Genomic DNA, 141,978 nt, shown 5'->3' on the forward strand with positions numbered 1-141,978 from the left:
TTCCTTTTTACAATGTCATTTTCTTGGAGAGTTTAAACACACAAAGTTTGGTGAATGATACCTTTAGATGCATAAAAATTATTCAGTTTGAATTCATTTCCATTATCAATTCGGATCTTCTTAATTGTTACTCTGAATTGAGTTTCAATCATGTTAACAAAATTCTTGACTAATTCACTAGCTTCACTATTTAATTTCATAAAATACAACTAAGTGAATCTACTTTTATCATCCACAATAGTAAAAAAATATTTGAAATCTAAAATAGAAATGGTATTAAAAGGACCCGAAATGTCTGTGTACAATATCAAAGTTGTTCATGCTCTTAGTGATCCTTGACATAAAAGGCAACCGTTTTTGTTTTGCATAGTGACAAGAATCACAAGGCTTATTACAAATTAAAAACTTTAAATCTTTGTATTCCTTTTTCATAACAATAATTCTATCATTAGATAAATGTCCTAATCTAAGATGCCATAGTTCAGAGTGCTTTAGGTGTGTCGACTGTGCTGACAATGTGGATACAAATGATACAGATGCAACTTGTGATGTAACTTGAATGGGTGTGAGGTTCTCAAAAGCATAGAGCCCTCTCCTTTGTTCAGCTACACCAATTGTTCTCTTGGTAGTTTTGTTCTGGATCTCACATTCATTTTCATCAAAAATTAATTTGCATTTCAAATCGACTGTCAATTTGGAGACAGAGATCAAATTAAATTTAAAATTTGGAATATAAAAGACATGTAGCAAATAAAATTGATTAGAAAACACAACTGTTCCTACAGTATTGACTAATGTATTTGTGCCATCACGCATGCTAACTAGTACGGGTTTGATTCGGTATAGGTTTTGAAATGAACTTTTGGCATATGACACGTGATTGGTTGCTTTTGAGTCAATGATCAGGATTTAGGACTAAAAGTAGAAAATGACATTATATAAGAGATACCTTGGTTTTACGGTAGAGTTGTGGTGAAAAATTGATTTATACTATGTTTTGGGTATGCATCTTGTTGGTTCAGAAGAGCAAGCAAAGCCTCTTTTTGTTCTAAGGTGAAATATGACTCAGATTTGTCAAGTTCTTCCTTCTGAGATTGATTGCTTACTTCATTATCATCTTCAACAACCATGTTGTTGATCATGGCTCCATTGTTCTTGAAATGAGGGGGGAAGCCATGCTTTTTTGTAGCATGTGTCTGCCAAGTGACCATTCTTGCACAATAAGAACATTATTTAGAGCCTCTTCCAATCTCTGCATTGCTGCCATAGCCTCTTTCCCCTCTGCCTCTATCTCTTCCTCTTGTGTTTGTGCTACTATTTTCATTTCTTGAATTGATTAACAATACCTTTTCTTCCATTACTTCATTTAGGTTTAGCTATCGTTCTTGTTGCAACAAGGATGCAAATGCTACATCCACCGTAGGTAACGGTTCCATCAGCATAATCTGAGATTTCACAGTTGAAAATTGATCGTTAAGACCTCTCAAAAACCTAACTGTTCTAAATTCTTCCTTGTAACCTTTCATTATGTTCACCTCACAATTGCACTTCTCAACACATCTTGAACAGTTTGGAATTGGACGTAAATTTTCTAATTCCTCCCAAATTGATTTCAGCTTAGTATAGTAGTTAGTTACTGATGCATCTTCTTGCTTGGTTGCAAATAATTTTTTTTCTAATTTTGCTGTTCTATACATGTCACCATGACTGTACCTATGCTTCAATTCCTTCCATAATTCTTCGGCTGAATTAATCCACATGACGCTTTGAGCAAATTCAGGGCTTAGAGAGTGATTGATCCAAGAAGTAATGTATGTGTTGCAATGGTCCCATGCTTCAAACAACGGATCGTCCTCTGGTGGTCTTTGAATCAATCCATCTACAAATTTCAGCTTGTTCTTGGACTTCAATGTTCTCTACATGTCTTTTTTCCATTGTTCAAAATTACTCCCTACCAAAGTAATAATAACTAGATCCTGAATTTTCTCCAGGATGCAAGAAATAAAGGACTCATCGGATCCAATGCTGGATTTGATTAACCTTTGTTCGTGCCTAATTAGTTCATTATGTTGATCTGATTCACCAACGCAGCAAGTGCATGAATGTCTATTGAAGAAACTTATGGAATACTTTCACGTTCCATCGCTTCTTGTTCACAAATTCTAATTTTAGAATCAAATCAATGAATCTTGTTGATGCAGATTCAGAACTTTTTCTCTCAATCTCGTTGATCGAAAATATTTGTCAGTACCGAATTTATGCATGACAATGCAAATCTCATCAGTTTCTATCAACTGAGTTTAAGAGAAGAGGAGAAGAATTAGATGAGAAGAATATATAAAAGAAAATTGATTTTGTAAGAAGAAGAAGACAAAGAATGAAGAAATATGCTGCAGACTTCTTTCGAAGTTCTTCAACCTTTTATCATCATTTTCCTTCCACGCTCATTGCACCATGTTGAAATGGTGAGTTCAAGGGAGATGAAAGGAAGAACTCCACAAAGTTTGAAAATAGAGAAGAGTGTGTTTTGTCACAATTTTATCACTCTTGAATTTATTTTTTGATTGCACAAAAAAATCAAATTTAATTTACCTTTCCTAGCTAATAAATAACAGCAACTTAATGAGCTGCATAACTAACTATTTAGTCAGCACTCTAACAAACTTATTTCTTAATCACTCACTAATAAAATCTGTCTATATACGCAACTCCTAACTAATTAACTTGCTAACTATTATACATGACTCATTAGCTCACGTAACATATTATTTGATGGATATTTAAGAAAATTTGTTGCTATCTTTTTATATTAATTTTAATATTTAAGAATTCATCATATGTCATTATATAATTATTAGTGGACCTTTAATTATAATTTTAATGCTTAATGTGGTTTTAATATTTAGCGAATTGTTTAGAAAAGTAATGATGTGCTAGCTTATTGCTAGGAGTATATATAATAAAGGGAAAAGTATGAATATTTGTACAATATATATAATGGAGGTTTATGAAGTATTAGAGATATAACTATTAGTGTTACCTTTTTCTATCAGCTGAAGTTTTTGAGATGAGTGGTATCATGACATGGTATTAGAACGCATGTTTATTATCCCTAGTATTCGGATGATTATTCTAAATAGTATGGGGAATGTTCATTTTGTAACTCAATAACCTATTGTACATATTGTACAAATAGTCTATTGTCTCCCTAGCGGGATCCATAATAAATTCATCCTAATAAAGAAATGGTAATTTTAGCACATAAATGAGCTGCAATTTGAGTAATAAGATTTTGTTAATGCATGGTACTTATTAGAATTTTGTGTTACAATAGTATATAGCTAGCTATTAGAGGTGATAATGGGTAGGATAAAATAAGATTTAGATCAAATTCTAATTTTATTAGTGAGTTGAGATTTTTATGTAAACTGAATCTTATTCTGTTTGCAGGTTGAGAATACTCCAACCCTAACTCCAATCATTCTTAATCTATGGATACCTGATCTTATTTGTAAGTTATTCAAAAGATATAACTTTATTATATAACTTGATAATAATTTAAAATAAAACTAATTTTTATGTAAAATATATTAAATTATCAATTAATGATATTCTCTTAGTAGTTAAAGATCTTTTGTATTTAATAAAAAGTCTTTGATTCAACATCTACTTAAAATATATAGTGCGAGTTAATCGAGTACAATTAAAACTCAATCCATATCCTACCCACTACAAATCAAATTGACAACTCTACTGGCTGAATTGAATCAGATTAAATACTCATAAATAAAGTACATATATATTATCACCTCCTACTAACTATAGCTTGAGCAACCAAATTTATATACAGAAAGAAGCCATTAAAAGGTTTACAAACGATTATGAAGTAATTAAAGGGTTTGAAAAATAATGGCCAAACAAAAAGAGAGAGCAAGTTTTTTTTTTTTTTTTGAATAAAAGTAATGAAAATCTTTAAGGAGGCCAACGGCCCTTAACTTCAAATAAAAAAATAAAATTTTCAAATATTTCTGAAATTCCTAAAATACATTGATATTTTAATAATTTTAATTAATATATATTTTATATATATTTTTATAATTAAAAGTAATTATTAAAATGATTAAAACACTAATATTTTACAAACATTTGAAATTCTCCGAGAAAGAGTAACTAAGTAAGTCCAGTTTACTTCTGACAATGGGATGAAGCTGTAATAATTAGAACATATATGCTAAAATAATGGGTTTCATTTTGTATGTCTTAGCTTGATCCGTTTTTTTTTTCTTGCAATAATATAAAGTCTGGTCAGAAAATTCAGCAACAGTTTTGGAAGAAGTGTCTAACTAAATTAATTATTACAATAATTTTTGTGGTGATTTTTGTTATATTCTATAACTTTTTAACATGATGCATAGATAAAATAAATTTTTCCTAACAATTTTGCTACGTTAGCAATAGTATTTCTGTCAACTTTTGCTAACTTTTATTTATAATTGTGTTTAATAAAAATGTCTTTGTAAATGTGTCTAATAAAAATATTTTTTTTATAATTATATTTAATAAAAATATTTTTATAGATATATTTTTTAAATTTATCTTTTTATATATATATTTAAAATATAATAATTAATTATTATTGACAATAAGTTGACAAATAATATGTTAAAAGCATTCGCCACTTCCAAACAATCCATTTCTGCTTCAATATTGAGGATGAAATCAGGATCCAAATTAAAGCGATCGAGTCGGTAGTGTAAAAATTATATTGTAAAAATTAGTTATTTAATAAAATTTATATTCTAAAAATTAGTTACTAATGTAATAATATACGATTAATTATCTTTATAAAATTATTTTACACTAAAAATATATAAAAATATTTAAAAAGCCAATATAAAAGGATCAAAATATTAAAAGCCAGTATATATATCACATATACATTAATTATATGAATTATTCTTGTCTTTTATTACTTTACATAAATTTTCACTTATATGTAGTAGATAATATATAAAACGGAAAGCATAAAAAATAGAAATTTATCACCTAATTTCTTTAATAATTTTATTCTAGAAAAAGAAAAAACTAATTAAAGATTATTTTAGTCTCTTAAATATGTTTTAAGTAATTAATGTAATTTTATAGAAGCAATCTAGCTAGTGTTTGTGTTAATTGTTAAATTATAGATAAGAGAGGGGCCCACCTTATCTGAAAGCTTAGGTGTAAGAATGAAATTAAAGAAAGAAAATGAATGGAAAAAAGAAGAGGCTCTTATTATTCTTCATATCCTCTCATTTCTAATCCAAACTAACACCACTCTCCGCCACTACGTTAATATGGGGAGACATGACTCTAACTGCCGCTCTTTCTTGCTCTCTCGCCGCTACTCCCACCTCTTTTTCCGCCGCCGGAGCACGGATCCACCGCCACCACCGCCGCGACCCGAATAATAATATTATTAACAAGAAACGCATTTTGTCCTCCAAGTTTTTGCATGGCTCTACCTCAACCACGTGCATGCCTTTCTTCTTGCGAGGTTTAATTTGCACTACTCTTCTCTTTTTAGCATAAGCATATATAACTATTAGATTAATTATTAGCTCTTTAATTGAATTTAATTAATCTTTTGTTGGAGATTGTAATTTCTTATTATTAGAATGGTTAAATTATTATGTTATTCTTTATATCTTTTATATTTATAATTATTAAAAGTTTTTAATTAGATTTTTATACTAATGTTTTAATTTGTAATAATACTTTTTTTTTATAGTAAACCTTACAAAATATTTTCTCTCGCACCACTACCGAATATATATTAGCATATTTTATTATTTTAAATATTTTTATAACGGTAAGGATGTGATTATAAATTTAAAATGGGTGTAGGAATCTAATATAAAAAATTTTAAATGTAAAAACTCAATTACAAATTTGATGAAACTAGAGATAGATTCCCCCTAAACGGATTGATAAAAATGATAGTTATGATTTGATGGTTGGATTAACTAGAGTTATTACATAAATTTAGTTATATAATAAGTGACAATATGTAATTAAATTTTTATGGCAACAAAATGTTACAAGTAAATCCATATTCTTAGAAGTTATATGAATTAATGTGATACATGGTAACTGTATTGCAGTTTCCAATGATGCTGATAGGAGTAGTGAAGTCTCTTCTGAGAGCAAAATGGAAACACTAAATACAGAAGCTGATAAGATTGTTGATGGCATGGACTTTGGTGAACTCTGCAATGAGTTTGAGTGCATCAGCAGTCCCTTGGTTGAGTCCACAGCGAGACAGCTGGCGCGCGACATACTCGAGCTGCGCGAGGGAAATCGAGCACTTGCCACCTTTGCTGTCTCTGTCAAATACAAGGTAAACTTTATATGACTTCAATTGTTCAATTTGTATATATATTCATCAAGAGAAGTGTTAGTCCTTTTGGCTAAGATCATGATAATGTTAATGTCTTATATTTTTAATTAATTGCCTAAAGGCATGATTGATGATGACAAAGTGTCATGGCGTCGTTTGATCAATGTATATTACAGGATCCTGTGAGGAGTTTTACCGGTCGCGAAAAGTACAATAGACCGTTATGGGCAACCGGCGCGTTAGACAAACCATCAGTGGTGGGTATAGATAATAACCTGTTCTTCCTTCTCATCCTATAGATCAGAAAGTAATTGTTATCATTTTGAGTAGAAAAGTTTTTAATTTTTTTGTTTTCTTGTTATCCAAGAAATCCATAAGCTAAGCTATTAACTGGTATCTGTGTTTAGCTTTAATGTCTTCAATTTTGACATTCATTCCCTTCTCAATTAATCCCTTTTGTTGAAGAAGAATTAAATTAGAGTTTAACCATTATACACTGAAAGTGTAAAAGAATTTCGAGGTCATCCAGATAAATTTTCGAGTTTGCAAGACTTAAAATCGACGTGTGTTTGAGTCGAAATCTTTTGTAGTTGTGGCAAGAATTGAGTAGATATCTGTCTAAACTACTTTTTAACTGACAATACATACAAATTCAAGTTCATTCCCAAAGATTGAAAGAATTAGCATCTTAAAGTCTCTGTTTGGTTACAGAGTGTACAGGAAATGGTAATGCTATCAACCAGTATTTTAAGCATCAAGTGGACAATAAGAGGCAAGCCTAAATCTTTGATTGGTGGAGTAGGAGGTGATCTTATTCTTAGGGTCACTTCCAAATTCACTCTTAACCAAATCAGTGGTCAAGTCATTCAGCATGAGGAATTCTGGGATTTATCAGCTTCATCCGCCAGTGCTCAAGCGTTTTTCTGGACGTCACGTGCTCTGTTTGCGACCGCAGAATCTGTCAAAGACTTGGCCGACGGCGCCAAGGATATGAGCAGTAAATTCTCAACCAAGAAAGAGAACTTGGAGAGTTATCCAGATCCCTCTGGTGATCCAACCAAGGTGAGTTTCCTTTTTTCACAAGAATCCTGTTCTTGATCCTGCCTAGATTTTATTTTCCTTAATCATATAAGGTCATTTTCTTGTATGAATTGATTGTTGCTGTGTTTTTTTTTTCTTCTTTTTCAATTCAGTTCTTCCAGAGGGATGACGGCTTTCAACAAGATGCATACCAGATCGCGCTACTTCTGGCGGTTATTTATTTTGTAGTACAGTTTCTGAGAACAACTCTGTAAATCTTACCTCCCTTGTTATCTTCATGAAGGTCTATATATCACTTCAAAGTGTGATTAATTATCAGCATATATAGTCAGACACAATGTTGTTTTGTAAGAGCTATAAATTTCTCATTACTCAAAAAAAAACATATCAATGTAAAGTTTGAATAATTGTGAGCTTATAGAATATAAGCAAAAATGATGTTGTAACTATAATAATGTCTTTTCTGAATGGGAAAAAAGAGACTATTTTGTATTAAAGACTAAGAGAGTTTGTCCCTTTCTAATTGCCATTTCAACTATGAGAGAAATGATTAGATTATCAATTATCAAAGTAAAAGGCAACTTGAGCCATGACACCCCCCATATACATGATATACATGACTATTTAAAAATTGTTGAGCAAGGCAAGAATCATTAAGGAGAATGCCAAGATTCTTCCAATTAAAATGGAGGAAGCTGAACTAATATTGTGTGCACCAACTGTATATACAGCTCCAGTTGTTTCATCCTTCACTTTAATGCTGCTAGAGCCTATGGAAAACAACAAAGGAAATGGTGTTTGAAAAATAATTAGATTCCAGCTTCTTTTGCAGAAATTGAAAAAAGGTAGCTTCTCAGATAAATCTATTTTCAATGTTCAAGTTACAAACTTTTGTTCTAGGTTATGAAAAGACATAAATGGGGTTGGATTAAACCATATTCATGAAAGGCTATATACTAGGTACTCACAGTTATAATCAGTCCATCCAATGAGCATGTTTTCAGCATCATATACAACTAACTTGTTTGACAGCACCAAATCTGCAATTGGTTAAAAAAAAAAGAGTTAGTGAATGATATAGCCATCTGCATTCTAAGACTATGATGTTTGGAAGCTCCGCGAAGACGAGAGCACTGCTCCCAAACAAGGCCTAAAGCTTAAATGGCTAACATATATTAGAAATAGTTAAATGAAGGGTCATGTCTCTTGCAAACTTAAACACCAAGTAAGAGGCAACATGATTAAATTATAAATGAAGTTTATTCCTAAGTCTTACCTCCTAGAAGAAATGTGTCCTTTGAACTCTTGCTTGGAGCACTCCTCTGCCAGCCGATACATCGCATATCATCCTGGTGTTCAAAGAATACAAAAATAAGTTTTCGGATTACAGGGGCATACCGGTGCAGGCAATAATAACTTAAAAATGTTGGATTGGATGCACGAGTAAAAAAACTCACTCTAAAAGGGAAGAGGTAATCGCGAGGATAAACTGGCAGCGAAATTCCATCAAAATGGAACTTGACAACAGGAAATCCATCATCAACACTGCAAACTTAAAATGGTCAACTAGAGAAGAAAAGAGTTGAGTTGCATATTTGTGATAATGTAAAGCATACCAAGTAAAATGAATTAAAAATAAATAATTAAATAACTTACTTGCCCTCATAACTGAAACAAGTAAATTGTTGCTCAATAGTAACTAACTTCAGATCAGGCTGCTTATCCAAAATCTATCACAAAAGGAAAAATGTCAGCATCCATGTTTGAATGAACTAAAAACTGATTCTCCAATGTTTACCTTTTTCATTAGCTGCTCATAGGCGGCGGATGGAAGATAAGCCAATGTTGTACCACTATCTATGACTGTTCCCCTCCCATTTCCAGAACCAAATATGTCTAAAGGAAGAGATAGAGATTCTTCACCAACCTCCAAGTCTTTCAAAATTATATTGTAGTGTACCCTATGATAATAGTACATAGGTTATAAAATAATTTATAACAATATGAAGCAACATATCTAGGAGCATATGCTAGAGAGATTGCACCTAAAGATTTTGTATTCATGCTTCATTTCATTTGTATAGTATAACTATAAATTATTTGCAATATTGGTTTTTTCCATATGTGAAATTCATTAGTATGTTTTCTCAGAATCTATGAACTTGCCCAAATGTGAATTTTTATTACTGATAAAGACATTTCCCAAAGTAGACAGTGCTACTTTTCGAAATAATTGTCTATTTTGACAAAGTAAATAAGTAATACATTAAAAACTCAATGTATCTGCACTACTACTTTGTCTGTATTTTGATAGTTATTTTGAAACGGAAGTCCTAGAGAGGTAACAATTCGAACGCTGATCAGATAGCAATGACAGAATCCAGTTACGTTTTCAGAAACATAACTGTTAGGAAAATCACACATGCTTGCTTCTCTTGAAATTAAAAGGCAGTGGCCTTATCATCAAATGGATACCATTATATTCTAACACAAAACAAATCAAATAAACTTAAAACATAAAGCTAAGGTTCTGCACTTACATCCCTGTTCGCAAGTTAGTCATATTAATTTTTGGCTCCACCACTTCTCCTATGGCAAATATTCCACCTCCGCTAACAGTGTCAAGACAGTGCGAAACTATTTTTTTCGCCTTTCCAGCTGCAGCAAGCTGTGAAAGCACAGAAGTACTTGCCTGTCCAAAGCCCATGATTCCACTAAGGCTTCCATCGCCATTCGAATCCAATGTTCCGGCTTGGTTTACACCACACCTGTCAGCAAGAGAATACTCAGGAAGATGCATTACATAGAAAAAGAACCAATTGGTGAGTATAAAACAATGTACACCAAAACATAAAAACTGTAAAGCACTTTGATACAGGGCAAGGTTCAATCAATTTGCTAACATTCCCCTACAAATAAACTAAGTAGTTCTATTTTTTGTTACTTCAAAATTAATCAACTAAGATAGTGATAGAGATAGACTCAATTGAACTCATACTTGTGATTTGGTACACTTCCCTACCCAAACTCTGTACTAATATTTATACTCACCCGAAATACACACTGCTATTCGCGAATGATGTATTGAGGTCAGCATCAACAAGGTTATATGTCAATAGATCCTTTACATACATCCCAGCAGTCGTACCTCCATCGCCATATTGTATGTTGTACGGGCAGAACTTGCTTACCTGGCAAGCTGGAGCTCGACCAGGTAGCGTTGTGGCACTGCAAAATTCGTCGTCACACATAACAATAGATGAGGTGTTGGAGGCAGCTGGGTTGTAGAGGTTTAACTCCACCTGTAGCACAATAACATACTCAGAGATCACTCCAATAACACTTGCATTACTTTCTTGGTGGGCAAGGTAATGAATGATCTATTTTCGACAAAACATCAAAAAGGCACAAAACATGAATCAGTCAAGTGTAGATACATACGCCCTTAATAGAACTTCTTGTAGCACATGATGAGCAGCCAGAACAAGTCACCCATAGAAGGTCACTTCCAGTATCAACTTGCACCCAGTAATCAGTACCAGGAGTGCCGAGCTTGATTTTCGTGTAATAAAGCCTAAAAATCGAAACAAGAACAGAACATTAAGCATCTTCATGAAAATTGTTGGGCAATGTCATCCCTCCACATTCGAAAAATCATGACAAACTAGTCTTATTTGTAATGGTGTGAGGGACAAACCTATCCAATGAAGGACCAAGTCTCAAGTCCTTTTAGTCAACAACATTGGGGGGTTTTCTCAAAAGAGTAGTACCCCAACAAGTCCTGAAAATTTTTCTTGAAAGACGAATAGATACTGAGGAATCTTAACTACTAAATAGGCCTCCTAAGATTTTTAACTTTGCACATGTTATGTTCATTCATCAAAACCCCAGTCAAATTGATAATGAATACTAATGGAGAGAGACCTAATATGTCTAACCTCACTAATTCTTCAGTGACTTATTTGGTGATTAAAATTTATCAAGGGCAAACTTATATCATACCTATGGCTACAATATCTATGATGCCTATGCTTAAGTCCTTGGTGAATGGTGAGCATTATAATGATAAGTAAAGAAAAGGTGACAACTCAGGTATAAGCTAATAGTTAAGAATTCTAAGATGATTTGATATATTTCTAAGGATTCTAAACTATCAACTTGGATAAGTGCATGTGAGGTTTCGCGGAAGAAAAATTATGAAAAGGAAGAGAAACAAACCCGACAGAATTAGGGAGGCCAGTGCCACCAAGGTTGATATCAACAGCAGATAAGAGTCTACCATGGCGAAGAGAATCATGATTCTTGATTGCACTCAAACTGGTAACAGGGCCTTTGAATTTTCGTTCAACGGGAAACACAAACTTTGCATTGGCCATGCAACACGCTTCCCATAACACCATTCCCACAAAAATCAATCCTTTTATATCCATTCTTGTGGGAATGGCAATTTTGACATAAACAAGAAAGAAAGAACAAGACTTTAACACTGAAATTCAATTCTTTCGATCAATGTCGAGTTGGGTTGTGTCCATAGGCAATCGACCCCCAGTTGGCTGAAGAACACAAGGGTCGGTTGCAAGAAGAAGAAGCTAAGAAGGAAGAAGAAAAGTGAAGAAACAAATAATAGAAAACACAAAAAGGAAGAGATTGAAAATGAACGAGAGAGCGAGAGGGAAACTCGCGAATTCTACCGCACAGAACATGTTTTTTCCACTTACGTTGGTTTTATTATGTTTTTAGAAATTTGCTATACAACGTTCGTGTCTTGTTCTTTCAAAATTCCATCCATTTCTCTTCTTTTTCCTATCAATGTACTACTGCTATTTTTCAAGTACATAACTAAAAAGTAAGTTAATAATATTTTTAAGGTAAAAATTGTCTCAGACATTGCTCTGTAATATTTGGAGTAGTATGCTAATAATATTTTTGTGTTTTTAATAAAAAATTAATTTTAAAGTATAATTTTGATGTATTAACTTTTTATACAATTATTTAATCAGATAATACTTTAAGTAGTGGGTGATTTTAAAAATAAGTTATTTTGTCTATGTGATAATACATGATTAGTTATTTATATAAATTTTTTTATGGTGATAATATATGAAAATTAAAATCTTAATTTTAATATACTATCAAATTAAGTTTTATATGTATATTGTGATACCAGTAAAAATACTTATTTTTAAAATAATTATAAGAAAATAGATATTGTTGGATTATTATGTAAAAATTTATTAAAATTAATTTTTAAAATGATCTCTTTATATTATCTTTAGTATCTATTATATTAACAAAATTGAATATTTTGTGTATTATTTTAAAAATATTTAAAATAGTCTAGTTTAATTTGACAAATCAATTATTTATTTATTTTAAAATATACTAAGTATTAAGATATTTGTTATTTTTTATTATAAAAATAAGAGTTCTTTGCAAGTTATTTTTTGCTAAACAAAAGTTATATAAGATCATTCGTACAAATTAAATATGTTCATGAACAATTAATTTTTAAAATAATCCTTAAACATCGTTATATTATTTTACAACAAGTGTATTTTGGTATTAAACATGCTGATATAACATATTTTAATGATAGTTTATATACATTTTTATTATTTTTTTAAAAAATATTATGCAATCAATCATATACAAATTAATATTTAACAATTATGTATGTTAAAATTTATTAATTTTAATATTCTATTTCATATTTTTTAGTAATTATTATTATTTTTTTTTTTCTATATTTCAATAAGTCAATCATCAATAATCAATCGTCATTATATATCATTATATTATTCTATAATAAATTACCTTTTGATGTCAAGCATGATGATGTAGTGCATTCTAATGCCAATTTACGTATATTTTTCTTTTTAACTATCTTTTAAAAAAAGTATTATTTAATCAATCATAATTATTTATATTATTTGTCCATAATTATAATATTATATTTTTTTAGTAATTATCATTATGAATCTTTTTTATATTTCACTGAATTAATCATCAACAATTAATAATTTAATAATTTTATAACAGATTATATTTTGACACCAAACATATTGATATGGTACATTTTAATCTCAGTTTAGATACTTCTCCCTTTTCGACTATGTTTTAGGAATGTATTATGTACTCAACCATATGCAAATTAATGTTTAATAATTAATTATGTTGAAATTTGTTAATAATTTTAGTATTTTATTTCATATTTTTATAATAATTATTATGATTCTTTTTTATATTTTTCTGAATCAATACTTTTAATATTTTATTTTATATTTTTTTAAAAATTATCTCGATTCTTTCTTATATTTTTGTTAATGTTATATAGTGTTTTATTTTACTATTCATGAACTCTAAATTTTAGAGTCAAGTATGATGACGTGGCATATTATGGTGCTAGTCTACATATTGATGTTATCTTTGAAAAGTATTATGTATTAAATAATTAGATTTGTTAATATTTAGCAATTAATTATGGTGAGATTTATCAATCATCGTCAATATATCATTATATTATTATTCTACAACGGATTACGTTATAGTATCAAGCTGCCAACGTAGCGCATTCGTGATAGTTTGAATATGCTTTTTTTTTCCGACCATTTTTAAGAAAATATTATGTAATGAATCATACACAAATTAACATTTGATAATTATTTGTGTTGAGATTTGTCAATAATTTTAATATTCTATTTTAAATATTTTTAATAATTATTATTCTTTTTTTATATTATAGTGAGTTCATCATCAATAACCAATCATTCTAATTCTACAACAAATTATATTCTCACATCAAACATGTTGACATGATATATTTTGATGTCAGTTTGGATATCTCTCTTCTCAACCTATTTTTCTTTATAAAAGTATTATGTAATCAATCTTATGCAAATTAGCATTTAATGATTTGTTGTATTAAGCTTTGATAACAATTCTAATATTTTATTTCATATATTTTTAGTAATTATAATGATTCTTTCTTATATTTTCGTAAATTAATAATTCTAATATTTTGTTCTATAACTTTTAAAAAATATCACAATTCTTTTTTATATTTTGTAAATATTATATATAATATTTTATTTTATCATTTATGCGTGTAAGTTTTAGAACTAAATATGCTGATGTGACGTGTTTTGGAGCTAATCTACATGTTGATGTTATTTTTAAAAAATATTATGTATTAAATAATTAGATTTGTTAACATCTAATGATTAATGATAGTGAAATTTGTCAATAATTATAATATTTTATATCATATCTTTTAATAATTATCTTAATTTATTGTATATCTCTATGAATATTATATATCTTTTAAATATTTACTAATAATTTCTTATGCAATATTTTAAATATGTATATTTTTTATTTCTATCGTTTATTGGTAAATATCAAATCGGCTAGTATCAAAAAATTTTGTTACTAACAAAATAGTACTTAAATATTGTTAATGACAAAATGATCTCTGAATGATTTTAAAATTTAACAAAAATGACCAAACATCAATTACTCTTGTTATAAAACCTTCTTCCAATATTTTATCCTTTGTAATAGTTAGTTTTGAACACTTTTTATATTCTGTTAAAAAACATTCTTCTACTATTTTAGTAGTGACTTTTTGATATGAATGATTGCATTGTTTAGAATATATATCTTAGTTAGTACAGTTTTTTAGTTGAAAAATTTTCATTGTTTTAACAACTTTCGATGTTGTTTTTTGCTAAGGATAAGTATTGTTTTAGTCCCTAACATTGAGGGTCAGAATCGAAATCGTCTCCAACGTAATTTTCGATTTAGAATCATCTTTGACGTTTTTTTCGTATTAAAATCGTCCTTTTAATTTTTTTTAGACAAAAATACACTCACCACTACCAGCACAATTACCTCCATCACCAACACCAACACCAACACCAACATCACCACCACCACCACCACCACCACCAACCAACACCAACACCAAGAACACCAAACAACATCAACTTCTTCCATTAACAAATTAAAAATACAAGAAAAAAAATCAGATTCAACAAAACCAACAACAATTCAGAAATAAAAAAAAAGAACAAAATCAATCAACAGCAATTCAGAAATCAAAATAAGAACAAAACCAACAATGATTCAACAAATCAAATCAAATTCAACAAATCAAATCCAGATTCAACAAATCAAAATCAGATTCAATAAATTAAATCTAGCTTCAACAAAGAAGATGCAGAAGCAGAAGATACAGAAGATACATAAGCAAACTCAAATTCGAAGTGGGGTGTAGTTGTGATATCTTTGAGACTTTTTCGAGTTGTACTCCTCATTTTTCTTAGGGAAAGTATGAGTAGCCAATGAAATATTTATACAATGTGTACAATGAAGATTTATGGAGTATTAGAGATATAATTATTAGTGTTACATTTTTCCATCAGCTGAAGCTTTTGGGATGAGTGGTATTATGACATGGTATTAAAGCGCTAGATCCGAAAGGTCAAGAGTTCGATCCTTGGTGAACCCAAAAATTAAATTAATTTTTCGAGAAGATGTTTATTATCCCTTGTACTCGGATGGTTATTCTAAATAGTATAGGAGATGTTCATTTCATAACTCAATAGCCATTGTACACATTGTACAAATAGTCCATTGTCTCCCTAGCGGGATCCTTTTTCTTAACTTCTTTCTCCTTGTCTTGAGTTTGGTAGGACAATTTTGGCCTTGGGGGAGGCTCTCTAAGTCAGGAATTCTCTTCCATGTTGATGTACTTTTCTACCCGCTCTTGTACTACATACAAGGAAGTTAGATGTCGCTTAGATATGGATTGGGAGAATGCCCATTCTTTAAGGCTATTAACCAAACCCATTATTATCACTTCAGAAAGTAAATTTTGTATTTCCAAATAGGCCTTGTTGAATCTCTCCATATAATATCGGAGTCTCTCTCTGACTTCTTGTTTAATCCCGAGCAGGTTTGGAGCATGCTTGACTTTATCTTTCTGAATTGAAAATCAGGTAAGAAACTTCCTTGCCAGGTCATCAAAGTAGGTTACCAACTTGGGTGATAAGTTGTCAAGCCATTTCATTGTTGCTATAGTCAGTGTTGTTGGAAAGGCCTTGCAATGAGTTGCATCGAAAGTATCAGCTAGATACATCCAACTTTTGAAATTACTGAGGTGATGCCTCGGGTCGGTCATTCCATCATAGAGATCTATGTCGAGAGTCTTGAAATTTCTGGGAACCTTGACTCACATAATCTCTTCAATGAACGGATCTTCCCTTCCAAGAGGGCTTTCCTCCTAACCTACCCAATTGCTCCGTCTTCGAAGGTCGGCTTTTAACTTCGAGAGCTTTTCCTCCAACTCTTTTTGTCGGTGCACTTCTTTTCATAATTCTCTCTCTGCTTCTCGTTGTCATTCAGCCTCATGTTCGAGTTGTTCCAATCAACCGCCATGGCCGTGAACCAACCCTAATATCTCCGTCGGATGGAAAAGTTCTTTGTCTTCAAGTGGGTAGACTTCCTAATGAATCCGTCGTGGATGGTGGTTTTCTGACGTCCCCTCCTTGTAGGGGGCATTTGTTCTCTCCTGGGGTGGAGGTAATGCAAGCGTCAGGTCATCGTTGTAGGGCTTTGGTTTCGACTCAGATGCCATATGACCGTCTTCATACTGGTTGTCCGCTATACGTAGGTGTAGACTTCCAAGATCCCCGACAATGACACCAATGTCTAGAGGGTTACCTGAAATAGTGATTTGGGCCTGAACGTGAGATCCATACTCTTTCTGAGACAGCGTCCGACTTATGGTGGTGCCGAGGTGCTGCCGTCCAAGTTGCTCAGGAGGAGGTGGAGGTGGTATCTGTAAGAGACTCCGATGCTTAAGTTAGCAAGAGTTTTAAGCAAATTTTTAGTAGATTGGGTCCTGAATATACCTGAGGGTGTTAGTGTATTTATTGTTAAAAGATAACCACCTTTGAGGTAGTTTCACCTTTGAGGGTGGGTGACTGTTTCCTTTATCTTGGGAATTTGTTGAGATCTCCCTTCTAGATAAAGTAGAAATATAGTAGGAGATATTTTTGGATGCAATTACTTATCCAGATAAGTAGGGTAGTACTACTTTTGTCGTGCCCAACCTCTATAAGGTTGGGTAAATAAAATGGTGTCTTTTATTCTTTTTAGGCTTGAATTAATGTTTTTGGGTTAGGGTATGAACAACTTTTATTTCTATTAGCGAAAAATAATAAAATGACTAACTGAATAGATGACATAGCATATTTTACTGAAGTTCATAATTATATGAAATTTTAATTATTTTCAAATAATAATTACAAAACAATATTAATATCAATATACAAGAGAATTCCCAAATTAGAAATCCTAACTTAATCTTCTTTCTTTGCCTCCTCTTTTACAAATTGGTAAAAGCACACCACATAATCTATGGCCATCTATCATGTTCATCACTCATCATTTTCTTCTCCCATAAGTCAACAACCCACACACTCACAAAGAGTCACAAATGCGGCAATTCACCGCCTCAATCTCCGCCAAGATTCCATCTGCCGCCATCAAATTTGTCTTTATATTTTTGGCGCTCAGTCTATGTACCCTGTCAAGTTTGTCTTCGTGAGTCTCTCTCTTTGGCGTTGTCGTTTCGTCTCTGTGACTCCGTCTCTATCATTGAATCAATATGCCTTCTTTTTGAGTTTCACCACCTTCGTCCAACCAGCATTTTTGCCGTCCTCTTCTTGAAGCTCTGTTGTGGTGTTCAATTCGTAGATTTTTATTATCTTTTTAATTATTCTGTCTTTCTCTGATTTTTATTCTCTCAGTGAATCGATCTAACATTCTCTATTTTTCATTCTTTTTCTTTGATTTTTTAATGAATGTTGTAGTTTTGATACTAAGATTTATTGTTTTATCTTATTGATTCAGATTTGATTTTGAATTTTGTTATTGTTGTGTTTGTGTTTATTTGTATAGTTCTGAAAATTGAAAAATGTTATTGTGTTTATGATAAATTCATGGAAAGATCAATTTTAATATTGTTGAGATTAATATTAATAAAAATGAGACATCTTTTGTAGTGGGTAATTTGAAAAAAGAGAAGGAGAAAATAGAGGAGAGAGACAAAGAAGAGAGAGAAAATTGCTGGTGATAACTTGTGAGAATTAGAGAATGTCATGTTATTCATGACATATATTCTGTTAGCCACTTTAGTATTTTCCGCTAACAGAAACGAGAGTGATTAATATTTGGTCACTTTTACCAAATTTTAAAATTTTATTTAAAAGTTTTTTGTTAATAATATCTTTTAAATATCACTTTATCAACATCTAAAATTTTCAAGTATCAATTTAGTAGTTATTTCTTTATCTAAATAATTAAATAATTATTTGTTAATGTTTTTTAATAATATATTATTTTTTACTACTCAAAATAATATTTTATTATTATTATTATTATTATTATTATTATTATTATTATTATTATTATTATTATTATTATTATTATTATTATTGATCTGACCGTTATAAATTCAACATCATAACTCGGCATTATATATCTATCATAATTCGGCATTATTCACGTTATTACTTGGCAAGCTGACGTTATAGTTCGGTAGTTCGAATAAGTCTCAACGAACGTCTTCAAATCGAAACGTCAGATTGGATTTTATAACCCAATCATTACTCTTTAATTCAGACGATGAAACAACATAACCGACCTATCTTCACTCATAAAAGGTATAGTCTTCCATCTTTGAACACACATTGAATTATCAATACTGACTTAAGTTTCGGAGTGCTTTGCAGGTACACTCACCCCTTATTTCTTGCTCACGCTTTGCGCAATTGGATATTCCTTTTGAGTAAAACTCAGACTTCCACAAGGCTCAAAGGTCGACACTGCAAATAACAACTCGGAGTCAATTTCTAGGGGCCGAGCTCTCCCTTCAGGTATCCATACAAAAATAATAATAATAATAATAATAATAATAATAATAATAATAATAATAATATTATTATTATTATTATTATTATTATTATTATTATTATTATTATAGTATTTAGTGAATACATATAAAATTCACTTTAAAATATTTTAGTTTTTTTTAAAATATATATTGAGTTATTTATTTATTATATACGAAATTTTTATTAAATATAAGTATTTTGTGAATTATTTTATTTTATAAATTATTTGATATTAGTATAAATAACAAAAGATATAAAATTTTTATTATATAAATAAATATATTTATAAATAACTTATTTTAAAAATATATTTTAAATATAAATATAAAAATATATTTTTTATACATCACACATATACATAAACTAGTAAATAAAATGTTTGCATAGTGAAGTGAGGGAATCATAGGCTAGGTGGAGGATGCAAGCAAATGCATCACGAGATATTTTAGAGGGTTATGGCCATTTGTGTGGATAATACAAGTTAGAAGAGGTCTCAACTCACAAGTCACAACACCAAAGATTTTTTTGTTTTCTCATTCTCCTCAACACAATAAAATCTAGTAACGACCGAAAAAAAAAAAACAATAAAATCTAGTAAGCTGCAAGGGTAGTTTCGTACTAACAAATCCCATAACTAGGCGATCTCATTATTGCTTCTATCTCTTTCACTCCTGCTTGTATATTCCATAATTTTTATACAAATAGATTTTGTTACTTAATAATAAAAATCCAAAAGTATAATACTTATTCAAAAATTAAAAAAACTTTAAAGTTCTTAATATATTAAATTAATATTAAATACTAAATATATTACATGTTTATAATAAAATATTTGATAATTTACTGTCCACTTCATTAAACGAGACATTTCAATCTCATCTTTTAAAATATTAATTTAATTTAATGATATAGAATTTATAGTTGTAAATTCTATACAATATAAAAAATATTATGTATATAAAAAAATTATTTATTATATATTTTATATTTTAATAAATATTTTATATTAACAATTAATTTAATAAATAATTTTTAATATCGTGAATAAAAATTTCACATTTTAAATATTAATCAATAATATTTAAAAATTAACATATTTTATAATTTATAGTTATTAATTAATTATTATTAATATTTTTAATAATATAAAATTATATATTTTTTATAATTAAATATTAATTAAATTTTAATAAAAATGCTGATATTAAGATTTTTTCATGATACTAAGATTTTTTCATAATATATGTATGTGGTTAATTGACAAATATACCCATCTTGTATACAGTGCGTAGGAGCATACCTCGCTCTCACATGCCCTTCGCTAATTTACCAAAAAACCCCTATGTTTTTTTATGGCATTAATACCATACACAAATCAGAAGGGCAAGAATGTCATTTGAGTAACATTCTGTACCTTGAACTCCACAACCACCACTACAATATGAGTTGAGCTCTAACATTGGAAGTGAGTGAGAAAGAGAACCACAAAAATGGCTCTGAATCTATGTGCTTCTTCTCCAAAGTGCAAATGGGTTTCAAGCAACCCATCAATGATGCTAGATTCGTCACCAAAGTCTTCATCTTTCTCTTCTTGTTCCAACAAAATAAAGATGGCATCTACCCTCACCTTAACTACATCAAAATCAAACACGAGAAAGAGTGTGAGGAGTACAAGGTTGTTGAGTGTGAGATGCAGCTTGGAAACTGCGGGCCCCACTGTGACCGTAGGGCAGGTGACCGAGGTCAACAAGGATACCTTCTGGCCTATTGTTAATGCTGCTGCTGATAAAACTGTGGTTCTTGACATGTACACCCAATGGTATATTTACCTCTCTATACTTAATCTCTTCTAATCTAATAATCATGCATAATCAATTAATCATGTTTATTATTTATTTAATATATACTTAAATGTTTCTAATTTAGAGATTCCTTCAGTGTGATTGTAATTTTTTATTGTTTTGTCCTAAATTTGTCATGATATGTATATTTGATAATACCTAATTTTGTGTCTACCAAATTATGATTGATTGCAAAATCAAAACCTTGCATGTTTTAATGTCACCCTATTTTGCTTTACTCCTCTAATTTTCTTAGTGCCAACTGCTCTATCTACACATCATCTGTAATTGTAAAACAGATTTGCATAACAATCTTTTTATTCGTCACTATCACTTTTTGTAATGGGGGAGAATATGGATCATAGTCTTTTGTAATTTGGCACTAGTTTCATGTGACTGATAAGGGTGAATGTGAATAAATATTTGTAGGCACATAAATTTACATAAGTACTTAGACTTAAAAAGTGGCGAATAAATATTTGTTTGTTGGCAGAATATGTACAGGAATCTTTGACATTGATTCTTTCTGTTCTAACATTTTTGAAATGCTTCAAAGTTGGTCTTTGGCATACATTTAATCATCATATTTTAAGATGTTATGTACTTAGTAAAGGACCAAAGAGTAAGCACATAACTAATTATGCATAAGAGTGGAATGTTGATGAAGTTCCATGTGGAGATTTCAGCTGAACAGTTATTAAAAGGAAGCTGATAGTTTCTTCACTTGGCATTTGCTTACTGCCTTGAGACAGTGCTATTTGGGACCAAAACAACATTGTCTCTGGACAATTTTTAAGATAACTAGAGTTTTTGCCCGTAATAACATTACAGGAATATGAATATCTTGTAACTATGTCGGCTTTGTCCTGATATTATAGATTATGGCAGAAAAAATTTATAGAATCAAACTATTTTTATAAAAAGGTCATAGGGGACCAAAACAACGTTGTCTCTGGACAATTTATCCACTTATCCCATATAAACTAAATAAATAGATATATGTATTTGGATAACCATAGATGAGTTATTGAATTTGTGCAGGTGTGGTCCTTGCAAGGTGATGGCTCCAAGGTTCCAAGAGTTATCTGAAAAGTATCTTGATGTTGTGTTTCTAAAGCTTGATTGCAACCAAGAGAACAAGGTTGGTTGGTTGTGATGTGCTATATAAACAATGCTAATAGTAATTATCACATAGGCATGATTATGTTTATATCTTTTCATCACTAAGATGGTTTTATTCATTTTCTTGAGTTTAAATTTTATATACTAATATCCTAAGTGCTCTCATGTACATGAAATATTTGCATATTTTTTAATACACATTTAATGCTAGGGATGGCAGTGGGCGGGTAAGGGCGGGTTTTGGCACTACTCGATCTCATCCCGCCTATGTTACTCGGAACCTGCCCACTCATATGCGCAATTAGTGAAAATTTATATCCTAAACCCTATCCGGGGTATCCATCCTGTCCCTACTTGCTCCTTTCCGATATACTTTGGTCATTGTTTTTGTTTAAATTAATAAAATTTAGTTTGTAACATCAGAATATGTATACGAGTGAATGACAAAATCTGTGTATATTTGACTAAAATTCTAATTTATAACTTTATCCTTTTTATTTTTCTCAATCGAGTCGGGGCAGAATAGGTAATCGGATTCTGGTGGTGTTGCTATCCCTATATAATGTGCGTTCTACCAACATTTGGAACTGCTTTAAAAAAACAGTTGTGAATGCTTTTTAGAATATGCATTAAATGTCTTTTACTATGAACACATTTGGGTATGCCTAAGGTTGTTTGTGATGCATATACTTTGCTATAATTCTAATTGGTACTTGTTTGATGGCAGCCATTGGCAAAAGAGCTTGGAATTAGAGTGGTTCCAACTTTTAAAATTCTGAAGGACAACAAAGTTGTAAAAGAAGTGACTGGGGCTAAATTCGATGATTTGGTTGCTGCCATAGAGGCTGTTAGATCCAGCTAAAGGATTGAAAACTAAACTATTCTCTTATCTTTCTATGTAAAAAATAAGATAAAATAATATTATGCTTTATATATATATCATTTGTGTAAGTATTTTTCTAATGCAATTATAATCTGAGCAAGATCAAGGAATGTTATCACGTGACGTATTGTTTCACATTTTCATATCCCTCCCTATGCCTAGGGAAAAGTGCCTCACAATTAATGATTGAATTTTATCAAGAACTTGGTCAATCTTATAGTAAAAATATTAAGAACTGAAAATAAAATTTAGTGATGTATTATTGTATATCTCGCGTGAAAAGGTAAAGAGTGGTAATTAATTTTTGAGAAAATTTCACTTTCTTTCTTTTTAGAGAGGTTAAAATGATACTCTTTTTCTCTTTATTTATAAAATGTACATTTTTTTTTTATAATTTTTAAAAAAGATATTTTTTAAAAGTAATTTTTAAAGAAGATATTTTTTAAAAGTAATAAGAGAGGAGAATATATATTTTATAAATAGAGAGAAGAAGAGTATTATTTTAACATCTTTTAAGAGATTAGAGTGAAATTTTCTCTTAATTTTTTATCCAATATTATAATTTTTAAACTTTTAAATAGCGGTCATGAACATTAAATATGTTTTTTTTTTTCAAAAAAAGGAAAGAAAAACTATCCCAATGTAGAAAATTATGGGTAGAGATTTCATAGTACTAATAAATTTCCGTTAATAGTTGATTAATCTAATTTTTATATTTTGTCCATACATGTAATATACGCATGATACATATACTATGATAAATATCCGGAGTCCCACATATGCCCAACACTATTGCTCTAGAGACATTCTAACAATATATGAGATGCTACATCATGTTATTGATTGGTAATTATTAATAACGGACAAGTCGAACAATCTGGTTTATTTCTTGTTTTATCTGGTTCACATTTGTTATTATTAGATATTTTTACCTATTTCTTAAAAAAAAATAGAAAAGAATAAGATATTGTCAAAATATATATTCATTAAAATTATTTAATATATTTGAATATTTATTATAAAATATTATATTTTTATTATTATTCATACCCTGACTCAACGCTAAGACCCAGGTCCAAATGAAAGGCCCAATCCAAAGGATTGAGCCTCACCCTATACCGACCTTCCTCTAAGAAGTCGGTTCTCACCACGACTTGCTCTAAAGAAGTCGGGGACAAAGATTAGCTGGCAGATAAACACTCATTCAAATAAGTAACTGCCCCTAAAATCTCTAAACCCACTTCTAGAGCCATATCCTAACTTTCCTAAGATAAAGGGACGGTTATTCCCCCTTAAATGGTGGAACTACTCCAACGGTGGTTATTGGTTCACCACTATAAATGCACTGACACCCCTCAGGTATCACTAAGTTCCAATACTCTCTAGACCTGCTTACACCCTTACTGACTTTGGCATCGGAGTGTCTTTGCAGGTACCACCCCCCATTTTCTCACACTCATAAGTCGAACGGAGGCCCTAAAGACGCGAACCCGTTTGAAGACTTCCATCCTCAAACAATTGGACCAACCAAGCGAGTCCAGCCCATCAATCTCTGGTTACCCAACGTAACATTGGCGTCGTTGCCGGAGACCCGAGAGATCACCCTCCGATGGCGAACAATTCACCTGAAGATGGCCACGCCATGACTGATTCAGAACAAGAAAATCTGAACACCGGAAATAATGACGAGGACATAACCCTCCACCAGGAAGCAAACGACCAACACAGAGAAAGCACCTCGGGGCTAAAAAACCCAAAGGTGAACTCCTCGGAAGGACGCGAGTCAGGAAAGGAAGGACTGCCCCATGTCACTGAAATAATGGGGTTGGTCCACGGTCACCAAGGCCATTTGAAACAGTTAGAACAAGAACTTGAACGACAACGAGAGGCGGAGAGAAAACTAAGGAAAGAAATTGAGCAGCGAAAAGAGTTAGAAAAAAAAATCTTAAGGCTAGAATCCTCCCTTAAAAATCGAAACTCCCACGGCGACCGAGAAGAGTCACCCTTGGGAGGAGAAGATCCGTTCAGCGAGGACATAATGAGGGCAAAAGTTTCAAGAAACTTCAAAATCCTTGATATGAACCTCTATGATGGAACCACAGACCCAAAGCACCATCTAAGCAACTTCAAAAGTCAGATGTACCTGGCTGATGTTTCTGATGCTACTCGTTGCAAAGCTTTCCCGACCACTTTGTCAAAAGCAGCAATGAAGTGGTTCGACAGCCTCCCTCTGAGGTCGGTCACCAGTTTCGAGGACCTCTCGCAGAAATTTTTAATGAGATTCTCCATCCAGAAGGATAAAGTAAAGTATGCACCAAGCCTCCTGGGAGTAAAACAGGATGTCAGAGAACCTCTACGAGACTACATGGAAAGGTTCAACAAAGCGTGCTTGGAGATTCAAGACCTGCCCACAGAGGCAGTCATCATAGGGTTAGTAAATGGACTTAGAGAGGGTCCCTTTTCTCAGTCTATATCAAAAAGGCACCCTATCTGTTTGAGCGATGTATAAGAGAGAGTAGGAAAGTACATCAACATGGAGGAGAATGCCAGATTACGGGAGCCAAGCTAGCGACAGGGGCCCCCTCACTCAGCAAAAGAGAAAGAAAGGGAGCCCAAGAAAAAAGAGGAGGTCGGTCCCGACAGGCCGAGGAGATATCACTCCTATACTCCTCTAAAAGTTTTCAAAGTAGACGTATATAGAGAAATCTGTAATACTGAAAGATTGCCGCCCCCTAGACCCATCAAAAACAAAAAGGGAGGAAGCTGCGGCGACTACTGCGAATACCATAAGATGTATGGCCACTCAACAAATGACTGCTACGACCTTAAAAATGTGATAGAAAGGTTGGCCAGAGAAGGCCGACTTGATAGATATCTCATGGAAAGGTCGGACAATCATGAAAAAAAAACGAGATGATGAGGACAGAAGAGATCCACCACCACAAACCCCCAAGAGACACATACATATGATCTCTGGAGGATTTGCGGGAGGGGGACTCACTAAGTCATCTCGCAAAAGACACCTAAAGCGAGTTTACTAGGTCGGAAGCGAATCGCCTGACCTCCCAACCATCTCTTTCACAAAAGAGGATGGGCAAGGGGTGATCCCTGAGCATGACGATCTAGTGGTGATGACCATGATCCTGACGAATGCCCATCTCCATAGAACTTTAGTAGATCAAGGAAGTTCAGCAGACATTCTTTTCAAGCCCGCGTTCGACAAACTATGATTGGATGAAAAAGAATTAAGGGCTTACCCTGACACCCTGTATGGTTTGGGCGACACGCCAATAAAACCACTAGGATTCCTACCCCTCCACACGACCTTTGGAAGAGGGGAGAAATCCAAAACTCTGAGCAAAGACTTCATAGTCATTGATGTCGGGTCAGCATATAATGCCCTGATTGGCAGAGCTACCCTGAATCGGCTTGGAGCAGTGGTATCCACCCCCACCTTTGCATGAAATTCCCAACATATGCGGGGATAGCAACGATACGGGGAGACCAGAAATTGGCAAGGAAATACTACAATGAAAGCCTCAACTTGAGGGGAAAGGGCAGGGAAGTTCACATTATAGAACTCGGCGGAGCAAGAGCTAAAGAAGAGCTGCGGCCGCAACCAGGGGGAAAAACTGAAGAGATACAGGTCGGCGAGGAGGAAGGAAAAAATACCAACATATGAGCCAGCCTAGAGGAAAACTTAAAGCATAAGTTGACAAAGCTCTTACAAGATAACTCCGACCTCTTTGTCTGGAAGGCCTCCGACATGCCAGGGATAGACCCCGAGCTCATGTCCTACAAACTCTCAGTATACCCTGGGTCACGACCTGTCCAGCAGCGAAGACATAAGCTCAGTCCAGAACGAGCTTAAGCGGTGGAGGAGCAAGTACAAGCGCTCTTAGAAGCCGGCTTCATTAGAGAAGTCAAATATCCAACATGGCTAGCAAATGTGGTGCTAGTAAAAAAAAAAAAGGCAAGTGGAGGATGTGTGTTGACTACACCAACCTAAATAAGGCATGTCCTAAAGACCCATACCTACTTCCAAGCATTGACACTCTAGTAGACTCCAGCTCGGGGTATCAATACTTGTTGTTTATGGATGCCTACTTGGGATACAACCAAATCCTGATGTACAAGCCGGACCAAGAAAAGACATCATTCATCACGCCTAGAGCAAATTATTGCTATGTGGTCATGCCTTTTAGATTAAAAAACGTAGGGGCCACATACCAAAGGCTGATGAACAAAGTGTTCGCTCCCCACCTTGGGAACTTAATGGAAGTCTACGTAGACGACATGCTGGTGAAAACCAGAGAAGAAACCGACCTCTTAACAGACCTCTCGTGAGTTTTCAACACCATAAGGTCACATGGCGGGATGAGGCTAAATCCCGCAAAATGCACCTTCGCGGTGGAGGCTGGAAAATTTCTAGGGTTTATGCTAACCCAAAGAGGGATCGAAGCCAATCCCGACAAGTGCAAAGCCATCCTAGAAATGAAAAGTCCAACTTGCTTAAGGGAGGTCCAACAATTGAATGGCTGACTAGCAGCCCTCTCCATGTTCTTGGCAGGATCAGCATTAAGATCCCTTCCACTATTCTCTCTACTACGAAAAGGATGCCAATTCGAATGGACTCCAGAGTACGAAGAAGCATTCCAGGAGTTCAAAAAGTTTTTGAGCCAACCCCCAATCTTGACCCGACCTCTAATTGGGGAAGAGCTCGTCCTATATTTGTCCATAGCAGACAAAGCTGTAGCATCAACCCTGATACGAGAAGATGAGGCCGGACAGCATCCTGTATACTTCACCAGCAAAGTTCTATAAGGCTCTGAACTAAGGTACCACAAACTAGAGAAGTTTGCTTACTCCCTAGTAATAGCCCCACGAAGGTTACGTCCTTACTTCCAAGCTCACACAATAAGAGTTCGAACGAACCAACCCATGAAGCAAATCTTCCAAAAGACATTGATGTTGCCGGGAGAATGGTTCAGTGGGCAATAGAGCTCTCTGAGTTCGACTTAAAGTACGAAACCCGAACGGCAATTAAAGTCCAATGCCTCACCGACTTCATAGCAGAATATGCAGGAGATCAAGAGGAAAAGCCAACTACATGTGAACTATACGTAGATGGATCCTCAAACAAGACAGGAAGCGGCGCATGCATAATATTGGCCAATGAAGGGGGAACACAAATAGAGGTTTCCCTCAAATTTGAATTTCCAGCCTCCAATAATCAAGCAGAATACGAAGCCCTGATTGCGAGGTTGAAATTGGCAGAAGAAGTCGGTACAACAAAAGTGATGATATTTAGCGACTCTCAAGTAGCAACCTCCCAAATAAATGGAAAGTATCAAGCCAAAGACCCAAATATGAGGAGATACTTGGACAAAACCTTGGAGCATCTCGGGCACTTTACAAAAATCGAAGTCAGGCATATAACTCGGGATCTCAACAACAGAGCAGACGCCATCTCCAAGTTAGCAAGTACCAAACCAGGAAGGAACAATAGAAGTTTGATCTAGGAAACTTTACAAGAACCCTCTGTAGTTAAAACAGAGGCCAAACAAGATGTCCTTAAAGTCACCGGGTTGAACCTCGGGTGGATGAATCCCCTAGTTGAATACTTAAAATTTGACATCCTCCCTAAAGAGGAAAAAGAGGCCAAGAAAATCTGGAGGGAAGCACAATACTACACTCTGGTGAAAAATATCCTCTATAAAAGAGGAATATCAACACCATTGTTGAAGTGTGTTCCGACCTCAAGGACCACTGAAGTGCTAGAGGAGGTTCATAATGGGATCTGCAGAAACCAACTCGGAGCCAGGTCGCTAGCCAGAAAGGTAATCCGAGCTGGGTTCTACTGGCCGACCTTGTAGAAGGATGCCACAGAATTTGTGAAGAAGTGCTAGCCATGCCAAATGCACGCGAATTTTCACGTGGCTCCCCCCGAGGAGCTCATCAGTATAACTTCTCCATGGCCTTTTACAAAATGGGGGATGGACCTATTAGGACCTTTTCCCCAAGCCCCAGGACAAGTAAAATACTTAATAGTGGGAATAGACTACTTCAAAAAGTGGATAGAAGCAGAACCCTTAGCCACCATCACCGCACAAAGAAGTCGAAAGTTTCTCCACAAAAACATTATCACAAGGTATGGAATACCTCATTCCATCACCACAGATAATGGTACTCAGTTCACCGACTCAAGCTTCAGAAGCCTGGTAGCCAGTATGAAGATAAAACACCAGTTCACCTTGGTGGAACATCCACAAGCAAATGGACAAGCCGAGACAGCCAACAAAGTTATACTGACAGGATTGAAGAAAAGGTTACAAGATATAAAGAGAGCTTGGGCTGAAGAGCTTTCCCAAGTATTATGGGCTTATCGGACGATGCCACAATTGGCCACAGGGGAAACACCCTTCCGACTTGTCTATGGCGTGGAAGCCATGATACCAGTAGAAATCGACGAGAAAAGTCCAAGGGTGATCTTCCATGATGAGGTTGGGAACATACAGGGGCACAAAGAGGAACTTGAACTACTCCCTAAAATTCGAGAACAAGCCCAAATAAGAGAAGCAGCATTAGAGCAAAGGATGACCACCAGATGCAACAAAAAAGTCATTCGAAGGAGCTTCGCCCTAGATGACTTGATCTTAATCAGAAACAACATTGGAGTCAATAAATCTGGAGAGGAAAATCTCGCTGTTAATTGGAAGGGACCATACAAAGTTAGCAAAGTCCTAGGGAAGGGTTATTATAGAGTAACCGACTTGAACGACACCGAGCTACCTAGGTCGTGGCATGCTTGTAATATGAAAAGGTACTACAGTTAAAAGCAAACTCTACTCCCTGATGTACTCTTTTCCCAACTTCATGGTTTTCTCCCAAAAAGAAAAGGGTTTTTCCTAAAAGGGGTTTTTAACGAGGCATCACAGTAGAGGCTAAGGGGGCCACAAATAGCAAAAAACCCTTAGTAGCAATAAAGTACCTTTACAAATAAATAAAGATCTTTTTACAATATCTCTTATAAATTCCTTCTTGCTTTTCTTTCTTTCTACGAAACGCGCCGACTTAAACTCGACAAAGCGTGAAAATCCCATGAACCGACCTAGATGGTCGTCAGGATAAAACGACGAGGTACAAGTCGGTGTAAATAGGTTATAAAAGTAGATCATGACAAACTCGGAAATTATCTGAATTACAAGTCAAAAAAACTGAGAAACAAGAAAATGCATCGCAGAAATAATCTAAGTCACAAAAAAACTCAATAGAGAAAAATTGAACACCAAGAACATCAAAAAGAGATAAGAAAACCTATTGAAAACACCAAGCACCAAAGGCTGTCCCAAGTCCTTGAGAAAAATTTAAGAGAAACTTAGAAGTAGGGACAGCCAGCCAAGAAAAAGGTTTTCTCAAAGATCAAAAAAGGTTTTTTGAAACAGAAAAGCATGCGCACAGCAGATAGAGAAAGGTAACTTAAACCCTTATCCAAAAAAGGAGTATTTCTAATATTTTGTTTACGGCCATAAAAGGCCAATAAAGTGTCAGCAAAGTACCACCACGGTATAAAAATAAAATAGTTAAAAAAGGGGGGACCCACAGGCCGGGCCCCCATATAGCCACAAATTTTTAGTTAGGAAGGATGTCACCACCAGAGCTAGGGAGAGTCGTCGGAGCACCACCAGAGTCAGGGAGAGCAGTCGGAGCACCGCCAGAGTCAGGGAGAGTAGTCGGAGCACCATCAGGACCAGGAAGAGAAGTCGGAGCCATATCCATGGAAGACGGAGGGGGAGTTCCGGGAGCCTTTGAAGAACTCGGGGCATCTTTTGATCGGGGAGGGGATTCCACTATCCTCTGCCCCCGAGTCTTCAACTTGGATTCGAAAACAGGTCAGGGAGGAGAAACAATAGCCCCGTCAACCACAATTTTATCCGGATCCAAAGGAGAGAGATCTAGGTCGGGAGCAAGAACCCCGACTTGTTCTTTGAAGATCCTTCATGCCTCTTCGGCTCCGTCAGCAATGGAGTCCTCCAGCTCTGCATAGGCATCCCGGGACCTCACCAAATCCTTCTTCACCTCCACAAGGTCCTCGAACAAACTTTGATAGCTCTGTTCCGCCTTCTCCCTCAGACCCTCCACCATGGCATATTGGGCCTATAACTTCCTCCCCCTCTCCCCGAGGCGATCCCTCTTCTCCTTCAACTTGGTGACCTCCTTTTTCAGCATCTTCTTCCCTTCTTGATATAACAGAATCCTCCCCTACAGCTTCTCAACCCTTAGGGACGAACCCAAAGAGCTGAGGGGAGTCTTCTCGAAAATATCCAGAAGTTTTGTGCACACCCCCACCGCCCTAACACTCCCCTGAACCAGAACATTAAGATGGTTTCGAATAGAAGCATCATCTATACTTATATGAGTATGAAGATAGATGTAGTTCCGAATGAACTGGGGCGCATCAGACTTGGCCGCACCTTCAAAGAGGAACTAGACTCTAAAGTCCTGCGCTTCTTCTTTTCTGGCTCAGGGGAAGGTCGGGGAGGAGGGGACGAAAGAGAAGAGGCTGAAGAGGAGGATACCACAATAGGCCGGAGGGGGCCCCAAGTTGTGGGAGGAGGAGGAGAAGGAAGAGGAGAGCCAGCAACCTTGGCACCGCCAAGTCTGGCACGGGACCTCGCCTTGGCATCCTGAACTCTCTGGTAAGACTCTCTGGAATTCTTCTTCGCCATCTCTGTAAAAGCAATTAGGAAGCTAAAGTCAGTAAAACAAGTCAGAGCGACCATCAGGTCGGAAAATATGACAAACAAACAAAAAGCTACCTAGTTGAGTCTGGACAAAGGCCGGAGACCCCTGGAGAAACTTTTTTGTATCCAGGTAAGGGGCTCTCCCCCAAACTTCTCGGAGGAACCCCACAATGGCCGCCTCCACCTCATCCAAATCATCCAAACTATATTTTTTACAAGGAGAGGCCTCTAGCCAGTACAGGGGAAAAGCGAGGAGAAGAATTCTCATCCAGAAAAAAGGGGTGGTGACCCTCTACAGCTTGAACTTTGAAAAAGAAATTTTTGAAGTCATGGAAGGACTCGTAAAAAAGATTGAAGACTCTCCGACCTTGAATGGCTCGTAAGGATACCCACTGTTGTTTATTATTTTGCCCACTAAAGGGCTTAGTCATGTGAAACAGATAAAAGAAAATCCTCAGAGAGGTCAAAAACTCTAAGGCCTGACTGATAAGCTGATAAACTTTAAAAAAACTCCAAGAATTGGGGTGAAGCTAAGTAGGAGCAACTCGGCAGTGATGCAAAACAGAAACCTCAAAAGCAGAAAAGGGCAGAAGCACCCCCAGTCGAGTGAAAAAACTTTCATACATAAAGAAGAAAGGGGGTCCTCGTCAGAAGCAAACCTGATCTTCCGGACCCGGGGCAACCAACTCATACTTCAGCTCATCCTCATCAGAAGCACAAATTCTATGATGAGTGCGGAGGTTGGTGAGGAAGTCAGTATCTACCAAAGGTTCTTCCCCCAGAACCGTGACATCCACCCATTGAGTAAGGGTCTCTACAGAAGACATTTTTTCCTAGAAAAGGATAGTGAAACCTACAAAGAAAAAAGGAAAAAGAATAAAAAATATGGTCTCTAAGAGGCCTGGAATCAAACAAAACAGAGTCACTAGGAGTCTACGAACCAACCCTCATCTCTAAAATAAAAACATGCAAACAAAAGCACTTCGTAAAAAGAGAGTAGAGAAAAAAAACTAACCTTTGCTTGAAAAAGGATAGGGGCAGTAGAGAGTTCAGAGAAAGAGAAATTCCTTCGAACAAGAGCTTCTTTCGAATAGAGGAGAGGAAGTGCGAAAGTTTTTCAAAAACAAAACAAGGAAAGGGAGGGAAAGAATTTATAAGCATGCTAGTGGCATAATGGTAAAAGCAGAGGCAGCCATTAATGGGAGTACCGTTACCAATGTAACTGATCCCCGCGTGTGAATACGCAAACTCCTAACGGACGCGACGCTTGATTAGATACGACTGCTTACACCCCTATAAATGCACTGACACCCCTCAGGTATCACTAAGTTCCAATACTCTCTAGACCTGCTTACACCCTTGCTGACTTTGGCATCGAAGTGTCTTTGCAGGTACCACCCCCCATTTTCTCACACTCATAAGTCGGACGGAGGCCCCAAAGACGCGAACTCGTTTAAAGGTTTCCATCCTCAAATGATTGGGCCAACCAAGCGAGTCCAGCCCATCAATCTCCAGTTACCCAACTTAACAATTATATTGATTCTTTTAGCACCTATACGTATCTTTTTATATTATATCATTTATAACATACTCAATAATACAGAAATTTTTTCTCTAGTTTAATATCTTGTTTTTAACAGATATGAAATGTATGTGAAGAATGTCAAAAGTTGCATATTCTTTTATAGCGATTGAAAATTTGTCTTATTATATTTCGTTTAAACGAAATATATACGTGTCACTCGCATTTTCTTAATTAAAAAATCCTGTGACATTAATTAAATTATTAATTAAAAAATTTTGATTTGAATAATATATAATAGATAGATATATAGATAATATATAGAAACATATATTATTCTAAGGTAAATTATAAGATAAAAATATAAGTTTATATATCTTTTATTTTATGAGATAAAATAATATTTGAAAAATTAGAATCCATACTTTGAATAATAATAATATGACAAAAAATAACTACAAAAAAAATTTATATTTTTTTATATAATTTTAATCTGTATAACAGAGTATAATAGAGTGTACTTGTTCTAATACAATAATATGGATAATGCGTACAACATTTTTGGAAATAACGAGAATACCCCGCAGTCCAAGTCGAATTTGCGCGTGAAAGCAACCAACTAACTAGTCAGATTTGCAAAATGAAAAAAGGAAGTTGGAAGTTGGAATCGCAAGCAAAACACACCATTTCCCTCACTGCCTCTGGGGAGCGGAAATTGGGAGGAAACCGGTGACGGTGAAGGTTGTTACACAAGTCAAAATGATTGGGCGCTTATTACAATTATTATTTAAATTAAAATCACTTACAATACACTATTATTTTATAATATTCCAGAACTGATCCTCCTCTTCTATATTATTAAAGGGGGAAAGAAAAGGAAGTGTCAACCTCGATTGAACATTCAACAATCAAAGAAGAAGAGAGAAAATGTGTGGGATATTCGCGTATCTCAATTACAACGTGAATAGGGAGAGGAGGTACATATTGCAGGTCCTATTCAATGGTCTTCGCCGTTTGGAGTATCGCGGTTACGATTCCGCCGGAATCGCCATTGACTCTGATCCAAAACCCGCGCCACATGCCTCCTCCGCTTCCGCTTCCGATTCCGATCCTCCTCCTATCGTCTTTCGCCAGGAAGGCAACATCGAGTCCCTCGTCAAATCTGTCTACCAAGGTTGCTTTCTCCAATTCAATTTCTTGCGTATTTCATTTTTACATTGTCAATTTTGTGTTCTGTGGTGTAATGTGTTTATTGTTCCTTGTATAGCTTTGTAATTTAGCTACCAGATTTTAGCAGAAGGGAAAATGATGATCATGATGATGAGTTTTGTGCTACTTGCTACTGTATATGATGTTTCTCTCTCAATTAGGGTAGATAAATTTTCTGAACCGAGCTGGATCATGTTTGTTTCTTGGGACTAGGACTGGGGGATTGGAGCTGAAATTTCTTGAGAGATTGAGATGAAAATTTTAATAACATTTCTTTCCAAAAATACTCTCAATTAATATTTCAAATTCCAAATGTACCTCTCAGTCTCTATGTTTATCTTAAACCAAATATGATACTCTTTACACCAAACACAATCCAAAGACTTAATTTAGTTTTTGACTCTCACTCTTCAGTCTCAATTTCCCTTTCCAAACGCAGCCTAATAGAATGAACTCGTGAAGCCTTTGGTTGTTTTGTATTGCTTCAAGTTTCAGCTGATTAAATTTGGGGGTGGATTGGAGTTAAAACCAGATGATGTTTGAAAAAATGGGTACAGTCAATCTACTTAATTTGGTGTTGTTTCTGAAGTGCAGGCTAGTGCTTTTGTTGCATGATTTTTGTGCTACCTTTTAGTTCCCGGAAAATAGACTTTGTTGCCGTTTTTCAATTTTTATAAAATTGAATCCAGTTGATTGATATGATAACTATTTAGTTAGTAAGTAGCTAGTGGAGCCCTAGTTTGAAAATGGACATTCAAATAGCGAGACCATCTAAGTGCAACTGGTTGAATTGAATAATGTTTTGAAACAGAAATGTAATCAGTCCAACTGGTTCAATATGCCGGTACAGTCTTGTTTTTAAAATGTTGGCTAATGCCTTCTTCTCAACCTTTGGTGATAACCCAGACCAAAGTACTGATATTACCCTGCCTTGTTTTTTCAACAATGAAACAATAACAGATGTGTCTAAATTGGAACTAAACTTGGAGGCATCATTTTCCACTCATGCTGGATTAGCACACACCCGGTGGGCCACTCATGGAGAGCCTGCTCCCAGAAACAGTCATCCACAGAGCTCAGGTCCCGGAAATGAATTCTTAGTTGTTCATAATGGAGTTATCACTAACTACGAGGTATGACTATCATTTATTTCATTGTGCTTTTTGTTATTTTTTGCCTAATTAAGAGTTGCTAAAAATGCTATGCAAATCTTCACTGAGAAGGATTTTCTAACTCATGTTGCTAAGGTTCATTTCTGTTTTATTATATTTATAGGTTTTGAAAGAAACACTCATCCGACATGGATTCATCTTTGAATCTGACACTGACACAGAAGTCATTCCAAAGCTAGCAAAGTATGTTTATGATAAAGCAAATGAAGCAGCAGGTAAATTGCATTGGTGAAAGACACATGTAATGTTTTATATGTTATACATAAAACATTAAGTGCTATCTCCCCCCCCCTCCCTCCCTCCCTCTTCATTTGCTATTTTTGGTGCCTACTTGTTGCAAAGTGTTTCCTAAGCTATTTTATATTAGATGTTACTTTGGTTTGTTATTGAATCTCAATAGCCATTAATTACATGGACTTTATAGGGTTATGATATGGAGTTTCGCAAACCTTTATTCGTTACACTGTTTTATCGAAGGCCCCTGAGAGTTATCCCACACAGACTAAAGCATGATTAATTCATGATATTCTGTTGACATAAGGTCTATATGAGTTGTGACAGGGAAGAAAGAACGGTCGAGAAAGACAAAGTTACCATTTCAATATGCAAGGCTGCTTTTTACAAAATTAATATTTTCATTTAGTTCTGGATATGATCAATTTTCTTTTCTTTTTTGTATCGAAAATATTAATTTGTTTTAGTTATGTTGCAGATGGCCAGGTTGTTACCTTTAGTCAAGTTGTTCTGGAAGTTATGAGGCATCTTGAAGGAGCCTATGCCCTTATTTTCAAAAGTTCGCATTACCCTAATGAATTGATTGCGTGCAAGCGTGGTAGCCCACTGCTCCTAGGTGTTAAAGTAAGTTGAATGCAATTTAGTAGAGAGAAATTTTCTTAAAAGACCGATCCATGTGAAAATTGATTTCATGGATCTTTTCTGGTTTTGACTTTTCTGATTTTAATTCACTAACAATAAATGGATGATTAAAGAAACTAGTGCTCCAATTTCAGGAAATGACAGAAAATAAGGAGAATGGTTCTGCATTTGATGACAACAAAACCCTATCAAAAGATGGAGGCCCCAAGGAATTGTTTTTGTCTAGTGACGCCAATGCTGTGATTGAGCATACAAAAAAAGTGCTAGTTATTGAAGATGGTGAAGTAGTTCATCTCAAGGTACATGCCAACTATTAACTAAGGTGTTTGTCTAATTAACGAATGTCTCAATATAGGTATTTGGCTTTGGCAAATATTTCCACAAATTTTTATTTATTTATTTATTTTTTCATACGATTTTTATCGTGATTTCGGTATGGCTCACATTATCAATATTTTTCAGATGATAGCTTCACTCTTATGTTTGTTGCATATGGTGCATGGATTTGTCTTCCAGCTAGTTGATGATATATTATACTTACTTGAAAATGGCTGTTCCAGGAAGGGGGGGTTTATATTTTGAAGTTTGAAAATGACAAGGGAGAACGTGTTGCTTCTCCTACAAAAATTGCTTCAGTGCGCCGTGCATTATCTGTCCTTGAGATGGAGGTTCAGCAGATAAACAAAGGACATTATGAACATTATATGCAGAAGGAAATTAATGAGCAACCAGAATCTCTAACAACCACTATGAGGGGGAGGCTTATACTTAGAGGATCTAGCAAATCCAAGTCTGTTTTGCTGGGTGGACTAAAGGATCACCTCAAAACAATTAGGCGGAGTAGAAGGATACTTTTCATTGGTTGTGGTACAAGTTATAATGCTGCTTTGGCAGCAAGGCCTATCTTAGAAGAACTTACTGGTTAGTGCTGTATGATTTTAATTTTTAGTAAGTTTTACAGATAAAGATTATGCTCATTTTTGTGATGTTTCAAGCTTCATTGTGTACATTAAATTATAGGTATTCCTGTCACTATGGAGATTGCTAGTGATCTACTGGATCGGCAGGGCCCAATATACAGAGAAGATACAGCTGTTTTTGTTAGTCAGTCCGGTGAAACTCATGACACACTAGTTGCACTGCAATATGCTTTAGACAATGGTGCACTATGTGTTGGAATAACAAACACTGTGGGTAGTGCAATTGCAAGGAATACTCATTGCGGTGTTCATATAAATGCTGGTGCTGAGATAGGTGTAGCAAGTACCAAGGTATATGTTGCATTTGAAGGATGATGTTTTCTCATTTCATCTTATATATTTGTTGGTTTAATCAATGGTTTTCTTACACATTTTACCACTGTAGGCATACACAAGTCAAATAGTGGTGATGGCCATGTTGGCTCTTGCAATAGGAGGTGATACACTCTCCAATCAAGCTAGAAGAGAAGCCATAATAGATGGTCTATTTGACTTGCCAAGTGAGTTTCTCTTGGCTGAGCATTTTACAGCAATTTGGGTACATTAGTGTGGTGTATAGTTCATGGCTTCCTGCATCAAGAGATCCAGTAGAGACTCTAGTTTATGAGGATGAGATTGATGGATCATGTTTCTTTTTCTTCATAAGACTAAAAGACTGAATGCATATAGCATACCATTTATTTATAAGGTTTAGAAATCATATTGACGAGATAATTCTGGGAAAGTAGTGATAAGCTTGAACGATTTTTTATGAGGAATTCATCAAATAAGGTATCAAATTCCACATAAATTTTACCCCAACAAGTGTAGAAGCAAATCTAACTCACATTTGGGATTGCAGATAAAGTCAGAGAGGTGCTGAAGCTTGATCAGGAAATGAAAGATCTCGCAAAGCTATTGAGTGCTGAGCAGTCACTTCTTGTCTTTGGGAGAGGATACAATTACGCAACTGCTCTGGAGGGAGCTTTGAAAGTAAAGGAAGTGGCACTTATGCACAGTGAGGGGATACTTGCTGGTGAAATGAAGCATGGTCCTTTAGCATTAGTGGATGAAACTCTCCCAATTGTTGTTATAGCCACGCGCGATGCTTGCTTCAGGTTGGTAGTGCTGAGCAGCTTCAAGAACTGCAATTAGGAATTTGATATTGACATCTTATTTTATCTTTGACAGCAAGCAGCAGTCTGTTATTCAGCAACTTATTGCCCGCAGAGGCCGCCTGGTAGTTATGTGTTCAAAAGGGGATGCTTCTTCTGTAAGCCCTAGTGAAACTGTTAGGGTAATTGAAGTTCCACAAGTTGAGGACTGTCTTCAACCTGTTATTAATGTAGTTCCCTTACAGGTATGTTTGTTGACATGTTTTTATTTTATTTTTTTGTTACTGCTTTTATTTTAGCTTATAGCAAATGTTTCAAATGTCAACAATTAAAAGATTCAAGCTTTGCAGTACTTTTTCCTGGTTTCCTTTTAAAAGATTTATGTCTTATGTATTTAAAAGATTACTTGGTTTTGATGCAGTTACTGGCATATCATCTCACTGTACTGAGGGGATTCAATGTTGACCAGCCACGTAATCTTGCCAAGAGTGTCACTACACAGTAGACTCATGGATTCCACTTCCTTCCTTGGATTCTGACAAAAATTGAAATAGAGGCCCTCTTTATTGTTCTTTTGTGTGATGATTTCTGATGATGAATAGACCTTTTTTGAGTTTGACATTTTTTGAGGGTACTATACATACTAAAGCATTGTAAATTACTGATAGATGTAGGCGGATTGTTCCATCAATAGAGCCAGCTTTTCATGAGGACGAGAGCAGAACATGAACCATTTACTCTGAGGTATTTGAAGAATTTATTCAGTATGGTTATTATAACTTTGATGTACTATTATATACCAAAATCTGGGAATGGAAACCTTCTCTGTTGCTTAGGCTTGGTTATGTAGAAAAGAAAATATCGGGTTCTGTAGTCAGAGGTGTTTACACGTTTGTTCTAGCATCTTTCTTTCTATCTATCTATTTTTATTATATAAAAATTGATACAAATTTATTATAAAATGAGCTTATGACATATTGGTTTATTTATGTGATTGTACTATGTCAGCAATTTTACATATATGACAATTTTATAATATTGTAAAATAAAATAATAAATTTCAACATAATAATGATACAAAAATGATTAAATTTAGTGCATATCATTACCCAATTGAACTAAAAAATAATGGTTAAATATGATTATTATTTATATTAAAACTATAATAATATTTTTTAATTATAAATATTTAAAGTGTATAATAACACATCAACATTTGTTTACTATGTATATATTTCAATGTATCATGATTAATAAAGTATATTCATAATGTTATACACTTCATTTTTTGTATTCTTATTCTCAATTTTTTTTCTATTTTTTTTTTTAAATTATCTCCAAATACACTAAAGAAAAACTTTAAAATTACACTATAGAGCATCATCTATTCTAAAATAACAACAAACAAATATAATGTTTTTCAATGTCTGAATAATTTGTTTATGAAAAATGTTCGCACCAATAAATAAAAAAAAAAACTATCTTCTTATAATTGATTATATTTTATGATAAAGTATATAAAAAAAATTATTATATAAAAATATTAAAAAACACATATAAGTCAATAAGAGGCCAACTTCACAAGACTTTTATATTTTATATTTTTTGTTTTTGAATAATTATATTAAATTATATACAAATTTAAATTTTTTTTACAAATGAATCTTTAAGTTTAAGATTAATCTATATATTATCTAATTAATTCTTAAATAATATAATATTTTTAAATTTATACTAATATAATTAATATAGCTCTCCGTACAATGTACAAATGTTAGTCTAGTTTATATAACTGTCGGGACACAAAGGCCCTAACTCAATTAGTCTTGATTTGTTGTGCTAAAACGTAACTTAATTTTATAAATAAGTTACAATGCACCCTGGAAGTCTGGAACAACTTTTTTATTTGAGGGATAAATTACTAAATTTCAAAGTTTGTTACATGTTGCTGTCACTACTTACTAACTTTAGTAAGATCTAAATATAAAAGAGGTTGCAAATTTGTTGCAACAGATAAGTTACTTGCAAGTTGCAACATGTTTCAGCAATTTTTTAAAATTTATGGACCGTGTGAAACTGTCAATATAAAAATCCTTTGTCGTCATCAAGTAAAAGAAGCAATTTCCGTTATCATAATATCTTGTTATAGTGTTGAGGACATGCCCAAACATATTGCAGAAAGGAATGACCACCAACAATTTATACACAAATATTTACAGAAAATATAATGCATTCATAATTAGCAAATTAGGCTAATTCGAAATATCCCACTTTAAAATTTGAGTAAAGTATTGTTTTTGTCCCCAACGTTTGGGGTAAATTCTATTTGTGTCCCTAACATTTAAATCGTCCTATTTGTATCCCTAACGTTTGTAAAAGTGATTCAATGTTATCCTGCCGTCAATTACACATCATGAACGCTTTAGTTTGAGTTTTAAAAATCTATTCTTGAAGTTAGAATACAAATGTCTGGGATAGAATCGATGATCCATTTCGAAAAATAGCTCATCAAAAGTTGAAACTAATTCCTACAATATTTACATAATTCACTTTTCTAGGGACATAATTGAATCTAAACACAAATAGTGGGTATAATATTAAAATCGAACACATCCAAGTGAGACCTAATTGAGAATGAATACATCCAAGTGAAAATAATTAAAAAATATAATCTGATTTGTTAGTATAATTGATAGTAGGATAACATTGAATCACTTTTATAAACATTAGGGATACAAATAGGACGATTTAAACGTTAGAGACACAAATGAAACTTACCCCAAACGTTAGGGACAAAAACGATACTTTACTCTTAAAATTTTCTTCACTTTTGGATTGGCAAATTGATTTGGCGCTCTAAAGTACTAACTTAAGCCGAAAGATTGCCACAAACACAAACAGTAATCCCCATAATTATTGAAGGAACAAGTGATTAAAGATTGGAGTCACCTTAATTCCCAAGACTCATCACCAACATATTAATTTCATAATTTGCTTATTACTATTAATATGGCCAAGTCCATTAGTCTAACATAACACAGCTGAGAAACACTTGCAACTTAACAAGACAAAAAAGATAAGATAGTAAAAGGGTAAAATCTTTGGTATTAACTGTTTGATAATATTATTAGCAAAATCATCAACCTGAACCAACATGCCAGTCTGTCACAAGATTTTGCCATAAAAACTTCTATGCAATGATGCAAGGATCCAATGTTTTTTTCATCACCAAAATTGTCATCATTCGACCCTTGCTGGAGACAGGTAACTGATTCGACCAAAAAATTAAAAAAAGGAAAAGACTTTCACTGTACATAAGAAAAGAACAAGATCCAGCACAGGGATAGAGCAAGTTCTTGAAAAAGATAACAGCAACATTCTTTTTATCTTCTACCAAACTGACCACAGCGATTGATCACTCTCACCAGCATCAGGCTGAACAAATTTTGAAACAGCAAATGAAATTAGGGCAACATATTCAGAATGACTAACAAATCTCACATAACCAAATTGCACAAACCATAAATCTAGAATTCTCAGAAGAAAAAAGAATCATACATTTCACATAACTAACAACCAGAATACAATTCATTTTTAACCAGCTGAAAAAATTAAGCTAAAATGGGGAAGTAAAAGCCATAATTCTCACATACCCATGAAGCAGAAAACCATGAATCATAATTCTCACATACCCATGAAGCAGAAAACCATGAATCTCCTTCCCGGAACAAAAAAGGATCATAAATTTCACAAATCCAACAAGCACAACATGTAAAACTCAGCTACAGGGAAAATATACCGTGACAAAAAATAACTCATAAATTTCACATGCCCAGAAACCAAAAACCATAAATCTCGAATACCCAGAAAGAAAAAACAAAAATTTCAACAGACCCATGACCCAACAAATTAAAAAAATCAATCATTTCCACGGTGGAGAAAGAAAAATCTAAATTTGAAATGATGGGGGCATTGCAAATTCCATAATTTCTCACCTGAGGTGTGCATTCAGGAGGAGCCTCAAAAATCGAAACTGCGAATTGCTTATCAGCAACACCAACATCAAAATGTATAACCCCAGAATTTGGAACATCAACACGAATCCCCTTAACGGGGAACCATAGGAAGAGTTCCTGCGCCGAAATACCGGATAATTTCCCGATCTGACCGTACTCTAAGGTACCCTTTATGCTTGAATCGTAGTGAACCTCGTTCTCGAACTTTGCGTTGCAAGGTTCTTCCATCATCACCTCGAATTCACCGCTTGAATCGTTCATTGAATATTTCGTGATCCCTTTTGGGAGAAGACCCACGGGAAGACCCTTCGATTTGAGAACCTCGTATATGGTCGTAGAATTCGAAGAAGAAGAAGATGATAATGATGAAGGAAGAAGAAGGAGGAAGAGGAGAATCAATGACTGAATCTGAATCATTGGTGATGAAAAGGAAGAAGCAGCAGCCATGGGATTGATGGATGGATGGATGGTTTGTATTGGTTCTCTCTTGTGTGGTTTTATTGGTAATTTTCTCTTCTCCGAGTTTTTTTTTTTCCTTTTCTTTCTTTTTTTAATTTTGGGAACAGAAGAAGAATTGAAGAATGAATGGGATTATGGGAGAACCTAGATTTCTTTTGTCTGGTTTGTTTCATTTTCTTTCTTTTTATTTACCTACCTACTTGCCACGAGAAAATAAATATTTTAGATTTAACGGTATAATATTTTAGAGTGAAATTATTTTAAAAAATCATAAAATATTTTAGTATAAATATATGTAGAATTATAAAGAGTAGTTTAGAAAAATTTAAAAATATTTAAATAGATATAATAAGTTTGATATTCATAATAAAAATTTTAAACATTTGATCTGAATTATTAATTAAATTTAGTCTTAACCATTTATTGATAAAATAGATAACTATAAATAAAAGTGAAAATTTAAAATTTATGTGTAAATTATTTATAACAAATACTTATGTTAATAAAGTGTTATCTTTATTAAAGTTTATTTTTTGTGTGTGTTTTCTTAGTTAACATACTGCTAATAATAATAACAAATAAATAAATATTATTAATATTTTTTTCTTATTTTTTATTATTTTTTAACTCATGATGATCTATAATGCCTAATTCAGTATTTCCACCGAAACTTTATTATTTGTTTCAGTTAAAGATTTGTGTTTCTAAAGAAAGTAAAGATGGGGGTTGTTCTAGAACAAAAAGCTTAACATATACCTGTTTCAGTTTTTTTTTTCTTCTTTGTTAGCAAATTAATATCTTTATATTAGAATATAGTATAAGAATTTGTTAGACAATTTAAAACTTTAAGCAAAGTATTGTTTTCGTAGGCTTCTAAATTCAACTTGGACACAACTTGATCATGTTATCAAATTAAAATTAATTTCAATTCATTAATAATATATAATATTTTACACATCTAATCAGTTATCAGTTTTGTACTTTTGTTAGAGAACAAATTTTCTTTAACCAACCATCAGTAACAAAGTAGTAAATAAACAAAGATTAAGGAATTGAAATAACTATTTAAAAGAAAAGAGAAATGTTAGTTGATTGTTAGTTAAAAAAAAACTACTTTAAATTCTGCTTCCTTATAAATAACACGAATTATAGTAACTTATTTTCTTTTATGATATACATATACATATATACCAAGAACATTATATACACACTAAAAATTAATTACAAAATCAGTTATTATATATTTATGTATAAATATATATGGTATTTAATTTATTTTTAATATATATTTTATATTTTAACATATATTTTATATAAGTAATTAATTTAATAGCTAAATTTTAGTGCACATAGCATAGTTATACATAACGTATGTAATTTTGAAACATAAAACTCTCTCAAATAACTATTCTGAAATTCTAACCCCAATATTGTATATTTGTATTATTGATAAATTCCGTTTGAAGTTGCAATCAACTTTCACTATTACAAACTATTTAAGATATTTTGCAAACTTAGTGATTATCTAGTAGTATCTTCGATTAAAAAAATAAAAATAAGAAAAAGAAACTTATATGTTACATCATATACTGGTTTAGATAAATAGACTACAGGTATCAATCAAGATTGAGGTGATTAGAATGGGTATAAAATATAAGTTTGGCACATGGCTGACATCTCTTATGGTTATGGTCCATTTTATTCCTCCCTGATAATAAATGAGTTGTAGCATTCCTCATTGAGTAATAAATTAATAATGAATTGGTTTACCAGGCGTGTAAGCTGCATAATCTTGGAAGAAAAGAAACCAACTATACAATCACAAAGAACAAAGCTGAAAGATAATAATAATAATAATAATAAAAGTAATGCTGAACATAGTTAGGACCACTAAATACAGTAATGTATTGCCAGACAGCTAGAAATTAGTTAAGAATTTTGACATAGGAGGAGTATTTGTTAAAGGGAATCAAACAATAGTGATTACATTTATATATCAAGAACATCAATAGAAATGCGAATTCAATATGCTAAAAGATTTGATAATGTTCTACCCATTTGGTATTTTTGAAATCATAAGAAAAGAATATATGCTACGGGAAATCAATATCAAAGGGATTAATGCTTCCTTGGAAGATTAACAACTTGAGAGGAAAACAAAATAATAATAATAAAAAACACCATGTAACTAGCTCGTTATAAATTAAAAAGTAAAAAATCAGTGTAAAGTACAACAAGGGATGAAAAAATATAAGGAATAAATCCATTATGACGAGTAATTCTCCTCTCAACTGTACCATTCCAATATTTCAGGCCAAAATCTTCCTAACTTCTGATGATGATGACGACGACGACGACGACAACGATGATAAGCCTCTCACAATTTAAACTACCAAGACTTGCAGATAACTTTCATTTTCATATCTTCTTTCAATGATTGTACTCTGAAGCTCTAAGGTTCAATCACAAAAAGGGGCTGCAAGGGAACAAAAATAAATCAAAACAATGATGATGGACAAGTTAATCTGTTACTTTGAAAATTTTTTACATTCTCGGATCAATGTATCTGAATATAACTAGGATCTGGATATGGTGATAGAAGGATGTATCAAATTTTCACAGCGAGATTAAGGGGAACAAAAGAAGTATTTAGTTGAAGACCTAGAATGTACTTACCATGTCAACACTAACAGGCTTGCCATCTTCTGCAAGGATTTCGACTATAGTTCCTGATTGATCAGCCTGTATAATACACACACAAGACACAAATTTGTAGTTCAAGATGGAAAGAAAATCTGAAGAACTGTGAAGTGAAGATAATGCTACAACTTATGCATCTCCCATTGATTTTTAAATTTGCATCCCATAGTTACTAACCAAGAAAATCAAGTTAGTTTACTGCATGCACTATGCAATTTTTTATTGCATAGTTCATTTGATGGAAATGTCAACCATAACGCTTCCTTAAATAATTCAACAAGTTTTTGCACTTTGCTTTGCTATAACCACCAGCATAAAAGAAGTAAAGTATACCTATTTTATACATAAGAACTCATAAAACACAAGAAAAAACTCCACCTTAAGCAGGACAAAAATTATAGCTATTATCGGGATACTTTTTTTTTATTATTATGTTAGGACCTCGTTGTAACAAATTCTATATACATACGTGAAGAACCAGTAACCTCACAAAAAGACAAAAAGCAAAACTAAAACACATACACAAACCCAAAAATGCAAGAGTCCGTTCAAAGTACTCTGAATCAAGCAATTACTAAAAGTCCTATGAAGCAAAGTTTATAGAAAAACTATTTGCATATTATGATACATGGATGAGTACTCCAGGAATGAGATTCAATAGGACACAAGGAGCAAATACTACCAAAACTGAAAAAGAAAAAAGACCCTAAAGTGCAGAAGATCAACCCACATACTCCCCCTTTCCTCATTTATGTTGATATCATCTTCTTTCCGAAAAGCATATCTTTCATGGGAAAAGGCATCACTTAAATCATATTTTAAAGTCGATAGAGAGGAATGAAGACCGCTTAGCAAATTGAGAACCTTAAATCTCAACCTTCAACATGCACCGCATAAACAAGTCAAGCAATATACTATTCATGGTGGGATTTGAGTATTAGAAAGCAACTTGCAAGTAGTTTTCCAAGGCACTCACTTCAGAGAATTAATCAATAATTAGTAGCCATTGACAGTGCTACACACTGAATGGTTTCTCTTTCAATAGAAAAAGGACAAAAAGAAAATACCAAACGAAAGCAAATGATCTATCTAGATGTACAACCAAACACCGTTGAATTCTATCAAAAACTGAAATCTTGGTACCATGTAGAGCAAGGTATACCTACTGAAGCATGAGACAATCACAATGGATGTTTCTCGTTATGTGTGTGACATAATTAATTAAGTGTCAGATCTTCATAAGCCTAACTCTGTCTTCTTGTATTGTTTTAGTTTAAGTTTTTGTTCTATCTTGGAATTAGACCTTACCGTACTCCTTTGTATATCTGCTTCAATTCCAATGATATTCTTCTTATATGGAATCATCTTTTGCTAGGTCTACCATCCTTAATCATTCAACCTACAATTCCTACTGATCATCATCCTGTTCATGATGTGATCTAAAATTCTATCTAGTATAGAGGATGATGAGGAAGGACATTGGCTATCAGGACTTAATCACTATTTTCCATATCCATTGGCTCAAAAGCTCAAAATGCATTAGATATGTGCTAGGGACTTCATTAAGCATTTCATTGCTTCATCAATTGATACCCAATAATTGAGAATTTTCAGAAGATTTGCTTTGCAAACTTAATCTCAATTTTTTTCTTATACCAAAGAATGTTTTATCATATCACAAAATAAACAAATGTTCAGAGATACAAAGCCGTACCAAAAATTATTAAAATTATCAAACATGCCAGGAGAAAAGGAAAATTATAATTACCTAAAGTAAAACAAATCTTGTAAACCCATAAAAGGGGGGAGGCGGGACATTATTCTAATGCGGCAGGAAAAGAACTAGAAGCACCATATTCAAAAATCAAAACTATGAGGATGCAAACAGAGATGATAAGACTTGTGAAGCATGCATGCATGCCCAATAAGTTCATATTCTGAAGGCATAATGCATGGAACACACTTTTAATCAAATGTTGCAAAAATATATGTACGAACTTACTTCTATTTCATTCATCAATTTCATCGCTTCAATGATGCACAATACTTGGCCCTTCTTTACTTTGTCTCCAACCTAAATAAAGAGTCCTTACATGTAAGAGGGAAACAAAAGGGAACAAAGAATAATGACAAAAAAATAAATAAATAATTTTTAAGGAAGTCTACCTTCACAAATGGAGGTTCACCAGGACCAGGACTGCGGTAAAATGTCCCTGCCATAGGACATTTAAGAGGTGGAAGTGATGATTTAGTTGACTTTGCAGCAGGTGGAGAAGCTGATGCTGCACGGGTAGCAGGAGTTGGGGCAGGTGCTGGAGAAGATGCTGGAGCAGCAGGTGGCGCTGCAAGTGATGGGGGTGGATAGTACATGGCAGGCTGAGCAGGAGGCTGTGGTTGAGGCATAGCCTCCCTCTTCCTAATCATTACTTCACAGTCATGCTGCTTCAACTGCAACTCTACAATGTCTCTTGAATCAACAAGTCTGCAGAAGAAAATTGAGCAATTGATTATTATTATTATTATTATTATTATCATCACCACTTAGTTTATTACATGAAACTTAGAATCGTTGGAAGCTTATTCACTAATTAGTAATTACTAGTAAAAGAAAGAGATCTGGTTGGTTACTTGACAAGGCTTGCAACTTGAGTAATAAACTGAGAGATAGATTCTTGAGAAGCCAAGACTCCAGACGATGTTCCACTCGAAGGTTTGGCAGTCGCTTCGGCCTCTGAATTGGCTGTTGTAGGAGCGACAGCATTTGAGGAACCATCAAGAGAAACCTTGTTCCAGATGCAAAAAAGGAGCATTAAAAATAATTGAAAATGGAAAACAAACATGGAAAGAGGAAGAAACTCATAGGCATGAAATGGCTATCAGATTATGTATCATTCACTTCATTCAACAATCGACAAGTATAATCGCCTTTTTGGTAATTGATGCATTTTTTTTTTAATCATGGAACACATTACCCAACCAAAACCAAGAAAAACTTCATAGGAACAAAGGGAGTGTTATGGTACCTCATCCAATTGTGCCTTCACCCTTGGGCATACAATTTGACATGGTGGGGATCCCTATACATACACAGATACATACAAACATATAATGTCATATCATATCATGAAAATCTTATACAGTAAAATGCTTGCAGAAAAATTCTTCACATCAATTCAATTCCTTCACAGCATATCAGGACCAAATTAGTGCCTAGTTACTCAAACCTTACACTAATCATTACCAAATGAAACAAAGTATTAAGCTAATTTCTTTTCTCCCCAATCATAGAGCACATGAATTATGCAAGATATAAAATCTACAAGTGCCAAATTCCCAAAATTAGCTAAGTAAATAAGAGTGCTAGTTAGGGGAATAAGTGGTACATTAAGCAAAACCCTAAAAGGGAAAAAGTGAAAAAGGAAGCGAATTTGGATATGGGTTAGTGCATTGATAAGAGCGAGAATGAAAAAATGGAGAAAAGAAGGTACCTTGGTGAGGAAAGGAAGGTTGGGTTTAGGAGAGAGACGGAAAGAGAGGTTGGAGTGAGAGAAGCGGAAATGATTGATTTTGGGTTTGGGTTTTGAGGGAGTGGGAAGCGAAGAAGATGCGGAAGAAGCAGTTGAAGCGAAAGAAGATGCCATTGTTGTGTTGATGAAAGGGATGAGTGAGTGGAGTGTCAAGTTTAGAGGTTAGCATTCAATTCAGCAACACAAAACAGCAATGCTCCTTTTCTTCCTCTGCTTCTCTCTCCACGTGCACTATTCCATTTGTTCTTCTTTGTGTGTAGTGTGTATGTGGTATTTTTTTTAATTATTTTAGTTTTGATTTCTATTTTTTTATATTTTACTTTAAAAAATATTTAGGATTTAGTTAACATGTGCTTTGAGACACATAATAAAGTTATCAATTAAATTTTTTTTTATAAAAAATGATATAAAATTTAATTTTTAAATATATTTATTGTATATTTATTAAAACAAATTATTTAAAATTCTTTATTTCTAAAAACTTTAAATTGTGTTCTTAGACCACATATAGTAGCTAAATCCTATTTTTGCCTATGACCAAAGCATTGATCGTTGTCATTGATGATGAGTAAGGTGATTAATGTTGCCATGTTGTTAGGCATCCTCCTGGCTACTATTGTAAAGTTTTTGACTTTTTACTAAGCTAGTAATTGAATCATTAATACTTCGTTAAAGTAAAGATATTTTTTAGTGAATATTCATTTTCGCCCATCACTATTTAGGATTTGTTTGATTGAGTTTGTTAAAAAAATATAAAGTAAAATTTTAAAAAATAATTTAATATTTAAATATAACAATATAAAAGTATTTATTTATTATATTAAAAGTTTTTAAGTAATTTTTTTAAAAAGATAAAAATATAATTTTTTAAAAATATTTATTATTTTTAGTATTATTTTTATTATTAAAAATTTGTCACACCAAAAAATTAAATTTTTTTTAATAATTTAATGACTTTCAAACAAATTTTTATTTGAAGAATAAAGTGCATTTGATCATTTTAAAATATCATATTAGACTCTAGCCATCAAAGTAATTGATTAAATTATTCTCTCCAACTATGCGAAACAGTAGCCAACTGACATAAGTGTGAGTGTCACGTGAAAATAATTTTCGAAAACAAAAACTAATAAATCCCCAATATTTAAAAAATGAGATTAATAAAAATCTCTCTCTTTCATCCTTCTCTCTTCTATGATTTTCATTAGGATGTTTATTGGTCAGGTTAAACTGAATATAAGTAGATTTATATTTATCTTAAAAAATCATCAGTCTATTTTGACCTAATTAAAAAACAATTTAAAATAAATTAAAAGTCAATTTGATATAAAATTAGTATATACAAATTTTTAAAGTATATTATATTTATAGTAAAATAAATTATTTTTAAATAAAAATAATATCGTATAATATAAAAAATATTAATTAAAATATAAAAATATAGTAAAATATTATTAATTTTATTATAAAATATATATTTTTGTTTAAAAATAACTTTAGATCAAGACGGGTGGCTAAAATATAATTCAAATTCAACAAAATATGTCCTAAGTTAGAGCCAGATTTCGGACATCATAAACACTCCTAATTCTCACGTAATTTTGTGCCTCTTAATGATATTGTTCATACCCTGACCCAATAACAAAGGCCCAGGATCAAGCAAAAGACCTAATCCAAAGGGTTGGGTCTCACCAGTACCAACCTTCATCCTATGAAGTCGGTATTCACCACGACCTGTTCTAAAGAAGTCGGGCACGAGATTAGCTGGCGGATAAACACTCATTCAAATGAGTAACTGCCCCTAGAATCTCTCTAACCACTTCCACGAGCCATATCTTAACCTCCCTAAGATAATGGGACGGTTAACATCCTAAAAATATGGCACTACTCCAACGGTGGTTATTGGTTCACCACCATAAATACACTGACACCCCTCAGGTATCTCTAAGTTCCAATACTCTCTAGACCTGCTCACATTCTTGCTAACTTAGGCATCGGAGTGTCTTTGCAGGTACCACCCCCTTCTCCTCACAGGAACAAGTCGGACGGAGGCCCCCGAGTTGCAGACCCATTCGGAATCCTCCTCCTTCACACATTTGGGCCAACCAACGCCATTTAGCCCATTAATCTCCGGTTACCCACCGTAACATTGGCGCCGTTGCCGGGGACCCGAGAGATCAACCACTGATGGCGGACAGATCCCACGAAGAAGGTCATGTGGAGCCAGATTCTGAGCAAGAGAATCTGGACACAGGCAATAACGATGCGGACTTCACCCTCCACCCAGAAATCAATGATCAACACAGGGAAGGTACCTCCGGAGTAAAAAACCCGAAGGTAAACTCTTCAGAAGGGCGCGAATCAGAGAAAGAGGGACCATCCCATGTAACTGAACTCATGGGATTAGTCCACAGTCGCCTGGAACAGTTGGAACAAGAACGGGAGCGACAAAAGGAAACTGAAAAGAACCTAAAAGAGGAGATGGAACGATGAAAAGAGTTAGAAAGAAAACTCTTAAAGTTAGAATCCTCCCTCAAAGATCGCAACTCCCGTGACGAACGAGAAGAGCCGCCCTTAGGAGGGGAGGATCCTTTCAGCGAGGACATAATGAGGGCAAAAGTTCCGAGGAACTTTAAAAGTCCCGATATGGACCTCTATGACGGAACCACGGATCCAAAGCATCACCTGAGCAATTTCAAAAGTCGGATGTACCTAGCTGATGCTTCCGACGCTACGCGATGCAAAGCTTTCCCGACCACTCTATCGAAAGCAGCGATGAAGTGGTTCGATAGCCTCCCCCCGAGGTCGGTTACTAGTTTTGAAGACCTCTCAAGGAAGTTTTTGATGAGGTTCTCTATCCAGAAAGACAAAGTGAAACATGCACTGAGCCTCCTGGGAATAAAACAGGAGGTCGGAGAATCCTTACGAGCCTATATGGAAAGGTTCAATAAAGCATGTTTAGAGATTCAGGACCTGCCCACAGAGGCAGTCATAATGGGGTTAGTCAATGGACTCAGAGAAGGTCCCTTCTCACAATCCATATCTAAAAGACACCCCGTTTCTCTAAGTGATGTACAGGAAAGAGTTGAAAAGTACATTAATATGGAGGAAAACGCTAAGTTGAGAGACCTGAGTTGGTGACCTGGGCTCCCTCCCTCAACAATGGAGAGGGAAAGGGAAACCAAGAAAAAGGAGGAACTCGGTCTCGAAAGACCAAGAAAATACCACTCTTATACTCCTCTGAAAGTTTCTATAGTGGACGTATACAGAGAGATTTGTAACACTGAAAGACTGCCACCCCCTAGACCCATTAAAAATAAAAAAGGGGGGAGCCGCAGCGACTACTGTGAGTACCATAAAATATATGGTCACTCCACAAACGACTGTTACGACCTTAAAAATGTGATAGAAAAGCTGGCTAGAGAAGGTCGGCTTGATAGATATCTCATAGAAAGGTCGGACGGTCATAGAAAGAGAAAGCGAGACGATATGGATAGAAGAGACCCACCGCCGCAGACTCCGGAGAGACATATCCATATGATCTCAGGAGGGTTCACGGGAGGGGGACTCACCAAATCCTCTCGCAAAAGACATCTCAAAAGAGTCTACCAGGTCGGAGAAGAGTCATCCGACCTCCCTACCATTTCATTCACAAAAGAAGATGGGCAAGGAATAATCCTTGGACACGATGATCCAGTAGTAATAACTATGATCCTGGCAAATGCCTATCTCCACAGAACCTTAGTAGACCAAGGAAGCTCAGTGGACATTCTTTTTCAGCCCGCTTTTGACAAACTAGGGTTGGATGAAAAAGAATTAAGAGCCTACCCCGACACCTTGTATGGATTAGGTGACACGCCAATAAAACCACTGGAATTTTTGCCCCTCCACACCACCTTTGGAAAAGGGGAAAAATCAAAGACTCTGAGTATAGACTTCATAGTCATTGATGTGGGGTCAGCATATAACGCTTTAATCGACAGAGCTACCCTTAATCGACTCGGAGCAGTGGTATCTACTCCCCACCTTTGCATGAAATTCCCGACTTCAGCGGGGATAGCAACGGTAAGGGGAGACCAAAAGTTGGCAAGGAAATGCTACAATAAAAGCCTAAATCTGAGAGGAAAGGGCAAAGAAGTTCACACAATAGAGCTCGACGGTGCAAGGGCCAGAGAAGAGCTGCGACCACAACCGGGAGGAAAAACCGAGGAGGTACAGGTCGGCAAAGAGGAAGGGAAAAATACTCATATAGGAGCTAACCTAGGGGAAACCCTAAAACAAGAATTGACTAAGCTCCTAAGAGATAACTCCGACCTCTTCGACTGGAAGGCCTCCGACATGCCTGGGATAGACCCCAAGCTTATGTCCCACAAGCTCTCGGTTTATCCGGGATCCCGACCTGTACAACAAAGAAGACGCAAGCTCGGCCCAAAACGATCCCTAATAGTAGAAGAACAAGTGCAGGCACTCCTGGAAGCTGGCTTCATCAGAGAAGTCAAGTACCCAACATGGCTAGCCAATGTAGTGCTAGTCAAAAAACAGAATGGCAAATGGAGAATGTGTGTCGACTATACCGACTTAAATAAGGCATGTCCCAAGGACCCTTATCCGCTGCCAAGTATTGATACCCTAGTGGACTCCAGCTCGGGGTATCAATACTTATCATTCATGGACGCCTACTCGGGATATAATCAAATCCCAATGTATGGGCCAGACCAGGAGAAGACATCATTCATCACACCCAGAGCTAATTTCTGCTACGTGGTCATGCCATTCGGATTAAAGAATGCAGGAGTCACATATCAAAGGTTGATGAATAAAGTGTTTTCCTCTCACCTTGGGAGTCTAATGGAAGTATACGTCGACGACATGCTTGTAAAGACCAAGAAAGAAGTCGACCTCTTGTCCGACCTCTCACAAGTCTTTGACACCATAAGGCTGCACGGGATGAGACTAAATCCCGCAAAGTGTGCATTCGCGGTGGAGGCAGGGAAATTTCTAGGATTTATGCTAACACAAAGAGGGATCGAAGCCAATCCCAATAAGTGTAGAGCCATCCTAGAGATGAAAAGCCCGACTTGTTTGAGAGAAGTTCAGCAGCTGAATGGCCGACTTGCAGCCCTCTCCAGATTTTTGGCAAGATCGGCACTAAAATCCCTTCCACTGTTCTCCTTATTGAGAAATGGATGTCAGTTTGAATGGACTCCTGAATGCGAGGAGGCGTTCCGGGAATTCAAAAAGTTTTTAAGCCAACCTCCTATTCTGACCCGACCAGTATCTGGAAAAGACCTCGTCCTGTACTTATTCGTAGCGGACAAAGCTGTCTCATCAGCCCTGATAAGAGAAGACGAGGTCGGACAACACCCAGTTTATTTCATCAGTAAAGTTCTACAAGGCCCTGAGCTAAGATACAACAAACTAGAGAAGTTTGCCTACTCCTTAGTAATAGCCTCACGAAGGCTACGACCTTACTTTCAGGCTCACACAATAAGAGTCCTACGAACCAACCCATAAAGCTAATCCTCCAAAAGACGGATGTTGCAGGGAGAATGGTTCAATGGGCAATAGAGCTATCCGAGTTCGACTTAAGATATGAAACTCGGACGGCGATCAAAGCCCAATGCCTCGCCGACTTCGTTGTAGAATACGCAGGGGATCAGGAGGAAAAACCAACTACATGGGAACTCTATGTAGATGGATCCTCCAACAAAACAGGAAGCAGCGCAGGCATAATATTGGTAGATGAAAGAGGAACCCAGATAGAGGTTTCCCTAAAATTTGAATTCCTAGCTTCAAATAATCAGGCAGAGTATGAAGCCTTGATTGCTGGATTGAAGCTGGCAGAAGAAGTCGGTGCTACAAAGGTGATGATATACAGCGACTCACAAGTGGTGACCTCCCAGATAAGCGGAGAGTATCAGGCAAAGGACCTAAATATGAAGAGGTACTTGGAGAAAACTCTGAAGCACCTTGGGCGCTTTGCAGAAACCGAGGTTAAACACATAACTCGGGATCTAAACAGCAGAGCGGACGCCCTATCCAAGTTAGCAAGTACCAAACCGGGAGGAAACAACAGAAGCCTGATCCAAGAAACCCTCCAGGAACCCTCAGTAGTAAAATAGAAGACAAACAAGAGGTACTTGAGGTAGTCGGTTTAAACCTCGGATGGATGGACCCCTTGGTCGAATACATGAAATTCGACATCCTTCCTAAAGAGGAGAAAGAGGCTAAAAAGATCTGAAGGGAAGCACAACACTACACCTTGGTGAGAAATATTCTCTACAGAAGGGGGATATCAACACCATTACTAAAGTGCGTACCGACCTCAAGAACCACCGAGGTATTAGAGGAAGTACATAGTGGGATCTGCGAAAACCATCTCGGAGCAAGGTCACTAGCCAGGAAAGTAATCCGAGCTGGATTCTACTGGCCGACCTTGCAGAAAGATGCCACAGAATTTGTAAAAAAGTGTCAACCATGTCAGATGCATGCAAATTTCCACGTGGCTCCACCAGAAGAGCTCATCAGTATCACTTCTCCATGGCCCTTTGCAAAATGGGGAATGGATTTGTTAGGTCCTTTTCCCCAAGCGCCAGGACAAGTCAAATACCTGATCGTGGGAATAGATTACTTCACAAAATGGATAGAAGCAGAACCATTGGCCACCATCACCGCTTAAAGAAGTCAGAGGTTCCTCTACAAAAATATCATCACAAGATATGTGATACCTTATTCCATTACTACAGATAATGGAATCCAATTCACCGATTCTACCTTCAGAAGCTTAGTAGCCAGTATGAAAATCAAACACCAGTTCACCTCGGTGGAGCATCCGCAAGCCAATGGGCAGGCCGAGGCAGCCAACAAAATCATACTGGCAGGGCTAAAGAGAAGATTACAAGAGGCAAAAGGAGCTTGGGCCGAAGAGCTCCCCCAAGTGCTATGGGCTTACAGGACAACGCCCCAATCCACCACCGGAGAAACACCCTTCCGACTAGTCTACGGCGTAGAAGCAATGATACCAATAGAAATCAATGAACAAAGCCCAAAGGTAATTCTCCATGACAAAATCGGAAACCTACAGGGGCACAAAGAGGAGCTCGACTTACTCCCAGAAGTCCGAGAAGAAGCCCAGATAAGAGAAGCAGCGTTGAAGCAAAGGATGACTACAAGGTACAACAAAAAAGTCATTCGAAGAACATTTTCTCCAAATGACTTGGTCTTAATCAGAAACGACATTGGAGTCAACAAATCAGGGGAAGGAAAACTCGCTGCTAATTGGAAGGGACCTTACAAAGTCAAGGAAGTCTTAGGACAAGGTTATTACAAAGTGACCGACCTGAACGGCACTGAGTTCCCAAGGTCGTGGCATGCTTGTAATATGAAAAGGTACTATAGTTAAAAAGCGAACTCTACTCCCTGATGTACTCTTTTTCCAACTTCATGATTTTTTCCCAAAATCAAAGGGTTTTTTCTGGAGAAGGGTTTTTAACGAGGCATCATAGTAGAGGCTAAGGGGAAAAGGCTATTAAAAACCCTTAGTAGTAAAGAAGGTACCTCCCCAATCAATAAAGATCTTTTTTTTTTCATTTACAATATCTCTTATAAACTCCTTTCTATTTTTTAAGTCTTTCTACGAAACACGCCGACTTAAGCTCGACAAAACGTGAAAATCCCATGAACCGACCTAGATGGTTGTCAGGATAAAACGACGAGGTACAAGTCGGTGTAATGAGGTTATAAAAGTTGATCGTAAAAAAAAACTCGGAAATATCCCGACTCATAAGTCGAAAGGAAAAAACCGAGTAGAAAAGAAAACGAATCGCAAAAATAACCTAAGTCGTAAGAACTCAATAAAACAAAGTTGAGTATAAGGAATAACAAAAAAGAGATTGAGAAAACCTAGGAAAAAGTTTAAAGACTGTCCAAAAGTCCTTAAACAAAAGGGCTCAGAAAACAGACAAGCCAAAGGGAAAGATTTTCAGAAAAAGATCAAGGGGACTTCGAAAAATCAAAATCAGAAAAGCATACACGCACAAGGTAACTTAAACCCTTATCCAAAAAAGGGTATTTATTCTGTTAATTTAAAACCCTTATCAAAAAGGGTACTTTTTAAATATTTTGTTTACGGCCTTAAAAGGCCAAAAGAAATTGTCCAAACACCACCAACAAACAACATATAAAGAGTTTAAAAAAGGGGGACTCACAGGCCGAGCCCCATATAGCCATAAAAAAGTTATTTCTGCAGAGGAGTAGACGGATCACCACCACCAGAGTCAGGAAGAACGCCACCAGGATCGGGAAGAGAGGCAACCACGGGAGATGAAGAGGAAGTCGGAGGAACAACAGAAGAACTCGAAGCGTCCTTGGAACGAGGAGGGGACTCAATAATTCTCTGCCCCCGAGTCTTCAATTCTGACTCGGAAACGATTACGGGGGCAGGAGGATCCACAATAGCACCATCAATGACGACTTTGTCTGGATCTAAAGGAGAAAGATCCAAGTCAGGAGCAATAACTCCGACCTGCTCCTTGAAAATCCTCCAAGCCTCCTCGGCACCATCAGCGATAGAGTCATCCAACTCAGCATACGCATTTTGAGAGTTCAGCAAATCCTTATTCACAGACACAAGATCTTAAAATAAACTCTGATAACTCTCCTGTGCTGCTTTCCTCAAACCCGCCTCCATATTACATTGGGCTTGCAGCTTACTCTCCTTCTCCCGAAGGCTATCCCTCTCCGCCCTCAGCTTGGCGACCTCCTCCTTCAACTCCCTCTCATGCTCTTGATAAGAAAGAAGCCTTCCCTCCAGCTCCTCAACCTTCGAGGTTAACCCCAAAGAGCTGAGAGGAGTCTTCTCAAAAATATCCAAGTGCTTGCCACAAACACCCGCCGCCCTGAAACTCTCTTCAGCCAGAGTGGTAAGGTGGTTTCGAACAGAGACATCATCCATACTTATATGAGGATAAATGCTCTTTCGGACGAATGCAAGAGCATCCGCCTTGACCCCACCATCAAAAGAAGAGACAGACTCTAAAGTCTTGCGCTTCTTTTTCTCTGGCTCAGAAAGAAGTCGGGCGGAGGGGAGCGGCCGAGACAAAGCTGAAGAAGAAATTACAATGGGCTGGGAAGGAGTCCCCATAGTCTGAGGAGGAGGAGGAGGAGGAGGAGAGATGATTGCCCTGGTGCCACCAGTCCTAGCCCAAGATCTTGCCTTAGCCTCCTGAACTCTTTGGTAAGATTCCTGAGCATTCTTCCTTGCCATATCTGCAAAAGAAACAATTAGCAAAAATTACAAGTCGGCAAACCTCAAGTCGGTAGATACAAGTCGAAAATAAGAAATGTATATACATATAAACTACCTAGTTGCGACCGAACAAAAGTCGGCGATCCCTGGAGAAATTTCCTAGTATCCAAGTATGGGGCCCTCCCCCACACTTCTCGGAAAAACCCCACAATGGCCGTCTCCACCTCATCCAGGTCGTCCAGACCGTATTTCTCACAGGGGGAGGCCTCCAACCAATAGAGGGGAAAGCGAGGGGAAGAATCCTCATCCAAGAAAAAGGGGTGGTGACCCTCTACAGCTTGCACTTTGAAAAAATAATTTTTGAAGTCGTGGAAGGATTTGTCAAAAAGGGTGAAAATTCTCCGACCTTGTATGGCTCGGAAAGACACCCATTGTTGCTTGTTATTTAGCCCACTGAAGGGCTTAGTCATGTGAAAAAGATAAAAGAAAATCCTCAAAGAGGTCGGAAAGTCCAGAGCGTGACTTATAAATTGGTAAATTTTCAGAAAATCCCAAGAATTGGGGTGAAGCCGGGTAGGGGCAACTCGACAGTGGCGTAAAACAGCCATTTCAAATTCGGAAAATGGAAGAAAAACACCCAAACGGGTGATCATACATTCATACATAAAGAAAAAATGAGGGGCCGCCTCATTGGCCCTCCCAAAACAAACCCGGTCTTCTGGACCCGGGACTACCAACTCATACTTTGGCTCGTCCTCCTCAGAAGTACAAATTCTGTGGTGAGTACGAAGGTGGGTGATAAACTCGGCATCAACCAAGGGTTCCTCCCCTAGGACCGTGACATCAACCCATTGAGAAAGAACATCTACGGAAGCCATTTCTTTTTCTTACAAAGGGTAACAAAAGCCTACAAAAGAAAAAGAAAAGGAAAATAAAAAACACGGTCTCTACAGGGAGGGAATACGGAACCAAAGTCTACAAACCAACCTAAATGAAAGAGAGCGAAAGTATTTATAAACATGCTAAGGGACATAATGGTAAAAGCGGGGCAGTCATTAAATGGGAATGCACCGTTATCAAGGCCTACGCACATCCCTAACGGACACGACGCTTGATTAGACGTAACTGCCAGAACCAAAAGGACACGAAAAGTCACGTCGGTTTCAGACCATCATGTCGGTCCTCCAACGAGTCGGCTACGACCCCGAGCAGAATACTCGAACCCAAATCTTGAAAAAAATTGGGCTCGAGTAGGGGCACTGTTCATACCCTGGCCCAATAACAAAGGCCCAGGATCAAGCAAAAGACATAATCCAAAGGGTTGGGCCTCACCAGTACCAACCTTCATCCTATGAAGTCGGTACTCACCACGACCTGTTCTAAAGAAGTCGGGCACGAGATTAGCTGTCGGATAAACACTCATTCAAATGAGTAACTGCCCCTAGAATCTCTCTAACCACTTCCACGAGCCATATCTTAACCTCCCTAAGATAATGGGACGGTTAACATCCTAAAAATATGGCACTACTCCAACGGTGGTTATTGGTTCACCACCATAAATACACTGACACCCCTCAGGTATCTCTAAGTTCCAATATTCTCTAGACCTGCTCACACTCTTGCTAACTTAGGCATCGGAGTGTCTTTGCAGGTACCACCCCCTTCTCCTCACAGAAACAAGTCGGACGGAGGCCCCCGAGTTGCAGACCCATTCGGAATCCTCCTCCTTCACACATTTGGGCCAACCAACGCCATTTAGCCCATCAATCTCCGGTTACCCACCGTAACAGATATATTCCACGATATAATTTTTTTTATTTGACTATTCTAATTTTAAATGATTTCTGAATCTGAATTAAATTCAACTAACTTAGTTTGAATTAGTTTAAATTTAGAAAACTCCTCATAAATCCAAATTGTTGCAATTGTATTTTAGATGAATTTTTAGTCTCTTAGTTTTGATCTCCAAAATCAGCATAATGTAATTTTTTTAGTCTTGAATAGGACAAAATTATCATTTTACTCCTTAATTTTAAAATAACAAAAATATCTTTTTAAACTTGTATAATTTACTCTTTTTCTTCTATCCTTGCTAATATTTTTTATAATTATTTAAAAAGTTTAGCTAACAGCCATAGTTCTTTATTTTAGTTTCCTAAGCAATTAACTCATTATATGTTGGATGATAAATTCCTCAAATACTGTAATATATATGTTTTTAAATCTTTTATTTTTTTAATTTTGATGTAATTGTGTTTATTAATTATATATTATCTTTGTCACTTATATATCATATTTTTTTCTATACGATCATTTATATTTTTTAATATTATATAGTTGTAATAATAATATTAAAAATGCATAATAATTTAATTCAAGAAAAAATAGATGTTATGTTCATTTATTGAAACATTATATTCATATTTATATTAGGACAAAAAATTAAAATAAGCCAAACTGAGAAGTTAATTACATAAATCCTCCAAAGCCAAATATGTTTCATGTATCAACCAAACTCTATTTATATGTAGTTCGAATCAAGCCTCTTCGAACTAGATTTGCACATAATTCGAATCGTATTGATTTGAATTAGTCTGGAGTGCACAAATACATGTAATTCGAATTGAGCTGACTCGAATTACGAATGACCAATAATTCGAACCAAATTGATTTGAATTACCATGTAACACTCAAACCCATGTAATTCGAAGTAGGTAGATTCGAATTACACAATGTGTAGTTCGTAGTAGATTGGTTCGAATTAATAAGGACCAGAGGTGTATATATATGGAGGGAACGTGAGTTGATCTGATTAGAGGGTGAAAATGGCTAGTGAAGAGAGTTTTGTAGTGTTGGTTCACCACAGAGGATCGATTAAGAGGAAAACATGATCCGGTGTGAAGTTCACTGATAAGGATCCTCTCAGTATTTTCTTGAGCCCGACCACGAGCTATGATGACCTTGTTAGTTCTGTTCTACGGAAACTTAGTCTAGAAGGCGTGAAATGGGTTAAGAAGTTCTTCTATCGCATTCCAATCTCGGTCCTCCAAGAAGTCGTGAAGTAAGATTGTTTCACGGTCGGTAGTGATGAGGACTTGCATGTCATGTTTCACTATCGCCGGCAGTTTCCCGAAGTGAGGACACCAGAATTGTTGGCGAAGTTGGTTGATGTGGTATCTAGCTCGAGGGGTTCGAACCAGAATACCCCCACTGTAGCCACGGTAGCCGGTTCTAGCTATAGACCTGCGAGTGCATCTTTCTCCGTCCCTATGTATGAACCTCCGGTCCAGCCTGTCGCCTCCTCTTCGTTCGCATTGGATCTCAACGGAAGTGGAGGCGGCGAGGTTGGAATTGGGGATCATGTTCCGAACCCTTTACAATGTGCTGCACCGGCTGGTATTGGAGATGCATTGTTCGATTATCCAGAGGACGATGATGTGGAGCCGGATATCATTGCTGATGACAGTGGCGATGATATTCGACCGAGTGAGCCTGCTAGGACAGGAGGTGGTTCTAGCTCTGGCACACATCAGTACCCTCCACATTTTTCATCTTTGGACTTGGATGCCATGAGGCAGGAGGGGGATCCAGGGGAGCAGGTTGGATTTGGCGCTAGAGATACGGAAGGGTCTACAGGCCTGACATAGTTTCAGGTTGGTCAGCAATTTCAGGACAAAGAGGAGGTCGTGTTAAGTGTGAAGACTTACAGCATCCGACGTGGGGTACAATACAAGGTCGTCGAGTCAGACTATCGTCGGTATGTTGGGAAGTGTTCTGAGTTTGGGAATGCGTGCACATGGTGGATACGGCTGAGTCTCCGGCAGCGCAAGGGCGTTTGGGAGGTCAAACGGTACAATGGATCACATACGTGTCTAGTGACCTCGATCTCAAGTGACCACAGGAGTTTGGATTATCATGTGATATCCGCATTCATCATGCCAATGGTCAGGGCAGATGCATCCGTAACTATCAAGGTGCTCCTAAATGCTACGGCCGCACACTTTGGGTTTAGGCAGACGTACATGAGGGTGTGGCTGGTGAAGCAGAAGGCCGTTGCCCACATTTACGGTGATTGGGATGAGTCCTATAATGAGCTACCTAGGTGGGTGTTAGAAGTTCAGTTGACGATGCTTGGTATTGTTACAGTCCTTCGTACGAGCCCAGTTCGAGTTGGGGGACAGGTGGACGAGTCGCAAGCTTATTTCCACCGACTGTTCTGGACCTTTCCACCATGTATCGAGGCATTCCAACATTGCAAGCCGTTGGCAAGTATTGACGGCACCCATCTGTATGGCAAGTATGGCGAAACGTTGCTTGTCGCGATTAAACAGGATGGGAACTCCAACATTCTGCCTTTTGCATTCGTCCTTGTTGAAGGAGAGAATGCCGAGTCCTGGTCCTTCTTTCTCTCTCACCTGCGTGAGCACGTGACCCCGCAGCCGGGTTTGCTAGTTATATCGGACAGGCATAACGACATCAAGGCCGCGCTTGAGTCTCCGGACGGAGGTTGGCTACCTCCAACTGCTTACCGTGCTTTCTGCATTCGACATGTGGCAGCAAATTTTGCTCTTACCTACAAGGGCAAGGATGCAAGGAGGCTACTTGTGAATGCAGCGTATGCAAAGACCAAGGTTGAGTTCGATTACTGGTTCGATATTCTGCAGTCTGAAGACCCTGGCATGTGTGAGTGGGGTGAACCGGATTGAGTACTCCTTGTGGACACAGCATCGTGATGAGGGTAGGAAATTTGGTCACATGACGACAAATATCTCCGAGTGTGTTAATTCAATCCTTAAGGGGGTGAGGAATGTCCCTGTGTGCTCGCTGGTCAAGGCAACTTATGGGAGGTTGGCCGAACTATTCGTCCGCAAGGGCAGAGAGGCTGAGGCCCAGCTAGGTACCGGACAACAATTCAGTCAACACCTGGTGAAGAGTATTGAGGCAAATCTGAAGACGGCATGGTGCTTTACGGTGACTTTGTACGATAGAGATAACTCGGAGTTTACCGTCGCAGAGATGACTCCTACTGGTTTGTTCTCACTGGGTAGTTACAGGGTCTCACTTGGATCTCAGACATGTAATTGCGGATACTTTCAGGCACTACATTTCCTGTGTCCTCACGCCCTGGCATGTTGTGCATAGTCACGGCTTACCTGGCAGCCGTATGTCCACCAGGTGTATCGTCTTAGTTCGGTCTTTAGCGTGTACCGGATGGGGTTCACACCTCCCATCCCCGAGGGTTTCTGGCCACCCTACGATGGGCCCACAGTCATCCCAGACCCAAATAAGAAGCGTGCTCGCGAGGGACATCCCAAGTCAACAAGGATACGGACCACCATGGACGATGCAGACCCGAACAGGCCGAAGAGATGTGGCCTCTGTCGGCAACCCGAACACACTCGTCGGAGTTGTCCACAGGTCGGAGGACCCAGCCATGTAGGGAGAGATGAGTAGGTGTGTCGTTGTGTTGTTAGTTGTATTACTTCCTTCATTTCACTTTTTATTTTAGAATCCAATGTGCTAGGTTTTTTTAGTTTGAATTGTTAAGTGAAGAAAATTTGTTACACTAAATGTCATGTACTTTACATGGATTATTAATTAATGAATGAGCTCCATTTTCGACATGAAATATCACTTGGTCGAGAAATACTTAAGGCAATAACAGGAACTGTCAAATTAAATGAAACATGATAACTAAAATATGGAAATAACTTAAATAAACAAAGTACAGCCATTTTCATAGTAACTGATAGACAATAAAGCAATAAGAAATGTACACATACATCAACGGATGAACACAAGGTGGCTAAGAAACAACACCGATAACGAAGTATGTAAACAAAGATAGGTAACGAAGTACGTAAACGAAGATAGGTGTCCCGACACGAGCTCTCCTCTCAACCCGACGCCTATCCGGAACGTCGTCGACAAGGTCCATATCAGGAACTCGGCCGGCACCCCTCTGCGTCGCCTCAACCGGAATAGGAAGGGATCTCGGATCCCCCAAGTACATCTATGGTGACAAGAACCTCTTTTCGTGCTGACGCCACCACTCCAAAAAGTCATGTGAGGCTCTCGGGTCTGCGACAACATCGAACCGAAGAACGTGCTCCGTACGACTCTCCCAGTGAAGATGCCATGACTGCAAGTGGTGCGGGAACCAACGATCATCTCCTCTCCCGTCCTTCGACATCAAGAAGTCGATGTTCAGGGCGGGACGCAGGTGGGGCTGTACGCCGCCGAACTGCAGTAACACCCTATCAACCTGATGCCACTCCACCACCGTAAAATATATCAGTGACGTCACACACCGTCATAGTGCCGTATGACGAGGCTCCAACACCTCCGGATGGACAACATGAAGGACGTCAGGTGTGCTATAGGGCATCCAGATAAACTGAATAATGCAATTCAAAATCGTTAGTTCAAATCGTTTTCAGAAGTGTGAAACTATAATTAACTACACACAGGAGGTTAGTATACTCACATCCCTAGCCTGTAACATGTCTATCCTCAGCCAACACATCTGCACTCGAGGTCCCTTCTCGCTAACGGAAGGATTGTGACCAGACCACCTGCATATGACATCAATGTGATAGCGCATTAAACGTGTGACAGATTAGTATAACATTATAAGCAGACATGGAATTAAATAATTAAACTCAACATAGAAAACTACGATAGTGGTACCTCGAGGCCAGGGGCCAGTTGGACGCATCATACCCAACAGGCCTAAATCCAGGAAAGCGCCAAAAGATCCAAGACTGAAGTAACTGTACCGGCCCAGCTAACTTCACGACATGTCTGTTGGCCACTCGGCACATGCACCGGTACAACCATATTAGTGTTGCCAACCCCAGCTCTAGCTACCCATCTCCTCAAGCCTAGCCACGTACGGTAGCCATCTGATGTGAATACGGTTGCCAGATTTGTCGGCAAATAGCTGAGTGCCCAACAACATCATGATATACTCACGAGCAAAGCGCCTCACTGTCTCCTCATCGGCCCCCGCGGGGCACTCTCCAAAAGTCTCCTGGAACCAGGTGCAGTTCACTACGAATTTCTGAATTTGGTTCAAAGGAGGTAACACACCGAGCAACTCCTGGAACTACTGCCAAGCTGGCCGGCCACCCTGTATGTATACCTGGAAATCTGTCAGGCAACCACCGACGTAACGTCCGTTCACTGGCAACCCCAACTGGTACGCCACATCCTGAAGTGTGATCGTGCACTCTCCGAACGGCATGTGGAACGTGTGCGTCTCCGGACGCCACCTCTCGAAAAATGCACTGACAAGGGGCTCGTCTAATCGGAACCATCGGTCGTTCAATCTCGCAAGATGGTATAATCCGGCTATCTGCAAGTACAGAACGTACATCTCATCCAGTCGCATGCCCTGCTGCCGCCGCATGCTCGAGATGCATCGCTGGGGCTGCGCATTACATGGAACACATAATTAGAACGAATTACAATACCACTAAAAAAAATCAAAATACAACATAAACCACTAACAAAAACCACATGCAAAAGCAAATATAGTAACCCACTAGCAAAACCGCATTAAGAAACCGCTAACATAAACCACTAACAAAAACCACATGCAAAAGGAAATATAGTAAACCACTAGCAAAACCGCATACAGAAACCGCTAACATAAACCACTAACATAACCCACATGCAAATCTACTTACGAAAACTACAAGCAAAACCACTCAATAAATCACTTCCAATACCACCAACATAAACCGCTAACATAAACTATCAACAAAATCGCATACAAAACCACTACAATAATCCGCATGCAATACTACTAACACAAACCACTGACATAAACCGCCAATAAAATCGCATGCAAAACCTCTAAAATAAACCACTTGCAATACCACTATCATAAACTACTAACATAAACCACTATCATAAACCACTAACCTCGTCGTTGATCACCCCGGCTATATGAGCAACTCCATCCAAACGATACAGCCTTTCCGGATCGTCCCCCATCGGCAAGAGTATTCTGCTCGAGTCTTTCTCGGACCGAGTCTGGGTCGTTTTCTCTGGGATTTGGTGGGGTTTGAGAATGAAAAATTTATTCGAATGAGTTTGGTTCGAACTCCTTATATAGCCGAATGCCTTGTAATTCGAATCAACCCCATTTGAATTACTAGAAGTTGCAAAATGTGAGTAGTTCGAATCAATATGGTTCGAACTCCTTAGAAAAATGTGCTCACTAGTAATTCGAAGCAGGCTCCTTCGAATTATGCTTGATGTAATTCGAATCAATAAGCTTCGAAATTAGTTATTGACTTTGATTGTTGTATAATTCGAATTAAATTGTTTCGAATTATATTAAAATGTAATTCGAATCAAACTTTTTCGAATTACATTATAATGTGCTTTGGATGATTGATAAATCAGATTTTGCTTTGGTTGAATTGTGTAATAAAATGCTCCCCTTGGCTTAATTAGATTTTTTGCCCTTTATATTACGTCTAATAGCTTCATTCTTGCACTATGGTATTTAAGTTCACTAAATATATGTATTAGGTTATGAACTCTTTAAAACGTTAGAATGTACAATATCTTTACAATTTTATTTTTTAGTTTTTTTTTTCATTTTATTCTAATTGTATTTAACTATTTATTAGTTATATATTGTCTTTATCATTTATATATCACTTTTTACTTTTAATAATTTATATTTTTTAATAATATTTAGTTATAATATATTAATAAAAATATATAGTGTCTTAATTTATAAAAAAATAAAATTAAAAATTAAATATTATATTTAAACTATTGAAACATTATATTCATACTTGTATTTCATATAATATTTTCATTCTTTCACTACAATATTTAAATGTAAACTAAAAAAGGAAAAAATAATAAATAAAAATAACTTCTTGGAATGAACAAAGATAAAGATTATATGAAAATTAAATAAATAAATTTCAATTTAATATTTTCATAATTTTATTTATAGTGTAATTTATGTATATATTTTTTATTTTAAAATTATTAAAATTTAAATTAATTCATATATTTTATTTATAAATTTTAATTTTAATTATTAAAACCATAATTATCAGAATCGGACTGGACCGGCCAAACCCATTGAAAACCGATCGATTTGCGTGTTAGACCGAGCTAAACCCGCCGCGGATCCACGGTGCACCTGCGGAATCCCGAACCATCGTAGGAGCGCACCCAAAAATGTTGAATGTGGGTTTCAAACCCAGGACTGCATAAAACCACAACCTTCCTTCCGCCACTACGGCAAACTTGATTCTTATTAATAGATATGACAAAAAATATATATATAACAAAACGTAATATTTTTTATTTTTTTATTTTTTTAAGTATAGATTTACATAGATATTAAATAAGTAACAACATATAATATACAAATATATTGATATATTGATATTGATTGTGTTATTTTTTATTTTTTATTTATTTAAATTAAAAAAAATATTTTGTATTAGTAACTAATTTATTATCTCTTTTTGCATTATAAATTATATCTAAGAATTGATATTTAATTGTTATTAATATATTTTTAAAAATATACATTTAACTTTTAATTTTAATTTTATTTTTATAATTTTATATTTTTATTTAATTATGACTGGATCAATTGGATAAATCAATGACCCATCGATTGAATCAATAACCCAGTGACCCAGTCGTATGATCGAATCAATTACCGATTCGGTTCTGATAACTATGATTAAAACAAAAGTCTGATTAGTGATACTAATAAGATTATTTTTTTTTCCTTCCTTTACTCTTTTAAGGTGATTTAATGAAGATGAGTTATGAGAAAAATTTAATTTGAAGGATAATTATTCAATGAGGTTCATATGTGCTGATTTATTCCTTTGCTAAAAATTATTATTATTTTAGATATTTTAAGCTGAAATTTATCATAAATATAGGAGAAAAGACTTAAACAAAACTACATCAATTATGCTCAATTGTGATTCTAAATTTTTTCAACAAGAGAATTCTCCACAATTTGTTAATATGTTCTTTTGATAAAAATTACCAATATATTTTTATTTTAAATACAAAATTTTACCAAAATATAAAAATAAAACCTTAATAAAAAATTATTTTAAAATTATTTAGAAAAATATTTAATAAATGTTTACAACTCTATTTTTTTTCAATTGCATTCATATATTAATATTATTAATATCTTTCTATATGAATAACCATAGTGAATAATATCTACAGAAATTATTTTTAATATGGAATGAAGATGGTATTTTGGTTAAATATTGATATTTGAAGTATATTATAGTATTGTGAAAATCATTCAATACGCTCCCCTACGCGGCGTGTTGAAACACGCTCCCACGTCGTGTTTTACAATGTAATTACACAAAATAATCTCATTTCCAAAAAAAAAACATCAATATTTTTTTCATATAAAAAAATCAACCTAATATCTACCTAACTAATTATAATTTTTTTAAAAGGAAGCTTATTCTTGCCAGAAATTATTTTAAATATGAAAATGGAAATAGTGTTTTGGTTGAATGTTGATATTTGAAGTGTATTACAGTATTGTGAAAATCATTCAGCACGCCCCGTCCCCACGTGTTGCAATATACCCCCAATGTGTTGACTTCTCACTTACAAAATCTACCCATTTGTAATTACACCAAATTATTCCGTTTCTAAAAAAACACCAATATTTTTTTTATATAAAAAAAAATTAACCTATTCTTGCAATTAAAGAATATGTTACAAAAAAAACACCAAAATAAATAGTTAAAGTGTTCAAATCCAAACCAATTTAAATAAATCTGCTCATTCAACCCAATCAAAATAGAAAATTGATCGAAGCCACACTAATTTAAATTATATTGAATTTTATTTTCGGTAAATTACATAAATATGCAAGTAAATCTAATTACTTTTAACTTCCAAATTTAAACAAAATTTTAAATATGCAAGTAAATCTAATTAAATACAATTTTTTAAAAAAACTTCATGAAAATAAATTTAATATTATTTTTAAATTTTTTTAAATTTAATAGTTTCTTATATATAAATTTTAATTTATTTTAAATCTAGGAAAGTATAATTCATTGTGTATAAAAGCTGAATTAAGATGCTATGACTTGTCTCCGTAACTGATTCCCGTATACGATGCTTCAGAAGATAACGAACTTAACAAACTTATAAATCCAAACAAACTCTGTTTCTCTCTTTTCAGTTTTCACTGCTAAATGCCGATGAAAAAACAACACACACTCTTCCCTTTCTTGCTTTCTTCCTTTCTTTACAGCGTTTCATAAGTCACATCCGATTCGATTCGAATCAATTCAACAAATGCCGTCCTTCTCGCGCCCGTTTTCATACACCTCCGCGAACCCATCTTGTGTTGGTCGAGTAGTCATCTCATTCGTCATGGAGTTTCAATCAGCAACTATTGGTCCGTTAGACCCTTAAATGGTGTTTAGATTTGCAACGGATTAGTCATTGTCCTGTGAGTCTAGAGGATACTGTGGACAAAAAAAAAATTCATCCCCACGCCGCCGTGTCCAGCATCGTCATCTCTGAGATTCTCCTCTGAGCAACACTCCATGGCGAAAACCAAGAATCAGAGGAAAACCGCCTTGGTGTCGACGTCCAATCATCAGAGGAGGACGTGCATGTGTTCCCCTACGACGCACCCTGGCTCCTTCCGCTGCTCCTACCACAAACGCCTCGTCGAACAGCAGCAGCAGCAAATGGCGTCGTTTCATTCTGCTTCTTCTTCGAGTGGTAACACCCTAAATCTTCGAAGATCGGCGATGCAGAACTTGCTGGTGCGGATCGGAGGAGTGGAGGGCGAGCTGGTGAAGAGAGCTCTAAGTACTCTGATCAGACCCTCCTCCCACAACCATCCCCGCCGTGAAGCCTTTCATTCAAGGCCGAGCTGCCTCTCCATCATGTCCAAGGCAGAAAATTAGTAAATTCTCTTGTGTTTCTTTGTTGATCATATCATCCTTTTATTTTTTTTACAAAGGGTGGATGCATTAGAACGAAAAAGTTACTGTGAATATTTTTTTTTTCTTTTGATGTTGAATTTGTGAATAGTATTTCTCTTTCAAAAGAAACAAGAAGGAAGACTAAAGTCTTATCGATTTATCATTTATAATTGTTACAAAGCACTGTGAACCATTGAAACATTGCAATGTGCAAGTGACATTGTATGACAGTAATTATCTTACCAAAAAGCACTAGATATACCAATACAGTGTAATATTTTGTTGATGGAGTTCTTATTACTAACTACTTGCCAGTGTTTATGTTTGCATACAATTAATTTTTTTCTTCCTGCAACTTTCTGCTAAAATGACCATAGCTCTTGTTTATTATCTTCAAAGAGTCACACTTGGGAACTTGCATGGACCTCGACCTGTTTCCAGAACCAAACGAACAAACAAAACATCAAATAAGAAATCTCATTGTTTTAGAAGCCTTATAGAAATGAAAGGAAAGAAAACTCACTAGGATTGGAAGTTGTTTGTTGAGCAAGTCCATTGAAATAGCAAGTGGCTCCTTGACTTCTAAACTTGGACCAGTAAGAGCTAAATACATAGCTGGCATGAGCAGCAATGGAAACAGGCTCATAGCACTCTCTTCCTGGTGCAAGACCATCACAATTCACATTACTTTGGTTGCAAGTATATGTCAATGCAGCTTCCAATTCCATTGCATTTGCTCCTTTCACTGCCACACACCACACCCTTCCTTTGTAAGGCACATTGTTCTTTGGAGCTGGCAATGGCCCAAAGTCGGCCACAGCCAACTTTCCTGTCAGGTCTATTTCATAGACTGGCTTGCCATCAGGGTGTAACAAGCCCCAGTGTCGCTCTGTCCCTGGACCAGGCTTTCGATTTTCGTCGAACAATGAAAAGATGTAAGTTGGGATTGGAACTCCAGGCCTAGCTGGGGTGCCAAGAGGTGGATTTGTTGTCATTCTTTGGATCAAATTGCGGTTATATGTGGCTGCATTGAATATGTTTGCCCCAGGCTCGTCGATGTCACCGGAATTAGGCCATCCTGTTTCGGATATGGCGAGCGGGATATTGGAGAAGCCGAGTTTGGACATAGCAAATATGACAGAATCTAGCATTTGGTCTAACAAATTGGTATAGACTAAGGCACTGCCAGGATCTCTTATGCTTAAGCCTCCTCTGAATAGAGCAAAGTCAAGGCTAATGTTATAAGGGTTTTGTGACCATGGAAAATATGGATACACATCAATGAAGAAAAATGACTTGGTTCTGTTTAAGAAGTTAAGCAATGGTATGATCACATTGTCTCTTATCTCATATCGGAACATCCCTCTTGATGGTGGGAAGGTTGATTCCAACACATCCATTGCCAATGGGGTGCCAACTTTGATGGATGAGATGTTCAGAGCCTTGAGGGATCTCTTGATCATTTGCATTGCTGGCACAAGATCGCGCCACATTTGCCGGCCTTGTTCTGAGTAGGAGCTTAGCACCTCATTGCCGACGAGGAGGTAGCGAATCTTGGTTTTGGGAAGGTAAGGTAGGACATTGTTCCTCACCCATTCTTCCGCTGCTCTGCGGTTCACAGCAATGTTTGAGATTTCATTGTTTGGGACCATAACTGAGACTTGAATCTTTCTAATTGATAGAAGGTTTAGAATGTCAGGGTTGGCATCATAGAGCTTCACATGTCTAGCTTTCATTTTTGTTAGTAGCTCTATGGAGAGGTATGGAGAAGGTAGATTGTTTCCGAGTTGGCCATAGTTTACACCAATGTTGTTGTTTGAGGCTTTTGCTCCTATAAAAATAGTGGAAACGTTGTTACATAGTTTAGAAAATGGGATGGCATAGCAAGGAAAAGAAATGTGAGTTTTCAAACTTACTTGATAATGAAAGTAACCATAGGAGAAATACAGCCAAAAGACCCATTTCTCCAGCTTTTTGTGCTAGCTATCCAGTGACTAGTTGCCTCCAATTACGTCTATGCAGTGTGCAATAGAATGAGGTAAGTTGTATGAATTTATAGAAATGAGATAAGCTTTGCCACAAAGAAGCCATATATCTTAGGCTGAAGGATCTTTATGATTGTATTAAATAAAGGGCTTTCTTTTTCTCTTTAAAGTATGTTCTTTTGAAGCAAGAAATAGGAAAGAAATGTGGGTGTTTATAAATGACTAAATTAGTGATAACTTGTAAAAGGCAAGGGTGTGATCGTTTTTTTTTTTTTCTTGCTTGGACCTATTTTTTCAACTTATTGTGTATCAAGAAATGTAGTTACATTAGTCACGAACTTTAGAAGGGGATAAAGAACCCACAAATCAATGAAAATTAGACTAATGTATTAAGGTTTACTCATGTATCTCTTGTGAAAATGGATAACCGGCTAATTAAATTGCACTCTCCCAGTATCCCCTTTTTCATGACATTTTTTCAGTTAATTTAATTTCACTGGAGTCATATTGAAAAGAAATTACATGTTATACTGTGCATATGCATTCCATGATAATGTTGTCTTCTTAGTCTCTTGGTCTATTTCTAGACTTAAGTTTGATGATCCAAACAAAAGACATTTAAGGTTTGGGGCATTTCAAAATTCAGAGTTAAAAACTCAAATATCAACCATTTCTTATACCGTAGCCAGAGACACATCCATCGTAAACCAGTTATAAGTCCATTGCAAAAATATTCAAACTACAGGTTGTGGATAGGAAGATATTCTATAAGCTATTACACGATCGGACGGTCCGATTCCAAGCATTGCTAAAACAAGAGAGAGATCAATGAGTTATTCAGGCATTCATAGCCCCTATTATGGAATCCCCACTCACCCTTATTCCTTGGAATTCCAGTCCTCTTCTTCTTGCATATACCCAGGATAGAAAAACTATCAGCAGTACCATTGAACCACCAATCAGGAAGATGCCAAGGCCCCCTAAGGTAGAAAACCATACGAGGGGCATCTTGTCCGACCCTAAGTTTACAGCAATGCCAGCTGCTTTATGTGCTAGTTCAGCAAAATAATACAATGGCATTAATATGCAGAGGAGTAGAAGAACACATTGTATTCCAGGGTAAACTCGGAATAGGAGCACAAAATTCAGAGCTAAACTCAAAAGAATCATGCTGATATGTACCATCGGTGGAAGGGACATACTAAAAGCTTCCCCAAAGCTCAGTAAGTTCTTCTTCTCAAATGTAAAAGAGTTCACCGATGCCAACTGATGAATTACGACACCATTAATGCCTAGAAACAGAAACCCGCGAGTTATCTCATCGGCTCCCGTCACCCTCGACAATGTGTCCGAAAGAAATAACTTGAAGGAAGAAAGGGCTTCATAATTTGGAGAACAGCAAAGACGAAAACGATGAAGACCAATGTTTTGTACTGCAGTTACCAACCCTTGAGGATATAAATAATATCGCTGCTGGTTCTGGGGCTGCTGGTACAGCTCCTGCGGCTGCGACTGCTCCGGCTGCTGCCGCAGCTGCAGCGGCTGCTGCGATGGTGGCAGCGGCTGCGATGGTTGCAGCGGCGGCTGCGATGGTTGCAGCGGGTGCGACAGCCGCCACAGCGGGTGCAGCAGCTCCAGTGGCGATAGCTGCAGCTCCGGCTGCTGCTGCACCCGCTGCTCCCAATGCTGCTGCACCCGCTGCTGCTCCGGGTGCCGTCTCTCCCACTCCTCCCTCCCCAGCTGCAGCAGCTCCGACAGCTCCGGCCGCAGCACCAACAGCTCCCATTGCAGCTGTTGCATAATACAAATCTTAAATTATCGCGATGATAGAATAAAAAGGGCTAGTTTTCCTATCATAAAATATATTATAATCCAGTGAAAACATAGGAGAAAATGTAATAAGGGTGAGGCTGGAACCACATACTATGTTTGAATCAACTTGATTTGGAAATCAACTATATTTCGTGGATTTTAAGAAAAGACTAGAATTGATTGATTTTGTAATCCAATAGATTTTATTGCATTTGAAATATTTAAGATATAGGATTTAGGATTTAATGTTTATGGTTTAGTGTTTAGGATTTAATGTTTAGAATTGTTTTAGAATTTAGAATTTAAAAATTTATGGTTTAGAATTTAGAGAAACCGGTGGTGTCCCCGAAGGCCACGGTGGTTGCCGGCAGCAGCAAAAAGTGTTGTACTTAAAAATAAAAAAAAAATAAAAAAAAATAAAAAAAAAACTTTCTAAGCCGCAGCTTAGAAATTAGTAATTAGGAGCAAAATTGACATCAAGTTTCATACAAGATTTTCGTGTAACTTACTGGTTCAGGTGAGCGTTCTTGTTCATTTTCAAAGGAAAGCATATCTGAGCGTGGCAGCTCCTCCGGCGGTGGATCGGAGGCCTGCAAGAATCGCAAACGTGTTAATTTGGGGAAAATTTTGTGAAAAAGTTAAACAGAGTAAAGGAAGATACTATTGCTTACAATTACAACGTCAAGTGGCTGCCCTTCCGACATGGGGATCGTACGGATTTCCGATTAGGTGAGTGAACTTCAAGATGGAATTATGAAAGAGTAAAGTGTGTGCAGTCTCACAGATGCAGTTTCTCTCTTCCATATTCATATTGATATTGATAAAAGAGAATATAAATTAATCATTTTAATTTTTAGAGAAGTGTTTTTCTTTTGACGCGGTTTCACCTGCTTCCATTGACGCTTTCACACGTCGTTTTAGGTATCGTAGTTTGTCAACTTTTTTGTGAATTAACTAATGGGTTGATGGTTCACACGGAAGAACACTATTTAAACTTTATTAACAATAATTTATTCTTTAGTAAAGGCCAATAAACACCGCATGTTCTCTGAAACCCTCGAGTTTTTCCTCTCTTCTTCGTTGCCCTCTCCCTCTTGTACAATAGCAAGGTAGGATGAACCACAAACATGTCCATGATTTCAACCAAACTCCCTCTGGTGCACCCATGGCTTCGGGGAATAATAAGGTGCGCCCAATTTCGTTATTACTTCTTCCAAATAAATAGATTACTCAGTTTCCAATTCACCTTTCTATTTCTTTGCTTCTTCTTTATCTGAACAGGCCCAGCAGCACGACCACACGGAAACCATGCCAGGGTACCGGCTCAAGTTAGCTGCAGAACTTGGGTTATATATGGCGCTTTCTAGTATGGTAGTGATTTATATTTTAACCTGTGTTAGTTTGAGGGAATATACGGAGCCACTTAGGAATCTGCTATGCCCTGTCCTGAAGCCGATAAATCAACATGTAAACATGTCCAAGTTGGTTTCCTTGATTGAATTGTTCAGTTTCCTTGTGATTATATGTGCTGTTACTGTATTGCTTCTTCTGGGTGCAAAATTCACTCGCATTCATGTTGCTATGCTCTTTATTTGGTCCATTCTCATGCTCCAAGGATCAGATACTTTAACCATTGGGATCTACCTTATAATACTTGGATTATACTGCATATGTTGGTCCCGAAAAAAGCAACAACCCAATGGGAATGAAAAGCTGCAGCCAAAGAGGGAACCCAAGAGTTATTTTGAGATGAATCTGTGACTTTTGTATTAGGGATAGCTATGCTAAATGAATGTCAATTGTGTTTTTGTTTGCCGATCTTTGTAATTCGAAGCGGTTTGGTACTTATAAGTTGGTTATGTAAGGAACTATGTGTACTTGATTAACAATTACTTGGAGTATACTACTTAATCATAGCTGTATGATTTACCCAGTGAGATTTCGGTTTCTGTTTTACTAGTATTTAATTTCACTGGAGTCATATTGAAAAGAAATTACATGTTATATTGTGCATATGCATTCCATGATAATGATGTCTTGTTAGTCTCTTGGTCTGTTTCTAGACATAAGTTTGATGATCCAAACAAATGACATTTAAGGTTTGGGGCATGTAAAAAGGTGAATTCCCAGTTAAAAACTCAAATATCAACCATAGCCAGAGACACATCCATCGTAAACCAGTTACAAGTCCATTGCAAAAATATAAGTTGTGGATAGGAAGATATTCTAAAAGTTATTAGACGGTCCAATTCCAAATATTGCTAAAACAAGAGAGAGATCAATGAGTTATTCAGGCATTCAAAGCCCCTATTATGACATCCGCATTCATCCTTATTCCTTGGAATTGCAGTCCTCTTCTTCTTGCATATAGCCATGATAAAAAGACTATCAGCAGTACCATTGAACCACAAATCAGGGCCATGCCAAGCCCCCCTAAAGTAGAAAACCATATGAGGGGCATCTTGTATGAACCTAACTCTACAGCAATGCCAGCTGCTTAATGTGCTAGTTCAGCGAAGTAATACAACGGCATTAATATGCAGAGGAGTAGAAGAACACATTGTGTTCCGGGGTAACCGGGTAAACTGCGAAGAGGAGGACCGAATTCAGACCGAAAATAAAAACATCATGCTGATGTGTACCATTGGTGGAAGGGACATATCAAAAGCTTTCCCAAAGATCAGTAAGTTCCTCTTCTCAAATGCAAGAGAGTTCACCAATGCCAACTGATGAATTAGGACACCATTAATGCCTAGAAACAGAAACCCACGAGTTATGTCATTGGTTCCAATCACCATCGACAACATCTCCGAAAGAAATAACATGAAGGTATTAAGGGCTTCATAATATGAATGACGATGATGACCAATGTGCCGCTGCTGCTGCTGCTGCATATTACAAATCTCGAGAAACTTAACCTGATGGTGGAGTAAAAAGGGGCTAGTATTCGACCACAAAATATAACCCAGTGGAAACATAGAAGAAAATGTAATAAAGATGAGTTTGGAACCACTGTTTGAACTAATTAGTTTGCAAATCAATTATATTGTTGGATTTCAAGAAAAAGATGAAAATTGAATTGATTTGTAATCCATGGGATTTTATCTTCTTGTAATTGAAATATTTTTGTCCATCAACTATAAGATAAAAGGACTAACCATCTAAAGTATGTACTTAGCTAGTATGTGAGGGGAAAAAAAGCAGCAGCCTTAGAACTCGTAGCTTCTAACTCACTACTCATTTCTCGTTAAGCTTGGAGCACAAGTGACATCAAATATCAACTATATTCTTATTAACGAATCGACTGGAATTATAGAAACAAGCACAAGATTTTCGGGTAACTTAGCATATCTAAGAGTTTGCTTTCTGTTTCAAGGCTTTCAAGGGAAGGCATATCTGAGCGTCGCACATCCATTGGTGGATTAGATGTGTTAATTTGTAAAAAAGACAAAGCCAACCAAAGTATTAAATGCAGAGTCTATTGCTTACATCAGGAGGCTGCGCTTTCCAGCATTAGGATCCTTCAAAATGGAATTATGGAACAGTGTGTGTTCATACTGTGATGTTTACTGCTTCAGTTGGCCATCTTCTTTATCTGGACAGGCCCAGCACCACAACCACAAGGAAACCGTGCCGGAACTTGGGTTATTTGTGGCAAGTGCCAGTTTGCTACTGGTTTATACTTTCAGCTATTTCAATCTATCCGCTGTATGCTTTTCTGACACAGCAAAGATCAACAAAGAAATAAATTTCGGGAAAGATGTGGAGGCACTTAAGAACCTGCTATGCTGATAAATCATCATTTAAGCATGTCCAAGTTGGTTCCCTTGATTGAATTGTTCAGTTTCCTTGTGACTATATGGGCTGTTGCTGTACTGCTTCTTCTGGGTGCAAAATTCACTCGCATTCATGTTGTTATATGTTCCTCATTTGGTCCATTCCCATGCTCCATGGATCAGATACTTTAATCATTGGGCTCTACCTTATAACACTTGGATTATTATTCATTGAGCTTTGTATTACGGATAGCAATGCTAAATAAATTTCTGTGTAAGGATGTTCCTAACAAATCTTTATTGCTCTAGAAGTCTTTAAGAATTACTCCTGTCACACGGATTGCTCCTTTCTTTGGTTTTAAGGAGACTAATTTGAGTTATTATGATATTTTTTAGTGAGTTAATTGTTTTATAATAAAATCTCAAACACTTATTTATCTAGCATGCATATTAAAAATTTTATTAAAAGCCATGAAAGAATCCATATGTCTAATGAGAGTAATTCTCGAAAATTTCAGGGCGAAAAAAAAATTTGTTGGAGACCAAATTACCTTATCTGATCAATTTAAGTATTAAGTTATTTTGAGTGTGTGTGTTGGCTGAAATTAGACATTTCAGCCAATTCTTTGATGCAAGGAGCAAGAAATATACACACTATAAATGACACAAGTAATACCTCAGTCCCTGAATTAACACGAAAAATGAAGTAGTATTCGGAACAAGAAGATGGATAAAGAACCCACAAATGAATGAAACTTAGACTAATGTAATAAGGTTTACTCATGCATCTCTTGTGAACTCCATCATCTTAATTTTCACAGCTGGTTCTGCATCTAGAAAGGGCAATCTTACATATAAGGAGCGCAAAGCTCTGTTGAAATTGTTATACTTTGGTAACTCAAAATTAATTACTTGCAAACAGCTATAAACATCACGCTTCTTGTCTGCAGTCACAACAAAGAACCAGAACTTGTTCAGAGATGAGTCCATGATTTCCAAAGAAACTACTTCTGCACACAACGCTATTCACTCAACAATTACCCTCAAATTTGTGTGCTTAATTAATATCTCCATTTTCAAAACCTCCACATAATAATATGTAGAAAATTGGTGAATATGAACTGGACAAAATAATATAACTAAAATACTAAAATGTTTCCAAAAAAAAATTAATTGACCATACCGTATGAAATAAATTGAAAGTGAAACATGAAAAAATGGAATCTAATCGCATGGAATTTAGTTGGTGCCAACTGCTAAGGGTACGAAGATAAGTGGACACTCAGTACGAAGATTTAATAATTATCTTCATGCAAAAAGAATTTTTTGTTGACATTTGAATGATGAATTGTAGAATTAAATTTTAATATATTATAAAAGTATTATTTTTATTTAAAATGTAACTAAATAAATAAATTATATTTATATAAAAAAATTTTATAAAAAATATTTTTGACATGTTGGATTAAATAACTCTGATAGAGATAAACTTGCCAAAAGCATACTTGGACTACAATACTTAATCGTACATGAGTGTGTTACATCAGAGCTGTAATGCAAATAATACAAAAATCAATTATGCACGTATTTTATCCCAAATTATTGACTACGTCAAGGGTTGTGATTAAACCAACAAACTAAGGATAAGATATCTAACTTTTACTATCTCTAAGAGCGAGAAATCACCATATAATATAAAAGTAACAAGATAGGAAGTGGGACGATACCTAATTAGTATTCAAAATGAACAGAGACTTTTTTCATTGTCATTAAATTATTAAACTTTTTTTAACATATTGGACAAATTTTTAATAATAAAAATATTAAAAAATAAAAATATATATTTTTTGAAAATTATAATTTGTATTTTTTTTAAAAGATTTTTTACAGAAAAAAGGATGCTTTAATATAATAAATAAACAAAAAAATATTTATATATTATCATATTTGAACATAATTATTTTTACCTTTTAAAAAGATCTTTGAAAAAAAAGATCTCTTTTAGAGGAATTTTTTTTTTTCTTAAAGACACACCAAAACAAACCCGTAACGGATATGCGTAATAAAACATCCATTCCTATGTTGGGCCATGTAAAAAGGTGAATTCACCGCTAAAAAGCTAGCTCATCAACCCCACAGCCTGAGACAAAAACTATTAACAAGTCCATCGCAAACTACAAGTTATTATATGGTTTGATGAGTTGCTCACGCATTCATAGCCCCTATTATGGAATCCCCATTCACCCTTATTCCTTGGAATTCCAGTCCTCTTCTTCTTGCACATAGCCATGATAAAAAGACTATGAGCAGTACCGTTGAACCAGAAAACAGCGCCATGCCGATGCCCCCGAAAAAAGAAAACCATAGGAGGGGCATCTTGAACGAACCTAAGTCAACAGCAATACCAGCGGCTCCACGAGCTAGTTCAGCAAAATAATACCACTGCATTAATATGGTCACGAGTAGAAGAATACATTGTATTCCAGGGTTAAGTCGGAATAGGAGGAGATAATTCAGCGCGAAACTCCAAACAATCATGCTGATATGGACCATCGGTGGAAGGGACATATTAAAAGCTTCCCCAAAGTTGAGTAACTTCCTCTTCTCATCAAAAACATAAGAGGTCACCGATGTCAATTGATGAAATACGACGCCATTAATGCCTAGAAGCAGAAACCCACGAGTGTTCTCATTGGCTTGCCGCACCATCGAAAACATCTGGAGGAGAAATGACCTGATGGTAGGAAGGGCTTCATGAGGCGGCTGCTGCTGCTGCTGCATATTACAAAAACGTGATGATGGAATAAAAAGGGCTACTTTTCCCATGAAATATAGCCCTGTGAAAACATAGAAGAAAATATTATAAGGGTGAGTTTGGAACCAAAAGTGTGTTTGAATTATTAATTAATTATACAGTTTGGATTTTGAGAAAAGATGAGAATTGGTATCCAGGAAGTAGGAAGTAGTTGTGAAACAAACATTAAAATAGGAGAAGGCGCGGCACAAGATTATCGTGTAACTTACTATCATAGGTGAGAGAGAGTGTTGTATTTCAAAGGAAAGCATATGTGAGTCTAGCATCTCCATGGGTGGATTAGATGCCTGAAAGAAGAAGCAGAAGGGTGTTAATTTGGGCAAAGTTTTTGTTAAAAAGAAGAGAGTATTGATTACCACGTCAGCTGGCTGCCCTTCCGACATTGGAATCGTATGGGTTTCCGATTAGCTGATCGAGTAGTAAACTTGCAAAAGGGAATTATCTTTGGAAACACGCACTAATAAAGTGCGTCTTGTTAGTCTCTTGATTGTTGATATCCATAGGATAATTAATAAATCTTATTTTTGTCTTATTTCCTACTCCGGGCTCCGGATGTCTGCTTCCACTGACGTTATTCACTTATCCACTAACGCGTAACGCGAATTAAAAACTAATGGGTTGATGGGGACTCAATTAAGGAAGGGGGATATGTTAAGCTCAATCCATTCACAATAATTTATTCATTTTAGAACGCCATTACCGCATATTACGTTTGCACCTCTGAAACTTCCATCTCTTCTCTTGCTCATTTCCCCCTCTTATAAACCAGGCGGGATGGTTCAGAACCATACACAAGGCCATGATTTCAACCAGACAAACTCCTCGGGTGCACCCATGCCTTCCTCCAATAATAAGGTAAGCCAAATTTTATTATTACTGCTTCCTTTGTACTTGTTGTTCTTGTTGTATGTATTAAAGAAACAGATTACTCAGTTTCCCTGTTTCAATTGATCTTTGGCCATCGACTGCCCCAGCAGCAAGATCATGGGCTTAAGGTAGCTGCAGAAGTTGGGTTATTTGTGGCACTTGCCAGTATGGTATTGGTTCATATTTTCATCTATTTCAATCTATTCAACTTGTGTTTTTCTGACACCAAAACGGTCATCGAAAAAGAAACAAGTTTGGGGAACTATATGTTGGCACTTATGAACCTGCTATGCCCTTTCCTGAAGCTGATAATTCAACGTGTAAGCATGTCCAACGTGATTCCCTTAATTCAATTGTTCAGTTTCCTTGTGATTATATGGGCTGTTGCTGTATTACTTCTTCTGGGTCCAAAATTCTCTCGCATTCATTCTGTCATGTTCTTTATCTGGTCCATTCTCGTCATGCTCCAAGGATCAGGTACTTTAACCGTTGGAATCTACCTTATAATACTTGGATTATTATTCATATGGCCTTCCCGGAAAAATGCAAAAACCAAATCCGACGGAAAAGCTGCAGCCTAAGAGACAGAGGCACGAGTTAGTGTGACTTGTATCCAATAAATTTTAGATCTGCATTTATTCTCTAATAAATTTTTATTATTTTATAAATAAATTTTTAAAAGTTATTCTTATTAGATATATCGGTTTTCTTATTGTAAAATTAACTAATTTAACTTAATTATTTTATAATAAAAAATATTATAAATTTATTAAAATTGACAAATAAATCCGATATCTCTAATGAGTGTAATTCTTAAAGATTCCAGAATAATTGAAATTTGTTGAGAGCAAAATGCATGATCTGAAATTCAAATTTGTGTTTGTGTGTTGGCTGTCTATTCGAGTCTTGTTTTTGTAATTCAAATTTGTGCAACCGTGACTTAGGAGCGATTTGTGCTTCCTATAAGTTGGTTGAGTAAGGAACTAACGGGTTCTTGATTAACAATTACTTGCAGTATGTATAATTAATTAATTATCCAGTGAGCCTTAACTTTTCATTTTACTAGTGTTTATAGAATCTCGTTCTTTTTCGCTACACACAAAGGTGACATTAATTGTGCGTGGGAATAGTTGATAAAACTCTGTCCAAGTTGCAGAGTGTGGTGGTGACCGTCTGACCGATGAGAAGAGAGCTCACACCATGTAAGAGAGAGAATTGCAGAAATGAGAAAGGGTCTATTACGTAAATTTTTATACAGATCCACAAACGCTTTTGGCATTACCTTACCCACTAACAGAACATACTCCCTGATTCCATCTAATTAATAACAATACACATCAGCACTCAATCTTCTATTAGATTTGCTTATTTTAACTTAGCTATATTATCACATATAACACACCTCTAGTCACCTATATCAGTAATAATAGTTGTTGACTCAGAGTATGTGCTTTCAAGCTTTTCAGCAACCTCCAATAGTTTTTTTTTTTTTTTTTTTTGGTGACTTCCTCCAATAGTTTAATCTAGTAGAAGATTCATAATAGTTTTGTTTTAAATTTTGGCTATACAAAATTAGATGTCAATAACTATTATCCAAAGCCATTTCAGCCGGCCGGTTGATGCAAGGAGAATTATTTGAATGAAAAAAAAAAAAAAACTTTTTTAGAAAATTGGTTTCGATCAGTTTATTTGAATAAAAAAATTTATTAAAAATAAAGTTTATTATTCTATTAGTATCTACTCTCTATAATTTCACTATATTTATAAGTAGGTCTTTATGATTTTTTTTAATTAGATCTTAATTGTATAGTTAAGTCTTTGTCAATGTATATTAAAATTAATGAAATAATTTTTTTGTAAATTAAAGGTACTTATAATTAAGAATCTAATTAAATTTTTTAACACATATTTTTTGAAAAAAATATTCCATTAATTTTAACGTTTTTACAGACAAAATCTAATTACAAAATTAAAAGTAGTATAAGAACCATATTAAAAAAAATAGAAATTTAATTACAAATTTGATAAAACTATAGAGACTAATAGAACAATTAAATCTAAAAAGAAAATATTTTTATGAAGTTTTAAATATGTTTAAATGCGTCTTTTTGATAAACAATTACTTGAAGTATAATATTTAATCATACCTGTATGATTTTACCGTGTGTGAGGATAGTTGTTGAAACGAGTGTGTGCTTCCACATTTTTCAGCACCTCGAACAATTTAATCTAGTAGAGGATTCATAAAAGTTTTGTCTTAGATTTAGTCTACACAAAATTAGATGTTGATAACTATTACACAGCCATTTTCAGCCAATTGTTTGATGCAAGGAGCAAGAAATGTACACACTATAAAGACTAAAACTGAAGTAGTTTTGGGAACAGGAAGATAAAAATAACTCAATGGAACAATGTGAGATAAGAAATGGATTGGATATTAACAAATGGAAAATTAGTTAATTAACGATGTTTGAAGGAGTTGGTGGCCCAGCGGAGGATGGAGTAGGAGAAGCCGTGTGAGAGTAGAAATTTGAGACACAAGATGGAGTTGTGCGAGGCTTCTTCCTGAGTTTCAGTGGCAGAGGGAGGAGGAGGAGGCAGAGAAGTGGAGACGGTTGATTGGTAGGTACTTGGTAATTGCGATTGTTTTGGATTGCTTTGTGAAAACGACATCGTTTTGATTGTGACAACGGCTGTTTGTGGCAATTCAATTGTTATTGTTAACATTTTATGGTAATTTGACAGAAGATGATTCTATTTGTTCAATAGAAAGCGTGTCATTTTTTTTGTTAGTTGCATTAAAAAACTTTCAAATATTAATTTAACCGTATAATTTAGGAGGATGATAATGTTAATCCAAAATTACTGATACAGTGATATCATTCTCAAATGCACCTTTTTTTTAATTAAAAAAAAAGTTTTCCTAAAATATCATATAGGATGCAGTATAAAGAAAACTAGAGAAATTTAAGTATAATAAAAAATATTTTAATATTAATTTTAAGAGTAATCTATCATCATCTAAATTATTATTTTGTAGTCAATCTCAAACCTCATCTTAGGTAGTAGACTGTAAAGTGTATTTGTACCTTATAGTGGCAACTGATTGAAATGTTAGAGCCAGTAACGGTGTAAAACAAAACCAAAGTAAAGCCCTAAACTCAAAATTCAGCAACTTACCTTGGAAACATGGCTTCTATCCCTCTCCTCCTCCGCTCCACCTTCCTCAAACCCCAACCCCAAACCCTAACCCAAACTCACCAGCGACAATTCTCCCCTCTCCCAATCCTCAAAACGAAAAGAATCCCCCAAAACGGCACCGTATCGACCCGAACAACAACGTGCTCATACACATCACCGCCACCAACAGAACGGTTAATCTCAATCGCCGCATACACGCTCCCATTCTTCAACTCACTCCAGTACGGACGGTTCATCCTTTCCGCAAACCCCAACCTCGCCGTGCTCTTCGACCCACTCTTCCCTCTTTACTCGCTCTACCGCTCTCTCCCATACGCCTCCTTCATCGCCTTCTTCGCTCTCTACCTCGGAATCGTGAGGAACACCTCGCTCTCCCGCTATGTGAGGTTCAACGCAATGCAGGCCGTGACGCTCGACGTTCTCCTCGTGGTGCCGCTTCTCATTCAGCGCATCCTCGCTCCCGGTCGAACCGGGTTAGGGTTCCAGGTCATGGTGTGGTCCCACAACGCTCTCTTCGTTTTTAGTGTTGTGTGTTTTGTTTACAGTGTGGTTACTTGTGTTGTGGGCCGAACTCCCACCTTGCCTTTCGTTGCTGATGCTGCTTCACGGCAAATCTGAGCCGTTGCTTTTGTTTCTTTCTTTGTTAACTTTGACTTTAATGCCAATGCAATCAAATGAATCATCTTCAAAGACCATTTCCATTGTTACTTTATTTGTCCAATATTCTGCAATGTTAGTTAGAAGTAGAATCCTCTACAATGTCAATGTTAGAAGTAAAATCCATATGCAATCAATCAAATATCTATCTAATTGCTTCTTGGTCCCAACTAACGCAGATTCACATTCGAATAGTACAGATGATTAAAAATAGGGAGAACATATCCAAATGTCTTCCTTTTCCTTATAAAAGAATTTAATTTCGTACAGAATGTGAAAGAAGTTTATATAGATAACCAATACTAACTACTTAAAAATCGCATAAATCTTGTTGAATAATCTTGTAAGTGTATTAAAATTAAATTTACATAAATGTCTTAATAAGAATGTCATTATCAAGGAATAATATTATCCAAATTAAAATGGATGCCTGGTTTGATTTCAATTAATCAACTCGCAGTAAGTCTATATTTTAAGTGTGGGCAATCTTAAAGATATATTCGTACTAAACTAAAATTCACAATTCGTAACGACAAAATGATCGTATTTTGGATGGATAACAAATGTTAACACAATAAACCAACTATTTTAAAAAGTGCAAATGTCGATGAAGTGATCCAAGTAGGCAAATTACAAGGCGGACTCAATAGCTCTGAACCAACATCAATCCATCAAAACCATAAAGCTACACCTAAAGCTCAAGTTACATCCATCATTGGAGAATCCTCTCAACACAAATTGCAAAATTATTTTGTCCGACACCAGGCTACTAAAATATTATATCATAATCCAAATGATCCACATCAAATACCTAGTACCGATCATAGCGCCTGCCAGAGAAACGAAAGAGTTAGACACCACAAATACATTTCATAGTTGCCCAAAATTAGTGACAACTTTACCTGTGGCGATCATAGTCCCTGGATCTCTCTCGTGATCTTGAGCGGGACCTCCGACGTCTCGATCGATCATAGTCTCTGTCACGTTCTCTATCATATCCACGATCTCTGTCGTGATGCCTATCGCGGTCTCTGCTCCTACGATCATAGTCTCGCCCTCGTTCACGACTGTCACCTCGATCCCGGTCCCTACTTGGCTCACGATCCCTACTCCTTTCTTTTGATCTAGTGCCAAATAAATGCACAAAACACAATTAACTAATCATTAAATCATACTTACAAGCTTGTAGTAAAGAAATTCACCTCCTGTCATCAAGTGACTTCCGGCTCTTGGTCCTCTCCTCCTGAAGAAGAAAATAACATGATACCATATTGTGAGATAAATTCTCTCCCCAATAAACTATTCATGTATTATTAGATAAACAATTATCCAAAATAATTAAAAATAATAATTGCATATAAGATGTTTTACCTGGAGTTCTGCTAACTTCTCTCGAATCTGCATATACCCTAAATGGAGTTTCCCTCCAAAATGATCAGCTAAGCGGCGATCACTGAAAATAGTAACAAATAGTAAAATGGTACAGTGAAACATGCAAAAACAATAATATATTACAACTGATGTATCACATGATTTCCCCAAAAATTTCTAGCTAAGAATAGCATTATCGACAAGCAAAAACAGAAAAGACGCACATTCTTTAGCTGCAAAAGTTATCCTCGTAAAACTGGCACAAGAGCCTGCTGGTGACAAGAGGTATTACTAACGGGTCAAAAGCTGAAGCACTTGAAACCCCAAATTCTAACTCCATAAATTCCTATCAAAACTTAAAGATGGGTAAAAAGATGTATTGCACAGGATCAGTTGTTACCTGTCATAAACACTCAAAAATGCTCCACATATGTCACACACGCGTAGCTTCTGATCAGTCTGAGTAGTTATATATGAATAAGAAAACATAAGAATCAATTGATATAATATAAGGAAAGCCATTCACACCCAAAAAAAGAAAAATGCTCATGTGTGCCAGCATACATGTGTATTTTGCTCTCAAAAAGGTACAAGTTGCAGTGAAATGCTTGGATGCAAGAATATGGAAAAAGACTTGACATTACACATTTCATTTATTTGGATGCATCATTTAAAATGTAATCGAAATATGAGTGCAGATTTAATCTCATTAAAGTTATAGAACACAGGAAATCTACTCACAATCCGCACATCAGCAGCTGTATATTTTGAAGAATTTGAATTATCCACTACAGGCTCCTGCCTTGCCGGAAGCTGACACAAAAATCAGATTGTTAACACACAGATCGAAATTAACAAGAAAAAATCACAGCAGGTATATATGAACTCTTTGATTTAAATAAGAAAACAGTACCCAAAATGATTTCAATAGCAAGACAAACAAAACCATATTATAAAAAGTGAAGGACCTTCTTAAGTGCTTCGGCTTCTTCCAATGCTTTTTGCGCCTCATCAACCTTTCCTTGCTCGCCTGTTCATTAATCCAAACTTATATATTGTTAAATATAAATTAAAGGGATTTTTCCTTAAAGAAGGCATCTCTCCTCAGTCTTCCAATGAGCTAAAGAATATCAGATCAGTGGCTTACCAAGGTCCTCGGCTTTCTTCAACTTCTCATTTATCATCTCTTGAGTTCGAGGATCAGGAGCAGCAACAGGAATGGGAGCCAAAGGAGGTGGATTTGGCAGAGGTTGAGGTAAAGATGCCCTGTCTTTGTTAAAGGCATCTAACAGGAGCATGGACTGTTTGGAAATTGTTAGAAAGTTAAAAGAATTGTTAGTATGCTCCTCTAAAATAGTGATCAGACAACTATCTTAATAGTCTAATGACAAAGGGAAACAATAAAAGGAAAAAGGTCAAACAATGATCTAGAGTTTACAACACCGACAACGACACATGGATCTTAGCATTCAAGGGTGATAACTAATAACTGACCTGCTTGTCCGCTCTTTTAGTTCTAAGTTCTTCCACAACCTCTAAAGCACGAATCTTGAGATCTGTCTTGCCTTCAAGATCTGCATCCAAAATTTTTTACATGGTGGAAAGATAAATAAAGACTTAAATTTTCATCATGGAATACACGTATCAAAGTATAACATCTCGTATAACTCCATGCTCATCAAAAGGGGGGAATATAAAAATATCAAGCGTACACAAATGTTCAAATCGTAAACACTACAAATGTTTTGAAAGTCTCATAATCAGCGTTGGTGAAAGGAATAAACCCTTTCAACTGATGCGGTTTTACATGTAATTAAACTTGAAAATATGTTATGAATAGATGTAGGCTGCATAGCCACCATGCATGCAATTCTACAACATACCAGAACCATCAACAAATGTAGATACATTATCATTTTTCAAGCAAATAACCATTAGAAAGAACAAAAAAAAACATTAATATAATGCTTAGGCAATATATATATTCAACTTATCAGCAAAAACTACAACTTGAAGACCCTAAAAAAGGGGTTATAATGGCATAAGCAGAGGTAAGTCATGCATTATACCCTGTGGAATTGCAGGATTTTATACAATTAACGGAAAAGAGATGCAGGATCATCTACATGCTAACAAACGGAGTATGGACTAATAATTATACCATATTGATCAGCTTCTTTCAACTTCTCCTTGATTTCTTTTGACAACTCGAGCACCTCAGGAGTCTGCACATTCAACAGAACAATCATTAGAATTTATAGACCATCACAATCACTGAGAAAATCCCAACCATGCTTCATAGCGTCACCTGAGTAACTTCAGAGACTGAAATTGCAATTGCCGCTTTTGCATCTTCATCCTCAAGACGCTTCAGAGCTCTACCAATCTTCCTATCGCATTCACCAATGAGCTTGTCTATAACATCCTCCAACTCTCTGTCATAATTATCTGTCCCTTTCGCTTTTGCTTCCTCATATCTAGAAACGGTAAAGCAATACAACGTGAACCACGACTAAGCCATTTTGACAACAATATTATGCCCTATCACAAAACCATGTCTACTAAAAGGATCATTAGTCTAAATCCCTTCTAATAGTTTTGTTTTCAGTTTCTTATGTGTCTACCTCTACCTAACCTACTAAGCTTCCCCCTCATCTGAACTACTACTATAACAAATGTTTCTACAGATTTTCTCATCACATGACAAAACCCCAAAAGGTGGGAAGCTTAGATCCTTCCCACCATAGGTAAAATCCATAATTCCTCACTAATTTACTCATTGTGAAGAATCAAACCTATATCAATAATTGGAGGGGCTCTTTTTTCCAGTGAAGAATCAGTATTATGACAAATCATTGGAGCACTCGTGCAGCAGGAGTAGATCATTAAAAATCAAGACTAAACCATTTTACAGCTAAAATCTTCAATTCAGGTAACATAAGAAAGAAAGAAAGAAAGAAGGGGGAAAAATTATAGAATAAGGTTAAAATGAGTAAAGTAAATAGAGATCGAGAAGGTAGTATACTCTTTCCGAAGCTGCAAGGAGTGAACCTTGGGGCATGGACCCATATCCATTTTCTGAAAGAGAAACAAAAATAACAAAACTAAAATTAAGCCCTAACCCTAACCATAAGGAGCAAGAAAGAAAGAGAGAGAGAGAGGAGAGATGGTTCGTTAGGTAGTTACGGTGAGCTGGAAGAGTTCGTGTGGGCAGAGACCGACGAGGTAGAGGCGGCAGACGTCTCGATCGTAGTACTTGCGGTTGACCTCTCTGACATCACCGTTCCGATTTGCTCCCATTAACACGTCCAGCTGCTTCCTTATGGCATCCATGGTGGTGGCGGTCGGAGGAGGAGGAGGAGGAGCAGGAGAAACACCTACCCAATGGTTAGGGTTTCTATTGATGCAGATTGGGAAGATTTCGACGACGGGATTTATTTTGCTTCTTACTACCTTTTTCTGTTTTTTACACACACACTCACTCACTCTTTCTTTTCTTCTCCGGTTTTCTAATTTTTACTATTGTTTGTTCATTTTGGTGAATTTTGTTTTTTGCGAGGTGCCCCTGAGATCTCTGGTATTTACCCGCAAAACCTTGGACTGGTTATGGACCTAGGCTTGAGATCAGGATTATGGAGCAGCTCCAACTTCACTGGCCAAGTGGGATCCATCCCTCTTTCCGGGTTAAAAGAATGAAAAAGTGATATTGCGGGTAGGACTTAGGAGTGTTTCATGGATCGAAGTCGAATCCCATATGAGATATGACGTTGTTTATCTGAATTCGGTTCGAATCCAATTTGATCCAGTCTATACAATAATAGAATCCGATATTGGATTTTAAGTAGATATCTATCTATATATCTATATATTTATAAATCCACAAAAAATAAATAAATATTTTTTATATTTTATTCAAGGTTTTAAAAATCGGACTGGACCAGTTGGTCAAACCGGTTTAATCGGGAACCGAAAATAAAAACGGCTGATTTTATATTTAGGTTCAGTTTGGGTTAACAACTTAATTAAGTTTTTTTGAAAAAATAGTTTAAATAATAAATGGCTATATTAAAAGTAATTTATAAATAAGTTATTTTGTGTTTGAACTTTTAGTTCTAAAAATACTTATTTTATAAAAATATAGTAAAAAGTAGTAGTATTATAAGAGGAGTTATTTTTTTAACTTCTTTATAAATTTCTAACGTCCTAAAAAAGCCATAATTTAATTTTAAAAATTGTACCAAACATTAATACTATTATTTTTTATAAATCAAAAGTTTAAAAAAATTACTTTTTAAAGTTTCCAAACAATCCTTATAACCATTGGAGAGAAAACCATTTGAAAACCGTTGAACTGGTCGGTTCAAATAAAACGACGCCGTTTTGTTTATTTGGGAAAAAAAAAACCAAAACAAAAGCAGAACCATTCGTGAACCAAACCCCCCTCTTCTTCCCCCAATCATTCGTGCACTCCCTGGAGACATCGGTGCCGCCGTCCCCAGGTCCTCAGCGCCGCCGCTACTTCCTCTTCCCCGTGTTGTTTTCGTCTTCGCTGGCACATCGTTTTCATCTTCCTCTTCCCCAGGTAGCTCGGCACGTCGTTTTCATCTTCGCTGGCTTCTCGGCACGGAACCCAGGTTAGTGGCCCTGCTTTCAATTCTTCGCCTCCGCTTCTTCCTTTTAATTTCTGAATGTTCGGTCTTCTTCTTCGTTTGAAGTTCTGAAATTATTGTTCAATTTTTGTTCCATTTTTCTTGTAATGTTTTGTAAATCGTAATTGTCTGCTGCTGATGGATCTGTCTTGTATTTGCTGGTTGCTGATGGCTGTAAATTTTTTTTTTCAAATTTACTGATGGCTCGATGGCTCTGTTAGTCTGTTGCTTTCAATTCTTTGCTCTGTTACTGATGGCTCGATGGCTCTGTTAGTGCTGATGGCTCTTAATTTTTTTGTTCAAATTTACTGATAGCTTTGTTTGTAGTTGCTGGTTTTGCTGGGTGAAGGTTTAGTGTTTTGGAATGTTTTATAATGTGCTAAAGTTTGTAATTGATGGGTGAAGGTTTAGTGTTTTGTGATTATTGGTTAATGTTTTGGTTTAGTGTTCTCTCTTTTCCAGATTTCCCTTCTCCCTGTATTTCTGCATGTTGCTGAATTGGTAATCAATAAATTTGCCTTTTTGCTGTAAATCGGGACTTTACTAGGATTTGTTAAATTTGTTGCTGTAACTTGAATTTGTTGCTTCCCAGTCACAGAATCAGAACAGAATGCTCAGTCAGTGCTTGATTGATTGGCTTTGCTCACTGATTGTATTTGAAGATAAATTTTAAATAGATAACTTTTAAATTTTAAATTTGCACTGCCTATGTTACTGATTCACTGTTCTTTCAGTGCTTTTTGTTGTTGTTAATCATTGTGACGAGCTTTGTTAAAGTTTGCACTGCCTATATTACTGAGTGTTCCTTCAGTGCTTTTTGTTGTTGTTAATCATTGTGATGAACTTTGTTAAAATTTGCAGTGCCTATGTTACTGATTCACGGATTCATCCCTCTTCTCATTATCATCGGCATGAACCCCGAACCAAAACCCCAACTCTCTGGATAAAATTGTAACGAAAGCTGATTGAGACTTTTTCTTCTACTTAAGGTATGAATCAGAATGCTGAGGCCAAGTTGTGAATACACAAGTGTCAACGGACTATAATATATATTGAGTTTGTGACATTAGAAGGGTGTAATAATAACAATAATGGAGTCATGTTATTTGAATATTGAGGTTTAACATTTAAACTCTCAGCTTCTCAGCCATGTTTGATTCTTCATCTCAGGCAATTGAATCGAATCAACCAGGCCTTCCTTTTCTTTTTCTTTTAGTTGATTCTTAATTTTTCTAATATACGTAGCTTTCTGAATCAAGTGGATCAGATTATGTAGTTTTCTTGATTTGGGATATTTTCGGAGACGCATTAGAAGAGCTATTTTATTATTATGTTTGCTATAATAATATTCACATGTTCTGTATGCTTGTTGGTTGAAATTATTTGGTCTGTTTTCTTTGGTTTCTGCTATGTGCTGTGATATGTTAAGAAGTGAGATAGATTAATGATAACCGATTAATGATGGTACACCTGTTTAGGATTTTTTAAATTGTACCATAAAATTTCTGTCCCTTGCTTATCATGTTACGCTGAATACGTCGTGCTCAATTTTCTTCTTTCATTGGAACATTTCAATTTTCTTAAATATTGATCAATGTCCCGTATCAATGTCCCGGGATAACAAACAGAACCATTTGATTATGAAATTCAGACATCTCTTTTTATGTTCTTTTCAGGTTTTTATGATTGTCTATTTATTATATAAAAGAAGAGTTGCAAAACAGTAACACCCATTCACATAGTTCAACACCTGTCCATTTTTCAACTGTTTTTGGCATTTCTACAATTGACACGTGTCTTTATTTCTTGAAATTACAATCCTATTCTATATATACATTGGTAATTACGTACCCTGCCCTTTTTCTACTGTTACAAGGTTCTTTTGTTTTTGGCTTTTTGCTGGAACAAAGACAAGAGTGGTCTCAGCAATCCCCATCCTCAGCAAGAACTTTTTTCCTGGTGTAAGGTTCTCGGGGGAGTCGTTTGTCCAGTGGGTTGAAGGGAGTGAATCGAGCAGCAATCCCAAAACCACCATTTAGCTGGAGAAAGTGGAAATGCTAGCTTTTTGATTGGATGATTACGCGTCTTCGGATTGATTTCAAAAAATTTCAATTTTCAATTCAAATTCTAAAACTGTTCTACACTCAAACCCTCTCTTTCACTTGAAAGAAGATGTTGCAGCAATCCCAATTAATTTTTCCGCCCAAATTTGATTTTAAAGGAAGAGGTTGTACAGCTGATTGAGCGGGAATTTTTCCGCTCAAATTTGGCCCTATAAAACAAATTTCCTAATTCATCTATTTCCTCATGCTCCCATTCTGAAACTCTCATTATCATCCTCTGAAATCTTTTTCCATTGAAAATCTTGAGTGGGAAAGCAGGAGATTGCGTTCCCAGTAAGGTGTGTAGCCGGGGATTCTCTCTCCTCCGTTGTTGCCGGAATGTCTCAGACGGCGTCGATCCCCCGTGACAACACCTCCACAGATGACACCACCAAAAACGCCCAAGCGTCGTCAAATGGGGGTGGCTGTCACTGCTACGAGGCTGAGGATCTTCATTATGTTTTACTCAATGTATGGGCATGTGGAAGGCCTAGCAAGGAGGCTGAAGAAGGGCGTGGACAGCGTTGAGCGAGTGGAAGTGGTTCTCTACAGGGTGCTGGAGATGCTCCCGGCAGAGATTCAGAGTATGGATACCATTTTGTTTGTTTATTTTTTTTAAAGTTGAAATCAAGATGATGAAATTGTTTGATTTTTATAACCTTATTTACCTATTAGATGCGTCTGTCAATTCAGAAATTTTCTTCCATTTTCTGCTGCTGCTGGAAATTAATTTAATGATTCCGTACAAAAGAAGATTTGCCATTAGTCCAGCTTAGTTCATGACTTCATTCTCCATATGCCAATGAAATGGAATAATTTGTCACTGTTGAATTGTTTAATGAGTGTGTGATAATCCATGCTTCAGTAAGAAGATGAAGTTCGTGTTGCTGCTGAAACCTGAGGTTATTTTGTTGGAGAAGTATTTTTTTGTGGTGGTGTTGTGTATTTATTGTGTCATCTTTGCTTAGCATTTACCTGCAATTTAATGATACCTGCTTGCTTTATGATCAGTTGGGGGGAATGAAGCGGAGTTTGATGGATGGAAGTGGTCGAGGCCTAATGGAGGGCATGGAGGACTAACATCAGCACTGAAGACATAAAAGATTTAAACAAAACAAGGTAAGCCCTAAACAAAACTATATTTTATTTTTTTAAAAATATTTTATTCAAAACACTTCCCTTATGGGTGTTAATCATAGTCCAAAATGGATTGAGTTGAATTTGTCATTTTCCTGTGAATGTTATGGATTGAGTTCTACTGATATTTGGAGCAAAATTTACATAAAATTTTATAGGTTACAGACTATGATTGGTTCAAAAATTATATACATGTGCTTTTATTAAAACTTGGCCCAAATTTGGTTCTGTTTATGGGTGTTAATTTTCTTTTCAAAGTGTTTTATACACCTTCATGTACTGATTGATTATCCATATTATATCCAATATATACTCATAATTTGTGGACATTCCTGAATTATTTAATACTGTTTAATTTTCACTTGGATTTTTAGATGTTCCTATTAAGACATTAAAGATATAGGGGGCCGAGCAACCTTACCTATGCATTAGAAGAACCAATTGTTTCAGCTGGTGACAATGAGATTCATGCCTGTATTTATATGTGATCTTGTATTAACGACTATTACTCTAAAGGAATGCCTGTATTTATATGTGATCTTATATTAACAACTATTACTCTAAAGGGCCTCGACATTTTTTATGTTGATGAAGATTGGTAATGGGTTGTTTAATTAAACTTAAATGATGATCAGTTAATTTTTTTTGTTTTATTGAATAATTATATTTTTCTTTCTTTTTTTTAACTGTAATAAATGTTTGATATCTACATTTTAAAGCAAATGTTGCTGCCTCATATTTTACCCCATGTTTTGCAGATTTTTCATGTTTGATGGACAGAGTGATGGAAAAGAATGACGTTTCTTTGGTTTCATCCGGTGATAAATCAAGTTACTATATTGAGTGATTAGATGTAAGTGTAATGGCATCTGTTGCATAGATTTTTTGAGTTTTTATATATTTGCGTGTGTTATGCTCCGTTTTTTCTTTTAAAGAAGATCTAACTTTTTACTGATTACTTTTCTACTGCTTATTGAAAGAGCTCGAGTCTTTTGCGGGTAGACAAGCTAGAATCATTTACAACGAAAAGCACATTGGCAATTTTGGTATTGTTTACCCAAAGGTATAGGTGGATTTCCTGAAATTTTGTCATCTTGATTGTAATACCTCTCCTGTTTTTTATGCAATTTTATATCTTTGCCAACGTGATTGATTTCTTTCACACTTTACCACTATGCTCACTTTAGAGGATCACCAAATCCATGTTATAGTATTAATTACCCAAGTGTGTGTTTGTTTGAGTAACATTTACTTACTACATATGATTTTTTGAGGCCAAGTTTAGCCATTTTCCTCCATCATTTTTGTATATTTTTTATTTTTTATTTAAAATCATTTTATTGTGTTGTGATGACTCTAATTCTTTTATTAGTTCTTCTCACACTTGCTTAGTATTTTTCCTTCTTTCTTCTGCTTAGTGTTTTATTTTTATTTTTTCTTTAATATATAAACTGGATGCGCATGAAAAGCTATATTGGTATATAATGTTTGTTTTATACATAAAAGAAATTTTATCTTATTCTGTGTTACACAAGATAAATGAGGTGAGACCGAGTTTAAAAGAGCAGAATCATGTTATTTGCAAAAGGTTCGGTTACCATCTCATCTAAATCATGTTATTATATAAGACTATAAGTAAAGAATCGTCTTTAGTTCAAGAAATGGTCCCTCAATTTGTCATGTTGATTTTGCACTTTGCTAAAGTGTATGCATTCTTTCTTTTTTGCTCCTAATGTTTTCATTCATTTGCAACAAAAGAACCTTTCTTATGCTATATTAGTCTTTCTTTGTTATGTTTAACACTATTGGTCTTTGTGTTTCAACATTAGTGTTGTCTTCTTTTTCTTTTTCCCTCAAGTTTCTAATTTTTTTGTTGTTGATTTTGTTTTGCTGTTTTTTATTTCAGGCATATATGAATGAGCTGTTGTCATAGATGTCACCCCTATTCTTTAGAGCAAGAATTAGTTCATAGAATGCAAAGTGTGTCATACCTTTAAGGTATATATTTCTTTTTTTTTGTTGGTTCTGTGAATATGATGTTTCATGAACATAAATAAGTAATCCTGATTCATATCTCTTATCTGAGTCTTATTGCCATGTATAATGGAGAGTTGTGAAGAAAAATTACACAATTTGGTTTTGCAGAGCGAGATTAATGAAACAAAGGATGTTATGAAGCGTAAAGCTTATGAGATTGATAATAATAATGAGGTAGGGTGGAGGTTTTTCGTTTCCATTTGTTCTGTTAAGTAAATAAATAAATTATTTATTTAAATTTTGGAGGTGCGTGTCATTTAACTAAATATTCTCCATGTACTCTAACTAAGTAGCCTTACTTATTTTTTATGTTCTAAAATAATTAACATCAATCACACTCATGGATCATCATTCTAATAGATATAACAACTTGGAATTTCACTGTTGAAATCCTGAAAGAGCAGCAAGAAACTGCTGCATAGATAGTGTTTTTTGATAGTCCATAAAATTTAGGAAAACATCTTAATTCAATGAATTTAGTTCATCTAGGTTTGGTAATAAACTAGCAAGTGATTCACTCCTAACTTCCAGCAAACTAATGAGAGGTGCACCAACATAGCTTGATAGCAAAAATGATTCTGGAAGTGGTTGTAATATGAGGTCATATATTTCTTGGCTTCTGTTATACATGTATAATGTATTCACTTTTTATTTGAAAAAGTTAGGTTTGCTACATGTCCGTAATAGATGTTATTGTTACTTCTGAATCATGGACAGGGAGGGAACAACTTTTGTTATCCAAGTACAGACAGATGAAAACATAAATTAGGACCTCAGAGGAGCCTTTTAACATTATTTTAATTAGTACTCCGATGCATGTTGGCATGTGTGGTTTAGATTGGAAAAATGGAGATATTGTAATGGGGAAAATGGTAAACCCATAAGTCCATAACCATTTATAAGTTTGTCAACTGAAGGTTAGTTCTTTGCTTTGGAAAATAGTGTATAGAGTTGTCAAAGATGTCACCCTCTGCTCCAATTTGTTTTTTGTTTTTTTGATCCACATGTTAATGAATTTGAATTCTGAAACAATTTAGAGCATACAAAATGCTATCTTTTATGAGCAGCAAGAGGAACATTTACTGTGCAACTTGAACTATTTGTAGTTGCCAAGTCAAATAGAGATAGAGCTTCTTTGATTACTTGCTTTTTGGTGTTACTTTTAGTGCTAATGTTTCACATGGATTAAGGACTGCATTAGCTGTTTGTTTACCCATTTACTCTCTAGAATGTTGTGCAAGTATAGTGGTTCATTATTTTTCATTTTTGATTGAGGAGTTGTTTTTGTGATGCAGATGGAGCATGGAAAATGTGATTTTGATGTCAATGATTATGGTGAGGACTGAGGAGGATGAGGAGGAACAAGGAGAAGAGGAAGAAAATGGAGAGGAGAGAACACTTGAGGAAGACCAAAGTGGATAAAATAATGATGAGATGTAATAACTTGAGAAAGTGTATAAAGATCTTTATCACCAGGAGCTGTAATAATTATTAACCTTTTATTCTTAACATTGATTCATGTAGTTTAGTTTTAATAATATTTGATTCCATCATATTTTCAGTTGTTTTAATAGGTACATGTGTAAGGACATTATGAAGAGTATTTATAATTTGTGATATGGCTGGTAGCCTCATTGATGAACTAAATGAATACCAGATTTTTTATCGAGTCCTCCCTTCCTCCTTTTATTCCTTGCTTTTTTAATTGCATACCATGAATGTACCTGTCTTTAGTTTTGGAAATTCACAGATCGACAAGTTAGATGCTTCAGTGCATTGTCGCAACCATCTGAAGAATCGAGATTCAAGAGGCTTATAGAGCAAGATTCAAGAGACTTGGATGCTTCATTTTTTTTTTACTATCTTCAAGTTCTAATTTTTCTTCTATGTGGTATTTTCATTTAATGATTTAATTGGTTTTTGGTACATACAATTCCATAAGAAAAAAGGTGTCTAATTACTAAAATAGAATAGTAAATGTTAGACATACTAGCAAAATCAGCAGTAAACTCTATTAATTTGAGCAACAGACATATGTAGTAGAGTTTTGTTGGCAATGCACCATGAAGTAGTTTTGACAAATAGGTAATCTTGCTTTCCATAAAACACTTGCTTCAATTTAAACTTTTTTGAGTCAAAGTACATAATTTATTTTTGGTAGTACTAAAAATTTAAAAGGGACTATTTTCAATGCAAATAAAATATTTTTGTGATAATATTTGTTAGGTGTATAATTAACTTAAAAAGCGAACCTTACTTTATTAAAAATTTAACTGTTTTTGGCACGAAATTTAATTTTGGCTAGGTATTGTTCTCCTCAAGATTTTTAGTTCATAGGAAAGATTGATGCATTAGCACGTAGATTTATTTTCATAATTTTATACATAAAGTGATAAGTTTGAGGCTATATAGTTTTATTCATTCATTCACTATTGATAGAGGGGATGATATCCCTTTGATCGAGTCCATTTTAACTAATTAAGTATAAATTGACTTCTCTATAAAATTAATAAATAATTTGATTTAAGTTTTTAAATGATATAATTTTTAACTCTAGGATATCCTCTGCTGTTAGATTTTAAATTAAAGATTGACTTGAAATAATATGATATCTTTTGCAGCTGAACAAAAAAGGTTTAGAATTTAAGATTTAGAAAAAATTTATACATGATTTTATGAGAAATTTTTAAAATAATAATTAGCATTGTTGAACTTTGAGTAACTTCATACTTCATAGATGCTCTTTGTATTTGTTTGTTTAGAAAGATGTTGGATAAGAAATTTTAAATTTAGAACTAATTAGGACTTACAATATTTATTGTGAAGTTTGGTAGAAAATAGTGTTAGTCCTTGCTTTTAGCAAAGATTAAAAAAATTGAACATATTCTTAATCTTTGGTGTGCTTTGTTATATTTACTGTACTTGAAGCATCATTGTAAAGTTAAAAGATGAATGTGAGCAAAAATGCAACATATCTTGAAAACCATTTACACCTTTCTATTAAAAGCAAATTTTGTAATTACTAAGCTTCTTTTCGCAATGCCATCCCATCTTAGAAATCTATATTTATGTCACTTTGGGTGGTATAATTATTAAAAAGTTAAAAAAAAATTTAAAAATAGTCTTAAGGTTTGCATAAATTTTATTTTATGATAAACATTTGAAATTGGATTCATAGAGTTTGATAAGGTTAACTTGAATTCAAATTACAAGATTGACAAGGTCGTACTAGGTAAGCATTCTTTAACTCATGATTAACAATAATATTTTCATGTTCTTTTGAATATCTTTTTTCAAGTTTTTTAATATTAATTTTCTGGATAAAATTATCTTTTTCTATTCTTCTTTAAGTTTATGTTTACTTGAAGCATCAAAAGATAGAGACTAATAGTGCAAATGAAGATTGAGAATATATAAGTTTAGAACTCAAATTTAAATGAAGATTTATCAATATTTTTATTTGATGTAGAAATATTAGGTATAGAATGCAATATGTTGTATTAAAGACCAAAAATCTTCGGCAACAATAGTGTAGTGTGGCCAATTTTAGAGCTAAGATGTCATTTTTTTTATTAATATTTTTAGCTAAAGCCGATATTGTAAGGTTAGTTGTGGTTGTTGGAAGCTTTTAAGATCTTTTAAAAGGGATGCACATAATTGAAAGGTTTTTACATCCTTTATGCATACAATTTTATTGATGACATAATGAGGGTCATGAACTATTTGTTAAAGTAATTTAGGAATTTTTTTTATTTTACTATAACATGCAAATTATTTGTTAAAGTAAAAGAAATTTAAGTAATTACAATAATTTATTATAAATTATAATTAAAAATACATATTTTAAAATACAAAATTCTATCTTTAGTTAGCTAAATCTACAAAAAAGTAAGAACAATTAGCATTTTATTTCTGACTTCTAGCATTTATTTTCAATTATAATTCTTTAAACATATTAGTAGGATGGATTTAGGTTGCAAGTCATACTATCTTCACATCACTTATGATAGTATTTGTCAATTTTAAAGATTTTAAAAAATGTTACAATAAATCTATAGTCAAACTTAATAGGAGATATTAATTCGATAGTTTACTTAGAATCACGTAAAACCTTGATTATTTTTTTTTTAATGTTAGACCAAAAAAAAGTTTAATTTAAGTAACATGATTGTTTACAATTTGCAACTATGAACTATCTTATAAATTATTTACATGACTAAATTTATTTATAGAAATTTATTGATGAACTAAATCCTTTTAAAGTTAGGACCTTAAGTGATGATTACGAATTCTTTGATGTGAATTATGTACATGAACTAATTCTTTAATATATTTTAATTAATGAAATCATTATTTTATTGTCTTTTTTATTTTTGAAGTATGTAATACTATTACTCGAATTGACATCCACATCATGAAAGGATTTATCGCTAAACCCATCTCAATTCACTTTAACTATGGTTGGTTTTTCTAATTCTGATTATTTTACACAGGAGAGATTGGTGAAGGAAAATGCTTGGCTTCATTTAGCGATTTTATTAAAAGATTTAAGATAAATATCTACTTCTAATTGTTTCTCACTAAATTTTTAAGTTTTTACTATTTATTTTAACAATGTTTACCATAGATGTATTCTTATTAAGCTGTGGGTTTGTATTCTTATTAAACTCCATGTTTTGCTGTTTATGACAACAAATGAGGCAGGTAGTATAGTTGAAAGAAATTGTGTTGTTGAACTTCTAAATTTACCTATATTTTTTAAAAAGCTAAATAATTTTTTATTTCTGATTTATCACATTGCATGCATGGGTTTGATGTGCTTATTTTAGGTTATCGTATACTATCTATTCTAAAACAAAAATTTTTAACAACAATATAACATATTATTTTTAGATTGGTCACTTTTATTATTAGTGATACTTTTTTAATGTATTACTCTTTTTCTATCTACATTAGCAATTTATTTGTGCGTCTGTGCGAGTAAAACAAATAATACCATTATGAGATCAATGTAAACTATATTTAAATTATTAATTGGTGTAAAAAATAAATGAGCACTATTAATATCTGAAAAAGTAATGTACTCTAATTTAATACAGAATAAAATACTATTTTAATTTTTAATTAGCAGAGAATTTAGAACATTATTTATATTTTGATAGAATCATTTATGAATAATAACATGACATAATACTCCATAGCATTTCTTTTTTTTGAAAAAAAAGACAAATAGGTTATTGACCTTTTGATCCATGGATATTTAACTCTTCGAGAATTTGAAAATGCATTTAAATTCCTAACCTTTTTAAAATTTAGACATATCGATCCTTCATGTTCACACCCAACGAAAAAGTTAAACGTGACTCCTGTTGTGATTGATACGGATGTACACATGGGAGAGTTTTTAAAATTGGATAAATTAGATTCAAAGATCAATGTGGTCAAATTTTAAAAAATTAGAAACTTAAATATATTTTTAAATCTTCAAGAACTTAAATGTAATTAGGGATTGATTTGTCATTTTTTTTAATAGCAATTTTTGTCTGTTTGCTTATAAATTTTCATATATTTTTCAAACAATATCAATGTTCCTTTATTTTTAACACCAAATAATATCTCAAATATATTTTACATTCACATTATTATAGTCTTTATTTATCTTGTCCGCGCATTGGGCGGGTATCTTGCTAGTTGTTACTAATGGGAGCAGTTTTCCGGGACTTGGAGTCTTGGAGGTCTTGGAGTTCATGGAACTTGGCATTGCCATTAGGAAGCTTGATATGTATGTTGCAGCTGTTGTGATAAGTCCTTATATTATATAATGTTGCATATCACAAGTAAGATTGCATATTATGTGATCACATGAGTTTTCGTTTGTGAGACATTGTTGGTGAGTTATTTTACTATTTTTTTTTTTTTTGGGATGTTCTTGGTCTTTCTCTGTTTTTTTTAAGTAGACTAATAATATTACAATAGATCAATACCTTTAAACTACCGTGTAAATAATGAAAATTAAATATGATTATTATGTTTAATTATGAGTTTTAATAGTATAGTATGTATAAGTAATCACTGAGAAGATAGTTGGGGTATCAGAGATTTAATAATATCTCTTAACAAATTTTTTTAATTATTGTGGAACTGTTCTTCCTCTTATTTTTTGGAATAAACTATGTATATAATTAGTATTGGTTGAGTTCTTTGTTCTTGATTTATTCATTTTTTACTGAAAGTTTTTTTTATATATATTATAAGTGTAGTATTGTTCTTGCTATTGCTGTAAGATAAGTATTATTGTTGACAGATGATAAAATTTTTTCATTTTATCTTTTAGTGTGTTTAACAAAATTTTAGTAATAAAAATAACAATACTAAAAAATTTAAAAATATCTCTTTTAAAAATTATAATTTATTTTTTTATTTTACTTAAAAAATATTTTTAATATAATAAATAAATATGTTTATATTGTTGTATCAAAATATAATTGTTAAATAAAAAAATATTTTTACATAAAATATCAAAAATTCATAAAATTATTTTTATTTTTTTATTTTATTTTTTGAAAATAAGATCATTTAAAGAATTTTAATAAAAATTTACCAAAAGAAGCCTAAAGATTAGTTTTCCTCTTTGCCTATTTATTATTTAATCATTGATATGATTTAAAATTGATTATGCTTTTTATCATTAATAAATCATCTCCAGCAACTTTTGTAAATAGATAGATTGTTGAGTTACTAAATTACTTATGAAAAATTTTCTCCACATGATTATAACACAATAACTTTATAATAACACTGCTAACAATGGACCATTTTTCATGACCAAAAAGCTTTTTCCCAAACATAACTTCAAAAGTTAAAACTAACCAGTCTTAATCTTAACCCGTCTTAATCCTTCCACTTCCTAACGTAACTATAGCTTAGTCGTGCACCTAAATATCAACATTCAAACATACAAATAAATTAACATTCAACATTAAAACATACAAATAAATTAACAGAAAGCTTTAGTTTAACAAATTACTTAACCTATAAATAAATATCAATGATATTAAAATTTTAGTTATATCTCTTACCATACCACTAAAGTTCATGACAGTCGAATGGTGTCAGTAGAAAGTGAAATTTTTACTGTGACTAAAAATAATTATTCACTCTTTTATTTTTTTATTAAGTACTAAACTTGATATATTAATTAAACAAATAATAGACACTAAAAAAAATTTTAAACAAATAATTATTCATTCTTTCATTTTATTGTTCAATAACATTATAAAAAACTTTTACTATTAAAAATTTAAATACATTTAAGTATATATATTAAAGAAAGAAACAAAAAATTAAAAGAGTTTAGGAAGAAACCAAGAATTATTTAAAAAAGTATTATTTTTATTATTCATATTTCTCATCTGTGATTACAAAGTTTTTACCAATATATAAACCAAGAGTATGCTAAGAGTACACTCGTTATGAAATAATATCCTAATAAATTACATTGATTATTTTCTAATCCTCTTTGATATTTTTCTGATTTTGTTCCCTAATTATGATATTCTAATACTCCCTCTCAAGATGAGTAGTGGGATCACCAATACTCAAAGTGTCGATCTATGTTCTATCATATTGTACGGGATTCTCTAAAATGCTTATTACAACTTTATTGTCACATTTCAACTGACTACTTGACAATATTTGGAAGTCGTAGGCAAAACAATTATTAAAGTAGAACCAAACATTGTAAATTAACGATAGATGCAAACACGATTTTTAACTACTGTTAAAAATTAAAGTACTGAAAATTAAAGATAGATCGAAACATAAGTTTTCACTACTACTTAAAAATAGAACATCTGAATCTCTCAAGAGAGTAACATTAGTTAAACTTCTGTAGAACTCAAACCACACACTAGTTAAACTTTTGTAGAACTCCAACTATTTCCTTTTTCAATGCATCCTTCGTTTGAAAAAAACAAAAGAAAAAAGATGATCCGATAAATATCTCAGGTAAATATGAAAATCTACTTTTAAAGATAAAATAGTAAACAATAAAATTATACCATTTCAAAAATCTCATTTGGGTAGGAGATCAAAGTATTAGAATATCATAATTAGAGAGAAAATTAGAAAAATATCAAAGAGAATTAAAAAAAATTAATGTAATTTATTAAAAATAATATCCTAATAAATTATATTGATTTTTTTATCAATATATAGACTAAGAGTACGCTAAGAGTACGCTAAGAGTATACTCATTGTAGAATAATATCCTAATAAATTACATTAATTTTTTTCTAATCCTTTTGATATTTTCCTGCCCTAATTAAGATATTCTAATACAAAGGCATGCTTGTTAGCGCATATATTCTTATCACAGAGACAAGTTGGATTGCAAACCACGCGTCGCAACAAAATATTGTCAAACTCCGCCATTGCAAGGAGCGTGGAGACAGAGCAAGATGTCTCCGGCTCGGCTACCGGAGCCTTTAGACGATTTCGACAGATACTACTTTTGCACATACATTCATCATGGCAGTTTGTTTAGTTAGCTTTGCATGGACATATTTTCTGCATATAGACACCGCTGCAGTGTACATCCTCCTCGGCCTCTTTATCCTCTTTGCTTTTTTTTTCTTATTTTTTTCTTTGCCTTTCTCCTTATCCTCCTTCAGAGGAGCCTCCAACAAGAAAAAGATCCAGTAATTGGGTAGACATTTTTCTTTTGGTAGAAAATTAGATAAAAGATATGTATACAACCAAATATTTGATGTTATGAAGTATATATAGACTGTTCAGCATGTATATCAGCTACTATTTTAGAAGATCAAATTCCAAGTGGGGTCTGGTTGCTTGTAATTTATTTACCGTGTAGCTTTGTTGTACTGTACAAGACTAAAATTGGACATTTAGGAGATAAGAACAGAAACACTAAAAATTATTTTGTGTTTTGTGTTCGGATATGATGGATAAGGCAACAATGTAATGTCTTGTATTATATTTGGATAGACATGGACAAAATTAAAATAGTATGCAAAATAAGTAAAATAGTCATATAATTCTAATTTTTTTACATCAAGTATAAATTAATTTAATAAAAAATAAGAGTACGTAGAAGTACAGAAAATTACAAAAAAAAATTGGTCTATGAACCAATAAGATAAAAATAGTATTAAAGTAACAAAATTAAGAATAAATAAAATAACATAAAATAGAAAAGTGAATTAAGTCTCTATTAATACAGCATGCCATAAGGAAGAGAATGAACAATAAAAAGGAATAAATTAATTATCCAGTGAAATAAAAAATTTTAAAAAAAGAGAGTATCTGAAAACAAGAACGCAGAGAAAGAAGAACTCCGATGTAGAGAAGAAGCTAAAATTAAAGAAAAATAAGAAGAGATAATAGTAGAATAATAAAAAATATCTAAGGATAGAAAGAGAAAAAATTTTGATTAAAAAGTCCGTGTCCACCTTTTTAAATCTCGTGTCCATTATTGTCTTTCGTAAAAGAGTGGATACAAAAATATAAAACAGTGTCCTTTCGGTGTCCATGTCTCTGTGTCCTATTTTCGAAAACAAACGCTACCTTAGTGTTATGTGGCTCGGCATGATTGTGATGTTTTTTTTTTTTACCAAAGATAGGAGATTCGAACCTGCAATCTCTTAATTGAGTATGAAAAGACTATGCCATTTGAGTTAATTTATTGGCTTGTGATGTTCTTATTCCTTCTTTGAAATGATGGACTTTGATTAAATTATAAAAAAAATTACATAGGGGTATTAGTAAGTTATCCAACAAATTATATAATATAATACTTTTGTAAAAGAAAAAAAAAACAAGATTAACACATAAATAGTTTTGTATGTGAAATAATTTTAAATATCATGGGTTTTTTTTTCTTTAAATGTTAAGATAATCATAGTTAAGAACTTAAGATTGTTAAATTTTATATGTTCATGAACTTTTAATATGGTTAAAATAGTCAATTTTTACAAATTTTTGTTTGTTAAAATAGCTAAATCAGAAATAATACTTCATTAAAATAATTATAAATTTTTCTATATCATAAAAATAAAAAATTATTTCTAATAAATAAAAAATTATTTTTATTTTTAAAATTTTAAATAATTAATACCTCAATAATTTTTTTAAAAAAAATGAGAATTAATTTGTTACTTTATTTATAAGATATTAATTTGTTATTTTTTATTTAAATACAAAATATTTATTTTCAATTTATATTAAAAAATATTTATATGTATACATATTATTTGTTAATTTAACAACATAAGTTGTAAAATTAAGAAAGAAATGAATATTTACAGGCACAAAATACGAAATAATGAAACAAAAAGAATCATTCTTATTTTCAAAGGCTATTAGACAAAATTATGGTAACAAATATTTAATTTTAATCATAAATATCAATAAAAAATATTTTATTTTGTATTTAAATAAAATATCAAAAAATTTAAAAATTAATAAAAATCTAAATTTAAAATAAAAAAATTACATTCTTAAAAATCTATAAATTTAAATTATGAATTTTGATTTTAAAAAAATAGACCTAATATATAACCATCTATGGTAGTACATGAACTTAAACTTTAGAGATTTTAAAATTTGAATAACAAATAATCATAATAAAACAACTTAAAAAGATCAACTAGATTTATACCATATGTGATTAGAAAATGTTAAGAAATAACATTAGTCAAATTATTACTATTATTTAATTTTTAAAATAAATATAATATAACAAATATTTTGATATGACTATCTGGTACTTCAAATTCAAACTCTAAAAAATTCTAAGTTTGAGTTGTTTTGTCCTATGTCATATGGAAGGTTATATCTTAAGTGTATTTTTTTTTTTAAATCAAAAGTCTTGATAATGGTTTCTTAGCTGATAATAAATTAAATGATAAATTTTAATAAATTGTATAAGATCGTTAATCATTTTGTTTTATATTCATAAATGTGGTAAAATACAACTTTTACTAAATTTGAATTAAAGCACAAAATTTAAATTCTTATTAATTTATTTTTTCATATTTTATTTAAATCTAAATAGAAATACTTTTTATTAACATTTATATTTTAAAATTTATGAAAAGTAAAATAAATAATTAATTTAAACATAAAAAATATCAATGTCAGTAAAAATCTCTTTTATCCTATTTTACATGCATAGTTTGTGAAAAATAAGTTTTTTTTTTATTTTAAAATCAGTATTTATAAAATATTTTTTTTTAATTTTACGGTATACACCTGCAAAATAAAGCTATTTGCAAAAATAACAAATAATACACCTAAAAGTAAATAATTAGTTGTTTCCAACACAAATTAAAAATTAGTTTTTTTATTTAAACAAAAAATTCTAATTTATATAGTATTCTAATTAAAAACTAATTTATTGTTGTTGTAATAATTATTGTTGTTAACAACTGTTTTGTCCAAATTTTTTTTATTAAAACTTAATCAAAATATTCCATCTCAATAATTTATTAACCAAGGACATACTCTTGAATAAAACTATATTTAACCAAATATCAATTTAATATTACTTTTAACATAAGCCAAATAGAAAAAATGTGACTCATAAACATAAAAGGTTAAAAAAAAGTTTGATTTTGGATTCAATGATTATATTTATCCATATTACACCTATTTTAAATAAAGTACTTGTTATAAATTCTAGTAACTTGCGTTACTCTCCCTTTTCCGAATATTTAAAACTCTTAACAAATTAATTAACTTTTTGTTCTTTTACAAAATATAGCATTATTTTATTTTTTAAGAGTTTAATTTTAATACTGTGATAGTGTAAAATATTTTACATAGTCATACAATCACATCAATTTTTTTGAATGACCATTCATACCACTAATAAAAATAATAATTATTTTTAGTGATATAATATTACGTGATTTGATGCATATATAAAACTACTTTATATTAACAGTGCATCAAAATTAAAATTTTAAAATAATAGAAATATAAACAAAATTAACTATCCTAGCATTATTTCTCATCATCGCCTTTTAAATAAATGAATCCAATAATACAACTTGTATACAAAATCTCAATAATTAAATCAATAATATGTATCTATATATATTTTTCGTATTAAATCATACATTTTTTTTATATAGATCTTTAATTACCACAATAATTAAAACTTATTTATAATAGTATACCAAATAATTTTTTATCAAATACTAGATACATATTTTTTTACGCAATAACTAATTTTTATTTTTTTACACAATAACTAATTTCTGGTGTATGAAGTATGAACAATATAATTAAAAAATAATACGAGATACAATAAAACAAAAACAAAAATAGAATAAACAAAAAATTTCTAACACTGAGTGCATTTCGCCAAAGCCATATGGTTGGGAAAAAAAAAGGCATTTTAAGCTTGCAAGAAGAGTGGAGGACAAATTAAGAATTTCAACCTAAAGAAAACTTGAGAAAAGAAGAGCCAGTTGTATGATCTATAAACACTCCAAACCTTCATATGCATAATATGTTTCATCCTCAAATCTGAGCCTTGTGTATATTATTTAATGTTATATCTCAATGGTAATGATAATTGGAATTTCAGACTTCCAAAAAAATACATGCATGCCTGAAAGTTTTCTTATACTATTCACTCTTTGTTAATTTCCTAACTTATTGAACTGTATATAAATTATTGAGTATTAATAGGAATATTTAACTAGTAAAATTATCTTTATTAAATTTTTAACGAAGTTATATATTAGTTTTGTTTAGATATATAATTTTTTATATACGTATTTTAATTTATTTTTTAATAAATAATCTCATAATATATTATAATTTTTATAATAAAAAATTAAATTAATTTTTTATCATTCAAAGTATGTAGAAAAGTAAGGAGAATAAAAATATTAAGAAATTAAATTTTATTATGTGTACGTATGAAAATTAATTTTTAATTTTATTCATATATATTTCATTATCTTAATTAGATAATATATGTTAATATACATTGATGTGACCATATATATATATATATATATATATATATATATATATATAATTGACTACTTATTATATATGATATAAATTAAAAGAAAAGAAAAAAAAAGAAAAAGAGTTTACTTATTGTAACAAATTATCCTTTTAGATGTTAAAAGTAAGAATCGTATCTTTCACCAAACGTGTGATTTTAATTGTGGACACATATGAAGTGTTTAGAATTCGTTTACACGGTCAAAACTTTTTTATGTATTCTAAATCTAAAAAATAAATACATACTCTTTATTTTTTGGTATGCATATTTTCAAAAAAAGATCTTGTATTTTTCTCTTTATCTAAAAAAATATTAAATTAAAAACTGAGTTTTCTAATTGACTTTTTGGTATTAAGTATTAAAAACGAGTGTAAATGAAACGAACATTGAACAATTTATAATAAGTAACACATCTTATTTAATTTTTCTGGTTATATCCGCACATGCCTTTTATTATCATCAGTGTTACACACTCACACCGTCACTTCAAGATATATATATTAATTAGAAGTGAGATTCGAATTGAAACCTCTATGTAAAGATGGAGAAATTATATTATTTGAGTTATAATTCGTTGATATTTAAAAGATAATGTTATTTATAATGCACAAACATTAATACGGATACGGGACACGCGGACACACAAATTTAATTTAAAATTCTTACAAGACACAAAAACACGACATATATATGAAATATAAAGTATTTTAAGATAAATTATAATGATATTTTTATATTTTATTAATATTAATATATAAATTACTTTTTAAAGTATTTTTTATTTATATAAAATATTTAAAATATTTATTATTTTAATAATTAATAATATATAGTATTTTTAAATTGATTTCAAGAATATATGTTAAGAATAAAGCTAAACACGCTGTTTAGATGTGTTCAAGTGTGTTTGGAGAAAAAATTTTATTTTTTATTAAAACATGGTTGGACATAGAAGACACTCGTATCGGACGAGTATTGATAAGTGCCGTGTTTGAAATGTGTCTGACATGCGGAAGAACAAATAAAAATAGTGTCCGTGTTTTATAGATTATAGAGAATAGAAATGGATAAATATATAATATAGTTATGAAAAAATTAAGAAACAAGAGTACATATAGGTATATTTATATTTAAGTCATTATTCTACTTAAATTATTGAGTATTAATAGAACTATTTAGCTAGTAAAATTATCTTTATTAAATTCTTAACAAAGTTGCATACTAATTATTTTTAGATATATAATTTCTTATATATATATTTTAATTTATTTTTTAATAAATAATTTCATAATAATATTATAATTTTTATAATAACAAAATTGAATTTAATTTTTATCATTCTAAGTATGCAGAAAAGTAAAGAGAATAAAAATATTAGAAAATTAAATTTTATTTTTCATTAATTCTATCCATACATTACAGAATATTATTTTGTTATACTATTAACAAAATAGAAGTATTAACCTTTTAATAAGGGACATGTATATCAAGTGTTTTATGAAACATTATCATAGCTAGCAAAATATAAGTAGTTAAAAACTTTTGTTTTCTGAATTTTTATAACTTGAAGCCATGAACTTTAATTTACTAGTACTAGTTATGTATTTAATTTTTCTGTACGTATGAAAATTAATCTTTGATATATATTAAGAGCTGAGACAGCATGCTTAATAGAATTCAATAATAACAAACTCTAACTGACTCAACAGATGAGAATTATACTCTCTGCAATCTTCCATACCCTTTTTTATAACATGGTGCAGCTAATATTTTATTATATTATCTTTTGTAGCATTTATTATCCTTCATAGCATATGTTACAGCAGGTTGGCAGGTGCAAAATATATATAAAGAGAAAGCAATTAATTCTATACCTACAAAATCTGATGGTTATGAAAATTTCTAAACCTTCCAGTAGGCATTCCTCCACCTTCAAGATCTCCATATGTATTAATCTTTGATATGAAAATTTCTGTACGTATTGAATTCTATTAAGCATGCTGTACTTGTTGATATGGTTGTTGTGATCTTTGATATGAAAATTTCTGTACGTATTGAATTTTATTAAGCATGCTGTACTTGTTGATATGGTTGTTGTGATTTGTTAGTGTGTTTGGCCCACAATTCAAATTCTCCTTATTTATAGGACATTGCATAGGTCAGGGCAAGTGAAAAAAAAAATTGTAGAATATATAGTGGAAACAAATATTACTACTTACTATATATAATATGATCTTGTTGAATATATTAGCCTTAACTTGTTGTATGTAATAAGCCCTACGCATATGTACATCAATGTCCACTACAAGATTTCTACTTGTTTATGGGACTTTTTTTGTGGAAGTTTTAAAAAACCTCCATAACATATTTTATTTATGGCAAAATATGAAACCTCCACTAATTAATGTTAGTTTAAATTTTTAAGCCCAATCCTCCAAACAAATAAGCAGTCCCTAGTGTACTTGTCCAAAAAAATAAAAGAAGAACAAGAGTGAGAAAGAAACCCTAGATCTACGCCACCGTATTTCTCTCTTCGCCATGGTCACCATCAAGCTCACCGTAGCATCTGAGATCAGAGGGAGAGTAATCGGCGACGCCCGCGACGCCATTTTTGCCGACATCCAGGAGCAGGTTTCCATCCTCAACTCCACTTTCTCATGGAAGGAGTCAGATCGAGCCGCCGCCAAGCGCACCACTCACGCGCTCGCCGATCTTGCCAAAAATGGTAAATCCTCCATTCCTCTTCCTCGATCTTCTAGCGTGTGCTCCCTTCGTTTCGGTTTTTGGCAAATTCGGTCGTGCATGTCTCTTGGTGTAAATTCTTCGGTGGTTGTGTCTTACAAAGGAAGTGGTGAACGTGATTGTCAAAGGAGGAGCTATTCCAGCTTTGGTTCAGCACCTCCAAGCTCCTCCCGTGACTGAAGAAGACCTCGTTCAGAAGCTGTTGCTGTTTGAGAAAGGGAGGGCTTTTGCACTTGGACTTCTTGCCGTCAAGGTAACTTCTACTCCCCCCTCTCCTAGTATTAATTATTTTTTAGGAATTATTATATTAGAACTCATTTGTGCCGTCGATTTTGCACTCTGAGGTGTATCTGATGTTTGAGGTGATTCTGCAAAAGTGCAAGTTAAGATTATGGTTATGCTTCGATTACTACCAATTACTAGATAATATATTCCTGTAATAAATTATCAGAAGCGTTGGTTTATTTAAATTCTCTTACTCTGTTAATTTTAAAATATTATATTTCTGTTTATTGGGAATACTAGGAAAATAATAACCCAAATTATCTTATTTAACTTAATATTTAAATTCTCTTACTCAGTGTTAATTTCCACAGATTTCACAAAAATATTTTATGTGAAGCAGGTGTTAAGCACAGACCTATCATTTTAAGGCCTCTGAAGGTGTTCTCATATGTCTCCTGTATTTGCAACTTGTAGTTGAAAATGAGGAGAACTTCATTCCAAAGGTTGGGCATTGGAATTTCAACAATAAGGTTAGTATTCTCTATTGTTTTATCTTGTCATTTTCTATTCTTATTGTTGAAAAGTTAGAGTTGTTTATCTAACATTGAATGCCATATTTCAGAAACTAGTTAAACTTATGAGGATTGGGCGCTGGCCGCTGATTTTTTTTATATCCTGCTATAGGGCCGCAGTTCGCACTTAACCTAGAGTTGAGATGATTCAGTCTTTATTTAAGCCTGTTCCTTCCAATGATGGTAACAAAGATGAAGGTATCATCAGGTGAGTGTTATCTAATAATGCTATCGAGTCTTTATTTAAGGACCTGATTGTTGATTTGTTGTGCTCGTTTCTTTCTTTTTTCTCCCTTATTTATGATTATGAAGCTTGCATCTCTTGCCCTTCCAAGAAAGATGATTATCTGTAGTTCTCTTTGAAATTTAAATTGCATGATGACAGTGTTCTCTCTTTGTTTTGCTGACTTTTCAATTTTAGCTGCATGTTTACATGAGGCTGGTTTTATGTCAATTAATACTTTTGTCTCAATTTTTCGGCAGACAGTTTTGACAAGGAAAAATACTATCACTAAAATTGAATTTCTAAATGACCCCACCATTTTTGGGTGGGAATTGATTAATGAACCCCGTTGCATGTATGATCCTTCTGGTGACACTCTCCAAGTAAGTCCTATACCTTATATTTAAATATGCTAATTTAAAAGTTTGAATGACTAGTTCAACTTACGATTGAGCCTACAATAAGAAGATTAAAATGTTCAAATTTCTGCAGAAACTTGACAACTTCACACATTTTCTGAAGAGAGAACAATGTTTATGGGACTTGCTTCACATTATCCATTAAACTGATGAAGAGAGATGTAACGAATTCTGTCATTATGACTTAGTAACTTATATATTTTCTAGATTTGTTTATTTCTATTTAAGGAGTTAAATTGACTTTCTAGATAAGGAGCTCTGATTTCAATTTTACTACTCCTAAAATTTCCTGATTTCACGCATTGCTTCCTAAATAGCTTAGCAAAGAAGGAAATCGTGGGAGAGTTGGTTAGGTGAGGTGTTGACTCGGTTTTACTCTCTTCCTGGCTCCTTCTGTTCTTCTTTCTTTCAACTGTGGAATAAAACATGGGGAGGGGAAAGATAGAGATAAAGAAGATAGAAAACACGACGACGAGGCAAGTGACGTTCTCAAAGAGAAGGAACGGAGTCCTGAAGAAGACCAAGGAGCTCTCTGTCCTCTGTGACGCCCAGATTGGACTCATCGTCTTCTCCAACACTGGCAAGCTCTTTCACTACTCCTTTCACCCCTACAGGTATAAACTTTTTATATTCCTTATGGCTTTCCTCAATTCTATCTACTTATCCTATCATATTTAAATAAATATATGAACGTCAAATTAATATTTTGGTCAGGATGGATCAAATATATGATATAAACATGCAAATTTTATGGAAGAAGATTTTTCCAGCACTCTTTGCTCTTTACTATGAAGATTGGCTACCTGAGGTCCTGAACAGGCTTAACATTAAACAACTGGCAAGACCATTGCATCTGAGGCTTTGGTTTTTCTAAATGTTATTGCAGAATTTCATTGTGTATGGTTATGCTTGGACCAAAATGACCGATGAAGAATTAAGGAAAATGATTAGCAGAACTTTAACATGTAGAATTGACAAGAGGTAAATGCTATTTGGTAGCATCATGTACAAGTTCACCTGTTTCACTTTTTCCCATAGTTCTTTTTCATGTTGTAAATATTGATGGTTCTGAACTTTGCAGGAAAAGTTGTGAAGACAAAATGGATCAATTCTTGAAAAGATGTTTTTACCATTCTGGTCTGTATAACTCTGAGGATGATTTTTCAGACTTGAACTCCAAGCTGAAAGAAAAAGAGGTAACACTAACATATCAATGGTTTGTCTTTTATGCTATTTGGTTAAAACTTTTAACAAAAGTGTTTTTATCTCCTAAAATACCTCCTAAATATACATCTCTACTACCAGGTGGCGTCATACAATTTAAGGCATTTCATGATTACTAATAACTCTATCAATGATTTCATACTAACTAACATTAGACTGAGATGGTAAGTTCCTGCTTAGTAATTATTCTTGAGACTAATTCTTTACACTGCAGGGTGAAAAAGATTCAAACAGGCTATTTTATTTGTCAATACCTCCAAATATATTTGTGGATGTGGTGAAATGTGCTAGCCTCAAAGCTTCTTCAAGAAATGGCTGGACAAGGGTTATTGTCGAAAAGCCATTTGGCCGCGACTTGGAATCATCAAGTGAGCTAACAAGATGTCCCAAGCAGTACCTAGCTGAAGAACAAATATTCAGGTGCATATGGTTCTTTTCATTTTTCTTTCTAACCTTTACTAATATTCAAGATCACTAAAGCTCCAAGAGTTTAGGTGAACTCTAGAGTTTGATAACCTTTGAACTTGCTGATGATGCTTTATTAATTGATCAATTCTATTCAATGATTACACTTAAGATTGTTGTCTCAAACTCAGGTGAAGGTTCTTAGATCAATGAGACCAATTCAGTTAGAAGATGTTGTTGTTGGTCAATATAAGGGCCGTGCTTTTCATTGACAATGCAAGATGGGATGAAGTTCCTTTTCTCATGAAAGCTGGCAAGGCTCTCCATACTAAACGGTATTAAATATTTTCTTTCCAATTTTTTTGGGTTGCCGACAACATTATTGTTTCTTAATTATGTCAATATAGATTTGGGGTTAGTGATACTTGATGAAACCCATTTTTTGGAGTCAAATATAAAAATCTTCTATGAAAACTTAAATTTATACACCTACAGTATAAATTGATGGCATATATGAATTTGTATGAGACCATATCTGATCAAATTGACTTTGGTGCTTTATATGCCAACTTCTTGGGGTCATATATAAAACTTTGAGAATTTAGTTGTATATGGATATCTGATTACCATAAAGGAATTAATAAATTATCATCCAAATATATATATTATAATTAAACTCAAATTTTAAACTCTAAATCTCATTTGCTTTTAGCTAATCTTGAATTGTAAGCTATTTAAATTCTGTTTTTAAGCTGAATAAATGAATAATATATCTTATTCTAGATGCTTTTGATAGAAAAAGAGACTACCTTGAGATGAGGATTCAGCGCTACCTTGGAAAAGGCATAGCTTTTCTCCAATACGAAGAATTGACTAAGCTTGAAGGAGAACTTCAAAGCTCTGTTGCAAGGGTTCGAAAGCGTCAGGTATATATATATGTGCATTTCGAAGTTGTTTTTTTTTTCTTCTTCACATAGTTTTAAGAAATTTGGTGACCTAAATGAGCAGATACACATACTAATGTCAAAGAAAATAAATAAATAAAGTGATAAGGAGGTTTTTTTGTAAAATGTTTACTGAAGATAATAAGGTATATATTGCGATATGTGTGCATTACATTTCAGACAAAATTAAATGTTTCCATCACTGATCAAATACTGATTATAATTTATATAATTAAGTCAACTAATGTCAGAAATTAGTTTATGTACTAATTTGCCCTGTTTTCCTTCTACAGGAAAAAGATTCTATGCTTTTGGTTGAGCTGATTTTGGTTTAATTTATACTAAGAATTTCGTGCTGGGATATCTTTGTTTTTTACTTGGAATTTTGTAAATCCACTACCAAGAATCATACTCTATCAATGTATTAATATTTCAATTATTTACTTATATTTGTATAGTTATGGTTAGTTAATATGATTAGTAATGTGGCTTGCTACGAACCTCTTTTTTGGCAGTGCTCAAAATTAGGAATAGCAGTCTGGTAGTGGTTTTGCCGCCGTTCAGTTTGTGGCCCTTTCTTTTTAATTTGAAAATGAACTTTGTGGGGGGTTTTAAACCGCCACAAAAATGACAAAAAACTGCCAGAAGCTGTTAACGCAAAACCCCCACAGAACAGCAAAAAAAACCGCCACTAAAACACGTTGTGGCGGTTTTTAAAAACTGCCACAAATAAGCTCGTGGCACCTCCAATTTTGGAGGTTTTGGAAACTGCCACAATTCGTTTTGTGGGGGTTTAAAACCGCCACAAAACACAAAAAAAACCGCCACAAAATGGCAAGAATCTTGTAGTGGTCTATATAATATTCTTATTTTTATTTAGATGATACTCATTTTTGTTTACTGTATATTAGAGTATATTTACAATTTCAAATTTTAAGAGAGAGTTTTTCTATTATGAAAACTAGAACACACAAAATAACATACGTCCCAAGTAGAGAAAGATTTTTTTATCCGTACGATTGCAATACTGTAAACAACATGAATGCATTAATTTAATTTTACAATGCCTTTGTTAATTTAAAATTAAAATATTATATACACAAAAATTAACATATATATAATATCTTATGAAAATAAAATTTTTAGATGAAAATGTAAAATATATTTATTTATTTTTGTAATTTTTTATTATTTTTCTCTTTCATTAATAATAAAAACCCAATATACAAACTCAACACTTATGAACATCTTAGTGGAATGAGAATCATTATAAAGATTTATATCACTAAAAAAAGCATATTCCAAGAAAAGATACTCTAATAATGTCTCCATGTGTCGAACACAAGTGTAAAAGAAATAATTTAAGGGAAAATTATTGTAAAGGACCCTTAGGAAGATTTAATTATTAAAAAGGACCTTTGATATTAAAATTATTAAGAAGGACCAAATCTTTTTATAATATTTAAGAAGAAGAACCAAATCTTTCTATAAAGAGACAAATATATCTTTAATTATTTTTTATTTATTTTTTATAATTTTTATATTAACAATTTTTTTTTCTAAAATTTTAGTAATTTTTATTATTTATTTATGTATTTTTTTACTTTTCTGATTTTTTAGCTTTATTTTTTTTGTTGGGTAAAGATCACAAAATTAAAAAAATAAATAAAAATTATTAAAATTTTAAGAAAAATAAAATTTATCAACATAAAGATTATAATTTTTAGAGACCCTGTATTTTATATTTTCTTTGGGGTATAGCATTCATGTTAATTTTTTTTTAAGAGGTCTCTCCATATTCAATTAAGAGGTCACGGATTCGAGTCTTCTATCTTTAGAAAAAAAAAAGCATTCATGTTAATTTAGCTATTGAATTATAATAATAAAACATGATATAAATTCAAAGATAATTTACGTTAATAAATAGAGATTAAAGTTATACAGATATCCTACATAAAATTATTTGATTACACGTCTGTTTTAAATATATCAATATAAATTAAATTAAATAAATTTAATTATTAATAAGACAAAATATCTAAATAAATCAAATTAGGCTATTTCAATTTATTAAAACAAGTGAAAAATTATATCTGCACTAAATTCTTTAATAAATCTAATCAATCCAATTTAATTTATTATTATAGAAAATACATGATAAATTGAATCAGTTCATAAACTCAATTTACTATAATACATAACACGAAATAAGTGTTATTGTGTAAGTATCTGAAGAATAATTATTAATTTAAAATTTTAGATGACCAATTTTAGAAAATAATATTTAGTAAAACTGTTATTAAAATTTTATTTTTTATTATTATTTTAGTAATTTTTATTATTTAAGGGAAAATTATAAAAAATAAATAAAAAATAATTAAAGATATATTTGTCTCTTTATAGAAAGATTTGGTTCTTCTTCTTAAATATTATAAGGAGATTTGGTCCTTTTTAATAATTTTAATATTAAAGGTCCTTTTTAATAATTAAATCTTTCTAGCGGTCCTTTACAATAAATTTCCCATAATTTAATTTATGGTCAAGAAGAGAACAAAGCCTCAAATTTGTGGGTAGAAATATTTTTTTTTCATTGTAAAATAAATCGGAAGGTTCGACTAGCATGTTTAAAATTTTTTTAACACTAAACACAAATTTGAAAATCAGATTTGTATATTTAAAAAAATTAAAATAAAAAAATAAATTTAACCTTCAGATTTGTATGTTTAAAAAAAATTAAAAATCACAAATCTAAAATATCAAATTTTTACGTTATTAAAAAATACAACTAGAACTACAAACACCAAAATTAAAAAGCATACTGATGAAGCTTAAACTTTGGAATGAGATTCTTTCCCAAAGTATATATACACTATTCTATTTGTTCAAACCTTTGTTGTATTTGCAAATAGAAAACATAGTTGAATGAATGACACTTTATTTAAATGTTAAATAGATATTAAATTATACATGAGCTCAAGAAAAATAAAGAAATAACAAGAAACTAATTTTAAGTAGGTCATCTCAGAAGCTAGCATCAGTAAAAATAATAAGTTCAATAAGCTTTGTCCCAAATAGTTTGCAAATTGCTATTCTCTATGGAGCATGAAGATTTACATGTTGAATGGAACACTACCAGTTCATAATGACCAAGGTCTGGATATCTTTAATAATCATTATTAATATTCCAAGCAATCAACCTAACTAATGTGATTCCTAAAGCCACCTTGCCATGACAACATCAAACATCTTCTTAGGCTAAGAGAAAAATATACCTCAAAATCACATCCAAAATTGTTCATATTTTACCACATGTTTATCTTCGTCAATGTCATGTCTCACCCACCATGTTGGCTCTTGAGTGCCAGCTACGATGCATTAGTTGATAATATTAACTAGCCAATAAAATTCAGACACACATCAAGTTAGCTAGTGTATGATTAGTTTTAAAAAAAACGGTAATTCAATAAATATTATCACAATGGTAGAATGGTATTTATAGGTCCAGAACCATTTTTTGATGGATTGAGTCTTGGAGTGAAATAGACAATAAACAAAAATAATGAAATTAGAATATGGAATATTCCAAAAAATGTGTGTCAAAATGAAAAGAAATAGTACTTGGACACCCAGTGATTTAAATGATTAGAGCGGTTAAAAAAAAGGAATGACGCAAATTAATAAAGTAATAACAAATTAAATATACATAACAAATCTTAACATCAAATTTTAAGTAACTAACAATAACATAATAAATTTTAATAATACCTTAAAAAATAAAAAATAACATAACAATGGAAATAAAGTTATATATTAGTTAAAATAAATAAATAAATAAATCTCATTTTAAATATAAAATATTTATTAAATAATAATACATGAATAATATAAAAATATATAACAAATTAAACATATTATAAATAAAATTATAAACATAATAATAAAATAATAATATTATAGTACATTATATTATGCGATTTGAATTGGATTAGATCTGAAACAAATTTAAAATTCAATTTGATCCATGCAATTTGCAAAAATAAAATCCAATTAAATTCAAATTAGTACAGTTTTAATTGATTTTTTATTTGAATTAGATTAAATGAGTGATTTAATTTAGAAATACTCCTATTTGCTATTTTATTTTGCATCAATCCCCTTTTTTTAAACCACATTCTAACCATTTAATTTACTGGATGTATGTCCAATTTCTATTTCCTTTTATTTTGACACATATTTTTGAAATATTCCACTCTAATTGATTCTTTTTTTATTGTCCATTTCATTCAAGGCTCAATCCATAAAAAAATGAATTTGGAAACTGTAATTACTATTTGGAAAAGTATAGGATACCAATATATTATCTGTTAATTTATTACCAATAATAATTAATTATTATATTTTAAACACATGTATAAGGAGACACATCTAAAAAATATATATATAAATTGTTCATACCCTGACCCAACGCTAAGGTCCAGGTCCAAACGACAGATCCAATCCACAAGGTTGGGCACCTCAGTACACCGACCTTCTCTTAAGAAGTCGGTGCTCCCCACGACTTGATCCAATGAAATCGGAAGCAGAGATTAGCTGGCAGATAATAACTGCCCCTAAAATCTCTCAATCCACTTCAAGGAGCCATATCGTAACCTCCCTAAGTTAAATGGACGGTTATCCACCCTAAAAGGTGGAACTACTCCAACGGTGATTATTGGTTCACCACTATAAATACACTGACACCCCTTAGGTATCTCTATGTCCCAATACTCTCTAGACCTGCTCACACCCTTGCTGACTTAGGCATCGTAGTGTCTTCGCAGGTACCACCCCCATTCTCTCACACGTACAAGTCGGACGGAGGCCCTAAAGGCGCAAACCCGCTCGAAGGCTTCCTTCCCCAGATGATTGGGACAACCCAACGAGTCTAGCCCATTAATCTCCGGTTACCTAACGTAACATTGGCGCCGTTGTCAGGGACCTGAGAGATCAACCAGTAATGGCGGACAACTCACCAGAAGATGGTCATACAGCGTCTGATTCCGAACAAGAAAATCCAGACACTGGAAACAATGACGCGGACCTGACCCTTCACCAAGGAACCAACGACCAGCATAGAGAAGGCACCTCTGGACTTAAGAACCCAAAGGTAAATTCCTCGGAGGGACGAGAGTCTGGAAAGGAAGGGCCACCCCATTCAACCGAGTTAATGGGGCTGGTCCACGGCCACCAAGATCATTTGGAACAACTGGAACAGGAATTAGAACGACAACAAGAGGCAGAGCAAAATCTCAGGAAAGAGATAGAAAGACGAAAAGAGTTGGAAGAAAAGCTCTTGAAGCTCGAATCCTCTCTTAAAGGTCGGAACTCCCGTGGCGACCGAGAAGAGTCACCCCTGGGAGGAGAGGACCCGTTCAGTGAGGACATAATGAGGGCGAAAGTTCCAAGAAAGTTCAAAAGCCCTGATATGAACCTCTATGACGGAACCACAGACCCGAAGCATCATTTAAGCAATTTCAAAAGTCGAATGTATCTGTCTGATGCTTCTGATGCAACTCACTGCAAAGCTTTCCCAACTACCCTGTCGAAAGCAGCGATGAAGTGGTTCGATAGCCTCCCTCCCAGGTCGGTTACCAGCTTTGAGGACCTCTCGAGAAAATTCCTAATGCGGTTCTCCATTCAGAAGGATAAAGTAAAGCACGCACCGAGTCTACTGGGAGTTAAGCAGGAGGTCGGGGAACCTCTACGTGACTACATGAAAAGGTTCAACAAAGCGTGTTTGAAAATTCAAGACCTGCCCACAGAGGCAGTTATCATGGGGTTAGTAAATGGACTTAGAGAGGCCCCTTCTCTCAGTCCATATCAAAAAGGCACCCCACCTCTTTGAGTGATGTACAAGAGAGAGCAGAAAAGTACATCAACATGGAGGAAAATGCCAGACTACGGGAGTCCAACTGGCGACAGGGGCCTCCTCACTTAGCAAAAGAGAGAGAAAGGGAGCCCAATAAAACAGAGGAGGTCGGTCCCGACAGGCCGAGGAGATATCACTCCTATACTCCTCTAAAAGTCTCTCTAGTGGACGTATATAGAGAAATCTGTAATACTGAAAGGTTGCCGCCCCCTTAGGGGTGGCAAACGGGCCTATACCCGGCGGGCCGACCCGCGTAACCCACCAAAAAAGGCGGGTTGGACTGGAAAATTGGGACCGCCAAATAGTAAAAGCCCGCCTAACCCGCACTGCTTAAACCGCAGGCTTTGGCGGGGCGGGGCGGGCTTCCCCGCCGGGCTTAGAATTTTTTTAGCAAGGGGGTATTTTTACAATTTTTTTACCAAAATCCAACTTCTCCCAACCCAACTTACGAGAGAATGAAGATGAAAATTGAGTATTTTGGATTATATTTATTTTGTTTTAGAGACAATATTTATAATTATGTTTTGGCTTATGTTTATTTTGCTTTGAGAACAATATTTATAATTACAAAGACTTTAATGTTTGTGAATATAAAAATTATAATTTGTTTATACTTTTAGAAATTATAATAGTTAAAAGTAAAAAATAGGAGAGATTTTTTTTATGTCTTTATATATATTATTTAATAGTTAAAAATAAAAAAAAAAAGAAAAAAAGAGTTTATTTGGCGGGCTTAACCCGCCGGCCCGCCAGCCCGCCATTAGGCGGGGCGGGCTAGGATTTTGGGACCGCCTCACTAGGCGGGGCGGGGCGGGGCGGGGTGGGCTTCCCTACTTGCCACCCCTACGCCCCCTAGACCCATCAAAAACAAAAAAGGAGAAAACCGCGGTGACTACTGTGAGTACCATAAGATGTATGATCACTCAACAAATGATTGCTACGACCTTAACAATGTGATAGAAAGGTTGGCCAGGGAAGGCCGATTTGATAGATATCTCATGAAAAGGTCGGACAATCATAGAAAAAGAAAGCGAGATGATGAAGACGGAAGAGACCCACCACCACAAACCCCCGAGAGACACATACATATGATCTCTGGAGGATTCGCGGGAGGGTGACTCACTAAATCATCTCGCAAAAGACATCTGAAGCGAGTTTATCAAGTCGGAAACGAATCTCCCGATCTCCCGACCATCTCGTTCACCAAAGAGAACGGGCAGGGGATCATGCCCGGACATGACGACCCGGTGGTGATAACCATGATCTTGGCAAATGCCAATCTCCACAGGACCTTGGTGGACCAAGGGAGTTCGGCTGATATACTCTTTAAGCCCGCATTCGACAAGTTAGGGTTGGACGAAAGGGAGCTAAAAGCTTATCCGGATACCCTGTATGGGCTAGGAGACATGCCAATTAAGCCACTGGGATACATCCCCCTCCACACGACCTTCGAAAAGGGAGAAAATCCCAAAACTCTGAGCATCGACTTTATCGTCATCGATGTCGGGTCAGCGTATAACGCCTTAATCGGTAGGACTATATTAAATCGGCTCAGAGCAGTGGTGTCAACCCCTCACCTTTGCATGAAATTTCTAACACCTAGGGGAATAGCGACGGTACGAGGAGACCAGAAATTGGCAAGAAAATGCTACAATGAAAGCTTAAACCTCCGAGGAAAGAGCAAGGAAGTTCACACCATAGAGCTCGGGGGAATAAAAGCTAGGGAAGAGCTGCGACCGCAACCGGGTGGAAGAACCGAAGAGGTTCAAATCGGAAAAGAGGAAGGAATAAACACCAACATAGGGGCCAGCCTAGATGGAGGTTTGAAGCAAAGGCTGATAAAGCTCCTGCGAGATAATTCCGACCTCTTTGCTTGAAAAGCTTCTGACATGCCAGGGATAGACCCTTAGCTCATGTCCCACAAGCTGTCAGTACATCCCGGATCGCGACCCGTACAGCAACGCAGGTGGAAGCTCGGAACAGAACGAGCTCAGGTGGTGGAGGAGCAAGTACAAGCCCTCTTTGAAGCCGACTTCATCCGAGAGGTCAATTACCCGGCATGGCTAGCGAATGTAGTGCTAGTCAAAAAGCAAAACGGCAAATGGAGGATGTGCGTCGACTACACCGACCTGAACAAAGCATGCCCCAAAGACCTATATCCACTTCCCAGTATTGACACCCTAGTAGACGTAAGCTCAAGGTATCAGTACTTGTCATTTATGGATGCTTACTCGGGATACAACCAAATCCCAATGTACAAACCAGATGAGGAAAAAACTTCATTCATCACACCTATAGCAAACTACTGCTATGTGGTGATGCCATTTGGATTAAAAAATGCCGGGGCCACATATCAAAGGTTGATGAATAAAGTGTTCGCTCCCCACCTTGGGAACTTAATGGAGGTCTACGTAGATGACATGCTGGTGAAAACTAAGGAGAAAACCGACCTCTTGACAGACCTCTCGCAAGTTTTCAACACCGTAAGGTCGCATGGGATGAGACTAAATCCCACAAAATGTACCTTTGCGGTGGAGGCGGGAAAGTTTCTAGGGTTCATGCTAACACAAAGGGGAATCGAAGCAAATCCCGATAAGTGCAAAGCTATCCTGGAAATGAAATGTCCAACTTATCTGAAGGAGGTCCAACAATTAAATGGAAGGTTTGCTGCCCTTTCCAGATTCCTGGCAGGATCGGCACTAAGATCCCTTCCACTATTCTCTCTACTAAGAAAAGGATGCCAGTTCAAATAGACTCCGGAATGCGAAGAAGCTTTCCGGGAGTTCAAAAAGTTCTTGAGCCAGCCCCCAATCCTGACCCGACCCGTGGTCGGGGAAGAGCTCGTCCTATACCTGTCAGTAGCAGACAGAGCTATAGCATCATCTCTAATACGGGAAGATGAAGTCGGGCAGCATCCTGTGTACTTCACCAGCAAAGTTCTACAAGGCCCAGAACTAAAGTATCAAAAACTTGAAAAGTTTGCATACTCCTTAGTAGTAGCCTCACGCCGATTACGGCCGTATTTCCAAGCACACACGATAAAAGTCCGAATGAACCAGCCCATGAAGCAGGTCCTTCAGAAGACGGATATTGCGGGTAGAATGGTTCAATGGGCAATAGAACTCTCCGAGTTCAACTTGGAATACGAAGCTTGAACGGCAATAAAAGCTCAATGCCTCACCGACTTCCTAGCAGAATACGCTGAAGATCAAGAGAAGAAATCCACTACATGGGAGTTATATGTAGATGGGTCCTCCAATAAAGTTGGAAGCAGGGCAGGCATAATATTGGTCAGTGAAGGGGGAACGCAAATCGAAGTTTTTCTCAAATTCGAGTTCCCAGCTTCCAACAATCAGGCAGAATATGAAGCCTTGATTGCAGGGTTAAAGCTGGCAGAAGAAGTCGGTGCAACCAAAGTAATGATATTCAGCGACTCTCAGGTGGTGACCTCCCAAATAAACGGAGAGTATCAGGCCAAAGATCCCAACATGAAAAAATACTTGGACAAAACCTTGGAGTACCTTAGGTAGCGTTTGGTGGAGAGACAGAGATAGAAAGACTGAGACTGAGAGACAGATACTAAGAGACAGGGATTGAAATAAATCTCAGTATTCTGTTTGGTGCAAAATGGGAGACAGGAGTTGAAACAAGAATGAAACTCTAATTTAATTTGCACAAAGGGTAAAATTGGAATTAATTAATTGAAATGAAAGTATTTTAGGTATAAAATATTATTAAAATTTCAGTTTCCATCTCTAAATATTTCAGTCCCCTGTGTCCCTACTTTTTAGAGGTACTGAAATACTGAAATTTTAGAGACAGAGACAGAAATTTTAGTACCAGTCTCTAAACTAACAAACACGATACTGAGTCTCAGTCTCTCAGTCTCTGTCTCAGTACCTGAAAACAAACACTACCTTAGGCACTTTGAAGAGACCAAGATAAAGCATATAACTCGGGACCTCAACAGCAGGGCAGACGCCCTCTCCAAGCTAGCAAGTACCAAACCAGGAGGGAACAACAGAAGCCTAATTCAAGAAACTCTCCCTGAACCGTGGACAAAACGGAGGCTGTTCAAGACGTCTTTGAAATCACCGGGTCAGACCTCGGGTGGATGAAGCCCTTAGTCGAATACCTGAAATTCGACATCCTCCCCAAAGAAGAAAAAGAGGCCAAGAAAATCCAGAGGGAAGCACAAAATTACACGCTGGTGAAAAATATCCTCTATAAAAGGGGGATATCAACACCACTACTAAAGTGCGTTCCGACCTCAAAGACAACCGAGGTGCTAGAGGAGGTGCACAATGGAATCTGCGGAAATCATCTTGGAGCAAGGTCGTTAGCTAGAAAGGTAATCCGAGCTGGATTTTACTGGCCGACCTTACAAAAAGATTCCACGGAATTTGTGAAAAAATGCCAACCATGCCAAATGCATGTAAACTTCCATGTAGCCCCTCCCGAGGAACTCATTAGCATAACTTCCCCATGGCCTTTCGCAAAGTGGGGATTGGACTTGCTAGGACCATTTCCACAAGCTCCGGGGCAAGTAAAATATCTAATAGTGGGAGTGGATTACTTCACAAAGTGGATAGAAGCAAAACCATTGGCCACCATCACTGCTCAGAGAAGTCGGAAGTTCCTCTACAAGAACATCATCATCAGATATGAGGTACCCCACTCCATCACCACTAATAATGGCACTCAATTCACCGACTCAACCTTCAAAAACCTGGTAGCCAGTATGAAAATCAAACATCAATTTACATCGGTGGAACATCCACAAGCAAATGGACAAGCCGAGGTAGCAAACAATGTCATATTCAGGGTTGAAGAAAAGGTTACAGGACGCAAAGGGAGCCTGGGCCGAGGAACTCCCACAAGTACTTTGGGCTTATCGGACCACACCTCAGTATGCCACAGGAGAAATACCCTTCCAACTTGCTTATGGCATAGAAGCCATGATATCGGTTGAAATCAACGAGCAAAGCCCAAGGGTGAACTTCTACGACGAGGTTGGAAACATAAAGGGACACAAAGAAGAACTTGAACTACTCCCTAAAGTCCGAGAACGAGCCCATATTAGAGAAGCAGCATTGAAATAAAGGATGACGAACAGATACAACCAAAAAGTCATTCGAAGGAGCTTTGCCCCAGACGACTTGGTTTTAATTAGAAACGACATAGGAGTCAACAAGTCTGGAAAGGAAAGCTCGCTGCTAATTGGAAGGGACCATACAAGATTAGTGAGGTCTTAGGAAAAGGTTATTACAAGGTGACCAACTTAAACGGCACCGAGCTACCTAGGTCGTGGCATGCTTGTAATATAAAAAGGTACTACAGTTAAAAGCAAACTCTACTCCCTGATGTACTCTTTTCCCAACTTCATGATTTTTTTCCAAAATAAAAGGGTTTTTTTCTGAAGAATGGCTTTTAACAAGGCATCACAGTAGAGACTAAGGGGTCTTAGATAGCCCAAAACCCTTAGTAGCGATAAAGTACCTTTGCAAATAAATAAAGATCTTTTTCAAATATCTCTTATAAATTCCTTCTCGCTTTCTACGAAATGCACCGACTAAAGCTCGACAAAGCGTGAAAATCCCATGAACCGACCTAGATGGTCGTCAGGATAAAACGACGAGGTACAAGTCGGTGTAAATAGGTTATAAAAGTCAATCGTGAATAAACTCGGAAATTAACTGACTAACAAGTCAGAAATTCTGAGAAATAAAGAAATACATCGCAAAAGTAACCTAAGTTATAAAAACTCAATATATCAAAAAATTGAGCACAATGAATACCGAAAAGAGATCAGAAAACCCATAGAAAGCACTAAAGACTGTCCCAAGCCTTCAAGGAAAAATTGAGAAAAACTTAGAAGAATGACAGCCAGCAAAAAAGGGATTTTCAAAACAAAAGATAAAAAAGGGGGTTTTTTTCGAAACCTAAAGCAGAAAAAGCATGCACACAACCAACAAAAGTAACTTAAACCCTTGTCCAAAAAAGAGTATTTTTAAAATATTTTGTTTACGGCCATAAAAGACCAAGAAAGTGTCAGCGACGTACCACCACAACATAAAAATGAATAGTTTAAAAAAGGGGGACCCACAGATCGGGCCCCCATATAGCCAAAGATAATTTTTTTCAATTCGGAAGGGCGTCACCACCAGAACCTGGAAGAGTAGTCAGAGCACCACCAAAGTCAGGGTGAGAAATATCCATAGGAGTTAGAGGGAAAGTCTCAGGAGCCTTGGAAGAACTCGGAGCATCATCTGGTCGGGGAGGGGACTCTATGATTCTCTAGCCTCGAGTCTTCAACTCGGATTCAGACACAGGTCGGGGAGGAGATACAATGGCCCCATCGATTACAACCTTACCAGGATCTAAAGGTGAGAGATCCAGGTCGGGAGCAATAACCCCGACCTGCTCCTTAAAAACCCTCCACGCCTCCTCAGATCCCTCGGCAATGGTGTCCTCCAGATCCGCATAAGCATCCCGAGCTCTTACCAGATCTTTTTGGACCTTCACAAGGTCCTGGAACAAACTCGAGTAGCTATGCTCCACCTTCTCCTGTAGACCCTCCGCCATAGAGCATCGGCCCATCAACTTCTCCCCCTCCTTCCGGAGATTATCCCTCTCTTCTCTCAGCTTGGTGACCTCCTCTTTCAGGCTCCTCTTAGCCTCCTGATACAAAAGAATCCTCCCTTCTAGCTCTTCAACCCTCAGGGATGAACCCAAAGAGCTGAGGGGAGTCTTCTCAAAAATATCAAGAAACTTGGTACACACCCCCGCCGCCCTGATACTCTCCTGAGCCAGAATAGTAAGGTGGTTTCGAAGAGAAGCATCATCCATACTCATACGAGTATAAGGATAGATATGCTTCCGGATAAATTGAGGCACATCCACCTTGGCCTCACCTTCAAACGGAGAGCCAGACTCTAAAGTTTTGTGCTTCTTCTTTTCTGGCTTAGGAGAAGGTCGGAAAGAAGGGGGCGGCAGAGAAGAGACCGAGGAAGAAATAACAATAGGTCGAGCAGGGGTCCTCAAGCTGTGAGAAGAAGGGGGAGGGGAAGGACCAGCTGCCCTGGCACCACCGACCCTGGCGCGGGATCTCGCTTTGGCTTCCTGAACCCTCTGGTAAGACTCCCTCAAATTCTTCTTTGCCATCTCTGCAAAAGCCATTAGGTAAAAAAGTCAATAAAATAAATCGGAGAAAACAACTCGGAAAGTCGGAAAACCCAACAAATCAATACGACACTACCTAATTGGGCCTGCACAAAGGTCAGAGACCCCTGGAGGATCTTCTTGGTATCTAGATAAGGGGCTCTCCCCCAAACTTCTCGGAAGAACCCAACGATGGCCACCTCCACCTCGTCCAAATCATCCAAACTATATTTCTCACAAGGAGAGGCCTCTAACCAGTACAGGGGAAAGCGAGGAGAAGAATTTTGATCCAGGAAAAAGGGGTGGTGACCCTCTATAGCTTGCACTTTGAAAAAGAAGTTTTTAAAGTCATGAAAAAATTCATCAAAAAGGGTAAAAATTCTCCGGCCTTGTATGGCCCGGAAAGAAACCCATTGCTGTTTGTTATTTTGCCCACTAAAGGTCTTGGTCATGTGAAAAAGAAAAAAGAAAATACTCAAAGAAGTCGGTAAATCCAGGGCATGGCTGATAAATTGATAAATTTTCAAAAAACCCCAAGAGTTGGGGTGAAGTTGGGTAGGAGCTATCCGGCAATGAGATAAAACGGCTATTTCAAAGTCAGAAAAAGGAAGAAGAATACCCAAACAGGTGAAAAAACTCTCATACATAAAAATAAAATGAGGGTCTTCCTCAGAAGCTCTTCCAAAACAAACCCGGTCTTCCAGACCCGGGGCTATCAGTTCATATCTCGACTCATCCCCATCAGAAGCACAAATTCTATAGTAAGTACGAAGGTCGGTAACATAGTCAGTATCTATATAGGGTTCTTCCCCAAGAACAGTAACATCTACCCATCGAGTGAGAGATTCTACAGAAGACATCTTTTTTCTAAAAAAGAAAAGGATCCCGAAACCTACAAAGGGAAAAAAGAAAAAAGGATCAAAAATAGGGCCTCTAAGGGGCTTGGGGTAAGATCCTTAACAAAACAGAATCACTAAAGTCTACGACCAACACTCCTCTCAAATAAAAACATGCAAATAAAAACAGTCATAAAAGAGAAGAAGAAGAAAGAAAACTGACCTTTACTTTTGAAGTGTCGAAGGTGCTATAGTAGTTGATCAAAGAAAAAGGAAGCTTTCTTTTCGGAACAGAGTGTGTAAGTGAGAAAGTTTTTAGAAACGAAACAAGGAAAGAGAGGGAAAAGTATTTATAAGCACGTTAGGGGCATAAAGGTAAAACAACGCAACCATTTAAGAAGTTACACCGTTACCAAGGTAACCACCCCAGCGTATGAATACTCAAACCTCTAAGAGACGCGACGTTTGATTTGACGCGACTGTTGAAAGCTTTCAAAAACACGTCGGTTCTAAAAAATCACGTCGGTTCCCTATCAGGTCGGCTACAGTCCCGAGTTATGATACTCGACCCCAACTCTTAAAAGAAATTGGGCTCGAGTAGGGGCATTGTTCATACCTTGGCCCAACGCTAAGGCCCATGTCCAAGCGACAGATCCAACCCACAAGGTTGGGCACCTCAGTACACCGACCTTCTCTTAAGAAGTCGGTGCTCCCCACGATTTGATCCAACGAAGTCGGAAGTAGAGATTAGCTGGCAGATAATAACTGCCCCTAAAATATCTCAATCCACTTTCAGGAGCCATATCGTAACCTCCCTAAGTTAAAGGGACGGTTATCCACCCTAAAAGGTGGAACTACTCCAACGGTGGTTATTGGTTCACCACTATAAATACACTGATACCCCTCAGGTATCTCTAAGTCTCAATACTCTCTCGACCTGCTCACACCCTTGCTGACTTAGGCATCGGAGTGTCTTCGCAGGTACCACCCCCTATTCTCTCACAGGTACAAGTCGGACGGAGTCCCTAAAGGCGCAAACTCGCTCGAAGGCTTCCTTCCCCAGACGATTGGGCCAACCTAACGAGTCTAGCCCATTAATCTCCGGTTACCCAACGTAACATAAATATATTTTAATTAGACACAGCTATAGAAAAAAGCATTTTTATTAGACACATCTACAAAAATACTTCCATTAAACACAATTATAAATAAGAGTTGACAGAAATTAGCAGAAATACTGTTGGTAACGTATCGAAATTGTTACTATTTTCAGTAATATCTTTTGGGTTTCTGCGAATTTTTTTAAGCTAATCACACATATATTATCTTTTTTTATCTATGTGTACCAATTTATTGATCAATCAACTATATTCAACTTTAGCCACCATAAAACTTTAGCCACCATAAAACATTAGCCACCACACCACAGAAGTCATCTAATTAAAATTATTTTTTAATCTAATTGCCCTCAGGCCTCAGTATACATCTAAAATTGTACTATTTAAAAGTTTTCAAAACGTTAGAGGAAAGACTATTATTAATAGAGTAATACTAAGAAATTAACCTACTTTTTTTCTTATTAACATCAATAAACTTTTTAAAAATTATTTTGTTTATTTTAAATTTTAATTTTTAAATTTTAAATTATAAATTTAAACACTAAAATTAATAAATATTAACTAACTAAAAAAATTTTACTTATTACAACAAGTTATCTCTTTAGATGTTAGGAGTATTCCACTACACGTGTGATTTTAAGCGTGAATACATATGAAACTATTTAAAATCTATTTACATAATATGGGTAAAACTTTTTTTTATATTCAAAAACGAAAAAATATATATAAAAATTAAAAAAGTAAATACACACTCTTTTTATTTTTTAGTATGTACATTGATAGAGAAAGAATCCTATATTTTTTTTATCTAAAAATATATTAAATTAAAAATTGTGTTTTTTATTTAGTTTTTTGGCAATAAATATTGAAAATGAGTGTATATGAAATGGACACTAAACAATTTATAATAAATAAGATATCTTATTTAATTTTTTTTGTTATACTAGGATGATGAGTAAATTTATCTTTATATATGTTTGGCTTGAAAAATATGTTGATATATTTTAATAGAAAATAAGATAATTGATATTAGCATAGTTAACATGCAGGCGACAAAATAAAAAAAAAAATTATACGCCAAATGTATTACTTTAATTAGTTAGATGGGTTAATTGAGACGTTTAAGTTTATTAATTAAATGGTTTATTATTAAGAGAAAAAGAACGAAAGTAAAAAAAGAAAAACAAAGAAACGATGTTTCATGCGTGAAGGTACATAACTTTTAATTATGTCTCAGTAGTAGTTAAAAAGTCTTTGCCACACAAATTTTATTATATATGTACGTATAAAAATCTGTACGTATGATTTTTCAAATTCTTAATAATCTGTACGTATAAAAATCAACCTTTAGTTTTATTTATATATATGTCCCACCGTCTTAATTAGATACTATATATTGATATATACTTGTGATTATATATATATATATATATATAAAATATAATATATCATCGGACAAATACTAGTTCTTACTATATATGTACATTAATATTCATATAATATTTTTGTCTGTATTTGAATGTACATCAATATTTATATATTAACTTTATCTTTATTTAAATGATACTCATGATTGTTTACTATATATTTGAGTGTATTTATAATTTCAAATTTTACAAGAGAAAAAGTATGTTTGACTTAAATGATATATTAAAATATTTTAATAGAAAATAAGATAGCTAACCTTAGCATGCACTTACAAATCGAAAGAAAAATTATCCACAAAATGCATTACTTTAATTAGTTAAATGGGTTAACTATGATGTTTAAGTTTATTAATTAAATCGTTTGTAAGAAAATAAAAAAAATAAAAAATAAAAAGACAAAGAGGTGATATTTTTATGAAAAGATACCTAATTCAATTATGTCTCTGAGTACCCACATGCGAGAAAGTACCACACAAATTTTATTATCATCAGTAATGTCATTTGGGTTTCTGCGAGTTTTTTTTAAGGTAATCATACATACATTATCTTTTTTATCTATGTGTACCAATTTTATTGATCAATCAACTATATTCAGCTTTAGCCACCACAAAATATTAGCCACCATACCACAGAAGTCATTTAATTAAAATTATTTTTAAATCTAATTGCTCTCAGGCTTCAATATATATTTAAAATTGCACTATTTAAAAGTTTTTAAAACGTTAGAGGAAAGTCTATTATTAATAGAGTAATACTAAGAAATTAACCTATTTTTTCTTACTAACATCAATAAAATTTTTAAAAATTATTTTGTTTATTTTAAATTTTAATTTTTAAATTTTAAATTATAAATTTAAACACAAATTAATTAATATTAACTAACTAAAAAAAAAATTTACTTATTACAACAAGTTATCCCTTTAGATGTTAGGAGTACTCTATCATACATGTGATTTTAAGCATAGATACATACGAAACCGTTTAAAATCCATTTACATAATATGGGTAAAACTTTTTTTATATTCAAAAACGGAAAAATATATATAAAAATTAAAAAAATAAATACACACTCTTTTTTATTTTTTTGTATGTACATTGATAAAGAATGAATCTTATATTTTTTTCTTTATCTAAAAATATATTAAATTAAAATTGTGTTTTCTATTTAGTTAATTTTTTGGCAATAAACATCGAAAATGAGTGTATGAAACGGACACTAAACAATTTATAATAAATAAGATATCTTATTTAATTTTTCTTGTTATACATGAATGATGAGTAAGTTTATCTCTATATATATGTTTGGCTTAAAAAATATGTTGATATATTTTAATAGGAAATATGATAACTGATTTTAGCATAGTTAACATGCAGGCGACAAAATAGAAAGAAAAATTATACGCCAAATGTATTACTTTAATTAGTTAAATGGGTTAATTGAGACGATTAAGTTTATTAATTAAATGGTTTATTATTAAGAGAAAAATAACGAAAGTAAAAAAAAAAATAAAGAAATGATGTTTAATGCGTGAAGATACATAACTTTTAATTATATCTCAGTAGTACCAGCACATGCTAAAAAGTCTTTGCCTCACAAATTTTATTATATATGTAAGTATAAAAATCTGTACGTATGATTTTTTAAATTCTTAATAATCTGTACGTATGAAAATCAACTTTTAATTTTATTCATATATATATCCCACCGTATTAGATACTATATATTGATATACTTGTAATCATATAAATATATATATCATCTGATAAATACTAGTTCTTACTATATATGACATAGTTTTGCGGAATATACTAGTCTTAGCTTGTTGTATATAATAAGCAATGAAGGAGATGTACATCAATATTCATATAATATTTTTGTCTTTCTTTGGATGTACATCAATATCTATATAATAACTTTATCTTTATTTAAATTACACTCATGATTGTTTACTATATATTAGAGTGTATTTAATTTATAATTTCAAATTTTACAAGAAAAAAAGTATGTTTGACTTAAATGATATATTAAGATATTTTAATAGAAAATAAGATAACTAACCTTAGCATGCACCTGCAAACCTTGAAAGAAAAATTAACCACGAAATGCATTACTTTAATTTGTTAAATAGGTTAATCATGATGTTTAAGTCTATTAATTAAATGGTTTGTTATTAAGAAAAAAATAACAAAAAAAAAAGACAAAGAGGTGATATTTTTATGAGAAGATACATAACTCAATTATATCTCTGAGTACCTACATATTAAAAAGTCTTTTCCACACAAATTTTATTATCATCGTTAATGTTTTTTGGGTTTCTACGGATTTTTTTTTAAACTAATCATACATGCATTATCTTTTTTATCTATGTGTACCAATTTTATTGATCAATCAACTATATTCAGCTTTAACCACCACAAAAAATTAGCCACCACACCACAGAAATCATTTAATTAAAATTATTTTTTAATCTAATTCCCCTCAGGCTTCAATATACATCTAAAATTGTATTATTTAAAAGTTTTTAAGACGTTAGAGGAAAGACTATTATTAATAGAGTAATACTAAGAAATTAACGTACTTTTTTTCTTATTAACATCAATAAAATTTTTAAAAATTATTTTGTTTATTTTAAATTTTAAATTATAAATTTAAACACAAATTAATTAATATTAACTAACAAAAAAAAATTTACTTATTACAACAAGTTATCTCTTTAGATGTGAAGAGTACTCCACCATTCATGTGATTTTAAGCGTGGATACATAAGAAACCGTTTAAAATCCGTTTACATAATATGGGTAAAACTTTTTTTTATATTCAAAAACAAAAAAAATATATATAAAAATTTAAAAAGTAAATACACACCCTTTTTTATTTTTTAGTATGTACATTGATAGAGAAAGAATCATATTGTTCATACTCTGGCCCAATAATAAAGGCCCAGGATCAAGTAAAAGACCTAATCCAAAGGGTTGGGCCTCACCAGTACCAATCTTCATCCCACGAAGTCGGTACTCACTACGACTTGTTCTAAAGAAGTCGGGCACGAGGGTTAGCTGGCGGATAAACACTCATTCAAATGAGTAACTGCCCCTAGAATCTCTCTAACCACTTCCACGAGCCATATCCTAACATCCCTAAGATAATGGGACGGTTAACACCCTAAAAATATGGCACTACTCCAACGGTGGTTATTGGTTCACCACTATAAATACACTGACACCCCTCAAGTATCTCTAAGTCCAATACTCTATAGACCTGCTCACACTCTTGCTAACTTAGGCATCGGAGTGTCTTTGCAGGTACCACCCCCATCTCCTCATACAAACAAGTCGGACGGAGGCCCCCGAGTTGCAGATCCATTCGAAATCCTCCTCCTTCACACGTTTGGGCCAACCAACGCCATCTAGCCCATCAATCTCCGGTTACCCACCGTAACATTGGCGCCATTACCGGGGACCCGAGAGATCAACCAGAGATGGCAGACAGATCCCCCGAAGAGGGTCATGTGGAGTCAGATTCTGAACAAGAGAATCTGGACACAGGTAATAGTGATGCAGACTTCACCCTCCACCAGGGAACCAACGATCAACACAGGGAAGGTACCTCCGGAGTAAAAAATCCGAAGGTAAACTCTTTAGAGGGGTGCGAATCAGAGAAAGAGGGACCATCCTATGCAACTGAACTCATGGGATTAGTCCACAGTCGCCTGGAACAGTTAGAACAAGAACGGGAGCGACAAAAGGAGACTGAAAAGAACCTAAAAGAAGAGATGGAACGACGAAAAGAGTTGGAAAGAAAACTCTTAAAGTTAGAATCCTCGCTCAAAGGTCGCAACTCCCGTGACGAGCGAGAAGAACCGCCCTTAGGAGGGGAGGATCCTTTCAACGAGGACATAATGAGGGCAAAAGTTCCGAGGAACTTCAAAAGCCCCGATATGGACCTCTATGACGAAACACGGATCCGAAGCATCACTTGAGCAATTTCAAAAGTCGGATGTACCTAGCTGATGCTTCCGACGCTACGCAATGCAAAGCTTTCCCGACCACTCTATCGAAAGCAGCGATGAAGTGGTTCGACAGCCTCCCCCTGAGGTCGGTCACCAGTTTTGAAGACCTATCAAGGAAGTTTTTGATGAGGTTCTCTATCCAGAAAGACAAAGTGAAACATGCACCGAGCCTCCTGGGAATAAAACAGGAGGTCGGAGAATCCTTACGAGCCTATATGGAAAGGTTCAACAAAGCATGTTTAGAGATTCAAGACCTGCCCACAGAGGCAATCATAATGGGGTTAGTCAATGGACTTAGAGAAGGTCCCTTCTCACAGTCCATATCTAAAAGACACCCCGTCTCTCTAAGTGATGTACAGGAAAGAGCTGAAAAGTACATCAATATGGAGGAAAACGCTAAGCTGAGAGACCTGAGTTGGCGACCTGGGCACCCTCCCTCAACAAAAGAGAGGGAGAGGGAAACCAAGAAAAAGGAGGAACTCGGTCTCGAGAGACCAAGAAAATACCACTCTTATACTCCTCTGAAAGTTTCTATAGTGGATGTATACAGAGAGATTTGTAACACTGAAAGGCTGCCACCCCCTAGACCCATTAAAAATAAAAAAGGGGGGAGCCGCAGCGACTACTGTGAGTACCATAAAATATATGGTCACTCCACAAACGATTGTTACGACCTTAAAAATGTGATAGAAAAGCTGGCTAGAGAAGGTCGGCTTGATAGATATCTCATAGAAAGGTCGGACAGTCATGGAAAGAGAAAGCGAGATGATATGGATAGAAGAGACCCACCGCCGCAGACTCCGGAGAGACATATCCATATGATCTCAGGGGGGTTCGCGGGAGGGGGACTCACCAAATCCTCTCGCAAAAGACATCTCAAAAGAGTCTACCAGGTCGGAGAGGAGTCATCCGACCTCCCTACCATTTCATTCACAAAAGAAGATGGGCAAGGAATAATCCCTGGACACGATGATCCAGTAGTAATAACTATGATCCTGGCAAATGCCCATCTCCACAGAACCTTAGTAGACCAAGGAAGCTCAGCGGACATCCTTTTTAAGCCCGCTTTTGATAAACTAGGGTTGGATGAGAAAGAATTAAGAGCCTACCCCGACACCCTATACGGATTAGGGGACACGCCAATAAAACCACTGGAATTTTTGCCCCTCCACACCACTTTTGGAAAGGGGAAAAAATCAAAGACCCTGAGTATAGACTTCATAGTCATCGATGTGGGGTCAGCATATAACGCTTTAATCAGCAGAGCTACCCTTAATCGACTCGGAGCCGTGGTATCCACTCCCCACCTTTGCATGAAATTCCCGACTTCAGCGGGGATAGCAACGGTAAGAGGAGATCAAAAGTTGGCAAGGAAATGCTACAATGAAAGCCTAAATCTGAGAGGAAAGGGCAGAGAAGTTCACACAATAGAGCTCGGCGGTGCAAGGGCCAGAGAAGAGCTGCGACCACAACCGGGAGGAAAAACCGATGAGATACAGGTCGACAAAGAGGAAGGGAAAAATACTCATATAGGAGCCAACCTAGGGGAAACCCTAAAACAAGGGTTGACTAAGCTCCTAAGAGATAACTCCGATCTCTTCGCCTAGAAGGCCTCCGACATGCCTGGGATAGACCCCGAACTCATGTCCCACAAACTCTCGATTTATCCGGGATCCCGATCTGTACAACAAAGAAGACGCAAGCTCGGCCCAGAACGAGCCCTAATAGTAGAAGAGCAAGTACAGGCGCTCCTGGAAGCTGGCTTCATCAGAGAAGTCAAGTACCCAACATGGCTAGCCAATGTAGTGCTAGTCAAAAAACAAAATGGCAAATAGAGAATGTGTGTCGACTATACCGACTTAAATAAGGCATGTCCTAAGGACCCTTATCCACTGCCAAGTATTGATACCCTAGTGGACTCCAGCTCGGGGTATCAATACTTATCATTCATGGACGCCTACTCGGGATATAATCAAATCCCAATGTATGAGCCAGACCAGGAGAAGACATCATTCATCACACCCAGAGCTAATTTCTGCTACGTGGTCATGCCATTCGGATTGAAAAATGCAGGAGCCACATATCAAATGTTGATGAATAAGGTGTTTGCCTCTCACCTTGGGAGCCTAATGGAAGTATACGTCGACGACATGCTGGTAAAGACCAAGAAAAAAGTCGACCTCTTGTCAAACCTCTCACAAGTCTTTGACACCATAAGGCTGCACGGGATGAGACTAAATCCCGCAAAGTGCGCCTACGCGGTGGAGGCAAGGAAATTTCTAGGATTTATGCTAACACAAAGAGGGATCGAAGCCAATCTCGATAAGTGTAGAGCCATCCTAGAGATGAAAAGCCCGACTTGTTTGAGAGAGGTCCAGCAGCTGAATGGCCGACTTGCAGCCCTCTCCAGATTTTTGGCAGGATCAGCACTAAAATCCCTTCCACTGTTCTCCTTATTGAGAAAGGGATGTCAGTTTGAATGGACCCCTGAATGCGAGGAGGCGTTCCAGGAGTTCAAAAAGTTCTTAAGCCAACCTCCTATTCTGACCCGACCCGTATCTGGAAAAGACCTCGTCCTATACTTATCCGTAGCAGACAAGGCTGTCTCATCAGCCCTGATAAGAGAAGATGAGGTCGGACAACATCCAGTATATTTCATCAGTAAAGTTCTACAAGGCCCTGAGCTAAGGTACCACAAACTAGAGAAGTTTGCCTACTCCTTAGTAATATCCTCACGAAGGCTATGGCCTTACTTTCAAGCTCACACAATAAGAGTCCGTACGAACCAACCCATGAAGCAAATCCTCCAAAAGACGGATGTTGCAGGGAGAATGGTTCAATGGGCAATAGAGCTTTCCGAGTTCGACTTAAGATATGAAACTCGGACGGTGATTAAAGCCCAATGCCTCACCGATTTCGTTGCAGAATACACAGGGGATCAGGAGGAAAAACCAACTACATGGGAACTCTATGTAGATGGATCCTCCAACAAAACAGGAAGCGGTGCAGGCATAATATTGGTAGATGAAAGAGGAACCCAGATAGAGGTTTCCCTAAAATTTGAATTCCCAGCTTCAAATAATCAGGCAGAGTATGAAGCCTTGATTGCTGGATTAAAGCTGGCAGAAGAAGTCGGTGCTACAAAGGTGATGATATACAGCGACTCACAAGTAGTGACCTCCCAGATAAGCGGAGAGTATCAGGCAAAGGACCCAAATATGAAGAGGTACTTGGAGAAAACTCTGGAGCACCTTGGGCGCTTTGCAGAAACCGAGGTTAAACACATAACTCGGGATCTAAACAGCAGAGCGGACGCCCTATCCAAGTTAGCAAGTACCAAGCCAGGAGGGAACAACAGAAGCCTGATCCAAGAAACCCTCCAGGAACCCTCAGTGGTAAAAATAGAAGATAAACAAGAAGTCCTTGAGGTAGTCGATTTAAACCTCGGATGGATGAACCCCTTGGTCGAATACATAAAATTTGACATCCTTCCAAAAGAGGAAAAAGAGGCCAGGAAAATCCAGAGGGAAGCACAACATTACGCTTTGGTGAGAAATACTCTCTACAGAAGGGGGATATCAACACCATTAGTAAAGTGCTTACCGACCTCAAGAACCACCGAGGTGTTAGAGGAAATCCACAGTGGAATCTGCGGAAATTATCTCGGAGCAAGGTCACTAGCCAGGAAAGTAATCAGAGCTGGATTCTACTGGCCGACCTTGCAGAAAGATGCCACAAAATTTGTGAAAAAGTGCTAACCATGTCAGATGCATGCAAATTTCCACGTGGCTCCCCCAGAGGAGCTCATCAGTATCACTTCTCCATGGCCCTTTGCAAAATGGGGAATGGATTTGTTAGGTCCTTTTCCCCAAGCGCCAGGACAAATCAAATACCTGATCGTGGGAATAGATTACTTCACAAAGTGGATAGAAGCAGAACCATTGGCCACCATCACTGCTCAAAGAAGTCGGATGTTCCTCTACAAAAATATCATCACAAGATATGGGATACCTTATTCCATTACTACAGACAATGGAACCCAATTCACCGATTCTACCTTCAGAAGCCTAGTAGCCAGTATGAAAATAAAACATCAGTTCACCTCGGTGGAGCACCCACAAGCTAATGGGCAAGCCGAGGCAGCCAACAAAGTCATACTGGCAGGGCTAAAAAGAAGATTACAAGAGGCAAAAGGAGCCTGGGCTGAAGAGCTCCCCCAAGTGCTATGGGCTCACAGGACAACGCCCCAATCCGCCACTGGAGAAACGCCCTTCCGACTAGTCTATGGCGTAGAAGCAATGATACCAATAGAAATCAATGAACAAAGCCCAAGGGTAATTCTCCATGACGAGATCGGGAACATACAAGGGCACAAAGAGGAGCTCGACTTGCTCCCCGAAGTCCGAGAAGATGCCCAGATAAGAGAAACAGCGTTGAAGCAAAGGATGACTACAAGGTACAACAAAAAAGTCATTCGAAGAACATTTGCCCCGAATGACTTGGTCTTAATCAGAAACGACATTGAAGTCAACAAATCAGGGGAAGGAAAACTCG

At 34.9% G+C, this 141,978-nt stretch overlaps 16 protein-coding genes across 27 annotated transcripts; 9 read left to right on the forward strand and 7 right to left on the reverse strand.

The window, feature by feature from the left end:
- Positions 1-5,271: 5,271 nt before the first annotated feature.
- Positions 5,272-7,917, forward strand: LOC130973646 (uncharacterized). Its single transcript, XM_057898265.1, has 5 exons — positions 5,272-5,536; positions 6,144-6,379; positions 6,556-6,636; positions 7,091-7,441; positions 7,573-7,917. The coding sequence occupies exons 1-5, from the start codon at positions 5,347-5,349 to the stop codon at positions 7,672-7,674; spliced, it is 960 nt and encodes a 319-aa protein (XP_057754248.1). The 5' UTR covers positions 5,272-5,346; the 3' UTR covers positions 7,675-7,917.
- Positions 7,918-8,044: 127 nt separating this feature from the next.
- LOC130975711 (aspartic proteinase 36-like) lies at positions 8,045-11,850 on the reverse strand. The gene is made up of 10 exons (XM_057900457.1): positions 11,639-11,850; positions 10,862-10,994; positions 10,472-10,722; positions 9,961-10,188; positions 9,219-9,381; positions 9,077-9,150; positions 8,878-8,965; positions 8,697-8,769; positions 8,389-8,460; positions 8,045-8,190 (listed from the first exon to the last, which is right to left on the reverse strand). The coding sequence occupies exons 1-10, from the start codon at positions 11,848-11,850 to the stop codon at positions 8,045-8,047; spliced, it is 1,440 nt and encodes a 479-aa protein (XP_057756440.1).
- Positions 11,851-20,814: 8,964 nt separating this feature from the next.
- LOC130973048 (thioredoxin F-type, chloroplastic-like) lies at positions 20,815-23,332 on the forward strand. Its single transcript, XM_057897422.1, has 3 exons — positions 20,815-21,199; positions 22,263-22,362; positions 23,071-23,332. Exons 1-3 carry the CDS (start codon positions 20,871-20,873, stop codon positions 23,203-23,205), a joined length of 564 nt encoding a protein of 187 aa, XP_057753405.1. The 5' UTR covers positions 20,815-20,870; the 3' UTR covers positions 23,206-23,332.
- Positions 23,333-34,128: 10,796 nt separating this feature from the next.
- LOC130974232 (glutamine--fructose-6-phosphate aminotransferase [isomerizing] 1) lies at positions 34,129-39,700 on the forward strand. The gene is made up of 12 exons (XM_057899021.1): positions 34,129-34,233; positions 34,357-34,666; positions 35,662-35,834; positions 35,977-36,088; positions 36,586-36,731; positions 36,884-37,048; positions 37,310-37,670; positions 37,770-38,020; positions 38,115-38,229; positions 38,571-38,826; positions 38,900-39,068; positions 39,245-39,700. Exons 2-12 carry the CDS (start codon positions 34,420-34,422, stop codon positions 39,326-39,328), a joined length of 2,079 nt encoding a protein of 692 aa, XP_057755004.1. The 5' UTR covers positions 34,129-34,233; positions 34,357-34,419; the 3' UTR covers positions 39,329-39,700.
- A 2,105-nt stretch (positions 39,701-41,805) lies between these two features.
- On the reverse strand, positions 41,806-43,442 carry LOC130973151 (uncharacterized). Its single transcript, XM_057897572.1, has 2 exons — positions 42,819-43,442; positions 41,806-42,258 (listed from the first exon to the last, which is right to left on the reverse strand). The coding sequence occupies exons 1-2, from the start codon at positions 43,284-43,286 to the stop codon at positions 42,214-42,216; spliced, it is 513 nt and encodes a 170-aa protein (XP_057753555.1). The 5' UTR covers positions 43,287-43,442; the 3' UTR covers positions 41,806-42,213.
- A 2,001-nt stretch (positions 43,443-45,443) lies between these two features.
- On the reverse strand, positions 45,444-49,727 carry LOC130973520 (biotin carboxyl carrier protein of acetyl-CoA carboxylase, chloroplastic). Its single transcript, XM_057898086.1, has 7 exons — positions 49,487-49,727; positions 49,022-49,075; positions 48,627-48,781; positions 48,165-48,480; positions 48,001-48,072; positions 45,975-46,040; positions 45,444-45,774 (listed from the first exon to the last, which is right to left on the reverse strand). Exons 1-7 carry the CDS (start codon positions 49,637-49,639, stop codon positions 45,751-45,753), a joined length of 840 nt encoding a protein of 279 aa, XP_057754069.1. The 5' UTR covers positions 49,640-49,727; the 3' UTR covers positions 45,444-45,750.
- A 13,067-nt stretch (positions 49,728-62,794) lies between these two features.
- Positions 62,795-63,478, forward strand: LOC130975712 (uncharacterized). The gene has a single exon (XM_057900458.1). It carries the CDS (start codon positions 62,795-62,797, stop codon positions 63,476-63,478), a length of 684 nt encoding a protein of 227 aa, XP_057756441.1.
- A 6,891-nt stretch (positions 63,479-70,369) lies between these two features.
- On the forward strand, positions 70,370-70,738 carry LOC130975713 (uncharacterized). Its single transcript, XM_057900459.1, has one exon. The coding sequence runs from the start codon at positions 70,370-70,372 to the stop codon at positions 70,736-70,738; it is 369 nt and encodes a 122-aa protein (XP_057756442.1).
- A 213-nt stretch (positions 70,739-70,951) lies between these two features.
- Positions 70,952-73,295, reverse strand: LOC130973913 (probable glucan endo-1,3-beta-glucosidase A6). The gene is made up of 3 exons (XM_057898603.1): positions 72,673-73,295; positions 71,280-72,587; positions 70,952-71,187 (listed from the first exon to the last, which is right to left on the reverse strand). Exons 1-3 carry the CDS (start codon positions 72,716-72,718, stop codon positions 71,150-71,152), a joined length of 1,392 nt encoding a protein of 463 aa, XP_057754586.1. The 5' UTR covers positions 72,719-73,295; the 3' UTR covers positions 70,952-71,149.
- Positions 73,296-73,441: 146 nt separating this feature from the next.
- On the reverse strand, positions 73,442-75,480 carry LOC130973914 (uncharacterized). Its single transcript, XM_057898604.1, has 3 exons — positions 75,225-75,480; positions 75,063-75,143; positions 73,442-74,532 (listed from the first exon to the last, which is right to left on the reverse strand). The coding sequence occupies exons 1-3, from the start codon at positions 75,255-75,257 to the stop codon at positions 73,579-73,581; spliced, it is 1,068 nt and encodes a 355-aa protein (XP_057754587.1). The 5' UTR covers positions 75,258-75,480; the 3' UTR covers positions 73,442-73,578.
- A 15-nt stretch (positions 75,481-75,495) lies between these two features.
- On the forward strand, positions 75,496-76,490 carry LOC130973915 (uncharacterized). Its single transcript, XM_057898605.1, has 2 exons — positions 75,496-75,739; positions 75,835-76,490. The coding sequence occupies exons 1-2, from the start codon at positions 75,668-75,670 to the stop codon at positions 76,312-76,314; spliced, it is 552 nt and encodes a 183-aa protein (XP_057754588.1). The 5' UTR covers positions 75,496-75,667; the 3' UTR covers positions 76,315-76,490.
- Positions 76,491-80,273: 3,783 nt separating this feature from the next.
- On the reverse strand, positions 80,274-81,672 carry LOC130974399 (uncharacterized). 6 transcript variants are annotated; one of them, XR_009084502.1, is made up of 3 exons: positions 81,501-81,672; positions 81,354-81,431; positions 80,274-81,166 (listed from the first exon to the last, which is right to left on the reverse strand). XR_009084502.1 is itself a non-coding variant. In XM_057899282.1 (3 exons), the coding sequence occupies exons 1-3, from the start codon at positions 81,525-81,527 to the stop codon at positions 80,535-80,537; spliced, it is 672 nt and encodes a 223-aa protein (XP_057755265.1). In that variant the 5' UTR covers positions 81,528-81,647; the 3' UTR covers positions 80,274-80,534. The 6 variants fall into 6 exon arrangements, 5 of the variants coding, with proteins under 5 accessions (XP_057755265.1, XP_057755264.1, XP_057755266.1 ...); XM_057899282.1 differs by having other exon boundaries at positions 80,274-81,101; positions 81,501-81,647; XM_057899281.1 differs by having other exon boundaries at positions 80,276-81,104; positions 81,501-81,646.
- A 114-nt stretch (positions 81,673-81,786) lies between these two features.
- On the forward strand, positions 81,787-83,258 carry LOC130974400 (uncharacterized). Of its 2 annotated transcripts, none has more exons than XM_057899285.1 (2): positions 81,787-81,999; positions 82,122-83,258. In XM_057899285.1, exons 1-2 carry the CDS (start codon positions 81,919-81,921, stop codon positions 82,590-82,592), a joined length of 552 nt encoding a protein of 183 aa, XP_057755268.1. In that variant the 5' UTR covers positions 81,787-81,918; the 3' UTR covers positions 82,593-83,258. The 2 variants fall into 2 exon arrangements, with proteins under 2 accessions (XP_057755268.1, XP_057755267.1); XM_057899284.1 differs by having other exon boundaries at positions 81,804-81,999; positions 82,119-83,258.
- A 1,846-nt stretch (positions 83,259-85,104) lies between these two features.
- Positions 85,105-85,902, forward strand: LOC130974299 (protein TIC 20-II, chloroplastic). Its single transcript, XM_057899108.1, has one exon. It carries the CDS (start codon positions 85,201-85,203, stop codon positions 85,828-85,830), a length of 630 nt encoding a protein of 209 aa, XP_057755091.1. The 5' UTR covers positions 85,105-85,200; the 3' UTR covers positions 85,831-85,902.
- Positions 85,903-86,435: 533 nt separating this feature from the next.
- Positions 86,436-90,857, reverse strand: LOC130974298 (uncharacterized). The gene is made up of 13 exons (XM_057899107.1): positions 90,427-90,857; positions 90,266-90,318; positions 89,549-89,717; positions 89,402-89,465; positions 88,735-88,814; positions 88,388-88,541; positions 88,209-88,270; positions 87,982-88,053; positions 87,641-87,699; positions 87,241-87,322; positions 87,072-87,112; positions 86,772-86,993; positions 86,436-86,699 (listed from the first exon to the last, which is right to left on the reverse strand). The coding sequence occupies exons 1-13, from the start codon at positions 90,571-90,573 to the stop codon at positions 86,681-86,683; spliced, it is 1,224 nt and encodes a 407-aa protein (XP_057755090.1). The 5' UTR covers positions 90,574-90,857; the 3' UTR covers positions 86,436-86,680.
- A 21,770-nt stretch (positions 90,858-112,627) lies between these two features.
- On the forward strand, positions 112,628-116,355 carry LOC130976102 (glucose-6-phosphate 1-dehydrogenase 1, chloroplastic-like). 6 transcript variants are annotated; one of them, XM_057900866.1, is made up of 9 exons: positions 112,628-113,205; positions 113,578-113,707; positions 113,800-113,957; positions 114,233-114,355; positions 114,465-115,005; positions 115,106-115,372; positions 115,473-115,587; positions 115,830-116,035; positions 116,212-116,355. In XM_057900866.1, the coding sequence occupies exons 6-9, from the start codon at positions 115,266-115,268 to the stop codon at positions 116,213-116,215; spliced, it is 432 nt and encodes a 143-aa protein (XP_057756849.1). In that variant the 5' UTR covers positions 112,628-113,205; positions 113,578-113,707; positions 113,800-113,957; positions 114,233-114,355; positions 114,465-115,005; positions 115,106-115,265; the 3' UTR covers positions 116,216-116,355. The 6 variants fall into 6 exon arrangements, with proteins under 6 accessions (XP_057756849.1, XP_057756851.1, XP_057756850.1 ...); XM_057900868.1 differs by having other exon boundaries at positions 114,237-114,355; XM_057900867.1 differs by having other exon boundaries at positions 113,862-113,957.
- Positions 116,356-141,978: the final 25,623 nt, after the last annotated feature.

The sequence above is a fragment of the Arachis stenosperma genome, chromosome 4 (assembly GCF_014773155.1).
Source record: "Arachis stenosperma cultivar V10309 chromosome 4, arast.V10309.gnm1.PFL2, whole genome shotgun sequence".
NCBI classification, from domain to species: domain Eukaryota; kingdom Viridiplantae; phylum Streptophyta; class Magnoliopsida; order Fabales; family Fabaceae; genus Arachis; species Arachis stenosperma.

What these genes read in the sequence shown, in the direction of transcription:
- LOC130973646 (XM_057898265.1), top strand. Translation starts at nt 5,347, where the DNA reads ATGACTCTAACTGCCGCTCTTTCTTGCTCTCTCGCCGCTACTCCCACC. An exon ending in CTGTCTCTGTCAAATACAAG is followed by an intron (nt 6,380 to 6,555) that starts GTAAACTTTATA and finishes TGTATATTACAG; the next exon opens with GATCCTGTGAGGAGTTTTAC. An exon ending in CGTTAGACAAACCATCAGTG is followed by an intron (nt 6,637 to 7,090) that starts GTGGGTATAGAT and finishes GTTTGGTTACAG; the next exon opens with AGTGTACAGGAAATGGTAAT.
- LOC130975711 (XM_057900457.1), bottom strand. Translation starts at nt 11,850, where the DNA reads ATGGATATAAAAGGATTGATTTTTGTGGGAATGGTGTTATGGGAAGCG. An exon ending in CAAGAAGTTCTATTAAGGGC is followed by an intron (nt 10,723 to 10,861) that starts GTATGTATCTAC and finishes ATTGTGCTACAG; the next exon opens with GTGGAGTTAAACCTCTACAA. An exon ending in TGGATGGACTGATTATAACT is followed by an intron (nt 8,191 to 8,388) that starts GTGAGTACCTAG and finishes TGTTTTCCATAG; the next exon opens with GCTCTAGCAGCATTAAAGTG.
- LOC130973048 (XM_057897422.1), top strand. Translation starts at nt 20,871, where the DNA reads ATGGCTCTGAATCTATGTGCTTCTTCTCCAAAGTGCAAATGGGTTTCA. An exon ending in CTTGACATGTACACCCAATG is followed by an intron (nt 21,200 to 22,262) that starts GTATATTTACCT and finishes GAATTTGTGCAG; the next exon opens with GTGTGGTCCTTGCAAGGTGA. An exon ending in ATTGCAACCAAGAGAACAAG is followed by an intron (nt 22,363 to 23,070) that starts GTTGGTTGGTTG and finishes GTTTGATGGCAG; the next exon opens with CCATTGGCAAAAGAGCTTGG.
- LOC130974232 (XM_057899021.1), top strand. Translation starts at nt 34,420, where the DNA reads ATGTGTGGGATATTCGCGTATCTCAATTACAACGTGAATAGGGAGAGG. An exon ending in ACGCGCGATGCTTGCTTCAG is followed by an intron (nt 38,827 to 38,899) that starts GTTGGTAGTGCT and finishes TATCTTTGACAG; the next exon opens with CAAGCAGCAGTCTGTTATTC. An exon ending in TTAATGTAGTTCCCTTACAG is followed by an intron (nt 39,069 to 39,244) that starts GTATGTTTGTTG and finishes GTTTTGATGCAG; the next exon opens with TTACTGGCATATCATCTCAC.
- LOC130973151 (XM_057897572.1), bottom strand. Translation starts at nt 43,286, where the DNA reads ATGGCTGCTGCTTCTTCCTTTTCATCACCAATGATTCAGATTCAGTCA. An exon ending in CTCCTGAATGCACACCTCAG is followed by an intron (nt 42,259 to 42,818) that starts GTGAGAAATTAT and finishes AAATTTGTTCAG; the next exon opens with CCTGATGCTGGTGAGAGTGA.
- LOC130973520 (XM_057898086.1), bottom strand. Translation starts at nt 49,639, where the DNA reads ATGGCATCTTCTTTCGCTTCAACTGCTTCTTCCGCATCTTCTTCGCTT. An exon ending in ACCTTCCTTTCCTCACCAAG is followed by an intron (nt 49,076 to 49,486) that starts GTACCTTCTTTT and finishes GTGTATGTATAG; the next exon opens with GGATCCCCACCATGTCAAAT. An exon ending in CAAGTTGCAAGCCTTGTCAA is followed by an intron (nt 48,481 to 48,626) that starts GTAACCAACCAG and finishes TTTCTTCTGCAG; the next exon opens with ACTTGTTGATTCAAGAGACA.
- LOC130975712 (XM_057900458.1), top strand. Translation starts at nt 62,795, where the DNA reads ATGAGGGTGTGGCTGGTGAAGCAGAAGGCCGTTGCCCACATTTACGGT.
- LOC130975713 (XM_057900459.1), top strand. Translation starts at nt 70,370, where the DNA reads ATGGCGAAAACCAAGAATCAGAGGAAAACCGCCTTGGTGTCGACGTCC.
- LOC130973913 (XM_057898603.1), bottom strand. Translation starts at nt 72,718, where the DNA reads ATGGGTCTTTTGGCTGTATTTCTCCTATGGTTACTTTCATTATCAA. An exon ending in ATGGTTACTTTCATTATCAA is followed by an intron (nt 72,588 to 72,672) that starts GTAAGTTTGAAA and finishes CTATTTTTATAG; the next exon opens with GAGCAAAAGCCTCAAACAAC. An exon ending in ACAAACAACTTCCAATCCTA is followed by an intron (nt 71,188 to 71,279) that starts GTGAGTTTTCTT and finishes TTCTGGAAACAG; the next exon opens with GTCGAGGTCCATGCAAGTTC.
- LOC130973914 (XM_057898604.1), bottom strand. Translation starts at nt 75,257, where the DNA reads ATGTCGGAAGGGCAGCCACTTGACGTTGTAATT. An exon ending in AGCCACTTGACGTTGTAATT is followed by an intron (nt 75,144 to 75,224) that starts GTAAGCAATAGT and finishes CGATTCTTGCAG; the next exon opens with GCCTCCGATCCACCGCCGGA. An exon ending in AAGAACGCTCACCTGAACCA is followed by an intron (nt 74,533 to 75,062) that starts GTAAGTTACACG and finishes ATTATGCAACAG; the next exon opens with CTGCAATGGGAGCTGTTGGT.
- LOC130973915 (XM_057898605.1), top strand. Translation starts at nt 75,668, where the DNA reads ATGAACCACAAACATGTCCATGATTTCAACCAAACTCCCTCTGGTGCA. An exon ending in TGGCTTCGGGGAATAATAAG is followed by an intron (nt 75,740 to 75,834) that starts GTGCGCCCAATT and finishes TTATCTGAACAG; the next exon opens with GCCCAGCAGCACGACCACAC.
- LOC130974399 (XM_057899279.1), bottom strand. Translation starts at nt 81,527, where the DNA reads ATGTCGGAAGGGCAGCCAGCTGACGTGGTAATCAATACTCTCTTCTTT. An exon ending in ACTCTCTCTCACCTATGATA is followed by an intron (nt 81,105 to 81,353) that starts GTAAGTTACACG and finishes TGTAATATGCAG; the next exon opens with CAGCAGCAGCAGCCGCCTCA.
- LOC130974400 (XM_057899284.1), top strand. Translation starts at nt 81,919, where the DNA reads ATGGTTCAGAACCATACACAAGGCCATGATTTCAACCAGACAAACTCC. An exon ending in TGCCTTCCTCCAATAATAAG is followed by an intron (nt 82,000 to 82,118) that starts GTAAGCCAAATT and finishes CGACTGCCCCAG; the next exon opens with CAGCAAGATCATGGGCTTAA.
- LOC130974299 (XM_057899108.1), top strand. Translation starts at nt 85,201, where the DNA reads ATGGCTTCTATCCCTCTCCTCCTCCGCTCCACCTTCCTCAAACCCCAA.
- LOC130974298 (XM_057899107.1), bottom strand. Translation starts at nt 90,573, where the DNA reads ATGGATGCCATAAGGAAGCAGCTGGACGTGTTAATGGGAGCAAATCGG. An exon ending in TCCTTGCAGCTTCGGAAAGA is followed by an intron (nt 89,718 to 90,265) that starts GTATACTACCTT and finishes TACCGTTTCTAG; the next exon opens with ATATGAGGAAGCAAAAGCGA. An exon ending in GAAAGAAGCTGATCAATATG is followed by an intron (nt 88,815 to 89,401) that starts GTATAATTATTA and finishes TTTTGGATGCAG; the next exon opens with ATCTTGAAGGCAAGACAGAT.
- LOC130976102 (XM_057900866.1), top strand. Translation starts at nt 115,266, where the DNA reads ATGTTATTGCAGAATTTCATTGTGTATGGTTATGCTTGGACCAAAATG. An exon ending in ACATGTAGAATTGACAAGAG is followed by an intron (nt 115,373 to 115,472) that starts GTAAATGCTATT and finishes TGAACTTTGCAG; the next exon opens with GAAAAGTTGTGAAGACAAAA. An exon ending in CCAAGCTGAAAGAAAAAGAG is followed by an intron (nt 115,588 to 115,829) that starts GTAACACTAACA and finishes TTTACACTGCAG; the next exon opens with GGTGAAAAAGATTCAAACAG.